This window comes from Anolis sagrei, chromosome 5 (genome assembly GCF_037176765.1).
Source record: "Anolis sagrei isolate rAnoSag1 chromosome 5, rAnoSag1.mat, whole genome shotgun sequence".
Taxonomy (NCBI): domain Eukaryota; kingdom Metazoa; phylum Chordata; class Lepidosauria; order Squamata; family Dactyloidae; genus Anolis; species Anolis sagrei.
The window spans coordinates 102632461-102774005 of NC_090025.1; the positions used below are offsets into that span (position 1 = coordinate 102632461).

Genomic DNA, 141545 nt, shown 5'->3' on the forward strand with positions numbered 1-141545 from the left:
CAATATAGATGAGTGTATCTTAACCTATGAGCAATGGACCACCAGTGGACTGCGAGGACGAAAATCTAGTCCATGATCCTCCTTCCTCTTAATTTTATTTTATTTTATTTTTTGTTTTGGTTTTGGTTTTTTTTATTGTATCAGGAGCAACCTGAGAAACTGCAAGTCGCTTCTGGTGTGAGAGAATTGGTTGTCTGCAAGGACGTTGCCCAGGGGACGCCCGGATGATTTGATATTTTATCATCCTTGTGGAGGCTTCTCTCATGTCCCCGCATGAGGAGCTGGAGCTGATAGAGGGAGCTCATCCACCCTTCCCTGGATTCGAACCTGCAACCTGTCGGTCTTCAGTCCTGCCAGCACAGGGGTTTAACCCACTGTGCCACTGGGGGCTCCTTATTTTATTTGTTGAACTAACTGAATTTTCATGCCACCTGACACTCCTTCCCTGTTGCCGACCATGGTATATGTTCTGTATCAGAAACTAGTGCCGATGTGGTCTATCCAATGTAATTTCCTGAATCAGCAGCCCAAACTGAATCTAAAGTTGACCAAAAACTGATTCGTAACCTTTTTGGTGCTAATGTTGGAAAGTGGTCCCTGGTCAAAGTGGTCCCTGGTCAAAAATGGTTGGGAACCACTGAAATAGATTGTAACCCCCACCCCCCAGGATTACATAGGTTATATTTATTTATTTATTTTTGACATCATGGTCCTACAGCATGGGCAGAACTACATATTATGAATTAAGTAGCTCTGTTGCCAAAACTGCATAATTTTTGTTAAGTTCCTCCACATCATGTAGCTCCATATCAACATGAGCAATGCCGTTGGCTTCCCTTCTCCTGCTAGAGACAATTATGTGGTATCAATGAACTTACCATCATAACATTATAACAGTGATTCCTATGTATTTATGAGACAGGATATGAAATGAAGTAAAGTTTTTTGTTATATTTTGTTCTCAATGTTTAATGGAGCCATAATGTGACTTTTAGATCATTGGAAAAAAAACATTAGAGTGGGATCCATATCACTATCTTTGCAGTTACCAAGAGTCATGGGAACAGATGGATATTCATCTGGATCAGAATTCAGCAGTGTGATGTATATGTAATTGCTAACAGGAGCAGCGCTCAGGGAGTGTACAACTCCACTGTTGCGCCAGCTCCATTGACTGCCAGTTTACTACCAGGCACGATTCAAAGTGCTGGCTTTAGCCTATAAAGTCCAGCTTACATGTCCGAACACATCTTCCCTTATGAACCATCTAGGACCTTAAGATCGTCCGGGGAGGCCCTGCCCTCGTTACCACCTTCGTCACAAGTATGTTTCGCGGAGACAAGAGACAGGGCCTTCTCGGTGGTGACCCCTCAGCTATGGAATGCCCTCCTTATAGATATTAGATCGACCACCTCCCTTTTAACGTTCCAGAAAAAAGTCAAGACATGGCTTTTTGAACAAGCGTTTGCAAATGCAGAGGAACAGACATTGGAAAATGGAATGACGACAATGAGACCGGGCAATATTTTTAACAAGGAGACACTATGAATTTATATTTTATGGATTGGTTTAGTTTTTATTATATGTTACATTTTAAATTGTATTTATGATATTGTAAACTTTGAATTTTACCCTGTTAACCGCCTTGAGTCGCCTACGGGCTGAGAAAGGCGGTATACAAATACAGTACGTAAATAAATAAATAAATAAATATGTACTTGCATATTACCATCTCCATTGTGTGTGACTTAATTTCTGTAACATACGATATGACAGGAAAATCCCAACTTTGATGGCAACTTTAATATCAGAGATCTTATCAGTGGACAAGATCCTCAAATCCATGTACCACTGGGACGAAGACAGCTTTTGTCATCGGAAGATTTGTCTTTGTTGGTTGTGTCAGACCTCTTAGCAGCTTTTGATGCCATTGAGCATAACATAGTTCTAGAATAACTTTCTGGGATGGAAACTGGGATTACTATTATGTAATGCTTCTGCTCTTTCTAGGAAAGTGGTGCTGGGGGACTCCTGTTTGATGCCCTGGCCATTGGCTTGTGGGATCCCACAGGGTTTTGGTTTTGTCCCTACCGCTGGGACCGATTTTGGGATGCAGCGTCATTTTTAACGTAAATGTTTCTCAACTGTATGTTATTTTTAAGGCACTGAATTGTTTCCGACGTATGAGTCCACTTTGAGTCCCCCTCGGGGCTGAGAAGGGTGAGGTGCACATGTGGTAAATAAATAATAATAATAATATTTAGAATACATTGGAATACCTTGCCAATTTTTTTAAAGCATATTCCTGGCACTAAAGGATCATCCAAATTGATGCCAATTAAGCTCCTTTTGGCAGGACACTCTAAACATGATATGGCATAACCAAGACAGCAATGTTCCTAGTCACAAGCTGTCCAGTAAAAATGATGAAGGCACCCAAACATAGAGCCATGATGAAGGATCTGGGCGGACCAAGTGAAAGGAATCCATTGGGGAAGTAGGTCTCATACAATTCAAACCTAAATAGAAATTACATTAACAATGGACTGGTTGCCACAGCCGTACAGTGAATATTGTATTCCTCTATTTATACCCCCCGTTTCTTTTCCAAATCTGAACTCAATATGCTTTAAAAAAAACCAAATGTGGAAAAATATGGTCCTTCAGACAGCCTGAATCTTGACTGCATAGGACTCCATAGGTCATAACCAGTGCTTTGAATTGTTTGAATTAATGAGAACTGTTTGAAGTGACCCAACTGGCAGCTAGTAGATCTGTTTAATATGGAGATTTTGTGCTGTCAGCAATCTGGCTTCAGCAATTTTGGATGAACAGATGCAGTGTTACAGCAATTTAAACAGAATGTGACTGAGGTATGCATCACCATATGTATTCCTAGTCTTTGCAAACACCTGAGAATCTGAGTTCATTGCTGATTCCAGTAGCAAACCCAAACTGCAAACCTGCATCTAAAGGGGGAGTATAAGCAGATCTGGCAGAGTTGAATTCCTATTTCTCAGACTCTGCTTTGACTGACCTGCAGTATCTCTATATCGGCCTTGCTCACTGCGATTTATTTTTTTGTGTTTAAATTATTGTGGTTATCTATATTGTTTTTGTATTTTATTTTTTATTTTACTGTCGTATGTTGTTTTATTTGCATTGTTGTATTGTTGGGCTTGGCCTCATGTAAGCCGCCCTGAGTCTTCCAGGGAGATGGTGGTGGGGTATAAATAAACATCATCATCATCATCATCTGGATTGAGCTTCAGTTTGTTTATTCTCATCCAGTTCACTTCTGCCAACTGGTATCAGTGTAGAACTTCTTTGGATTGGGGTGAAATGAAGAGATAGTTAGGTGTGAACAAAATACTGAAGATACCACACAACAAAACTACAAATAAGAGTTCACAGACATTTCATGTTTATGCTAATACCAAGGAGTACAGAACCCAGATTGGAGAAAATTCATAAGCCGGCAACTACGAAGTTGAAAAGGTATCCTTCATTACCACCTTCTGGGTTGCCTCTCTAGGAATGACTAGACTGCCAACTGACCGGTTTCCCAAAGTACTATCTCATGAAGACATTCCTGGAGAATCATGTTCAAAGCCCCTGAGAATTACGTCAGAAATAACACGAACTCATTCCATTGTCCAGTTCCTGGTTATAGGTCATTCCCCAAGATGATCAAATCTGTTTCCATCCCATGACATCACCCTCTTAGTTCCCCCCTCCCAGAAAGATCAGACTCACGATGGAACAATCCCTCCAAGTTCCATCCCAGAGATGTGTCCCAGAGGGATACTATGGTCAATGATATTGAAAGCTGCTGATAAATCAGCAGAAGCAACAGGCACAAACTCCCCTTGTTTGGTTCCCTGCATAGGTAATCCATCAGGAAACCAAAGCTGTTTCTGTCCTTTAACCAGGTCTGAAGCCAGATTGAAGTGAATCAAGATAATCCTTTTAATTCAGGAATCCCTGAGGCTCATCACATGCTCCAGTACAAGATCCAGAAATGGAATGTCTGGGTAATAGGTTAGGTTTTTCCCTGACATTAAGTTCAGTCGTGTCTGACTCTGGGAGTTGGTGCTCATCTCTATTTCTAAGCTGAAAAGCCGGCGTTGTCTTTAGACACCTCTTGGGTCATGCAGCCAGCATGACTGCATGGAGTGCTGTTGCCTTCCCGCTGGAGCAGTACCTTTTGATCTACTCACATTTGCATGTTTTTGAACTGCTAGGTTGGCATGAGCTGAGGCTAACAGCGGGAGCTCACCCTGCTCCCCGGATTAGAATCTGCAACCTTTCGATCAGCTAGTTCAGCAGCTTAGTGCTTTAACCCACTGCACCACTGGGAGCATTATCCAGTAAAACAGGATTCAAGGCAGGCTTTATAAACAGTGGTCTTATAACTACAAGTTTAATCATTTAGAATCTTGCCTTACTGAAGAGAGCCATCAAATAGTTCCTTTACCCAGTCAGCTAGTCAGCTTCTCATTGATCTTTTTGATTAGCTTAGAACTCAAGAATGTAGCACATGCGATGGCCTTCATCCTTTCAACAATAATTTACAATGTCTTCCAAATTCTAGGCATGCTACTTAGTGCCAATTTGAATGCCCATCTGGCCCAGATTCGACATTTTCATTTTTTAAAAGCAGTAGGGCTGGGCGGTTTTGTTTCGTTAATTCGTAATTCGTTAATAATTCGTTAATTTTTTTCAATTACAAAACGATAACGAACCATTCTGGAGCAATTATTAAAAAAACGAATTTTCAAAAACGTTTTGTAAATGCTTCGTATTTCGATATTGTATTCGTTTCGTTATTGTTTTGAGGTCGTTTCGTTATTATTTCCGTATGTCTGGGCCAGTTTTATGGTTTAATTAGTGAAAAAAAAATTATAATATCACACCAACAGTCAACAACAGAGGGAAAGGGAAGCTTCAGAAGGTTTTGGAGGTTTTTTAGCGTATTTCGCGGTCGCGTCTGCCATTAACGAATCGATTCGTTATTGTTTCGGAAATCGATTCGTTAATTTTTTACCATTTACGAAATTTCGTAAATATTGAACTTTTTAAAAGGAAAATTTTGTAATTATTTTAAATATCGAAACAAAAAAAAACCCCAAATACAAATCGATTTTAGAAACAATTTTTTCCGTTGTTACCCAGGCCTAAAAAGCAGCACTCTAACCCATGTAAGAACTGAACTATGAAGCAAAATATTACATACTTTATGGGCATGTGCTTTTCAAGAGACAAGTTCATCCCTTTCAAACATGAAGGAAGGGAGAATGAGGAATGAAGGCAATGAAGTCAAAGAGAGGGATGCATCCTGAATCGATGACTTTTGGTAAAGGAGAGACTAAGTGGTGGGACTGGCTAAGGGAAAGAAGCAAGGGAGGAAAGCAATGTGAAGATGGGAGGTGATGTAAAGAAGGAAGTTAAGCTGTGAGAGCAACAAAATACAAGAAGCAAGGGAAAGGCACCTCATGAGAAGATAAGGCAGTACAAGAAAGGAAGATAGAGTGTTTTAAAAAACCAGCAAGGGGTGCATCCTGAGAGTGCAGGATGAGGTGAGACAGGGAAGGATGAAGGAAGTAAAGGAGGGTGAGAATTGCAGTAGCAGTGTATAAACAGCAAATGAGATAGCCATGAGACTAGATAAGGTACAACAGGTAGTATACTGAATTTGCTAATTTGAAGGAAAATGAAAGCATTCAGTGGCTGATCTGAGGAAGGGAAATATGGCAATCCTATCCAAGGATCCTGTTCACAACCATTGAACAACAAATTGAAAAGTAACTATTAATATTGGGCAAGCACGAGATAATCTTAAATGGGCAAAATGTAATGGCAAGATATGCTGTTTGTAGTCCTATAACGCGGTGGTCTATTTGTACCCACAAAGCATTGCCAGTTATATTGGAGTTGTGTTCAATTTATGGCCCTTGGGTCATTAATGGATCAATGGTACATCAGTACATACTATTAATTTGATCCTTTAGACTTAGAGCAAGGATGGAATCACCTACAAAGCCCTAAATGGCTTGAGACCCGCCTACCTTTGTGACTGTATCTCTCTCCATGTACTAACCCGGGCCCTTTGATCCTCAAGGGAGGCCCCCTCTTGCCTTGTGGGCACAAGGGAGAGAGCCTTCTCCGCTGAGGCTCCCCAACTCTGGAACTCATTACCTGGAACGATCAGGAAAGCCCCTTCACTAGAAACATTAAAAAAGAACCTGAAAACTTGGCTCTTCCATTGCAACTTTGGCAAGTAGGTGCATATTATGACACTATTGCTCCCCTTTACGCTTTTACCATTGGAGTACATGCCCTCCAAATTGGGAAGTTTATCTTCACAACTCTGTGTTTTTGTGCGTTCCCTGCAAATAACCTGCTCCTATTTTTATCTCATTAGAGTTTTTAATCGTTTTATCCTGTACATGTGGCCCACCCATTGTTATTGTGATTGTGCTTATTGCAGTGTTATTTTATGATTGTGTTTATATATTTTTTTTCATTTTTCCTATGTAATTTTGTTGATGTTGTTTTGATGTCATGCCTTGGTTTTTATTTTATTGTCATATGTTGTCTGTTCCTGGCCCTATGTAAGCCGCTCCAAGTCCCCACTGGGTAGATGGCGGCGGGGTATAAATAAAGATGATGATGATGATGATGGTGATGATGATGATGATTATTATTATTGGCTCTCCAGACTTTATTGAACTGGAAGTCTTAGTGGCAGTAGCTAGCATAGACAAATTGGTGAACATTGAGAACAGCAGTCCAGCATCGGGTAGACAACATAATTTCCACCCCTGCTTTAGAGAGTGTGAGACTCCATCTAGAAAATTGAACACCATTTTGTAGGTCTGGTGCGTGACTTGTCAAGATGACCTCCTTAGTATTTTAGTTGAACCTCAGCATTGGCTTCAATCCAGTTGATTACTGCTTCCAGACACTGATTCAGCAACTCCACTGCCTCATCTAAGTGTGATGCAAAGGACAAAGGAAGCTGGGAGTCATCAGATTACTGCTGATTTCTTAGTCTAAATGAATAATCCACATGAAAATTCATCCAGTTTTAAATAGCCATTGGATGACACAGCAGTAGCAAAAAACAATGTGTGAATAGATTAACTGTATATTGTTTTATAGACAAAAGAATAAAATATCATGGAATAATCAAATCTTAAAAGTTGGAAGAGACTGCACAGGACTATTACTCCAGCCTTCTGCCATGTAGGTTTGAAGCACTTCTGGAGAAATGTCGACAACTACTGTTTAAAGACCTCCAAAGATGGAGGATCCATCACCCTCTGAGGCAATCTATACCAGTGAAACGCTGTGGTCTCACTATTGTCAAACAGTAAAAGTAGTTCTACCTTTTTAAAAAGTAATTTTTATTAAATTTTTAGGGAAAAAGAAAAGAGAAAAGGAAAATAAAAAAGAGGGGGAAAGGGGGGGAGAATAGTGGGGTGTAGGAAAATTTAGTGGGTAGGAAAGAGAAAGAAGCTAACTATAGTTAAAGTGGTATAGATGTTTCCCTACTAATGGAGATTGGAGTGGAAGAGCTGAGAGGGAAGGAAAGGTAAAAAAAATTGGGTAAAAAGGGGAAAAAAAGTTTATTGAAAAGAAAAAGAAAAAAAGGAAAAAATATGTTAAAAATATGTTAAAAAATAAAATCTTCTTGTTGACTTCTGAATTCTTTTCCTTTCCAGGAAATTGATCTTTTGCATGTAAATTGTAAATTTTCCAAAAAAACAAAAAAACAAAACAAAAACCCAAAAAACCAGATGGGTATGATGTAATTATGAGAAGACGAAAAGTAGTTCTTCCTAATGTTAAATGGAGTCTTATTTCTTGTTATTTGAATCTTTTGGTTCATTTACTAATCTTTGAAGTAGAAGAAAACAAGTTTGCTTTATTTCCATCATGATTTTTCTTCAGATATTTAAAGTTAGTTGTCAATGTTTAAAATACTAGAATAATAATAATAATAATAATAATAATAATAATAAAAACTTTATTTATACCCCGCCACCATCTCCCCAAAGGGACTCAGGGCAGCTTACACGAGGCCACACCCATCAATACAGAAACACAATATAACACAAAAACACGACAGAAGATCAGGAAATAAATATCATAAAATACAAAAATACAAAATGTAAATATACCTCACAACAATATAAAATCAAAACATTAAACCACTAATAATGAACACAATGAGCAGAGCCAGTTCAAAGATTTAAAATTTTAAACACTGGGAGACAGGCATGTAGCCTGTAGAAATTCTGATGGTGGTCCGCAAGAAGGCCTTACTGGTACATTATTTAAACTGTTATGTTTATTCATATCATGATCTGATCACCATGCTCAATATATCCCATATGCATGGGCCTGCTGGGAGATAGGACAGTGTAAAATATCAGGAAGGGGATCCGGGGGATAATTCTCTGCATAAACCAGAGAATAAAGTGCTTCTGAAGACATTTTATGCAGAGTTTGGTCAGGGATTATCATACATTCCCCACGTTTTCCCTCATGAGGCTTGGTTTCTAGATCTTGTGTCATCTTGAGGCTTCTCTGCACCACCAAAATAACCCAGTTGTAGTTCAGATCATTCAATCCCAGACTACCTTGGATTCAGCCTGTAAGCATGGCACCCTGTAAGCACAGCTGTGAAACCCCCTTCCTAGAGATATTAGATCGGCCCCCTCCCTCCTGATCTTTCAGAAAAGTGTAAAAACCTAGCTCTTTGAGCAAGCTTTCGGTAATGCAGCGTAACCAGATAAATACAGTATGACGAAATAGCGAACACAGAATGGCTTAAACAATGTAAATGGATAGGGAGTTGAACTGGAAGACATTGATTATTATAGTTTTAATTGGTTTTATATCATTTTTATTATGTAATATTAAATGTTTTAAATTGATATGTATGTATGTATGTTGTGTCATCTAATTATTGCCGATCTATACACCACCCTGAGTCGCCTTTGGGTTGAAAAGAGCGGGATAAAAATGCTCTAAATAAATAAATAAATACCCTTTCTCTTGCTCATATGATAAAATTAACAAACCCCGTAGTTGTCTTCAGGCCCATAGCCAGGATTTTGATTTGGGGGGTGCTGAGTTTGATTTGGGGGGGGGGGGCTGAGTCTGAGTGAAAGAGGGTCTACCCTAGCAAACCTTTTGTATCGTTACCCCAATACCCCCATGCATATGGGATATATTGAGTATGGTGATCAGATCATGATATGAATAAACATAACAGTTTAAATAATGTACCAGTAAGGCCTTCTCGTGGACCACCCTGAAAATTTCGGGGGGGGGGGGGGCTGAAGCCCCTCAAGCCCCCCCCCCCCCCCGGCTACATGCCTGGTTGTCTTACTAGTGCAGGAGAGAACAAAGTGTTCTATGTAAAGTGTATTGTAATGTTTTACAACCTTGTAGAAGAACAAGCGATTAAGGTATCTTTTGAGATAACTGTATACCCTTGTCAGTTCCTGTCTCCAGGGCCATAGATTGCCAACTAGCCGTCCCCTGCCACGCGTTGCTGTGGCCCAGTCTGTGTATATGTGCTTTGTGTGTGTGTATATATTTGTGTATATGTGTATATATGTGTGTTTGCGTATATATGTGGTTTTTGCGCATGCAGTGTAATGTAATTTTGGGGTTTTTTTTTTACTTTTTAAGTTTCTTCTGCTGTGTTTTTAGTGTTTTTATGAGTGATTGTCACTTGTTGGCCTGATAGGTGTATTGTGTCCAAATTTAGTGTCTATTCGCCCAGTGGTTTTTGAATTATGCTAATCCCACAAACGAACATTTCCTTTTTTATTTATATAGATGACAATGTGTTGGGACAAAATTGGGAATGGAAGATCAGTATGAATTTCCAGTATCCCCATCTACTGGGTTTCTCTGAGCATGAGCAGTTTGCATGCTATATTTCATACACACACATATATACACACACAATAAAATTGAAACCAGATGGTTGGCTACTGCTATAGGGGCAAGGGCCAATGAAGGTGAGGGATGAACATTGTATATTAAGTAATATCCTATTCCTGGAGGTCTGTAAGAGCAAATATTTTCCCACTGGGGTTTCAAGGGAATGCAGAAAGGGGGCTGGGGATGGCATAGACTACATGGGCCATGTTGCCCACCTTCATTGTCATCCATTAGCCACAGATTACAATCAGACTAATGGATATGTGTTGCTATTGTGTAGCTATTATAGAGGCTGGTATTGTATAGACATGCCATTAAAAACCTAATAACATTTAGAGCCTATTATAATTGTATTTATAAGACACAGAACTCAACAGCTCTTCTGGGAGCCGGAAGGCTTTTGTTTTTGGCTCTTTAAAGCTTTTCCACACTTGTATAAACCAAGGAGTATCCAGTTAAAAGACAAATTTCTCTCAGTGGCTTGGGAAAATCAAAACAGATGCTAGTTTTTCTTGTGTGTGATGAAATTAACTTTGCCTGCCACATTTTCTGGAAAACAAAGGAAATGCCTTCTAATCCACCCTGCCCCTAGCATATAGATATGTTGTGCCTTGCCAGATTTCCTGTATCTGCTCTTAAATGTTCAAGAAAATAAAGAGAACAAGCAAGTCTGCATTATGAATGTTCCCACCATAACCACAATTTCTGTTCCATCTTTCCTAGGGAACTTCAGTGTAGTATAGACCATCATCACTCCCCAATTGAAATCCAGTTGAAGACTGAGGTCTCCTCTTTGATATCTATGTAAGCCTCCAACAGAAGTCACTGAACTTTCTACTCTCATCTGTGGATCCAATTTGAGGAAGAAGGGAGGGAAACCTCTGGATAAGACATTGTTGTTGTTTATTTGTTTGGTTTGTTGTAGGTCTTTTTGGCCTATATGGCCATGTTCTAGAGGCATTGTCTCCTGACGTTTCACCTGCATCTATGGCAAGCATCCTCAGAGGTAGTGAGGTCTGTTGGAAATAGGAAAATTGAGTTTATATATCTGTGGAATGACCAGGGTGGGACAAAAAACTCTTGTCTGTTGGGTTTGTTTGTTTGTTTGTTTGTTTTTATACCACTTTTCTCCCATGGGAGGGACTCAAAGTGGCAAACAATAATTAAAACGACAGAAATTATATGACAGAGATGGAAGAAAGAAGATAAATAGGAAGGGAAAGAAGTAGAGGAAAGGAAGGAGAGAAAGAGGGAGGAAAGGTTGGCCACAGCAACACATGGCGGGTACAGCTAGTTACTAATAATTTTTTTATTTGTGCCCAAGCCTATAAAATAATACCCTTGTGTTGAACATTTCATAGTTGAGCTCACAACTGTAATTGACGGGTTAGATTGGGTGGCCCCTGTGGTCTCCTCCAACTCTATGATTTTATGAAAAGCAAAAGTTTGGGGATTAGAGGAGGAACAGAAAGTTTTGGGATGAAAATGTCACAAACATAAAAGGAACACAATATGTAGATAAGAGGCTTCCATAACTTGCTGGAAAAGTGAGTGAATAAAGAATGAAATGAGCAAATTAAAAATGCTGTTGGGAGAAAGTTCAAGAAGATTTGAGAAAGTAGAAAAAAGAGCATTACAAAGTCAAGACAGGAAAAATGTTTGTTCTTTGCATTTCTGTCAAACAGGCAAGACCTGATTTGGTCAAATCAATGAAGAGCTTTGGTCCATTCTTCATTCAAATCAACACCAGCTCCCCTGCAGTTGCCCACCCTTGAGGTAGACCGTGGCCATGTAGGTGATCTCATGCCTATTACTGTGTTGCAGTTTTGATGACTGATAGATTGTTTGGAAAGAATAAAGAAGTAAATGAATATTTTACCTTATGTACCTCATGTTCTTAAACAAAAAACATGATTATGTTCTTAATCCTGAGTATATGGCCTTTGGTCACACAACATACATTAGTTATGCAATGGCTTAAGAATTTCTTAGCCTTTTAGAGCTTCCAATAATGTACTTTTGCTTTATAAATTGAAAACACATTGGCAGACCACAAGAAATATGTGTGTATAGATTAGGTAGATGAGAGAGAGAGAGAGAGAGAGAGAGAACAAGACTATAGCTGAAGGTGATCATGACAAAAGAACATGGTTTTGGTTTTTGCAAGAGTGCCAGGGATCAAATCCAAAATTAGTCCACACAATGGTTCAGACACCATCCATCCTAATGTGCCTGATTCTGTTTTACTTTCAGTTTCCAGATAACGGAACGTGGCACTGGAAACGCAAATAAAAAATGGGCCAGTTGCTGTGCCACAGGTCAAGGAGTGCTTGTTCGTAATAATGTGTAAATTCTGCTGAATCAAAGCAAAGATTTATTTAGTTCAGTATCCAGTTTACGCAGTGGACAAAAATGTGTCCAGAGGTCCACAAGCAGAAAAAGAGGACAATAACTCTGTCTTATCACCCCTCTTGTCATGACCCCATTGCAAGAGATCCAAAGCACTGCTCGTGTGGACGGCTCCTATTAGAGGCCTCTAACCAGGCCAGTAGCCAGGATTTCGTTGGGGGGGGGGGTTAAAAAATTTTCAGGGGGGGTTCGGGGGGGGCTGAGTTTCGGGGGGGGGCTGAGTCTGAGTGAAAGAGGGTTTACCCTAGCAAACCTTTTGTATCATTACCCCAATACCCCCATGCATATGGGATATATTGAGTATGGTGATCAGATCATGATATGAATAAACATAACAGTTTAAATAATGCACCAGTAAGGCCTTTTCACGAACCACCATGAGAATTTCGGGGGGGGGGGGGGCTGAAGCCCCTCAAGCCTCCCCCCCCCCCCGGCTACATGCCTGCCTCTGACCGACTGCATCTGGACTCAAGTGCATTTCTAGCATCTAATGCAGTGGTTCTCAACCTGGGGTCCCCAGATGTTTTTGGCCTTCAACCCCCAGAGATTTTAACAGCTGGTAAACTGGCTGGGATTTCTGGGAGTCGTAGCCCAAAAACATCTGGGGACCCCAGATTGAGAACCACTGATCTAATGCATGTTAAAAGCATCAACATGGACTTAAAAGCCCTCCAAGAGCAACTTGTTCATACTTGGACTTTAGCAGCTGTTGACATTCTTAGATCTCTTGAACTTCTGATATATTCTGTTTTGTTTTGCCCTGGTCTGGACTTGGACTGTTTTCAGACTTTGGCTTTGAAACACTTACAACTGGCTTTCTTGACTTTCGAGAACAATTTTTTGTTTGGTTTTGAGCTTGGTTCTGTTTCCCAGGCCCTGACTTTGGATGCTGAGTGTGTGAGACTTTATAGGGAATATAGGATTGCTTGACCCCAGTACTCGGACTTGTCTGCTTGCAACCAAAAGAGTTTCCCAGCAACTGAGATTTAATCCTGGAAGCAGCATACAGCTGGGATGACTACAGTATTCATTAGTAGATTTGTCCTCCATAAATTTGTCTTATTGTCATTAAAAGCCAGCCACACATTCGTAGCCATCACCACATCTTGAACAAACAAAAGCAAATCATTTATTTATTATTTATTTTATTATGAACATGTTTACCCCGCCCTTCTCAACCCCTGGGGGGACTCAGGGTGGCTTACAATTGGCAATAATTCAATGCTGCATCATAAAATACAGAATAACAAATACAACAATTAAACATGAACATTAATAAATAAAGATTTAAAAAGTATACTTACACTCTGATTAGCTATTGCTCGTCTGGTGGCTGTTTAGCTAGCCATCTATTAATGATTACTCCGCTTAACTTACCCAAATCCTCTTCCATGCCATAGTCAAACGTTATCAATTGTCCTTTAACCTGATTGCCCCAAGGCCTGGTCCCACAGCCGTGTTTTAACCTTTTTTCTAAAGGTGAGGAGGGATGACAATGACCTAATTTCCCCGGGGAGCAAATTCCACAGGTGGGGGGCCACCACCGAGAAGGCCCTGTCCCTCGTCCCCGCCAAGCGTGTTTGAGACAAAGTCGGGGCTGAGAGCAGGGCCTCCCCAGACGATCTTAAGCTCCGAGGTGGGACGTAGAAGGAGATACGTTCGGACAGGTTACGCTGGACCTGAGTCGTATAGGGTTTTATGGTCAAGACCAGCACTTTGAATTGTGCTCGGAATTGGATCATGTAGTTTAACTATAGAGTTTAACTATGTATTGTGTGAAGAAGTACTTCTTGAGTCTTTTATAACTTTTGTACAGTTCTAATCCCCCTTGATGGATTGTCACCAGTCATGCACTCCCCGAGGGGGGGGGGGGTGGCAAGAGAGGTTCCAGACCGAGCACAATCTGAAGACCTCAACAGCAGATCAAGCAGAAGATGACATGGTACATGTTACAACGGCTGTGAAGGCTGAAGAAGGCTGCAACATATTGAGAAGCAACCTCTTTATTTTCCTGGATGACGGGATGTCAAATATTATCTTATGTTTTATGGATATTAAGAAGCCACAGTCATCGTGTTAACCACACCACTGGTTAGAAATCTCACTCTGTGAAGACTGTGTGTTGATCGGCTGTGCATCAACCACCACACATTAAAAAAAAACCTAATTCACAGGTGTCTTTCAAGAACTTGGAAGGCCTCCATACTTGGACAATGAGGGATCGCCTAAGTAACTAAGTGACAGTTCTGATCAGCATTCCACAGATGCTGCCTCCATTGAAACCTGTGCTCATTGAAGCATTGTGTTAAAGAAAGACCTAACAGCACAATCTCTGGAATGATACTGTCTTATAATTTTACTTTAGAAATGGTCTGCTAGAAGATAATGAAAAGTAAACCTTCAAGGGCCTCCTTAAGACTTGTATGTGAAATCCATAAAAGTTCTTGACAATAAATACTGCCACAGGGTTAACGACAGTTGTTTTATTTTTGCTTGGCAGGATTTCTCTCAGTGCTGGAAATTATTCCAGCTCCCAGGATGTGTAAACTGTAAGCTATTGTCAACTGCTGAAACAATTATAGGCTTGCTAGTTTGTTCATGTTAGCTCATGAAATCACCAGAGCATGATATCAGATTTAATGTTAAGCATAAAAATATAATGTGCGCAAACATTGCTCACCCAATTAGTCATAAGACCAAGGAGAAAAACTGAAATTATGTCAAACTATGGTTAGCGAAAGGGTTGTTAAGCCTACTGGACTATGAGGATGAGTCTATGGCTAAATGAACCTTGCCCAAATGCTCAGATCGAGACCATTGTCATTTCGAACAACTTGTATCTTGTGTGAAAGAATTGTCTGCTTTCAATCACCTCCCATATAAAGATTAACAATCACAATGACTAATCTACAAATCTCTCACTCTCTTTTTGGTGGTTTTATTTCTAATTAGTCTATACCCTTTAAGTGATAGTCAATTTGACCATCTAATTTAATTCACAAATCGTCACAATCTTTTGTCTTCTGTTCTCCATGTATTTAATCATCCTGTTCTTCAATTCCCCTTTGATATGTCTCAATCTTATTACAGTATCTCTTCATCAATACAAATCTGCCATCTTTATGAAGTTATCCACCAGTTGTCTGAACAGATAGTGCCACATATGGATCCTGTTGGGAGATCTTATTAACTCTCTTGCTGAAATTTTCTATATCTTTATCTATATTATAATAGTGAAAATGTGTTTGTATCTATGTATATCTGTATCTATGTTTGCATGTGAATTCCAAGATGTCTCTCCCATCCAGAGAGCCCTGTGATTCCTGCCAACAATGAATCTGGACCAAACTTGGCACACAGACCCACCATGGCCAATAGAAAATACTGGAGGGGATTTACCCTAGAAGATGGGAGTTATAATTCAGTTTGCATCCAGAGAGCCAAAGTGACTTGTATCAACAACGGATCTGAACCAAACTTCACACACATATCCAACTTTAAATACTTGTGAGGTTTGTGAGAGACTGACTCAGGGTGATGGGAGTTGCAGTCTACCCACATCCACAGACTACAGTGAACCCCACCAATGACTGAACTGTATCAAACTTAGAACACATGCCTGCCAAAATCAATTTTAGATACTGAAGGGTTTTGGGGGAAGATTTACCCAGGGTGATAGGAGTGGTAGTTCAACCACATCAAGGGAACATTATGAACCCCACCAATGATGGATCTGGACCAAACTTGGCACACATAGCCTCGAGACAACTTCAAGTACTTGTGCAGTTTGAGGACAATAACAGGTGATGGGGACTGTAATTTACACCCTGCTTTATCTTCTCAAAGGGGACTCAAAGTGGTTTGGGCAGAATTGATCTTGGATGTTGGGAGTTGACAGTTCATCCATGTTCAGAGAGCTTTGTGAACCAACTGACGATAAATCTGGACCAAACCTGGGATATATACCCAACATGACCAACTTTACTGCTCAGGTTTTGGAGGCAATTGACCTTGGATATTGAGAGTTATTGTTCACCATATCCAAAGAAGACTGTGAATCCAACTGATGATGGATCTGGACTAAACATGACACATATATCAAACATGACCAACTTTAAATACTGGTGCAGTTTGAATGCATAACAGTTGATAATGGGTGTTGTAGTTTACTCATATCCTCATGTGTTTTCTAATGGGATTATTCATAAAATCCAAAAATGAAACAATTCGTTTTTCCAATATACAAAATTCCTAACCCAGGCATCCCCGGGTACCTAAGCCAGTCTTTATACAAAACTCCTAGAGAAGTTTTCTCTAATATTTCTATTTACCTCTGATTCCAAGATGTTGATTTCATCAATTTCCAGTTTGCCTGAGCTTTTTCAAAGAATTGTATATATCTTTCAGCTGATAAGTCCTTTCTAATCAATATCAATTCACCCCAAAATTGGCTTAATCCAATCAGTTCTGAGTAAACCACCAATGTTCTCTAGGTAAAGGTAAAGGTTGTCCCCTGACATTAAGTCCAGTCATGTCTGACTCAGGGTGTGGTGCTCATCTCCATTTCTAAGCCGAAGAGCCGGCGTTGTCCATAGACATCTCCAAGGTCATGTGGCCAGCATGACTGCATGGAGCGCCGTTACCTTCCCGCCGGAGCGGTACCTATTGATCTACTCACATTTGCATGTTTTCGAACTGCTAGGTTGGCAGAAGCTAGGGCTGACAGCGGAAGCTCACGCCGCTCCCTGGAATCGAACCTGCGACCTTTTGGTTAACAAGCTCAGCAGCTTAGTGCTTTAACTTACTGCGCCACCGGGGGCCCCATGTTCTCTACTCACTTTTAATAGCCATTTGCCTTCAAATCACTTGGGTTGCAGGTTTATCTAAAATTTCACATGTTTGCAGTATAAATTTGTTCTAATTCCCCTTTGGGATGCAAGTATTCACTTTTTGATAATCCCCTTAGAAGACTTATTTTTGTGCCTGAACACAATATGGTGGTACCAAAGTACACTTTTTTTCTTCCGTCAGTTGTTTCTAAATTACTCTTGCTAGGTAACCAAGATACACAGTTACCCAATGAAGGGTGGAGATTTGTTTCCTGAAGCTCAAATAATTACTTCCTGTATGTCGTTGTCCTGGGAAGTTTCCTTTGTTTTAGCTTGGAAGTTTATCATAATTAACCTTTAATGGACTTTTCAAAAAACTTTCAAGTGCCATTGTTTGTGTTCGACTTTCATTATGTCATTTTGTTCTGTTTATTTTATTTTGTTACTTTATGTATTTTGTTGTGATGTAACCTTTCTGTTGTTTTGTATTTTATTTTTGCTGCATTGTATATTTTGGGCTTGGCCTCATGTTAGCCGCCCTGAGTCGCCTTTGTGGAGATGGTGGTGGGGTATAAATAAAGATGATTATGATTATTATTATTATTTGAACACCTCTGCAACTGAGTTTTTTATGGCTACAGCCACAGTTTCTTTAGCTCAAGTCAATAAATTTAATTTACTCATATCTCTGACATGTAGAAGAAAATCCAAATGGGAGATTAATTATCCAGCTGACAATGGATTTCACTAGGTAAAATCTTAAGTCTTTTTTTTTTTTGAAAAATCAGGAATTGGTATTGTTTGGCTGTAAATTTCACAGCGACCATACTAGGATGTGTCTCCTTTCTTGGTCCCTCATTAGTCTCCATGCAGGCAAGGCAGATCCCAAAACAAATGACTTTGCAAAAGATCAGACATGGAAACAGAGCTTTGTGAAAATCTCCATCTCCCTTCTTACCAGGCGGTGGTGTCTTTACTAGTTCAAAGGTATCACAAGTCCATAGCTGGTGACTTCTCCCCAAAGATGTTATTGAGGAATCAGTTGGCACGTCACCATCTTGCTTGCTTGCCTCTGCGAACAGGTTGGTTTCTATGTAGAAGGGTGAAGCAGATACAAACCTGACACTAGATTGGATTACTGTAATGCGCTCTACGTGGGGCTGCCCTTGAAAACGGCTTGGAAATTCCAACTGGTCCAACGGGCAGCAGCCAGGATGTTAACTGGGGCTTCTTACAGAGAGAGGTCAACTCTCCTGTTCAAGGAGCTCCACTGGCTGCCGTTTATTTTCCGAGCCCAATTTAAGGTGCAGGTGCTTACCTACAAAGCCCTAAACGGTTTGGAACCATCCTACCTGCGTGACCGCATCTCCGTCTATGAACCCACACGTTCACTTCGTTCATCCGGAGAGGCCCTGCTCGTGATTCCGCCTGCGTTGCAGGCGCACTTGGTGGGGACACGAGACAGGGCCTTTTCTGTGGTGGCCCCCTGACTCTGGAACACCCTCCCAAAAGATCTTAGACAGGTCCCTACATTGGCAGTCTTTAGAAAGAACTTGAAGACCTGGCTGTTCCGATGTGCCTTTCCAGAATAGGAATCTCCAATACCAAGTCCCAGAAGCACTTTAGTAGAACTAAGATTGCTGTACACCGCACACTGCACTTACCCTATAATCCTACATACCTCCTGTCACATCAGCACTTTTAATCTTGTACCCATTACTCTGGCCCGGCCCAGTTTTATAGTGTCTTGATGTATTGTTTATTGCTTGTTGTTAATATTGCTTTAACTGTTTTTAATTTGCTTTAGGTGTTGTATTGTGTTGTGTTTTGCAGCCTTGGCCTATGTAAGCCGCATTGAGTCCTTTGGGAGATGCTAGCGGGGTACAAATAAAGTTAACAATAATAATAATAATAATAATAATAATGATAATAATAATAATAATATGCTGTGAATATAGTGTACTACTTACAGTAATGCTTTCAACAAAGTCCTTCATGATATTTGTGCCGTCACACCCAGCCCCTATAAAAATAAACTAAGATGTGCTTCTCTCTTTGTCTGGGTGGACCACAGGGGTCTTTCTTTAGAAGCTTGAGATTTCCAGCAACTGAGGCTACTACAAGCTTTGAACATCAAAACAGAATATTTATTTTTTTCAAAGTTCTTGCAGACTTGGCACAGCTTGTTAAAGTTACAAAAAAACCAGTCAATTGATGAAACAATAGAGATGATCTTTCTTTCCTTTCCTCCAGTTACTGAGGTAACTTTCCCCCAAAAGGCAGAAGAAAATCCTGGGATCTTTTCACCCTAACCCTGAGCTGCTATGGTTAGAAAAAAGCAGGTTTTTTCCCTATCTATAGCTCAAGGTTAGCTTTGGAGATGAAGTAATGCTCAATAATACTCAATGACTCAATATCTATCTATTAGGGCTGGGTAACCATGGAAAAAATTGTTTCTAAACTCGATTCATTTTTAAGGGGTCCATCACGTTTCGTTTCTTTAAAGAATTCCGAAATTTTCCTTTTAAAATTTTTGAAATATACGAAATTTCATAAATTTCGAATCGATTCATTAATGGCGGACGCGATTGCGCAATATGCTAAAAAAACCCCTCAAAATATGCTAAAAATATGCTGAAAAAACCTCCAAATGGGACAGGGGGAACTTCTAAAGCTTCCCTCTCCCTCTGTTGTTGACTGTTGGTGTGATAAAACAAACAACAACTATAAAACCTGCACCAGACATGCGAAAATAATTACGAAACAATTTCGAAACAATTTCAAAACAATTACGAAACAATTACGAAATAAGTTGAAAAATTGTTTCGAATCTATTTAACTCCTCACACTATTCCAAAATGGCTCAATATCGGATCATAAGCTAATTTAAATACGAATTAATACCGAATTACGAAATTAACGAACGAAACCGCCCAGCCCTACTATCTATAACTCAGTTGCTCAATTCTATTCTATCATCTATCTATCTATCTATCTATCTATCTATCTATCTATGTTTCTATCTATCTATCTCAATTAGCTTCTTAATCTATATAACTCAATCTATAGTATCTCAATCTCAATCTTCCTACCTAGTTCTCAATCGTTCTTATAATAGTTTTTTCAGAGTTACCTGCCTGACCAACAGCACATCTGTAGCTTTCTTTCCTATTGAAGGAGGCAGGAGAGATTTCCAAAATGGAGATCTCAACCCAGGAAAAAGGGCAGCACCTAGACCCAAAGAGATACTTTCTGAACCAATAGCTGCAAAAAGGGCCTGGCTTTCTAGCCTCTAATGCTGTTAACTTTCAGAGTGCAGCTGAGATTGTAGCGACCCTGGGGAAATGCAAAGGAACACTATCCCATGCAACTAAAAGGTAATGCAAACTATGCTCCTGGAAGACGGAACAGTATTCTTGTGGACAAATTAGTACAATGTGGATAATCTATTTATTCTGAGAGCCAAAGAGTAGACAGCATTACTGTGTAGTGGTTTTGTAGCAGGTCACAATTTGGTCCTCATCATCCAAGAGGAAAGTTGCAAATGGGTTGCTGCTGGACTCTTTACCGGGCTTTGGTTATTCTATAGTTTTACAAATGACTAATGCAAGAGTGCAGTGGGTGTTAATTAAATCTGCAGCCAGACTGGGAGTGGTAACTAATACATCAGAAAACAAAATCAGAATTCAAGAAAACTTAGAACTGGAGGGAAATATTCAAAATTAATTTCAAATAGAATAAATGTAAATGCCAAACAATCAAGCAGGAAAAATTAAATGTAGAAATGTAGGATTGGTGAAACTGTCTAAGCATCTTAATAGGTGCAAGCTAAATACGAGTCAACAGTGTGTGGCAGAGGGAAATCCTATGTTGGAAGGACTCCACTGTCTCTAGCTTAGCACACAGGCACAGTTTACCTTCCTTAGGTATATTGTATTGTTACATGCATGGTTTTTAAATTTGCATCTATATGCACAGGTCAACTGATGTGATTGTGTCTTATTTGGGTGTGATAAATTTATTTTCCATGGTGAATTTTGCATCTGAGTCATCTAAACCACAAAGCAAATCATTCCAGTTTCAGATCAGATTGTCTCAGTTCATTTTTGGAGGTGGAAGACTGATTTTTATAAAGGACATTTTTGCAAACAGGAAAAAGCAAAACTCCATAAGGGGAAAAGCCATGATGATGGGATGTGGCTTGGGAGATCAGTATCTGAAAAACCACTTCTCCCTATATCCCTGTGGACTAGGGTCTGTTGGGGGGTCCCTCAGCTTTGCCAGACAGAACAAAGATGTCTGGTCAGAAGTCTTGCAAAGTGTGGACTTTCTCTTACATGGTGCTTCCATTATGGAATCTCTTGCTTGTGGAGGTTTGATTGATGCAAATTCATTCTGCCTTGTTGTTGTCTTCTGATTCTTGTTTTATTTTAAACCTGCTTTTTTCTCCTGGAGATCTGGCATTCAAGGCAGATTTTTATAAAAGCCTTTGTTTTGGTGTGCCTTGTGTATGTATTGGGATTTAAGCTTTTATTGTCTTTTGCCTTATTAAATTGTTTTGTTTATTTAGCAAATTTAAATACTTGGGATGCTTAAAACCACGATCTTTTTGATTTTAACTTGCGTAAATATAAGTTATTTGTGTGCTTTAAATAGATTTTGTTGCTCAAGGGTCTGGAGAACAAGCCCTATGAGGAGCAGCATAAACAGCTGGGCATGTTTAGCCTCCAGAAGAGAAAGCTGAAAGGAGACATGATGGCCATGTATAAATATGTGAGGGGAAGTCATAGGGAGGAGGGAGCGAGCTTGTTTTCTGCTGCCCTGGAGACTGGGATGCAGAGCAATGGCTTCAAACTACAGAAAAGGATTTTCTACCTGAATATTAGGAAGACCTTCCTGACTGTGAGAGCTGTTCAGCAGTGGAACTCTCTGCCCCAGAGTGTGGTGAAGGCTCCTTCTTTGGAGGCTTTTAAACAGAGGTTGAATGGCCATCTGTCAGGGGTGCTTTGAATGGGATTTTCCTGCTTCTTGGTGAGCGGGTTGGACTGGCTGGCCCATGCAGTCTCTTCCAACTCTATGATTCTATTATTCTATGAAATCTTGTGACAGAGAGTGGCATTTAAATATTCAAATAAAAGAAGGAAATGAAGAACAATAGTGGCAGGAGGTGAGATGAACTTTATGAATCATCCGTCTTGGCATGCAGTCTGGGGCAAGAATCTCAACAGCAGTGTCCACACACAGTCATTTGCGGAAAGGAATTGTGTCATCATGACCTATATATCTCACATTAGTTGGCCAGTTTTAATTGTTAATTCAGTAGCAAAAAGTAGAAAAAGAACTATGGTTGTGAGGATTTAGACAGTTGTTTACTATCACCAAGTTATCAAAGTGTAAATCTGGACCAGAGCAGTTCTGGATCCAACATGTACGTGCTACATCCAGGATCTGTGTCCATACGGGCCAAGACTACATTAGAAATGTGTTTATGAGTCTCTCTGTGTGTTTAGGTAATGACATTTATTCTCCCCACTAGCATACTTGATTCTACTTGACATGAGATGTCAGTGTTTTGCCTTCTCTGTGATACTTTTTTTTAAAAAAAATCTCTCATGTGTTTAAATGTAGTCACAGTTCCGATATTCTAACAAACATGTTTGATCTACAAATAATATTGTTAAGTTTTATTTTTTAATTCATATCATGAAGTAAAGCAAACACCATCACCTATGTAGTAGCTATAGCAATTCAAAAATGCCTCAAGGGTCCAGGGAGACTGATTTTTATAATTCATAGTAGAACTTCTTGTGGCGCAGTAGTTTTGGGTGCAATTCACTTTAAACTGAGGCCGCCTCCAGGTGAATTAATTCTTACATTATCTGCTTTGAACTGGAATATACAGCACTGTGGACTCAGATAACCCAGGGTGTATCCAGACAGCACCTAAAATGCATTCCCTCTTGCAATTTCCCCTGGGGTATCCAAATGACGTCTCAGGCCAAAACTAATGCTTTCTCCACAAAACTGAAAAAGTCTGTATTGTGACAGGATTATTTGTTAGTGGGTTTGTTCTGTGTGTTCTTAGAAGGTGCAGGGCAAACCCACTATGGCCACTCTCTGGCCTGGCCAATCAGAAGTCCTGGGACTTCTGCAGGGGCTGTCCGCACAGCTACCTTGCATTTCCTGGGCGGAATCAGACCCGGGAAATACAAGAGAGCTCTAACCCCTCCCCAAACCCTTTGAAAAGCATTTAAAAAGAAAATTACTTATGGGACCGACATCTCCCTTCTGCTGGCCATCTCCTAGTACTTAGGAATGATGCGCCAGGAGAAGGGGGAGAGAGGAGGAAAATTGCTCCTTCTCTCCCCCCACCCCTTCCCCTGGCATATTATCCCTAAGCAGCAGGAGAGGGCTGGCAAAAGGGAAATATTGGCCCCCGTAAGTAATTTTCTTTTTTTAACCCCTTTTAAAGAGATTTGAGGAGGGGATGCAGGTTGTTTCCCAGTTCTCCTGGTAGGTAGTGGGAGAACATCTAGACAATGCCCGCAGAAAGCATGGGCTTCTTTGGCGGTGTACGGACTACAGTCCGCCATGACCTGGGTTTTTTAAACCTGTGTTGAAGTGGACTTTGCCGCTGTCTGGAACCACCCCCACTTCAAAGCATATATTGCCTTGATATTCTGGATTAGATAGCTGTGTGGAAGGGCCCACAATGAGTCTTAAAAGGTTTCAGGGCAGTAAAAGATTGCCAAAGAAAGCCTACTCCTGTTTCTAGGATTCCTCTTTCTGAGCCTGACTCTGGGAATTGTAGCAAAAAAGTCACTTTTCCCAAGTTCTGTTCTAAACATAATAAGACGTTACAAAGAGACAATAAATTGATTGTGCTTTTTGTTTAGTGCATTTGTCTTTGCCATATCAGAAAAAGAAAATGTGTTAGTGTTTTTAAAGTTTTCATGTCTGAGCCATACCATTCCTTCTAGCTTTCTCTTGCTCAGCTTCTTATCATTTGGAACTGAAGTGATTATTGTCCTCAGTTTGTTCCCTGCGGTAAACTAGACTGAAATGGTACCCAATTCAGTCTGAAGCAGAAGAAGGAGGAAAGAACCACTGGGAAGCTTTTCTTCCTTTTACCTTATTAGTAGAAGAGAACTGTAACACCATGATGTTGATATATTAGCCTTTTTCTGAGTCACTAGATTTGCTATTATCTTTTTCTGCAGCCGCAAAATGGAAACAATGAGACACGCACGGCCCTTGCAATAGCACAGGCAGGGCAGGGCACACTTGTTATTGCGTGGAGAGAATGAATAACTCTCCTTATTTGTTCAACTTTACTAGCCTTTGGACATGTATTATAATACATTCTTGATGCTCTTCTAATGGAATAAGAATTAAGGGAGTGCCAGGCACATACATTTGTCTCAGCTTCACAGACAGCCTAACAATACTCCTCTAAAATAGATGGTTCTAAATGGCGATGCCTCTCTGGTCCCCCCTCTCTCTCTTTTTTAATTTTTTTAAATTGTTTTATTGGTTTTTCCCACTCCCACCCTCCCCTCCTTGTACATGCAATTTATACATCAAACTACAGAAGTTACATTTAAAATATCAGTCTCAGTCTTAATTTTTCTACCCCACATCTTAACACATTTTCTAAATAATTCCTAACTGGTTCCCACATCCTCTTAGTTATTGTGACCTTTTCAATTTTATCTATATTATTCCATTTACAATTTGTTATTTCCACATTTAACATATTAACTATATAGTTATACCAATTAGTCAGTGTCCATTTTGTTTTATCCTTCCAACCCCTCACTAAAACAATTTGTGCACATGCTATTAATGTGTCAACCAATTTTTATTTTTGTATATTCTTCACTCCTGTTATCCGTGTATGTAGTACATTTCTATTGACCATTACTATTTGTAAATTTAATGTTCTATTGATTTTCCCTTCAATCATTTTCCAGTATTCTTGCACTTGATCACATTCCCATATCATATGATTAAACACCCCTCTTTGTTCACAGCCATGCCAACACCTATCTTTTATCCCTGGTACGAAGCGTGAAAGTTGTGCAGGAGTTCTGTACCATTTTTGTAACCTTTTCCTTCTTGCTTCCCTTAATACATTATACTTTTCTTTTGCTACTTATTTCCCTTTGGGTGTCTTCCCTCTCAATTTCCATGTCCAATCTCCATGTTTGGAAAATTTCCTCTATGATTTCTTCTTTTACTGTTCTTTTACTGTTATGATTTCGTCATGCAGATCTCCTGCCCCTTCTCAATTTTTACTCCTATTTGTCAGGCTTCTCTTGTGGCCACAGGAACTAGATGATCTTCCTGCAAAATACTACTAGGTGCCTTGTCATCTCCAACATAGATGAGATGCAAATTATAGTTATTTTCCCAGTATGGAGGACAAGCATACCATGTTTTCCTTTTTTGGCTGTCACCACCAAGTGATTGAACTCTAGATGTTCTGCACAGGGAACTCCAGTTTTGTACCTTTCAGTTATTACTGGGCATGTTCTGTCAGTTTGCTCTTTTGTCAAACCTCAGAGTTCCCTATTAAGCAGTTTTATTAAGATTTGGAATACAGGTAGAAGCACAGGAAAAAATATCCAAAATAGAAATCTGGACAAACTGCGCTTCTGGAAACAGCTCAGAAAGTGAAAGGTTCATTCCTCTTCTTTGGAATGCAGGACCAATATTAAAATATTCTAATGGGCCAAAACTAAAGGTAAGCTTCCAATCATAGGTTTTGTTCAAAGTGATGTAAAACTTTAAACTAAGCAAATGGTCAATGTTTTATCTATAGAGCAGGAGTTCTCAAACTGTGCTCCGGGAGCCCTTGAGAGGTGTTTTGATTGTGTTTTTCCTGCATGGAAGAAGGGGGTTGGATTGGATGGCCCCTAAGATCTTCCACTGAAATACTGTTAAGTTTATGTTGGCTAAAATTGTTCTTCATTTTAAATTTTGTATTGTTCTTTCTTTCTTTCCTTCTTTTGCACTGTGTGAATTAGTTCACACAAACACTTTCAATCCATCTGCCACTGGCCTGGCCCATGCCTGATACACACACACACACACACACACACGAGGGTTGAAAAGTAATGCCTCCATCTTCACTACTTGGGTTTGGATGGGAATATTTTAATAAATCAAATGCAGAAATAATCCTTAGAATGTGTTCTTTAACTACCACTATTCACTTTTCCACATAATCACCAGACAATTGGATACATTTCTGCCAACAATGAACAAGTTTTCTGAAACCATCACGGAAGAAGCTGACATTCTGTTTCTGCAACAGTTCTCTCAATGTACCTATTGTGCACAGATCTTCTGATAGTCAAGCAAAGCAATAATGTGACCCACACGTTCTTGTGAGATGCCAATTATGCTTGAAATTTCTCTCTGAGTGATACGATGATCGTCCTGAATCAATCTGTCAATCTTTTGCTTGTGAAACTCGGTGGTTGCTGTCACAGGACGTCCAACTCTTTGTCATGCAAGTCAGATGTTCCCACCTCAACATCTTTAAACTTACTTGCCCAGCGATGCACAGTACTCACATCAACACAGTCACCGTAAACAGCTTGCATTCTCTGATGAATCTCTTTTGGTGTGACACCATCTGATGTCAAGAATTCAATGACTGCATGTTGCAATCATTTGCGAAGGGTTCCATACTTTGCACTTTAACTACACAACCATTCAATGCTAAGGCTGGAACTGTAGAGGAGACTCTACTGAACAAGCCAGTACCTGCTTCAGACCAGTACTGCCATTTATTGATTTATGAAGGTGGAGGCATTACTTTTCATTCAACCCTCATGTGTGTGTATACACACACACATACATAATAATATATAATAACATATGTGATATATAAACATTTCTTGGGGCTTTTGCTTCAAAAAGGGCTCTGTGAAAGAAAAAAGTTTGAGAACCCTTTCTATAGAATATCATACAAACATCCACACATGTATGGACCCACACACAAATACACATCCAACAGACTTGTAGTTATCAAGTCTATAAAGGGAAGGTTGTGCAAATGTGAGGCATTATCCAACTGAATAATATGAGGTGAGCCTTTCTGATGTACTTTGCTAACCAGAAGGCAACTATGTGAACAAGTCATGCCCTATAAAGCCCTACATGGTTTAGGTTCAGACTATCTGGAGCCCTATACAGTTCAGGCCCAGAGTACCTAAAAGATCATGTCTCCCTATACAAATCTAACATAACCTTGAGAATATAGGGTAAGTTTTTCTCTCAGTCCCATCACCATAAGGCTCACTTGGTGAGGACATGAGAGAGAGCCTTCTCAGTGACAGCTCATACACTATGAAAATTCCTTCTGTGGGATGTTAGGTTGGCCCCCTACCTGCTGTCCTTTTGCCATCACATGAAAACTTTTCCATTTCACAAGTTTTCAATATATAACCCGGGGTGACCTTTTTAGAACGTGTTTTTTTTTTAAATATATTGAAAGGCTGTCATAAGGAAGAGGGAGCAAGCTTGTTTTTTGCTAACCTGAAGACTAGGACTTGGAGCAATGGGTTCAATGGCTGGACACCACCACAACACGGAAGACAAGAGACAGTAAGGGTGACTGTTCAGTGAACCAGATTCAGTGCCAATGAGCAATCAGAACTCCCTCCCATCTCTGCAGCTTTCTATGTACCTGGTAGATTTGTTGCAATTCTCTAGTGTTGAAGAAATTATATATATGGTGCTCATTTGTTCCAGTTATAATGATTTTAGAAATAATTATATCTGCCATTACAATCAATGAAGGGATGTCCAAATTCTTTGAAAGTTTATTTTTTGCTGTGTAATGTTGATAGATTCTTATATTTTGGAACATCTAAATTTCTTTTCAATGCTTTGCAACGGTGTAATGCAAATATTAAAGGCTGTACAAAAAATACCCAAACTAAAGAAAACATAGAGAGAGGAGTGAGAGGGATAAAAACTTGAAAAATGAAGATAAGATTGAAACAAATAGAAATATATCATGAGGGAAGAGATGGGAAGTCAACATAATTATTCTATGTATATACTTTCTTTCTTTTCTTTTTTCTCATCTTTTCACTCTTTCTGCCGAGAACGTATCTCTTTTTATGTAGTGACAAAATGCAGCACACTGGACATTGATTTGGATGTTATATCACCTTTTGTTATTTGTTTTTGCTTTTTTCTTAATAAACTATTATTCAATTGTTTTTACCCAAACTATGATAGTGTATGGAAAAAGATTAAGAGTTTCAAATTCTATAATGTAATAAACAAGTTCTTGAGTTTTATAATGGCAAATTGCTCAATTACAGTTAACGTGTATTGTTCCATGTAACAAATCTCAAGAGGAGTTTTTCACACCTAAAATTCCCACTGCTTTTATTTGACTGACAAGTTCTTCCTTGTTGGTTAAGATCAGGCTCAAGATAGCTAATTTTCTTGGTGTATTTTCCAATTTTTCCACATCTGAAGCTTTTTTTTCAATTTCCAGTCTATATACTGTGGAAAGTATTATCATGATGCAGGTTTTGAAATTTGTCATCTGGAAGATCATAAAAATATTAAGTCTTCAAATACACTAAAAACGACATATGAAAATGTATACATGTTGAGGGAAAACACAATAGAACATAAGAAATTCAGTAACATAAAAAGGAAAATATTTCTAACATACAGTATTATTATAACATTAAATAATGTCTTCTTATACACATAATTTTTACACTTTTTCTGGTAATCTAATCTTTGTTGTTGTTCATTCATTCAGTCATTTCTGACGGTTCATGACCTCATGGACCAGCCCACGCCAGAGCTCCCTGTCGGCCGTCACCACCAGCTCCTTCAAGGTCAAGCCAGTCACTTCAAGGATGCCATCCATCCATCTTGCCCTTGGTCAGCCCCTCTTCCTTTTTCCTTCCATTTCCCCCAGCATCATTGTCTTCTCTAAGCTTTCCTTTCTTCTCATAATGTGGTCAAAGTACTTCATTTTGGCCTCTACTATCCTTCCCTCCAATGAGCAGTCGGGCTTTATTTCCTGAAGTATGGACTGGTTGGATCTTCTTGTGGTCCAAGGCAGGCCTGTAGCGAGGGGGTGGTTTTAGGGGTTCAACCCCCCCCCCCCGAAATGTTTCAGAGTTTTTTAAAAAACCTGGTTTGCTGATGAATTTTAACTGGTTAACCAAATTCCCATGCTAAGTCTATAAGATGCAAACAATTAAGAGTCCCTCCAGAACTGTAAGCACTATCTCAAGCAAAAATTGACAATTTATTCACACTGTCATTACTTGCAGCAATAGCCGATGTAGTGAAGCAACCAAGTTGGGTGTGTGTGTGTTGAATGCTCTCATTAAGGAGGCCAGACTTGGTGGAGGTGGTTGACAGGGGTGGAGCTGCAGGCTATTGCTCTGCCCCCTGCTGTGCTCTTTGCTTCAGCGTGAGCTGGGAGGCAGGTTTCAACCCCCCCCCCCCAATTGTCAACCCTCCCCAAAAAAATTTTCTGGCTACGGCCCTGGTCCAAGGCACTCTCAGAACTTTCCTCCAACACCACAGTTCAAAAGCATCTATCTTCCTTTGCTCAGCCTTCCTTATGGTCCAGCTCTCACATCCGTAGAGAGCTGATCTTGGTTGCCAGTGTGATGTCTCTATTCTTCACTATTTTATCAAGATTGGACATTGCTCTACTCATTATCAAAACCTACACTTAACATCATTTTTCAGTAATAAGACAACTATGCATCACTAATGATTCTGAAATGTGTTCAGTATTTTTTCTAAAATTAATGGGGATTGTTTATTCTTTTTTGTAAAAGTCTTGTCAATTTTAATAACCAGACCTCTTTTGTTGGTATTGTTGACTTTTTCCATCTTCATGTGTATAACAGTCTGACTGCAATAGTTATGCATCATAGTAAACTTCCATAATTCTTTCATCCATTAGTCCCAGTAGGAAAAGTTCTGGCATTAATGGGATATTAGGTTCAGAGTCATCTGTATTGATATGTAACTGGAAGGTAATTTCTAAGAAGACATATTTTTCACTGGAATGATGTGGTCACTATTATGTAAAGTGATTCTCACATATTTCTTTTCAGAAAGGCCCTTCTCACTGTTCTTATGTAAAACAATAAAATCAAGTTTTTCTGTTAATTTGATTGCATGAAATCCAGCGTGGTGATTTTCCCGGAATGTGCCCTTTTAGCTCTTGCTTTCTGGCCATGAGTCAGCCCTCTGAAGAGACAGGCAGTCTGTGATGGGCAAAATTTGAACCACATTTTAAATGTGTGTACTTCAACTTCCTTTACCTCCCCTTCCAATTAAAATCTATATAACTACAATAGAGTCTCACTTATCCAACATAAACGGGCCAACAGAACGTTGGATAAGAAAAAAGGGGGAGGGATTAAGGAAAAGCCTATTAAGTGTCAGATTACGTTATGGTTTTACAAATTAAGCACCAAAACATCATGTTTTACAACAAATCAACTGAAAAAGCAATTCAATACATGGTAATGTTATGTAGTAATTACTGTATTTACGAATTTAGCATCAAAACGTCGCAATGTATTGAAACAGCCGTGAATCCGGGTGGGAGACAGACTGCGTTGCATAATACAGAACGTTGGATGAGCAAAGATTGGATAAGCGAGACTCTATTTATTTATTTACTTTACTTGTATACCGCAGTTTCTCAGCCCAGCCGGCAACTCAACGCGGTTTAAAACAAGGGTAAAAAGTCAATCAACGATATACAATTTAAAACCATAAAAACATAGTATACAAATATTTACACCACAATAACAACACAATACATCTCATAACTAGAGTCGTGATCCAATTCGTCGTCCATATTTCCGTTCCTGTAATCATCACATTCATTGCACTGTTAACCGAATGCCCGTTCAAACACCCAAGTTTTTAATCTTCTTCGAAACACCATTAGCGAGGGGGCTGATCTAACCTCCATGGGAAGGGCATTCCACAGCCGAGGGGCCACCACAGAAAAGGCCCTGTCTCTCGTCCCCGCCAGCCGCACCTGTGAAGCAGGCGGGATAGAGAGCAGGGCCTCCCCAGAAGATCTTAGGGTCCTGGCGGGCTGATAGGCAGAGATACGTTCGGATAGGTAACTTGGGCCAGAACCGTTTAGGGCTTTATAGGCCACTTTGAATTGAGCCCGGTAGCAAATCGGCAGCCAGTGGATCTGGTGCAGCAGAGGAGTTGTATGCTCCCTGCGCTCCGCTCCTGTTAGTATCATGGCTGCCGAGCGTTGGACTAGTTGGAGCTTCCGAGCCGTCTTCAAAGGCAACCCCACGTAGAGAGTGTTGCAGTAGTCTAAGCGGGATGTAACCAGAGCGTGGACTACCGTGGCCAAGTCAGACTTCCCAAGACTCTACTGTATTGGATTTCTACAATGAGCATTATCTAATATTTTGGATTACATATTATGCATTTTCTGTGCTTCTTTTCATAGCCATGTTAACACTCTTAAAGATGCTGTCTCCTTAGTGAGTGTGCCTGAAAGTTTCATCCTCTTCCTTTCTCTGTATTTTCACCACTTTATCAATCAACTTATCTTTTCCCTCTTCTTATATTTCACCAAGTTTCTTCCTTCTACTTCCATTTTCCTGCTGCCTTCTCTGGTCTGTCTCGCTCTTCCTTCCGTTCTCTCTTTGCTACCTGCTTTTCTCCCACTGGTTCCCCTCTCTGTTCCATTCCTCCTCTTTCAGCTCCTTGCCAGCCACCAACTCTTGGGATCAGTCTCACCAACAGCATGGAGATGGGGCTGATGCCATTCATGAAGCCCTGTTGCTACAAACACCTTGATTTAAAAAAATGACTGAGCTATTTCAGAATCCCCCCTGCCTTCATATGTAGTTTTAGAATGATATTTCTGCAGTACTGTATTGCTGCAAAACAAAAGATCTCGAATAAGAACCAGACTTCATTTGTAGTCTAGTTGAGCTTGCTGGAGACATTTGGGCCCAAGGCAAAAATGAATTAAGTTTTGGGTGGTGCCCCTTAAAAACCATTCTGTTTTAAATAAGGAATGGGATAGAATACGATCTAAACATGGGCAATCAAGCAGGATTATGCATAGAAAATATTAAATACAGCATGACCTTTCAGGAATAGTTTTATTAAACATTTCAGTTTCCTGGCTGCCTGTCCAGCATAAGCATTGCAGATTTTCTGTTACATAAAGTTACTGAAGAAGGCTAGGGTGTGGTAGTTGGGTTTACAGAATTGAAAACATACAAAGAAGTCAAAAAGTGGCCTGGTCTTATTACTTCTATTATCAGACTCTTGTACAATATTTTTCCAAGTTCGAAGTTAAAGGAATCAAAACAAACCACCCTGGTAGTTCCCAAAAACTGAGAAGCACTGAGAAATATAATCACTGCAGCTGTGGAAACAAAGCTATTGTTAGTGGACAGTGAAATATACAGAAGTATAAGAAAACTGAGAAGGAAATAGGTGGAGCTGAAACAGTTGCTAAAACATGAAAGCATTTCCTTTTCCCACACCTGGGGTGGTATTCTTGCAGGGCGAAGAAGGTCAAGCGCTGGGTGGTGTGCTGCCTAAGGGTATGACATTAGGAAGTTATCTTTAAACTAATGGATATGAGTTTTTTTTCCCTTGGCAAAGGATGAGAGAGAGAAAAAATATGCAAGGAGCCCAGTTTTGGCAAGGAAGATGTACATTCAGGTGCTGAATTAGTCATGTGTCTAATGTAGTACGTCAATGCTAACAAACACCATATGTTTGTATGTACTGCTTCTTTACAACAACTCTTAGGTATAGCAGTGGAATAGAAGCCCAGCAATACAGATTGAGTTGCCCTTATCCAAGATGCTTGGGGCCAGAAGTATTATGGATTTCAGATATATTTTGGATTACCTGTATTTGCATATATTGACATAATGAGATACGTTAGAGTTGGGACCCATATCCAAACACAACATTCATTTATGTTTCATATACACCTTGTACACATAGCCTGTAGGTAATTTTATACAATAGTTTAAATAATTTTGTGCATTAAACAAAATTTGTGTACACTGGACCATCAGAAAACAAAAACAATTACCCATGTAGATAAATGGATTTGGAGTACAGGCAGTTACCAAGTTCTGTAGGTTTGTTCTTAAGTTGAATTTGTATAAGCTGGGATACTAATTTTTAAGTTTAATCCCCCCCCCACCCCCAGTCTCACCTTAAGTTTAGCCTTATAAATCATATTTATTTATTTATTTATTTCATATACTTGTACCCCGCCCTTCTCACCCCCAAGGGGGGGACTCAGGGCGGCCTCACAGCAAACACCATTTGGTGCCATTATAATGATAAGAACAATCAACAAATTCATTAAAACAAAACATTAAATAAACAGTTGTTAAAACATGCCAATTCATGCCAAATCCGGTTTCAATTAAAACGAGCAGTTCTGTACATACACTTTATCATGTATGTACACCGATCATCTGGAGAGGCCCTGCTCACGATCCCACCTGCGTTGCAGGTGCGTTTGGTGGGGACGAGGGACAGGGCCTTCTCTGTGGTAGCACCCCAACTCTGGAACACTCTCCCCAAGGACATCAGACAAACCCCAACACTGGCTGTCTTTAGGAAGAGCCTGAAGACCTGGCTGTTCCAGTGTGCCTTTCCAGAATAGGAAACTCCTGGCTTCAAGTCCCAAATGCACCTTGCTAGAGATTCAGGTTTATCTGCACATTGCACCTACCTCCAAATACCTCTACATATTACCTGTCAAGTTCAGCACTTTTTAACTTTGTCCATTACATTTCGCCCGGCCTTTGGTTTTAATTGCGTCATGGTGTCATTGTTTTACTGTTTTATTGTTTTCCTTGATGTTTTATTATTTGCTTATGAGTTTACTGTGTAATGTATGTTGTTGTTTGTTGGCAGCCTTGGCCTTTGTAAGCCGCATTGAGTCCTTCGGGAGATTTTGCGGGGTATAAATAATAATAATAATAATAATAATAATAATAATAATGGTGCTGATCTCGAATGTTGAATAGTTCTTATCATTTGAGTCCCCTTCGGAGGAGATCAATTAGGGTATAAATAAATATAATAAATTACTGCCAGCCCCTAGGTCGCTCCAGATGTGGGAGGGACTGTACCTCCACCCCCCAGGCTGCTGCAGAGGCAGGAAGGAGTCCTTACTCTCCAGTGGCCCCGAACCAAGTTTGGCACTGCTGAGCACCTACCCTTATGGCAGTGTAGAAGGGCCCATAGAGCAGTGTTTCTCAACCTTCCTAATGCCCTAACCTCTTAAAACAGTTCCTCATGTTGCGGTGACCATAAAACTATTTTCGTTGGTGCTTCATAACTGTAATTTTGCTATTGTTATGAATCGTAATGTAAATGTCTCATATGCAGGATGTATTTTCATTCACTGGACCAAATTTGGCCATTCACTGGACCAAATACTCAATATGGCCAAACTATTCTTTTCTGCCAGAAAAAAATCTGACTCTGTCAAAAATATGCACACACCCAATGGCAGGATACAGCAAATGGCAACTAAAAGGGCTGGAGGGAACAGCAAAAGCATGGTGACACAATGACGCTGGAGAGAACATTTAAAGAGAACAAGAGCCCTTTGACACAGCCCTATATTCCAGAATATCATGGTAGGAAATCCTACATTATCTGCTTTGAACTGGAATATATGGCAGTGTGGAGTCAGATAACCCAGTTGAAAGCCGATATTATGGGCTTTTCTGCCTTGATATTCTGGGTTATATGGTTGCGTGGCAGGGCCCTGAGTGCGATGGAAAGGAGTTGCGCTTCATAAAGACGTGATGCCATTTGGCATGTTTCCAAAGTTATCTGCATTTTTGATCACCTAAAAGAAATCACCTAAATATACAACCCACTCATCCATCAAGGTCTATTCAAAAATGTAGACACCAAATAGACAACACAGACACCAAATAGACAACACAGCATCTGATAAATCATAGGCTGGGCACATTTCAGTGTTTTAAGGAATCTGGAGGCATATTTTTCCCCTTGACAAGATCATAACTGGCTAAAGGCCAGACACAGCTTCAGTTAAGCTATTACCAAATCACTAAAAACAAATAAATCAAATTTGGTTTATTGGTGTTCTTACTATTTCTCTGAAATAGATTAAAGTTAATTTGGGGAGTGAGAATTTAGCAGCACCGTGAGACCCAGGTGACATAATTTATGAGGAGTTACACAAGGTCTTTGACAAAGACAAGAGCTATTAGGGATGCTGAAAAGCCAGAGGGAGGAAATGCAATTTTTGCCCTGCATCACAAGCTGTTTGAGAAACAGTAGGGATGAAATTATTTCCTTAAACAGATCTGATAGTTGAGCAATATTACAAATTTTAGCATTTAGTTTATGTTGTTAGCTCTGGCATCTTGAAGTAGCAAATGTGCAGATGATAATGACACAAAAGAGAGAAGATGTGTTGTGTTGAGCTTTATTTGATGACACTGATGCTGCTCTGTTGCATTTTATGGCATAACTTGGACTTTCCTGTTTCTTTAATGTGTTGCATTCCCTGTAATGCATGCTACAGTGTGCACTGGTGTCATGCATTTTGTGGCTGCCATAGTTTCAAGTCACCTTGAAGCTGCATTACACTGCCAGTTTGGAAGCCTCAGACTCTATTCAATCCTCTGTATACCCTTTTATCTACTCCACAGCCTGCACCGGCAGAATGTTGTTTGGTGGCCACTATAGTTTTGAGTCTTGAACCAGCATCATAGTGTTAGTGTAGATGTGCCCTTAGTGTCCACCTCAGTTTCTTTAGAAATCTCTCATTTTTCCTCCTTGTTGGAACTGTGTTTCAACAACTCACTTTAAAAATCTCATTGGTAATGAACCAACAGTTATGACCTGGTTGATGGAGTGGAAGTGGTAGGATCCTTAGGCAGGAGTAACCATGTTCTCCTGGAGTTTGTGATACAGAGGAAAGGGGAGGCCAAGTGTTGTCAGGTATTCATTCTAGACTGCTGATTTCGGTAAACAGGGAAATATTACACGTGACTCTATGGTCAAGAATACTAAAGGAAAAATGAGTTACTGTATATGCTCGAGTATAAGCCTAATTATTCAGCCCCCTTTTTAGGCTGAAAAGGCTCCCCTTGGCTTATACTCGAGTCAAGGTTATTTATTATTTTACTGTGTTATTAGTATTATTATTAGTATATTAATTTTATTTCATGTATTATTTTACTCTCTTTATTATTATTACATTTATTATTTTACACTATGATTATTATTACATTTTTATTTTACTTTATTATTGCATTTATTATTTTACTCTATTATTACATTTATTATTTTACTCTATTATTACATTTATTATTGCTTTTTCCATTATTTTACTTCATTATTATTATTATTACATTTATTATTTTACTCTCTTTATTGCTGTTGGAAGGATATGTATGTACATTTATATTGAAGAAGGTTAGAATAATGATTTAATCCAAGTTGGGCAGTCTTATCTCAAATTACAGTTTTATGTAAATATTCAAAAACACTTCACCTCCTGATGCCTCAATTAATGTAATTTTATTGGAATCTATTTTTATTTTGAAATGTACCAGTAGTGGCTGCATTTCCCACCCTCGGCTTATACTTGAGTCAATATGTTTTCCCAGTTTTTTGTTGTAAAATTAGGTGTCTCGGCTTATATTCGGGTCGGCTTATACTCGAGTATATACGGTAGTTGTCAGGATCCAATGTTTAGGATCTGCCATGTTTTTGAGATTAAGATGCATCATCTTGCTATGCTTTACTGTTATATCTATACTGTAATATATTGAAACTATTCATTATAAGTATGGTAATAGGTATTTCACACAGCTATGTGCTTGTAGCCCTAGAGATAATGGGAATTACAGTAGTTAGGTAATGGCCACCTGCAAATAACAGTTAACCAGAGCCAGGTACAGCTTATCAGCCCAGAGTTGCTTCCAGGCTGATATGAGCGGGGTAGAAATAATGCAGATAAATAAATAAATCATAGTAACATGGCATTTAGCTGGGCAGATGAAATGCCTTGGGAGCCAAGGTTGTTCTCACGTGAACCAAGGACATAGAGGGGTGATGTACTGCTTAGAGCAATTGACCAATGCATGATAATGTATGAAAAGTGAAATGCAGGGTGCCCCTTTAACAAATCAGAAGCATGTGCATTAAAAGTCTGAATGCCTAGCTTATGTTACATCCTGAATAGATTACCGCAACACACTCTAGGTGGGGCTGCCTTTGAAGACTGTTCGGAAACTCCAACTAGTCCCAACGGGCGGCAGCCAGATTACTAACTGGAGCGACATACAGGGAGCATACCACCGCCCTGCTGTGTCAGCTCCACTGGCTGCCGGTCCACTTCCAAGCTCAATTCAAAGTGCTGGTCTTGACCTATAAAGCCCAGCTTACTTGTCCGAACGCATCTCCCTCTACGTCCCGCCTTGAGGCTCTGCTCTCGCTCCCACCAGCATCGCAAATACATCTGGTGGGGACGAGAGACAGCGCCTTCTCGACTGTGTCCCCCCCCCCCCTTATGGAACTTGCTTCCCACCAAGTTAAGATCAGCTTCATCCCTCCCTCCTGTCTTTTAGGAAGAAATTGAAGTCGTGGTTCTGGGACCAGGCTTTTGGACAGCAGGTATAAATAGCACTTTGGATTGGGAATTTGACTGGAATGGTGATACGGTTGTTAATACTATTTCTATTGTTTTAATTAATACTTTATATTTGTTTTTATCTATTTTTTATTTTTTATTGTTGTTATATTGCTTGGTTATATGTGGCATCGAATTGTTGTCAAATGTAAGCCAGCCTGAGTCCCCCTTCGGGGGTTGAGAAGGTACAGGGTAGAAATACTGGAAATAAATAAATAAATAAATAAATTTGCGTTCTTGAAGCAACCTGCAGTTCTGGCAACAATGTCTGTACTGTATTTTCAATAAAGTTCTTGTCTTCAAATTGGATTTATTTTGGAAATAGAACAAGTCTGCAGCTGACATTAAGGCAAGATTTAAAATAGGGTTGTTGTTTTTTTGTGTTTTCTACCTTCTGCATGGCAAGTGATGAATTTGTTGGACTTTATATACTTGGCAAAATTTGACTTGAGGCAACTATCAGGATAGTTGAAATCTCCCACTACTACCACATCTCTCCTTTCTAAATGTTTGGTCATCCATTCCAGGAAGGCATAATCCAAATCCTTGGTTTGGCTTGGGAATCTATAGTAGATTTACACAATGACATCACTGTTGTTTTTCTCCTCCTTTTTACTCAGATGCTTTCAACCTGGCTTCCAGTTTTTAACTCATGGATGTCTTCACAGGTGTAAGCATCCTTGACATAATCCTTGTATAATGCTAATCCTTCTCATTTCCTTTTTGATCTATTTCTCTGCGATAGGTTATACCCCTGCATTACTATGCACGTTCCACTCATGAGATTCATCCCACTAGGTTGTAGTGATGCCCATTATATCATATTGCATACTAGTTGGTATATCAGGGGATCTAGGAATTGCTAATATGATCAGAAATCAGGACAAGGATATTGCATTATTTCTGGTCAGAGATTGGGGATAATAGTGGGGATTTCCATGCAATGGCATGGGGAAACCCTGCTGTTAACTCCCATATGACCAGAGATAGCAAGGATCTTTTTCTCAGGAGAGAATGGGCCTTTATGCAAAAATGGCTTTCATATCAGCGAGGCAATTAACCTGCTCAAGATTTGAGAGGAATTTTTAAGGATATCCAATCTATTCTCAAATAGGTTCAGAATCTTGGACAGTTCTTTTATAATTAAGACTCAAATCCAGAACGGATTTACAATTCCACAGATATCACAGCTTCTGGCTTTGTGGAAGAATGTAATTCTTTGGGGGAAGTCTTAAGTAAAATTGGCTAGATTGGTATCTATTTTAATCTATTGAGCATGGGTCTGAAATTCACAGTGAGATAGATGTAACTATAAGACAATATTTTTGGACTGAAATCTACATTTGAGTTATTTATTTATTTGAAACATTTATATTCTGCCCTTCTCACCCTGAAGGGTTGCCTCTCGTTGGACTATTTGAAGCTTCCGAGCAGTCTTCAAAGGCAGCCCCATGTAGAGTGCATTGCAATAGTCTATCCTAGATGTAACGAGAGCTTAGACCACCGTGGCCAAGTACGGCACAGCTGGCGCACAAGTTTTAATTGTGCAAAAGCTCCCCTGGCCACCGCTGCAACCTGGGATTCCAGGCTCAATGATGAGTTCAGGAGGACCCCCCAAGCTGCAAACCTGTGCCTTCAAGGGGAGTGTAACCCCATCCAGCACAGGCTGTGACCCTATACTTTGTTTGGCCTTGTGACTAACCAGGAAGACCTCTGTCTTGTCTGGATTCAACTTCAATTTGCTCGCCCTCATCCAGACTGTCATAGCGGCCAGGCACCGGTTCAGGACTTGGACAGCATCCTTAGTATCTGGTGGCAATGAGTGATAGAGTGGGATGTCATCTGTGTACAGATGGCATCAGACTCCAGAACTCCGGAAGATCTCACCCAGCGGCTTCATGTAGATGTTAAACAACATGGGGACAATACTGAGCCCTGCGGGACCCCACAGGACAATGGCTGTGGGGCTGAGCAGGAGTCCCCCAGCTACACCTTCTGGGTATGACCCTCCACGAAGGATTGGAGCCACTGTAGAACAGTACCTCCCAGACCCATCCCCGCCAGTGCCCCAGAAGGATACCATGGTCTACAGTATCAAAGGCCGCTGAGAAGTCCAGGAGAACCAACAGGGACACACTCCCCCTGTCGAGCTCTCTGCTGAGATCATCCACTAAGTAGACTATGGCTGTCTCAGTTCCATGTCCTAGTCTGAAAACAGACCATGACAGATCCAGATAGACAGTTTTGTCCAAGAACCCCTGGAGCTGCGAGGTAACCACAGGTTCCAAGACTTTGCCCAAAAAGGGGAGATTGGGAACTGGCCGAAAGTTGTTCAAATCAGTGGGACCCAGTGATGGCTTTTTCAACAGTGGTTTTATCACAGCCTCTTTTAAGCTCGCTGGAGTTTTGCCCTCCTGAAGGGAGGCATTCACCACCGCCATTACCCACTCTGCCAAACCCCCTCTAGCTTCCTTTATCAGTGAGAATGGGCAGGGGTCCAGGATGTATGCGGTCACCCTTGCCTCTCCAAGAATCTTGTCAACGTCCTCGGGTTGCACAAACTGAAATGAATCAATTAAAACTGGACAAGCAGGTGCTCTTGCTACATCTCCAGAGACTGTTTATCCTTATGTTAAAGGAAGGTATTATGCATAAGGATTTTCCTTCTTTTCCCTTGATCATAACTTGCTTAGAGGTTCCCAGGAAATGAAGTTAATACACTAACTTCTATTGGCAACTCATATAAGAGTAAGCTTTATGAGCATCAGCAGAAAAACTGATGAAGTTATTTAAATGCTTATGGGACACAATAGATTTCAGGAAAATGCCATACATCTTTATTTTAAAACCTAACAATCCAGTATAATGACCACTAACAGTATGAATTTTTGGAAATTACATCAGAAAAAATGCAAGCCATGAAGTGCTTATTATGCTATCTCATCTAGATTTCCTATTTTCATGAACGTTTCCATAATATTTACGTGAGTTATTATTTTGATATAACAGTTTCATATTTCCAAGCTTTGTTGTAGTTTCTTGCAAATTTGTGTGATCAAAATTAAATATTCCTAAAATAACAAAAGATAAGAGCTTGGGTCTTTCCAACAAATACTTCTGTGTATTTTAGCACTGTACTATTTATATAGAAATAATGGGCTCTAAAATGTATTAATAGCTATATTTGAGCAAGGAAACATAATGCTGCCAATTCTTTTGCCAATAATTATCATATCACATTTCTTTCAAAAACCTGTAATTTGATAACAGCAATCTCTTTCATGATCTGAGGAAAGTAGACCACACATTAGTGTTTATGGCCTGTTTAAAAAAGGAAATAAAAACAAGCTGATCCCCGTTTTTAATATGAAGGGATTAAGGGCTATATATAGTACAGGGACAAAAAAGAATTATAGCAACATGATATTCTTATTAGGAAGTAATGTGGGAACAAAGACATCTAATCATGTAAAAACATATACAGGATTTTGTATATGAACATATAGGTTATTCAACAAATTAACATTACGGAAGGAGACTTATAAATCAGTCATTTTCTAGATTTAATCATCAGTTAGATTTTTTTGGACTGAACACAGATTAGAGTGCTGTCTCTACGGTCAGGGCCCTTTTGCACTCTGGCCCACAAGAAGAAAATAAAGACCACTTGACACTCATTGTGTCAGATGTGCAATATGCTTTGCAAATGAAATATCCAAAATCCACTCTGACTTGGATGCTGCAATTGAGACACGTCCAGTGAATATAACCTTAGTGCAGGGTTTCTCAACCTGGGGGTCGGGACTCCTGAGGGGGTCGCAAAGGGGTGCCAGAGGGGTCACCAAAGACCATCAGAAAACACAGTATTTTCTGTTGGTCATGGGGGTTCCATGTGGGAAGTTTGGCCCAATTCTATCATTGGTGGGGTTCAGAACGCTCCTTGATTGTAGGTGAACTATAAATCCCAGTATCTACAACTCCGAAATGTCAAAGTCTATTTTCCCCAAACCCCATCAGTGTTCACATTTGGGCATATTGAGTATCCGTGCCAACTTTGGTCCAGATCCATCATTGTTTGAGCCTACAGTTCTCTCTGGATGTAGGCAAACAACAACTCCCAAACTCAAGGTCAATGCCCACCAAACCCTTCCAGTATTTTCTGTTGATCATGGGAGTTCTCTGTGACAACTTTGGTTAAATTCCATTGTTGGTGGGGTTCAGAATGCTCTTTGTTTACATGTTAACTATAAATCACAGCAACTACAACTCCCAAATGACAAAATCAATCCCCCCGCCAACCACATCAGTATTCAAATTTGGGCATACCAGGTATTTGTGCCAAATTTGCTCCAGTGAATGAAAATACATCCTGCAGATCATTATTTACATGGCGATTCATAATGTTAGGGTTATGGTTGGGGGTCACCACAACATGAGGAACTGCGTTAAGGGGTTGCGGCATTAGGAAGGTTGAGAACCACTGCCTTAGTGTTTGCTTCTCCTGTATTATTGGATACATTTCAGTTTGTGCAACTTGAGGATGTGGACAGGAACCTTGGAGAGACCAGACAAGACAGAGCTATTGCTGGTCAATGAAAGGGCAGGTCAGAAAACAGGAACGATGCCTATGTTTGATAGAGTTACACTCACCCTGAAATCTCATGTTTATGACTTGAATGTTCTCCTGGATGCCCTTGTTTTGGCATTGGCCAGGAATATGGCCATTGGTTTCCTTCTACCTGGAAACCAATGCCCTCACTGCAGGAGAACATGCAGGTCAAGAATAGGGCTCCACAGTCACCTACATACCCATCGCCAGTACACCGATCTTGGAAGACAATCCTACTTGGACAACGAGGGATCGCCTAAGCTCTCTGAAATATTGTACCTTCCACAACTACTACTATCATATGTAACTTCTTCCCTATAAATGAGGTTTTACATCCAATTGACTATCCAAGGTTGATTGCATGATTTTAGAGATGTGAGGTGATTATCCCTGTTCCTCTGCTGCTCCATTCCTACAACAAAAAAGCTTCCCTGTTAAGTCAGATACAGAGACCACAAGCAGGACAACCAGCTTATACTTGCTGCAGGTATAGCTTTGCAGATTCTCCGGCGACTGGCAACAAGCCAAACATGGCACAGATATTGTAGATCACTGCAAGAAGTTCATCGTTGATTACTGCAACGCTCTCTACGTGGGGTTGCCTTTGAAGACGGCCCGGAAGCTCCAACTAGTCCAACGGGCGGCAGCCATGGTATTAACAGGGGCTGGGCGCAGGGAGCACACAACTCCTCTGCTGTACCAGCTTCACTGGCTACCGATTAGCTACCGAGCCCAATTCAAAGTGCTGGTTTTGACCTTTAAAGCCCTAAACGGTTCTGGCCCTACATACCTATCCGAACGTATCTCGGCCTATCAGCCCACCAGGACCCTTAGATCTTCAGGAGAAGCCCTTCTCTCTATCCCACCTGCCTCACAGGTGCGGCTCGTGGGAACGAGAGATAGGGCCTTTTCTGTGGTGGCCCCCCGGCTTTGGAATGCCCTCCCTACTGAATTAAGATCAGCCACCTCGCTAATGGCATTTAGGAAAAAACTAAAAACCTGGATGTTTGAGCAAGTCTTCAATTGACCTTCGATGTGATGTTTTATCTGACCATGGATTAGCAATCAAGATAACGAATTGGATGGCGATTTTAACTATGAGATGTCCCGATCTGTATTGGTGGCCCAATACTGTGTATGTTTTTTGTATGTATTCTTAATTTTAATTTTATATGCTTAAGTGAATTGTATATTTTAACATGTTGTAAACCGCAATGAGTCGCCGCACAGGCTGAGATATTAGCGGTATACAAGCATACCAAATAAATAAATAAATAAATAAATGTTCATCATAGATGAACATGTACTGAGTGACACATTCGTCCAGGCTTTTTCCTTAAAGTCCCCACAATAAAGCATGTTGATCAATACTCTGACACCATCCATGCACAGGAATGGAAAATAGTGCTGCAATAGAGAAATCCCTTTAGGGATGCTCAATGGTGATGATGATGATAGAATCATAGAGTTGGGAGAGACCTCATGGGCCATCCAGTCCAACCCCTTGTCAAGCAGCAGGAATATTGCATTCAAAGCACCCCTGACAGATGGCCATCCAGCCTCTGTTTAAAAGCTTCCAAAGAAGGAGCCTCCACCACACTCTGGGGCAGAGAGATCCACTGCTGAACGGCTCTCACAGTCAGGAAGTTCTTCCTCATGTTCAGATGGAATCTCCTTTCTTGTAGTTTGAAGCCATTGTTCCGTGTCCTAGTCTCCAGGGCAGCAGAAAACAAGCTTGCTCCCTCCTCCCTGTGGCTTCCTCTCACATATTTATACATGGCTATCATATCTCCTCTCAGCGTTCTCTTCTTCAGGCTAAACTTGCCCAGCTCCTTAAGCCGCTCCTCATAGGGCTTGTTCTCCAGACCCCTGATCATTTTAGTCACCCTCCTCTGGACACATTCCAGCTTGTCAATATCTCTCTTCAATTGTGGTGCCCAGAATTGGACACAATATTCCAGGTGTGGTCTAACCAAGGCAGAATAGAAGGGTAGCATGATGATGATAATGATGATGATCCCATGCTTCAGATATCCTTAAAGACAATGCATTAATTCCTATATATAACATATGCACATCTTGAAACAACTACCTTGCATTGGAACACACAGAAAAAAAAATGAACTTCCCGAGAAGCCACAATTGCATGCTACAAATATGCAGAATCTTCTCAGATGAGGTTCCTTGTTTTCCTAGAACAGCAAGGTGAAGTTGTGCAGCTTCCTTTATAGAAAAGGGTCAGAATCCAATATTATCAGTCCTCTGTAAATATCAGTTATGTCAGCAAAATTGTTAAGACCCTTTGCCCCCATTCCCTATGCACACTCCCAAAATTTTCTCCAGTTTTCTACACTAGATTTTGGACTTTCTGGAGGTGCTCACTCTTCCCATTTCTACTGGCAGAACCTCACAATAGGAAACTGGCCATTTTGACTTTGCAACAATTTTTAAGATGCAATTATTCTTGAAATAGCTATATGATACATGCTAACAATCTTCTCTTTGCAATGATCACATCCCAAAAATATACCAACCCATTGATAGAACAATGAATGCACAGTATAGTTAAGTAGGCTAAAAGCTCAACATGCTATCAATATTGGCTATCATTTAGTAGGTGTATCCATAGACTTCCTCTGATGATGATGATAAGATGCAAGCTCATGATAAAAAATTAACGATATTACTCAGTCCCATAGCCTGTAGGGTTCATTTCTTATAAAGCCTTGTGTGTGTTTCATAACCTTATATGCAAATGCTGTTGCAATACGTGCATGTGCTTGCCATTTATTTTCAACAAACTGTATACATTGTTCAGAGCAAAGATTAATTCATGGGCAAGACTCGGCGATAACTCATTGTGACTTGTTAATATGAAATCATTGAAATGCTAACCATTTCTTCAGGCTGAAGTGTTTTAACAATAGCACCGTTATTCATTCTTCCTCTTTGTTTTCCTGAATACAGAAATCTTGAGGGTTACACAACTGCTTGACAATAACCCAATCATCATCATCAGTGTATTGTCGAAGGCTTTCATGGCCAGAATCACTGGGTTGTTGTAGGTTTTTCCGGACTATATGGCCATGTTCTAGAGGCATTTTCTCCTGACGTTTCGCCTGCATCTATGGCAAGCATCCTCAGAGGTAGTGAGGTCTGTTGGAACTAGGGAAAAGGGTTTATATATCTGTGGAATGACCAGGGTGGGACAAAGGACTTTTGTCTGCTGGAGCTAGGTGTGAATGTTTCAACTGACCACCTTGGTTAGCATTTAATGGCTTGGAAGTGCCTGGGGGAATGTTTTGTTGAGAGGTGATTTGATGTGCCTGATTGTTTACTCACCTCTGCAGGAGTCTACCGTATTTCATGCAAGTCTACATATGGACCACCAAACGCAGCGCCCAAACACGAATCAAGGAACATGAAAGGCACTGCAGACTACTTCAACCAGAGAAATCAGCCATAGCAGAGCACCTGATGAACCAACCTGGACACAGCATATTATTTGAGAACACAGAAATGCTAGACCACTCTCACAACCACCATGTCAGACTACACGGAGAAGCCATTGAAATACACAAGCATGTGGACAATTTCAACAGAAAGGAAGAAACCGTGAAAATGAACAAAATCTGGCTACCAGTATTCAAAAACTCTAAAATTACAACAGTAAAACAACAGAGAGTAAACAACCAGGTACCTCTCAACAAAACATTCCCCCAGGCACTTCAAGGTGGTCAGTTGAAACATTCACACCTAGCTCCAGCGGACAAAAGTCCTTTGTCCCACCCTGGACATTCCACAGATATACATAAACCCATTTTCCTACTTCCAACAGACCTCACTACCTCTGAGGATGCTTGCCATAGATGCAGGCGAAACGCCAGGAGAAAATGCCTCTAGAACATGGCCATATTGCCCGGAAAAACCTACAACAACCCAATCATCATCAGTGATCCTTCATGTCTGAGTACGATTGCCTTTCGAGTGTAGGGTCTTGGCGGTTGGGTCCATAGGTGACTGTACAGACCTATTCTTGATCTGCATGTTCTTTCATAGTGAGGACATCAGTTTCCAGATGGAAGGTGGGCCTGGTCAGGGTTGGCTCGATGTGCCTTTCACTTGTCACATTTCTCCCTTTCGCCCTCCATTTGTGCCTCTTCAAATTCCACAGCACTGCTGGTCACAGCTGACCTCCATCTAGAGCACTCAAGGCCCAGGGCTTCCCTGTTCTTGGAGTCTCTGTTACAGTTTTTAAGGTTAGCTTTAAGTCCATCTTTAAATCTCTTTTCCTGTCCTGCAACATTCCATTTCCGTTCTTGAGTTGGAAATATAGTAATTGCTTTGGGAGATGGTGATCGGGCATTCCAACAATGTGGCCAGTCCAGCAGAGTTGATGGCGGAGATTTGTCACGTCAGTGCTAGTGGCCTTCGCTTCTTCTGGCACGCTGACATTTGTCAGCCTGTGTTCCCAAGAGATTTGCAGAATTTTTCAGAGGGAACCCTGATGGAATCGTTCTAGAAGTTGAGTGTGATGTCTGTACACAGTCCACATTTTGTATGTGTATAACAGGGAGGACAAAAGCTTTATAAACAAGCATCTTGGTATCCCTACAAATGCCCCGATCCTCAAACACTCTGCTTCATTTGGAAAAATGATGCACTTGCAGAACTCAGATGGTGTTGTGTTGATGTTTCTTTTTGTGGAGAGGTGGCTGCCAAGGTAGTGGAAATTGTCAACATTTTCTAATGTTACACCATTAAGCTGTATTTCTAGCATTGCAGAGGAATTGACTGGCATCTGCTGATAGAGCAGTTTGATTTTCTCGATGTTCAATGAGAGGCCAAGCTTTTCGTATGCTTCTGCAAAGGTGTTCAGAGTGGCTTGTAGGTCTTCTTCTGAATGACCCAATATTGTAATATTAACAGCTGGTAATCTCTCGCCTGATTTGCTATGTGAACATGACTGTAAATATAACCAAACAAACTAACCCCAACTGCTAGGTCTGGCAATGGCCTTCACTAAGCAAAAACAGGACATTGCAGGTGCAATAATAAGACATGAATCCTCAGGCTGCCAGGTAATTAGGAAATGTCAGAAGCTCACAGAAAACTGGTTTTTGTGCACACATAATTGTACCTGAAACTGCATCCAAAAATTGCCTACATTTTGGCAGACGGGATGTTCTCAAGGTTAATGATGCATACTAAAATATTTTCATTGCAATAATTTCCAGGAATTTTACATACCTCATACAGTTTGAAAGAATAAATGCACTTTTCATGTTTGTCAACCTTCCCCCTAACCTGTTTTTTTAATGCCCGTATTACAGCAGCAGTAAAACAGCAAACAGCTCAAATGAATGCTGGAGAGAGCCCTAGTGTCTGAGAAAAGACAAGGAGCTACAGCCAGGTGAGCCTAAACACCACCAGAGTATACAGCAAAGTCACGGTGGGATTTTTTTAATTTTCCTCATACACTTTTAAGCCTTGCTTGCTTGAATGCAGAATTTGTGAATACAAAGAGAGACTTCATTACCCCCAGATCTTCTGCTCTATGCCAATACTTTGGGGGGGGGGGGGGGTTACCAGGGCAAGGTCACATTCAACCACAAATCATTGTAGCTCCCCGTGAGTGAACTGAATATGGTTCCCATGGCTCTGAGTGTTGTCGAGCAATTTAGAGTGGCTATGGATAGAGAGATCCAAGCCATTGTGGGCTGCCTAGTGAGAAAAGAAGCCAGTATTCCAGAATAAATCTCATCAAGTTGAAGAGAAAGCCACCAAGGTTTTTATTTCATTCCAGCTGGAAAGGATGATGATTGCAGTAGCCTGCCAAAAATCTACATGTCCATTGCACAGAGAGATACAATATTTATAGCCTTATGATTCAAAAGTTCCCATGCCCAAAGCCGGCTTTGTTATGATTGGCTGTGACATCAGCAAGCCAGCAGAAGACTGATGGCGGCCTGAGCCCTGCTTTGGCAGCTCAGCCAATGAGGTAGAAGGGAGGCGGGCAACAGGGAAACAACGAAGAAAATGTCTAGTCGTCAAGATTAAGGCGAACAATGTTTGTCCAATGACCCAATGATAGCTTAAGCCCTCAAGTCGGATCTTGGTTATTGTGTTAGTCCTTTGAATCATCATTTTTCATCTAGCCCCAAAGGGCCAGATCCTTTGTTCTATCATCCTGGGATATGAAGTTCATTGATGAAGCTTGAGGTTGGTTCGGCAGGTTAGGACTGACACAATGGAGAGGCTGTAGCGAAGTTCCTGGTTCCTCGCAGACAGGAAAATGTCCTTTGTGCTGAGTGATTTGAAATGTCCATAGGTTCTATCATCCCAGATGGCCTGGCTTTGCCCTCCAAGGTTTGGTCTGATAAGAGCCATTTACTTATTGTCCATGCAAATGGGCTTGGTGAGGTCCTTTTGTTAAGGGATTATCAACTCAGGAAGCGTGGGGGCTTCCAGAGTCAAGAGTTGCTGGTTTATGAGAAAAAAAGGTTGCTTTCCTTCACATTTTCATACAAACATACATACACATAGGGGATGGGGAATGGGGCAAGGGAACATACAAGGAATTCGTAGGAAGAGAGAGGAAATCGTGCAGGGTCTAAGGGAAAGTCACGTTGTGAGGAGGTCCGTTATTAAACTGCTGCCACCAATTGTAAAGAAGACTGTATTAATGCCACCGAATGCCACCAAATGTGAAGGCGCGCGTGGTAAAACACCCACTGCCACCTAATCTATGAGGGAAGCTGGGCAACGATCAATATCAGCCTAGGAACGACTTTACAAAGGAACTGTTAATTACAGAAGGCTTTGTTTCAGTGATAGCGTAGCGTTTACTTTCCTGGCCTGACTTTACTATTCCAGGCTGTTCAGCTTATAAGGAACTGTATCAGGCAAGGCTTGAGGAAAAAGTAACAAGTTTATTTTAACAGGAGTATAACAATGTATAACTGTTCTTCAAAAGAGGTACAAATCTTGATGGATACATTGGAAAGGTTTCATGAGTAAACTCAGGCAAACACTTCATAAGGTTTCACAGCTGGCACAACAGGCTTAAACCCAGCCAAACCTTGATTCTTAATTCAGAATCAACAACCCCCTGTACCGGGTCCTTCTCTGCAACCACTTTGGTCACCAATTAATTCCCTGAATCTCCAAGAGATTCAGTTTTTCCCTATAGCACACTGGCTACAGACACATTCCCTGAATCTCCACCAAAAGATTCAGTGTCCTCTCAGCAGCTCTCCGGCCACTGACTGGATTTTTAAAACACAGCTGCCTCTGAAGAGGCGGTTGGCTCCGCCCCTGTTGCTATGGCAACTTAGCTAACATCAAGCCACTCTCTCCAACAAAACATAATCTCCCATACTTACCATCCCTAAACCATTGTCCAAACTACACATAACCAAAGGAATAAAACTTACACATCGTCACACACGTCAGCCTCCCCAAATCCATAAAAGTTCATAAAGTTTGGAAAGAGTTTATAAAAGTTCCTATAAAGTTCATGAAAGTTCATGGAAAGTCCATAAGAGTTCATGGGGGTGTATAGAAGGCCCTAGGAGCACTGAGGAGCCAGAGTCCATTAATAAAACAGGAGTTTCATTCAAAAAAAGGAATCCAATTAATAAATAATAGCCAAATTGGTCAGATGCTAGTTTGGGTTACAGAGGCATTGCCATGTGGGGCCATGGAAAAAGCCTTAGGTTCCCACATGGGGGAGAGATAGGGGATTATGGGATCATTCCAGCCTGGTGTCCCTGGCAAAACTATGAATTCCCTGATTTTGAATTATCTTTTAGAGTCCTGGGAGTCCTCTGATCACATGAGTGCATTTGTACCTAATGTAGGTTTCTAAAGCCCCCCTAAATTATATATATATATATATATATATAGAGAGAGAGAGAGAGAGAGAGAGAGAATCCTAGAATAGAGTTGGAAGAGACCTCATGGGCCATCTAGTCCAACCCCCTGCCATTCAGGAGAAACACAATCAAAGTATCCCAGACAGATGGCCATCCAGCCTCTGTTTAAAAGTTTCCAAGGAAGGAGCTTCCACCACACCCCCAGACAGAAGGTTCCACTGTTAACAGTTCTTAGTCAGGAATCATTCTTTATGTTCAAGTGGAATCCACCTTCTTGTAATTTGAACCCAAGGGCAGCAGAAAACAAACTCCCTCTTCCTTACGGCATCCTTTCACACATTTATACATTGCTATCCTCTCCTCACAACCTTTTCTTCTACAGGCTAAACATTATACAGTTCTTTACGATGCTCCTCATAGGGATTCATGGTCTCCAGGCCTTTGATCATTTTAGTCCCCTCTTCTGAACACCTTTCAGTTTATCTCTTTTGAACTATGATGCCCAGAATTGGATGCAGTATGTATTCATGTGTGTATGTATGTATGTATGTATGTGTGTATACACACACACATATGTGGGATGGTCAAAAGGTTTTGCCTCCTGTGTCATAAAAACATTACAAATGGACATATAACAGCAGAAGTTGCTACAGATCATAGTCGGAACTGTCTTCTACACAAACTACTGTTCAACATTGTTGTTGTTTATTCATTTAGTTGCTTCCGACTCTTCGTGACCTCATGGCCCAGCCCACTCCCTGTCAGCTGTCACCAGCCCCAGCTCCTTCAAAGTCAAGCCAGTCACTTCAAGGATGCCATCCATCCATCTTGTCCTTGGTCGGCCCCTCTTCCTTTTTTCTTCCATTTTCCCCAGCAACATTGTCTTCTCTAAGCTTTCCTGTCTTCTCATGATGTGGCCAAAGTACTTCATCTTGGCCTCTACTATTCTCCCCTCCAATGAACAGTCTTGCTTTATTTCCTGGAGTATGGACTGGTTGGATCTTCTCGCAGTCCAAGGCACTCTTAGAACTTTCCTCCAGCACCACAGTTCTTCCTTCGCTCAGCCTTTCCTAAGGTCCAGCTCTCACATCCGTAGGTTACTGCGGGGAATACCTGTTGCTTTGACTATGCAAATCTTCGTTGCCAGTGTGGTGTCTCTACTCTTCACTATTTTATCGAGATTGGCCATTGCTCTCCTCTCAAGAAGTGTCTCCTGATTTCCTGGCTGCAGTCTGCATCTGTAGTAATCTTTGCATCTAGAAATACAAAGTCCGTCACTGCCCGACTGCCCATTGGAGGGAAGGATAGTAGAGGAAAGGAAAAAGGAAGAGAGGCCGACCAAGGGCAAGATGGATGAATGGCATCCTTGAAGTGACTGGCTTGACCTTGAAGGAGTTGGGAGAGGTGACAGCCAACAGGGAGCCCTGGAGTGGGCTAGTCCATGAGATCACTAAGAGTTGAAAGTGACTGAACGAATGAACAACATGTTGAAATGTAGTTTTGTGTAGAACACAGGCTATGGTCTGTAGCAAGTTCTGCTGTTAATATGTTCACTAGCCGTCTCCTGCCACGCGTTGCTGTGGCCCAGTCTGGTAATCTGGAAAATAAAGTAATGAGAAAGTGTTGGTTTCTAATATATGTAATTCCTTTATGCTTGTGGGGAAACAGTATTTCTTGTTGTTTCTTTGTCAGTGTTGGAGTGGAGAATGTCTGATTTGCCTACTCTGGAATATGAAACATATAATTGTCCTCCTTTAGGGGTCCCTTTCAAATCTATACTATATCTGCGTGTATGAGTGTGAATCATATCTATTTATCTATATCTATGGCTCAATGGCTTTGATTATGTTTTCTTGCCCTGGTGAGGGGAGTTGGACTGGATGGCCTTAAGTATTTTATGTTGGTCATGGGGGTTCTGTGTGGGAAGTTTGCCCCAATTCTGCTATTCGTGAGGTTCAGAATGCTCTTTGATTGTAAGTGAAATATTACAATATTACCGGTGGTGCAGTGGGTTAAACCCCTGTGCTTGCAGGACTGAAGACTGACAGGTCGCGGTTTAAATCCGGGGAGAGGCGGATGAGCTCCCTCTATCAGCTCCAGCTCCTCATGCGGGAACATGAGAGAAACCTCCCACAAGGATGATAAAAACATCAAAATCATCCGGGCATCCCCTGGACAATGTCCTTGCAGACGGCCAATTCTCTCAGACCAGAAGCGACTTGTAGTTTCTCAAGTCGCTCCTGACACAACAACAAAAAAGTGAAATATAAATCCCAGTAACTTCCAAATGTCAATTTCTATTACCCCCAAACTCCATCTTTGTTCATATTTGGGCAGATGAAGTATCAGTGCCAAGTTTGGTCCAGACCCATCATTGTTTGAGTCCGGAGTGTTCTCTGGATGTAGGTGAACTACAACTCCAAAACTAAAGGTCAATGCTCACCAAACCCTTCTAGTGTTTTCTGTTGGTCATGGGAGTCCTGTTTGGTTCAGTTCCATCATAGGTGGAGTTCAGAATGCTCTTTAATTGCAGTTATTATTATTATTATTATTATTAACTTTATTTGTACCCCGCTAGCATCTCCCGAAGGACTCGATGCGGCTTACAAAGGCCAAGGCCTCAAAACACAACATAACAATACAAAACCTAAAGCAAGTTGAACTATAAATCCCAGCAACTACAACTCCCAAATGACAACATCATTTTTTTTAGTGATGGTCACTCCTTGGGTTAGCAGGTGTCGTGGCCAAATTTGGCGGCAATTTGTCCAATGGTTTTGGAGTTATGTTAATCCTACAAACGAACATTACATTTTTATTTATATAGACTAGCCATCCCCTGCCACACATTGCTGTGGCCCAGTCTGTATGTACGTGTACATATGTGGTTTTCCATATTCATTGTAATATCTTTTTAAATTTTTGGCTTTTTATGTCTCTTCTGTTGTGTTTTCCAGTGTTTTTATGAGTGATGGTCACTCATTGGTCTGATATGTATATTGTGTCCAAATTTGGAGTCATTTCGTCCAGTGGTTTTTGAGTTATGTTAATCCCACAAATGAACATTACCATTTTATTTATATAGACTAGCCATCCCCTGCCACGCGTTGCTGTGGCCCACTCTGGTGGGCAGAGGGATTCTGTGTGGGAAATTTGCCCCAATTCTATCGTTGGTGGGGTTCAGAATGCTCTGTGATTGTAGGTGAACTATAAATCCCAGCAACTACAACTCCCAAATGTCAAGATTCTATTTTCCCCAAACTCCACCAGTGTTCACATTTGGGCATATTGAATATTCATGTAGAGTTTGGTCCAGATCCGTCATTGTTTGAGTCCTCAGTGCTCTCTTGATGTAGGTGAACTACAACTCCAAAACCAAAGGACAGTGGACACCAAACCTTCCAGTATTTTCTGTTGGTCATGGGAGAACTGTGTGCCAAGTTTGGTTCAATTGCATCATTGGTGGGGTTCAGAATGCTCTTTGATTGTAGGTGAAGTATAAATCCCAGCAACTACAACTCCCAAATGGCAAAATCAATTTTTTTTAGTGAAGGACATACATTGAGTTGTTAGGTGTCTTGTATCCAAATTTGGTGTCAATTCGTCCAGTGGTTTTTGAGTTCTGTTAATCCCACAAACGAACATTACATTTCTATTTATATAGATTTATTATTATAACGTTTTTATGACACAGGAGGCAAATTCTTTTGACCCACCTGCGTATAAACGTTTCTGTTGGGTAAAGTCAACACAGCAACCTAAAGGGGGGCGGACTCACTGGCTGTGTGTGCCATAGATAGAAGAACCCACCCAGCCCTTCGGGATTTCAGGAAGCGAAGTAAACTGTGAAACCCGTCAGCGCCTGGGCGCAGGCCTAGGCCCAGCCGCACCGCGTGCTTGTCAATTCCCCCTCCTGCAGTTACCGCGTGACTTTGGATCCGGAGGGCGACCTGGGGCACGCGCCGCCGGCAGTCCTGCTTCTGCTGGCGCTGATAGGACGCGGCACGTGGGGTGGGCGGGGCACTGCCAGGAGGTGGCGCATGCGCGCGCCTTGGGGCCGAGGAGGGGGCGTGGCGTGCTTTGCTGCGCGGACGAGGCTGGTGCACGACGGGAAGAGCGCAGGACTTAGTCCTCCCAAGTGAGACTCAAAGCGGCGCGCGACTCCATCCCTTCAGGCCTGGCGCGAGGCCTCGGCCTGCATTCCTTTCAGGGGCCTGTGTTGGCTCGGCTGGGGAAGCTCCTCAGGCCCGCAGAGCCCTCAGCGGCAGGCCTCTGGCCCTCCCTTGCCAGGCGCAGGCCTCGTTCGGCGCCAGGCACTGCCCTGAGAAGCTCCCCGGTCTCCTGCTGCCCAAGGCGCCCTCCCGGTAGGGGCCCCTCCTCCCCGCAGCATTTCCTTCCCTCTGGCCCTTAGCCTCTCCCGTAGCCAAGCAGCACATCTTCCAAGGTACACATAAGAGCTCTTCCAGGTGGACCTGCTGTGACTGACTGCATCGCCCTCTTGGGAAGGGGTCCACAAACTTTAAACAGAAACCCAGGTCACAGTCCCTCAAACTTTTGGGAGGGCCCGATTATAATTTGGAAAAAAAACCATGAATGAATTCCTATGCACACTGCACAGATCTTATTTGTAGTGCAAAAACACTAAAACAGGGGTCCTCAAACTTTTTAAATAGAGGGCCAGGTCACAGTCCCTCAAACTTTTGGGAGGGCCCGATTCTAATTTGAAAAAAAATGAATGAATTCCTATGCACACTGCACAGATCTTATTTGTAATGCAAAAAACACTAAAACAGGGGTCCTCAAACTTTTTAAATAGAGTAGTGGTTCTCAACCTGGGGTCCCCAGATGTTTTTGACCTACAACTCCCAGAAATCCCTACCAGTTTACCAGCTGTTAGGATTTCTGGGAGTTGAAGGCAAAAAACATCTGGGGACCCCAGGTTGAGAACCACTGAAATAGAGGGTCAAGTCACAGTCCCGCAAACTGTTGGAGGGCCGGATTATAATTTGAAAAAATATATATGAATGAATTCCTATACACCAGTGAAGGGCAACCTTTTGAGCTTGGTGTGTCAAAATTCCCCAAAAACCTGAGCATAACTCGAGTGGGATTCCATTTCAAGAAAAAGAGCACAGTGATGGTCAATTAGAAATCCACAACACCTCAGAACGGTAGATTGTTAAAACTTGTGCGCCAGCTGTGCCCTTACCTTGGGAAGTCTGACTTGGCCATGCGTGGTCCACGCTCTGGTTACATCCCAAATAGACTACTGCAACACACTCTGTGTGGGGTTGCCTGTGAAGACTGTCCAGAAGCTCTAATTAGTCCAATGCTCGGCAGCCAGGTTGCTCACAGGAGTGGGGTACAGGGAGCGCACAATCCCCCTATTACACCAGCTCCACTGGCTGCCAATTAGCTTCTGAGTACAATTCAAAGTGCTGGTTTTAACCTACAAAACCCTATACGGCTCTGGCCCGGTTTATCTTCCCCATCAAGGACTTGAAGATCTTCTGGAGAAGCCCTGCTCAGTCCCACCACCTTCGCAGGCGCGTTTGGTGGGGAGAGACAGGGCCTTCTCTGTGGTGGCCCCCCGTCTATGGAACGCTCTCCTTGGCAAGATTAGGTCTGCCCCCTCTCCTTTAGGAAGCAGCTAAAATCCTGGCTTTGGAGTCAGGCATTTGCAGATTGATGGTGACCTGTTATAGACTAAGAGTTATTTGACCACTATGTTCTGGACTGAGTTGGATGCTGTTTTTAACGTGATGAATTGTTTTATATGTATTTTAGAACTTATTTATTGTATGTTGTTTTATTATGGTATTTATTGTATTGCACTGAATTTTGCTGTTAGCCGTTCTGAGTCCCTCCACAGAGGTAGAGAAGAACGTGATACAAAAGTTGGATTGGATGATGGTTGCTGTGGTTATGTGGTTGCTGATAATGGCACTCACAGGGCCCCCAGAGATGTGTCCCCTGCAGCATACCGCTGCTCCCTGCTCCGCCAGCCGGAAGTGAGGTCAAAGATTCTCTTTTGGCCTAACCGGAACTGTGCCCGAGTTCTGTTGTTTTGGCCTACAGACCTCCAGCACAGAGTGTCTACACTACAGTAAATGTTTCATCCTTGGCTACTGCACCTGGCTGTGCAGGAGCCGAGGATGAAACGTCCTTCTCGGCATGCAGCCCATATTTCTCTCTATGCAGCCATGTGTCATCGAAAATGGCTATGGGTGTCAGTGCTGACACACATGTCATAGGTTCGCCAGCACGGCTATACATACTGCACATACCTTATTTGTCGTGCAAAAACACTTTACAACAATACAGCAATTAAAATGAAGAACAATTTTAACAAATTTAGACAGATTAGTATTTCATTTGGAAGTGTGGGTCTGCTTTTGGCTGATGAGATAGGATTGTTGTGTGCTTTCAAGTTATTTCAAACTTAGGTTGACCCTGAGTGAGGGCCAGATAAATGACCTTGGAGGGCCGTATCCAGCCCCCAGGCCTTAGTTTGAGGACCTCTGCTTTAAAACAATGCAATAATTAAAATGAAGAACAATTTTAACAAATTTAAACAGATTAGTATTTTATTTGGAGGTGTGGGCTTGCTTTTGGCTGATGAGATAGGATTGTTGTTGTGTGCTTTCAAGTTGTTTCAAACTTAGGTTGACCCTGAGCGAGGGCCGGGCAAATGACCTTGGAAGGCCGTATCTGGCCCCCGGGCCTTAGTTTGAGGACCCCTGCTCTTGAGAAACTGTCCTTACTGTCTCTGAGTAGCTGTACATCAGGCATGGGCAAACTTTGGCCCTCCGAGTCCAGGTGTTTTGGACTTTGACTTCCAGAATTTCTATTTCCAGCTGTTAGGATTTTTGGGAATTAATAATTATTTATTTGACCAGTTGTATGACCATTTCAAGATACACACGAATAAAAGACAAAGCAAGAAGGAGAACACCTGCTGGCCTATTTACAGTCAGAATCTTATTTTCCTGGTTCTTCTTTCAGGAAATGTGCTCTTTTCTTGATAGCTTTCAGAATAAAAAGGCTTACTCTGATTATGGTGGATTTTTCCTGTCCTCGCAAGAGGGATGTCAGAAGATCATTTCTGTTGGGGGGCTTGCAGTTAGATAATACTGTATGTAAATATCTGTATCGCAGTTCAGTATATGCTGGACAGTCAACTGAGAAATGTTCGATATCTTATCTTCCACTGTTTGTTCTCCCCAAAAGCAGAGTCTCTCACTTCTTGGGATGTTACAGTAACGCTCTGTTTGCATCATAATACTGAGTTGTTCAAACCTAGCCCTAATATATATTCTTAAGAATTGTAGGAGTTGAAGTCCAAAACACCTGGACAGCTGAAGTTTGGCCATGACTGATGCACATGCTTTTGGGTACAATGCCCTGAAATTAGTAACTATTGTCTCTTCCTCATTTAGTGTTGATTTGGAGTATTCTCCCTTTCCTTTTCCCTCCAGAATGTAGAGCAGGAGGTGCCAAACCCATTTTCATTGAGGGCACCATCAGCCTTATGGTTGCCTTCTAAGGACTGTTGAATTAGTGGATGGAAAATCCATGGATACAGAAACTATATATTGTTTTACATGGTGGTCATTATTATGTTTATTTATATCACACTTATTAATTATTAATTATTAATTTCATGCATTTCTACCTCGCCCTTCTCCCCCCGAAGGGGACTCACACAAGCATCATATGATGCTATCAACATGGAAACAATCAAAAATTACATTTAAAACACTAAAATCATTAAAAACATTATACAAATTCTTTAAACAATAAATTAAACATGCCAATTAAAACCCAAGTCCAAGTCAGGGTAAATTCAATGTCACAGATATCCAAATCAGGGTAAATTCAATATCGCAGTTATCCAAATCAGGGTAAATTCAATATCGCAGTTATCCAAATCAGGGTAAATTCAATGTCACAGATATCCACAGAAAGCTAACTATATATTTTTTACATAGTGATCGTTATTCTTATTATTTTTATTTTTATTCCACTTTTTCTCTCCATACTGAGACTCAAAGCCACTCACAACTAAAAACATTGCAACATTACAAAATATACAACATACAAGTATTGAAACAATGTTAATCATCACTAAAATCATATGAAATTGCAGCTCCTGGCGATTTTAAACACATTCTTCTTTAAAAGCCTGCCTGAATAAAAAGGTTTTAACCTGCTGCTGAAGGATAGCAGGGAGGGGGGCTATTTTGGCTTCCCTGGGAAGAAGGGAGTTCCAGAGTAGAGGGGCAGCCACTGAGAAGGCCCTCTCTCTCGTTCTCACCAATTGAGCTTGAGTTGGAGGTGGGACCGAGAGAAGGGCCTCTCCTGAAGATCTCAGGGCCCTGGCATGTTCGTACAAGGGGACAAGGTCAGCCAAGTAGCCCAGACCTGAACCATCTAGGGCTTTAAAGGTTATAACCAGCATTTTGAATTGTACCCGGAAACAGACTGGCAGCCAGTGGAGCTGCTGCAACAGGGGGGTTATCCACACCCTGTAGGCAACCCCAGTGAGTAACCTGGCTGCAGCTCTTTGGACCTGCTGAAGTTTCTGAGCACTCTTGAGAGGCAGCCCCTTGTAGAGCATGTTAAAGTAATCCAGTAATAGTTACTCTTTTGTTTTTACCCTCTTTGGGTCCCCAAATGTTATTGAATGACAATGCCCATCACTGTTGATGATCTTCCATGCAACCAGGGGAGAATGGGAATTGCAACCCAACAACACTTGTGGTTCTGAGGTTGGTGAAAGGATAATGGACATTTTGAAATCGAACATCATATCCATAAGCCTTTGTATTTTAATTCAAACCCTACTTCTGTAATTAAACAACAAACTGCAGCCTTTCAGGTGTTACTGTATCACAGCCCTCATCAGCTCTAGTTATGATGTCTAATGATAAGGAATATAGATGTTGTGGGGTCATATAAAAAGATGTTGCAGGCCTTGAGTTTGACACGTGATTGAGTTTGACACAATCAGATTGCTGTTAAAAGAACAACATGCTCAGGAGCAAGTTGTAGAATGGAATTCCATATCTGATAATATTTACTATGTAGTTCGTGTGTTGGACTTGGACTATTTCTTGGGTGTTTGGGTGTGTTCTTAGAATCATAGAATAGAGTTGGAAGAGACCACGTGGGCCATCTAGTCCAACCCCCTGCCATGCAGGAAAAGCACAATCAAAGTGCCTCAGACAGATGGCCATCCACTCTCTGTTGCTGTCTCTCTGACCTAGCCTCTCAAAGGTTATATGAGATTAAAAGAGGCCATGCCCCATACAATGATACAACAGACATGCCAGGAACAAAATCTCTTTATATGCAAGGTGTGTATGAAGGTTTATGTCTGAGCATCTCAGCTTTTTAGATATTATGCTATCCCCACTTTATCCAATGTTATTAAGAAAGTCATTTTTTTGTGTGTGCCTTCAAATCAATGCCAGGTTAAGTGATCCTGTTGTATGCTTTTCTTGTCAAGATTTCTTCAGAACTCTATTATTTTCCTCCTCTACAGCACAGAGGTTACATTTCTGCACTAATTTTAATCATAAAATTAAACTTCCAGTCCAAGTTTCCTTCAGTTTCAACCCCACACACCCTTCCAATCCCAATAGAACTTGTAAACTTTGGGAAGCCCCTTTTCCATTATTTTGTATGCTGAAAGGAAATCTGGAGCTGTGCTAAGAAGCACAGTTCTATTTCCATACAAATCAGTATGAGAAAAGAGCAGGGTTTATGAAAAGGGAAACTTAAAAATTATTTTAGTTATAATATCTGTGTTCATTGGATATTTTAAATTTTTACAACCAACCAACAACAACACGATTGCAACCAAGTTACTTATATCTCCTTTCTAGTCAACCATTCTATTCAAATCTATTGAAGATAATTATTAGCCCATTTTGAGAGAGAGATGGCAAGTTGGTTTTATATTGCTTAGACCACTTCACTAGATTTGTGTGTTCGCTTTTTCACCCAGGCCTCTCATCTGTGCCATCAGAAACAGCTAGCAGGGAGAGAGTGCAAATGTGTGAGAATGCGTTTCATATATGTTAGTGAGTGAAGATTATTGCATTTATTTGTACAGATTCCAGGCACAAAAAGCATGTATATGTATTGCACTATAACAAAGTGATCTAGTAACGAATGTGTTTGTGGTTTATAACAGATAATAAATAACATATCGTGGCATAAAAAGATTAACATGAGAGCTGAACATATATGAGTAGTCATTTTTTGGCAGTCATTTTTGGCTAGAATTCTCTTAGTGCTTTGCATTAGTGTAACTAGGGCTTATAACATGTCTATTGCTTTTTCTGATGGTGCATAAAGAGGCATGCTGAACCTCTTTATGCAGTGCTGCACAATTGCTGACAAATGACTTGGGCGGAAATCTGGGTGGAAATCTGTAGAGATGTGCTGAGAGAGTTCCCTTGTGCCTCCTTCCAGTTGACTCACTTTGCAGACCATCACATAAGAGCTTTGATATAACACTGCAATCTGTCAGCTTGACATAGATTCTTAGTTATCATTTTATTATTTTATGTGTACTGAATCCCATCTCTTGATTTCAAAGGATCTCTGGTTGATTGGCTGGCAGAATCCTCTGATATGTAGGCAAACTTCAGAGAAGACAATTCTGAACTGATTAGAACAGTAGTCCTCAACCTGTGGGTCCCCAGGTGTTTTGGCCTACAACTCCCAGAAATCCCACCCAATTTACCAGCTGTTCGGATTTCTGGGAGTTGAAGGCCAAAACATCTGGGGACCCACAGGTTGAGAACCACTGGATTAGAGCAATAGTTGGACTAATGTAATCCTCACTACCTCTGAGGATGCTTGCCATAGATGCAGGCGAAACGTCAGGAGAAAATGCCTCTAGAACATGGCCATATAGCCCGGAAAACCTACAACAACCCAGTGATTCCGGCCATGAAAGCCTTCGACAATACAATGTAAAAAGAATCCAAATGATAGCAGCTAGGTCTAATTTCATAACATTTTTGATGCTTGAAAAGTAAGTATCAATAATACTGTTTCCCATGCGATTTGATTTATATATTATTTCCTGATAACGATAAGAATCTTTCAAGGCTGATTTTTGAACAAAATTATACCAGGCATTTTATTTTCTCCATTTTGGTGGATGTTTTTGGGCATGAGTGCAATATCTGTGAGGCACTTTAATCCCAATGTATTTTTATATATAATTGAACCACTATATAGTTAGTCCTCCACATTTGTGGGGATTGGGGTGTAGAAACTCAGTGAAAGTGGAAAATGGTCAAATGTATCCAGGAGTGAGGCCTGAGAGCTCCCATGGGCCATCCTTCTTACGTCTGATAACTATCTTCCCTTGAGAATATACTTTAAGGAGAGTAAGGGGGAAAGGGGGCTTATTTGTTTGTTGATTAACAACAAACAGTTTCTTTTCAAGATTATAATGCTTTTTTAAACACCAAAAAAAAAAAAAAGTATTTGCGACCAAATGTAATGTGCAGTGACAAAAAGTGCACTCTTTTTATTTTTGGCCAAAAATGTGTGCATTACAGTTCTAGCCTGCTTAGAATTCCTTCTTTAAACCAAAAGTGTTACAGCGCCAAAGCTTCCAGCAATGGAAAAGAAAGCCTTGGGTAGCATCAATGCTGTCGAATGAATCCACTTGGTTCAATGCTATTGAATCATGACAGCTGTAGTTTGACAAGACCTTGAGTCTTCTGTGCCAAAGAATGCTCATTCCTCACCAAATTACAAATCCCAGGATTGCATAACATTGAGCCATGGCAATTAAATGAGAGATGCCATCCTGCAAATTGGAGCTCCAAGTGCTCCTGAGGCAGCTTCCCCTTTTGCTTTGGCTCACCACTAAGATTACACCCTAATTTTGGTAAAGTCATTTAGCCAAAAAAGGTGAGCATTAGATTTGAGTAAATAGAGTATTAACGTCTTACAAGATTTTCCCAATGTTAGGGCATTGCACTAGTTAGTTGTGAGCTTTCACGTAAAGGTTTGCTTTCATTAAGTGAAATTAAATTTAAAATATAGTTTAATATTTCAGAATTAATACAGTTCTGAATTAATGATATTTTTGATCCATGTCAACAATGGATCATATGAAAGAACACTCATCTATGTTTAGTTAGGCTAAACTAAATAACAGAAACATCTGGTTTTAGTAAAGCTGATGAAAGACAAAATGTAATTTTATTAAATAGGGGCTACTGTGCAGTTTTTATTAGTTCAGGCCTTGTTTCAACTTTAGACTTTAATTACAGAACTGCACAATAGTGATATACAAATAAAAGCAAAATGGACATAAATAGGCTCAATTATAATCTTTCACAAGTTTCTTCTCCTTTTGCAGATCATTGGGGTGGACATCCAAACAAAAGAATGAACTGCTTACAGATAATGGGTTAGTTAGATGTGATTCCCACCTGATTGGCCATTTTAAGTCATGAAGTAAAGGAGTAGGCAGGAAAGAAAATATCACAAAATGTTTCAAGTCCCCCCCCCCCTTACCTAATTCATTTTCTGGTTGACGGTAAAGAAGATAGATATTTATTTAGATCCGTGGTTCTCAGCCTGTGGATCAGCAGGTGTTTTGGCCTACAGCTCCCAGAAGTCCCAGCCAGTTTACCAGCTATTAGGATTTCTGGGAGTTGAAGGCTGAAACATCTGGAGAACCACAGGTTGAGAACCACTGATTTAGATGAAGAGTAGTTCCAGTTATTAAAATAAATCTGAAGGAAACTTTCAATATAAATTATTAATCTTTAGAACAATGAAAACAATCTTAGTAATAAAACAGCAGTAAAATGCTATAATAAAATATTTAAAAGTATATCAAAAACAGTAGAGGGAGGGAGTGGCTTGCTTCCAACTGCTAGGAGATCTCTTCCTAAGACCTGCTTTTATTTAAATAGAGCTTGTTTTTTCTAGGGACATTTTTATTGACATCTGTTTCACTCAATAAATTCATTAAAAAGCACCAGTCAGCAGTTGCTTCTCCATAGTAATATTTAATATGAGATATAGTGTGCTATTTTTCTTAACCAAGGAGTACAAGCATTTTTCTTTTTACTGTGCCATCCCTGTACTAGCTCTGTTCAGTCCTCAGCTTGCTCTTTGGATTACTATTGACTAACGTGATTTCTGTGTAGCTTGTGACAACTTGTCATGTTGTCAATTTGTTGATAATGGGTAAAGAAAATCCACCTAAAGCACCATAACACATTCAATATGGAAAATATTTTTTAGGAAAAGGTATTATATATGAAATGTATACAGCTGAGAAACTTTTAACTTGTATTGAGCAATGTCATAGAGAACATGGCATTTTTAAGAGCTGGAGAAAAAAAACTTGACCCTCTGAAATAAAATAGACATCAGAATGCCTTGCCTTAGATGAGTTATCACTTTGGGAATCCAAAGGACAGAGTGCAAAAGCAGAACTGATGAAGAAAATCAGGCACAAGTTACATAGCACTTGTAATAACTATTTGGAATGGAAGCAGTTCATTCCAGGGAGATCAAAGGGCAGGGAGATCAAAAAGACTATCTTTTAGGACTCTATTGAGTTGCTCAGCATTTCATGACTCTGCTGCAGTCTTATACAATGACTTGTGGAGAAATAGTATACCAAGCAAGTAGCCTGGTAAAGTTGGTCATGCCTCTTGGCTGCTACTCATGATTTTCAGAGATGATTTCTTTTAGTTGAAAACATGATGCCTGGATGGCCTCTTTTTTGAGATTCTTTCTTTTTAAAGGAGAGATATCAAGCCTTTTCTTTCATTTGGTGGGGTAATTACTTTGGTTAACAGAAGGTAACGTTTTTTACCTTTGAAATGATTCATCTGTTTTCTTGGAGACGCAGAATTGTCCTATGGAATGATGTGCAATATGTTTTTATACTTTTCTTATATTCTGATTTCCCCAGACCTTGCAAATGATTCTTTAGAAGTTGGTTATCATGACTAAATCCTCTATGGAAGGAACTTGTCATAGCGTGCATAAAGAGTCAGAGCTGGATGCTCTAGTTCTTTGCTTACAGCCCCACAGCTTTGTTTTCAAGAGGGCTCATTTTGATTCTTTTCTCTTGCTTTCTTCTTCTAATGTCCAAGTAGAACATAGAGCCGTGTGGTTTTCTTCTTCTTTGCTTCCATTATCTTGGCAGAATGTTTTAAAAAAATCAGCAAAGGTCATTTTTTTCACCCTTGGTGATTGAGTGAATGGCTAATAGTACATCTTAATTTAGTCTTCAGAAATCTCAAGTTCACATGAGAATTCAAAGGATTTCTGGCTCTCAATCAAAGTGAATATTTATTGAATTCTTGGGGTGTGTGTGTGTGTGTGTTTTCTGTCAATGTTATTTGTCCAGCACCAATTTTCTGATGGGGGATGGCACCCTGTCCCATATTTCCATCCGTTTAATTATATTTTCATACTGAAAGTTACATTCTTTTCTCTCTACACATCTTAAGAATGATATTCTCCTTTTAATGGCCAAGAGTTAACATCTCATCTTGGTTAGTTAGAATCACATCTATGTTAAATTATACCTCAAAGCTTTATGTTTCAACTTCCAATTCATACATATTACTGCTTTGGTGATATAACTGTAGCCAGGACTGGATTGCTCACTCACCATTAAAGCTTAACTATAAGATACTTTCCTTTTTAGTTGGAAACTCTGAGTTGATGTTTTGGGAAAGATCCCACTCACTTCCTTTTCTTTCTTCTAAGTTCTATTGCAAGTACATTTAAAGTCTTTCTTTTGGAATCAAAGAAGAAAGCCTTCCTTTGATTATACTTTCTTTAAATTAATGCACACATCATCAACTAATAATATAACATTTCTAATTATTGACAAGTGGATTTAGCAAATAAGAAATTGCCTGTATGTTATTGTGCTAATGTGCCAGAATGTGAATATTTAGACATTTAGAACTTGCATATTAAAGGTGAACTGGATTGCGTACTGAAGAACTTAAATTTTCCAGATTCTCTTGTGATCAGAATTTGTCATGCAATAATGGCCAGGTGTGACACAGACCAGTTACTGGTGTTTCTTTGTGGAAGCTAAAGAAAGAGCAATGAATCAAAAGAGCAAAGCTGTCCACTGGGTGATGACCAAGGCACATTCTTCTCCAAGAATATTTTGTGAGCACCTGAGTCCATATGAGAATTTGATTGGCTATTCTGTATTGGATTCCAACATTGTGGTCTAACTTGAAAAATATATATGTATTTGATTGTTACAGAAATTATATTCATTTTGAATGAGCAGAAAAGGAAATATTCTTTTGGTGGTTCCGCCACTTCTTGAAGATAGCGGAAAATATACCTTCCTTCTAACTCCATAGGTTCTGAAGACACCAGTCTCCCAGTGAGCTTCTGTGTCCACAAGATGGTGCACTTGTGCTGGGAAAAAGCCCATTCCAGAATGAAGCAAGATTGGGAATAAAAATATTAAAAAACAATATTGTTCATAAATTTTAGATAACAATTTAAACTACCTGTGAGTATCCATTGTCTAAGAAAACCATGTAAAAGCACCCTAGATCGATAGGTGACTTGGAGGCACACACACACTACACTTAAGTACCCATACAAAAATCTATTTATGGTAGTCCATAGAACTAATTGGCCATAGAACTATAGTACTGGGTAGTTTAATCTGAAAATGGCTGTTCTTGAGCAGATTCAGCCTGTCTGCTTATATACAGTGTGTGAATATTTAGAAACATTGGTGTCCTATAGGATCTGTGACTTACTTTTATTCAAAGAACAGCTTAGGTACCCAGCAATCCTCAGGCTACATAATTTATAATGATAAATATTAGAAGTAGGCATTGTGTTTTTAAATTTTATTTTATGAATTGTTCCATTTGAAAATGTATGGAGGTGTGGGTAAACTACAACTTCTCTCATCATCTGTCATTGCTCCCAATCTGCAAGTTGGTCATGATGGGTATATGTGCCAAGTTTGATCCAGAACCTTTTTTGGCGGTGGTCCCAGTGATCTCTCTGGATGAGGGGTGAACTGTAATTCCCACAATCCTGGGCAGACCTTTCACAGATTCCTCCAGTATTTAAAGTTGATCATGGCGGGTATGTGTGCCAACTTTGGTCCAGACCCATCATCGTTGGGGTTCACAGTGGTCTCTGGATGTGAGGTGAACTGCAACTCCCATAATCCCAGGTCAATCCCACCTCCCAAATCCCTCCAGTATTTTCTATTGGTCGTGTTGGTTATGTGTGACAGATTTGGGCTAGAATATTAAAAAATCTGTAGTTATTTGGGAGGATTTTTTTTGTAGGTGAATTTGGAAAGATAATCTTTAGATCTCTGTAATTTGGAATTGAGTTTTAAGATTTTGCTTGAAATTAAAGACAGATTGTACTAAATATTTATGATGTGCCACATTTCAGCATAAGCAGTGCTCTTTCAAGATGTCAAAAATGTTCCCAAACTGATTTCATTGTTTGAGTTCCTTCTCCTTGCCTTTTTGTTGGCATCTACTTGTCATTTTTTAATTGTTTATTCCCAGTGACATAATCCATCTGATCAGGAAATGGCTAGCCAATGTAGTGATGTCATAGCTGGACATTTTCAATCAGATTTAATTACATGTTGACATAACGAGAACTAAATCCAAGTGAGGACTGTGCTTGATCCCTTAAGAATTGATAGATAAATGTGTTCATTTAATTTCCTTCAAACATGTACTGAAGTGATGGGGTAAAATCAGTGGGCAACATTTTTGTGGCTTCCACTGTGTTCACCAGAAAAATATTCCTGAAAAAAAGTGACAGGCCTTTTGGCATATGAATATTGGCTTAAGTATTGTTCTATTTTTTTCATTCATTTTGTATGGTTTCTCCGTTCTTTTAATTATTTTGAACTTCTCATTTGTCTGAAATGTAAGACTCACCCTGAGATCTAGTGGGATAAGATTATTTTAGTTAATACAGTATTTCTTCAATTCTGAGATGCCCTTTCACCCCATATAAACATCTCTAAAACAGGGTGTGTCTTAGAATTGCCCATGCTTTTATAAAGCTCTTTTTGGTGGTGTTAAAATTAGTGTGCTTTCCCAGGGTCCAACTTTTATATCTTGCTTTATGTGGTTCTTCAGGTCAACTAGGGCAATCCAAAACTAGGATAATTTAATAGTCCTTAATTCTGTTTCTGAAAGTTAAATTGGCAAAAAAGGACAAATATGAAGATCCTTAAAGAAATAAGGGATGATCTCTTTAAAGTTTAATCCCATTTGAAGATTTTTTGTGTGTGTCAGGAGTGACTTGAGAAACTGCAAATCGCTTCTGGTGCGAGAGAATTGGCTGTCTGCAAGGACGTTGCCCAGGGGATGCCCGGACATTTTGATGCTTTACCATCCTTGTGGGAGGCTTCTCTCATGTCCCTGCATGAGGAGTTGGAGCTGATAGAGGTCTTCCGTGCTCTCTCCAGATTCGAACCTGTGACCTGTCAATCTTCAGTCCTCAGGGGCTCCCCATTTGAAGATAAGAGCCTGTTACTAGTGAGCAGTATACAAATGAAATCTAAATACCACCTAATTACTTTTTTGAAAGAAAAAAAAAGCTATAGCTGGGCTTTATTAAATTTGTATGAAAAAATATGGAGGTATTAAGGGAGACATATAAGTAGGACCAATTAAGTGTTGCAAAAATGGCACTTTAGCTTACAGATTCTCCAGAATTTGTCACTGGGCACATTGGATAACCTTGGACAAGTTGCACTCTCTCAACCTCAGATGATGGTGATGAAAAACCTCTTCTGAATAAATCTTGTGAAGAAAACCCTGTGATAGGGTCACCTTTGCAGGTCTGTAGCCAGGAAATGGGGGATTTTAAGGGTTCACCCTCCTTCGAACTGTTTCAGGTTAAAAAACAAAAACCTGCTGTACTCGTGAATTCTAACTGGCTAACCAATTCATGAGTAAACCAGTTTTTTTTAAAAAAAGAACAAACCCTGAAACATTTGGAGGTGGGGGTTATTTTATTATTTTTATTATTTAGCAATTTTGTATACCGGTCTTCTCCCCTCTATCGGGGGACTCGGGCCAGTTTCCAACAATAAAATCACAAAACAATCATTAAAAACATCAGTTGAATCCTTACCCTCCCTCCCCTGATACAGACCTGAACCTTTGGGTTGTCATATGTTGGAGATGACTTGAAGGCACACAGCAACAAGAAACAATGGTTGTAAAACTAGAGGATAAGGAAACAAACTAAAAATATGGTCAGATGAATTGGCTTTTTAGTGTATGTCATTTTCTACAGGCTCAAGTAAAGAAAAACTGTATCTTTCAACTTGTTCAAGGTTTCACTTCATCTCTATGACCTAACAGGTGAAAGGGATAGACCCTGATATCCTGAGAATATGTTTCAAATTCTGGTAGTCCATGACTTTAAAACAAAGAAATCATTTAGTGAAGTTTTATTAAAAAATATTCTCTAACTTGTCTATGGCAGAGCTTCTTAAACTTTTTTCCAGTTGGGGTCCCTTTCTCTTGAGAACTTTTTATGCAACCCTGGATATATATAGATATAGAAAATAGGTATAGAAATAAAACGTTATTGATAATAAATTGTAATTAAATTTATATTAAAATAATATTTGATATTCATATTTTACAATTGATTAAAGATCAAATCAAATTTGCAAACTAATGAGATGGATGTGCTTGTTTATTTTTACATAAATAATTCAATCTTGGCAGAATTATCAGAATTGATTGCTATTATGATTTTATAATCGCCAATTCCGAGAACTCCTCTTGACCTGAATGTGTAGTACATTTCAGAAATCGTTGCAAATTCTGCCGTAAACCCAAGACAAAATTCATTTAACATTTTAAAAGGAACTCAAGTTTTAAACCTGTGTTGCTTGATAACTAGGCAAATTCTTCCTGAACATTTAAGGAGGTGGCTTACTGTTTTTTATTATTATAATTGAGTATGATTTATGAACTCAACTTAGTTTTTTAGGAACAATATTTGAAGGGAAGAATTTATGAAACTGAAAACATCAAGCAGAATCAGCATTTGCAAAGCTTTCTAAAGAAGGCGGGCTGATTTTCCCTTTTAAGGAAGTACAGCTGAAGCATTTGCTGCAGAATCCAGTGTTATAAACTGCACACTGTTGTTAACAGATTAATGTCAACGTCTAAAACGGACACCAGGTGGAATTCAGAAACGTTTTACTGTTGCCATTATTTTTTGCAACCCCCACAGTCAGTTATGCAGCCCACAGTTTAAGTAGCTTTGGTCTGTAGTATAATGAGAAAGAAGTGTGAATGTGGAAGAGAGTTGTGGATTAATATCTTGTATCCTCTATAGCTATTTCCTGGAAAATGGATGATGATGACTTTGGAGGATTTGAGGTATGCAGCTAATATCTATTTTACATATTATTTTGCATAACTTAAAATTTGATTTTACTGATTTCTTAGAAGGATGGAGGGATTTGAAGGGCTAGCACTGAAGCACTTCATCATGTTTAATTGGGGGAGGGGGAGATGGTGGCTTATGATTCTCCTGCAACCTTAATTTTTTGGCTGTATGTATGTGATCCCCACCCCACGGCACTAGCACGCTGCAGTTTCTCATTATTGTCACTTTTCCTGTCTTATTAATCTATATTGGAGAATTGGAAGATGAAAGCACCTACCTGTTTAAGGTTCTTTCATCCTTTAAAAAAGTGAAATATTGCTTTCCTTGGGGTAGGGGGCATTTTGGAGACTTGAAGGAATAGGCAGGAAAAAAAGGATAGTTAACATCATAAAATCGACAATAACATCCTCAGAGTCTTTGGAGAGCCTGTTGACCATTGAGGCCAAACCTTTTCTTTCCCATCCAAATTGTTTTGAGGATGGGCAGAATATATAGAGAGTGACTTATTGGAGCAACGAGGCACAGTCCTTGCCAGTTGCACACCCCAATCAATTTATCTGGTTTAAATTTGAGTTGGCCGTTATGATGGCTTCGAATGTGTTTAGTTTTAAATTGAAACATTATGAATTGCTATATTCTGTTTTATCATATTTTCTTTTTAAATTTTCTTACTCCTTAAAGTGTGTTTTCATTGTCAAATTTTGGATATTAACCGCATTTGAAAATTATGAGTATACATACTCATATGTTGGTGATAATTGAATTATTTGTTTTGTCATTTGAAGGCTCCATTAAGTTGTGGATAAATTCAAGCTAGTTACAGATCTCCCTGAATTGTTACTTGTTTGAGTAAGGCCCTTGGTGCTTTTGGAGCCCAAATGTAATTGTGGATGAAATGTATTATGAATTTTCAGATCACAAATGGTGAATTTAGAAGGAAATATTTTTATCATCCCCCCCCCCCCCCAACACCCAGTGAAGAGCTAAAATTGTTTGCACAATTAATGGAGGTGGGGATGAGCCTATTGTGATGCAAAGCACAGTATATACATATTTTTAAATAAATAAATAAATAAATATAGTTTAGCTGCCAACTTTGACAGTCTTACACACAAAAGTTCAAGATATGAAATGGTAAAACTATTTTATTAAGTGAAGTACTGTTAGATTACTATAAATGAAATACCAACCGTGCATGATCAAGAGAAACTGTTGAAAAGTGCCTGCCTTGAATTTTAACAGCATGCCTTGCATTTTTCAGGCAGCAGAAACTTTTAAAGATGGGAGTGGTGAACCACAGACTACTTCTCCTGCTATTCCTTGGGCAGCATTTCCTGCAGGTATTTAAATTTAGTTGTGGAGAAAGGGAAAAGGAAGAGAGGGAATTTCCCTCTATCCTTTTTATCATCTTACCCTTCTGGGTAATAGCAGTGAAAGAAGAGACAATGGAATGGCACATATTGACTTGGAACTATATTTGTTGTTGGTACTCGGTCTCTTACAACTTACTACCCCAGGCCTGTGCTTAGTTTTGAAATCAAAAGTGGGTTTTGGAAGTAATATTCCAGAGCCTCCATCCAAATTGATTTGGCGTGTGCCTATACTCATGACTTTCTACTGCAATTTTTCACTCTAAATGGCAATGTAAAGCAAGAGTCTGTGGCAGTTTTTTTCCCCCCCTTTTCAATGGCTCCATGAAAACCCTACAACTGTAGTTTGGTTGGATTCTCCCATTTGGTGTTGTGACAGTTGAGTGTCCCATGGCAAAAATGCACATAAATAAAAAAAAATTGTGTCATGTCACAGTTTTGTCCTGGTAGGTTTCTTGTCCATTTTTTCCATTATTATGTGCAGTGCTGTTTAAGAAAACATTCTCTTCAATGGCATTCCTTTTTGTTTCCTATTTTTTTTATTTAAATACAGTATCTGAAATCCATGTGCCTCAAACATTTTCTTCTGAGGTTCTTCTGGAGCAACCCGTCACTTCCTCCTGCTTGGTTTCTTCTCACGTAGCTGTTTCTTCAGTTGATGATACTCAGATAGATAGTCAGCCTTCGACCAGTGTTTTAAATGCAGATGATCCGGAAAAGCAGGTAAAAACAACCGGACAGGATAAGACAATGGACTTCTGGCAGAATGGCAGAAATCAGTAGTAGTCGTCGTCGTCGTCCCCACCCCCACCCCAGAACTGCAGATAATAATTTACACCAAAACTGGCTCTAGGATGTTGACAATTTCTGGAGAAGCTTTTCGAATAGTGTATGTAGAGGCTGTCAAGGAAAGGAAGGGGAGAAGAAAATTCTGTTGTCCCTTCCAACCTTATATATTTATTTTTTCAATCAAACCAGATATGTTTAATCTGCAATCCCATACCCATTTATTTGGAAGTGTGGCCACTGATCTTATCCCAGTAAGCATGGGTAAGATTGAAAGGTGAACCTCTTTGCTGAGAGATTATTTGGCAGGGAGAAGTGTGAAAAAAATTTGTAGGCTGCAATTTTGATTCCAGGTTCTTTTTTAATCTCTAAAAAGCAAGTGGAGTTTGTTGAAACCCTGGAACAACTTAAAAAATGAGACCTTTTAGTATTTATCCACAATTAGATTTCTGTGAATCATAAGAGCCAACGATTTCATTCTGTTTTAGCCTATGACAAGGTGATATGTGTATTTTGAAACAGAAATTGATATTAATAGAACTGAAATGATCAAATTTTCAATATTTTATATTTTCCTATAGTTCCATGGGATCTAAAAGTAATTTTAATATTTCATTTTGTATATACAGCAACTTGCACTCAAGGAATCACTTCACGTGGTTTTAAAGACTCAGGCATACTTGGTCATAGTACAGGGTTAGTCAAAATGAATAGGCCAATAAGAAAATTAATTTTAGACGAATGTATGTTTATTGTAACCAAACTACAGCTACGTATCGACAGATAAATTATCAAAGTTTTGTCTCACCTTCAGAGATGTTCGATATGGGCGCCCCGTGTGACACGGCAGACGTCCAAGCGATAGTCCAGTTCATTCCACATCCGTTGCAGCACATCCGACGTAATGGAAAGGATGCACGAATGGATTCCACTGTGTCTTCGGAGACACGCGGTCGTCCTGTGGTTTTACCCTTGCATAAGCAGCCCGTCTCCTCAAATTGCTTTACCCACCTCGCAATGGAATGTCGATGAGGTGGTTCCTTGCCATACTTGGCTCGAAATTCTCGCTGGACCGTAATTACTGACATTGTTTTAGCAAATGTCATCACACAAAACGCCTTCTCTTTGCCTGATTCCGCCATTTTGAAAACAGCGACTCCTAGCGACGCCTAGCGGCATTAACGTACATGTGTGTTGCTCAAAAAAAAACTTTGATAGTTTATCTGTCGCTACGTAGCTGTGGTTTGGTTACAGTAAACATACATTCGGCTACAATTAATTTCCTTATTGGCCTATTCATTTTGACTAACCCTGTATTACCTCCCCCTCTCCACAATCAGATGACTCACTATATCATCTTGTTTTTGTCATGTACCTCTGTGGCAAAGTGCTTTGCTTTACTCTCAGGTCAAGTGGGGAATGCTTTTTGGGAAACAGCCTTAGGTTACTTTGGGGCATACAGAGTGAGTTGTTGGGTTCTTTGGAATATGACAACTATGCCCTTTCTGTGCTTACCAGTTGTATGCAAGAATATCTTGCATACAACTAGAATATAAGGCATAGTCTGGGAATGTGTGAATGTTGTGAAGCATTGTAAATTTTTTTTTGGTAATTTTTACAATCAGATGACTCACTATATCATCTTGTTTTCTCCTTCTGAAATAGGCTCCATTATCAACCTCTCCCTCTTTGGAAGTAGCGGTTTCCTCTTTGAGTCTAACTGAAGATTTAGAAGCAGTGACAGATGAGAATGGTGATGAAGAATTGGGATTGAATGATTCAAACAAGCACTTTCAACAAACTTTTTCAAGTCTAGAAGTTAAACTTGCTGATGATGAAAAATGTAGAATAAAACAGGTAGCATTACAACTATGTAGAATCATTATTTTAAATTTGTGAATAGTTTCATTATGGTTACATTTGGCCCAGCCATTTTTAAAATGTTTATATGTCAGTATTGATTGTTTATTGTTTATTTTTTGTTCATGTGATTTAAATGATTTGTATTTTATTGATTGTTTACTGGTGTTGTATTTATTGATGTTTTGTTGATGTATTTTGGGCTTGGCCTCATGTTAGCCGCACCGATAGCGGGGTACAAATAAAGCTGCTTCTTCTTCTTCTTCTTCTTCTTATTATTATTATTATTATTATTATTATTATTGTCATTCTTGATCTAAGGATATTGTGTGACTGGTTGACCTAGCATTTCACAACACAGTACTTTTTAAATATTACTCTTTATTTCTTTCTTTATTTATTTTAGGAGTTAAAAGATCTTTTGGGAAAATACAAAATTTTGGAAACAGATTTTCTCAAAGAAAAGGAAGATAAATTAATTTCACATCAGGAAGAGTACAACAAGATCCAGGTAATGGTCTTTCTTTCTCATAAGGCTATATGTGGTCCTTTGTAATGTTTTACAATATTCAAGCTTGAGTCAAATTATATTAAGGAAGATACTCAAATTCTTTTTCAGTAAAACTATGGGCAGAATCGTTCTTTCACCTGCAAATTACACTTAAGGAATCAACAAATATCCCCCTCTCCACTGTGTCTTGGCAATCATTATCAGCTTCCAAAAGGGAAAATGGCATCCCATGAGCAATACTATATTTGCTCAGTACATAGAGACGGAAGAAGAAAATACACAAATATTTTAAGATCACACGTTATTTGAACTTCAGGGGAATTAAGTAACTAGAATAGCTCTGGATTACTTAGAGCTTTCCGGACTAAATCACCATGTTCCAGAAGCATTCTCTCCTTATGCTTTGCCCACATCTATGGCAGGAATCCTCAGAGGTTGTGATATCTGTTGGAAACTATGCAAGTGAGGTTTATATATCTGTGGAATGTCCTGGGGTGGGAGAAAGAACTCTTGTGTGTTTGAGGTTAGTGTGAATGTTGCAATTCTCCACCTTGATTAGCATTTAATGGCCTTGCAGCTTCAAAGCCAGGCTGGTTGCTGCCTGGGGAACCTTTGTTGGAAGGCGTTAGCTGGTTCTGATTTATTCTTGTCTGGAATTCCCCTGGTTTTTAAGTGTTGCTCTTTATTTACTGTCATTTACCTCATTCTTTACCTCATTTACCGCATTCTTATTAGGAAAGGGGAAAAAGTAATGCAGCAAACATTGAACATACATTCAGATCACACAGATCCATTTCTGATACTGGTAGAAGTTCACTGGCATATTCTTATAATACCATATTCTTCTTTCTTTTTTTCTTTCTTTTGCAGCACTTTTCTTCAGTATAACCAGTGAACTGTACAAAGTTAATGAACCAAGACAGTTTTCAAAAATGTGACAGTCCCATTAATGTAATCCACCACCACAAGCAGCTCTCCATCAGCACACAATTAACGTAGCCTTTTGGGAAGGAGATATACATTAGTCTATAAATTAGGAATTAGACAGTTCTGCTAGCAGAAGGGGGAGATGTTTTTTCCTCACAAAGTGGACAATCTTAAATGAAGTTTAGGATAAGTGCTGAGAACACATATGCTGCAACTTCAATGCCAATGACTATGCCTCAAAACCAGCCTTTATTTTACTACTCTTTGCCACACTAAAAATGTTTTTAGTAATAACATGACTTGAATGACAGTAATAACATTACATATTTTATATGCCAGAAACAGAAACAAGTATCTAAATTTTCAGTTGAAACTTACCCATAAAACTAGGAAAAGTTTGGGTTCTTTTCTTTTCCACTCTTGATTTTAGACTCCAATCAGCAGGGACAATGATTTTGGAACCAGCAGCATACTATAGGTCAGGGGTCCTCAAACTTTTTAAGCAGAAGGCTAGTTCGCGGTCCTTCAGACTGCTGTGGGGAGTGGGGCGTAGGCGGGCAGAATATAGATTGAAAAAAATGAACGAATTCCTATGCACAGAGTACATATCTTGTCATGCAAAAAAGTGTAAGAACAATACAATATTTAATATTAAGAATAATTTTAACCAACATAAACTTATCACTATTTCAATGGGAAGTGTGGATCTGCTTTTAATTAGGATTGTTGTTGTCTGCCTTCGAGTCATTTCAGACGCCTGTTATAGATAAAGGAAATGTAGTGTATTGAAATGATAGACAATATTTTGAAAGGTGGTACATAATTATAAAACAGTGAGTAATATAAATCCCATCTGATTTTGGAAGATAAGCAGGGTCAGCCCTGGCTAGTACTTGGATAGGAGACCACTAAGAAATACCAGGTATTGTATGCCCTATTTCAAAGAAAGTAACTGACCAAATCATCCCTGAGTATTCCTTATCTGAGAAAATCCAACAAAATCAATAGGGGCACCAAAAATTGATAACTTAATTGAAGCCACATGTCCACAGACACACTTTTGTTATGGCTACAGCATAACAACTTAAACAACTTTAATATGGCTAGCAAGTTAGAACATAGAATTGTCTAAGCATATCTCTGAAATAGACTATGGAGCATGATAGATCTGTTACACTGACTAGCATTAATGAAATAATGAAGGAAACAGTAATCCAGATGAATGACAAGTAAGAGTTTAAGAAAACCAGAATAAGTCTCAAAATCTTAACTTTATTAAACATCTGTACTTGCCTAGCAAATGTAAGCATTTTGAAGTCATATCTACCACTCCTATGAAAACAGTTCAGGATTCTTTGATGGTTCAACAAAAGTTTTAAACAAGTTAGACCTGAATAACAAACCAAGCACAGATTGTCTGGCAAATAAACCCCTGTTGTCCATACATCTGTTTCTCCACTTCCTAGCTGGCCATTTTTCGTTGCTTCTAATACAGTAAGGAATATGGTCATGTTCCTGTTCTTCTGATAGGCTTCTTACTGGTGATTGACTGATTATGGTACACATAGAAAATAGGACTAGTGTGACTTTTAGTCTGATCTAGAATTGCTCTTTAGGTGTTACTCTCATCCACAAACAATACAAATCAACACATGGCCATGACATTTTTCTTCATAGTTCAGTAGCAAGTTGTATACACAACTAAAAAGTTTGAAGTTGTGAATCTTTTGCACTGATACCAGAAGAATATGGTTTTACAGCAATAGTGTCCTCAGTTACTGAAAACGTTACCATTAAACAATTTCCATGTATATATTTTTTTCTGGACATGGAAAGGGTTTAATCATTTCCTGAAGGTATTCAGCTCATAGAGCCTCCCAGCCAATATGGTCCCATCCCTTGAACCCAGTCATGAAGAAGATTCACCAGTGTTGGCACCAGTGATCTGAGAGAAAAGCAAAGCCTCCTCTTCCAATTAGAGCAGTGGTTCTCAACTTGGGGTCCCCAGATGTTTTTGGCCTACAACTCCCAGAAATCCCTGCCAGTTTACCAGCTGTTAGGATTTCTGGGAGTTGAAGGCAAAAAACATCTGGTGACCCCAGGTTGAGAACCACTGAATTAGAGGATGACTAGCATGGTAAAAGAATCTATGCTATTACACTATGACCAATGAATTTAACCTCAAAAGATTCCTCATTCCTGATTTTAAGGAATATAATATGATTGTATATAAGTGCCTCATTAGAATCCATGTACATTTTAGTTATATACATATTTCTATATTTCATTTTTATTGTGCTGCAAATCTTGATAAATGCCTACCCCAAATCTCTTCATTATTACTGTATTTTCTGGTGTATAAGATTACTTTTTAACCCAAGAAATTCTTCTCAAAAGTCAGGGGTCATCTTATTCGCGGGAGTAGTCTTATATGCTGGCGTAGTCTTATAAGCCGGGAGTCGTCTTATAGAGCAGGTGCTGAAACTTCCAGTCCGGATTGGAGAATCTGTGGTTGCCGTATATGGTGGGAGGAGCTCAAAAATGGCAGTGGCCGTGTCCCTGCTGTATGCAGCGACTGTATGAAAGTATTAAGGGTGACACTGTACAAGTACGGGAGAAGAAAATCCATTCATCAGGATTTGTTGACTTAATGTGGTCCTGATGGTGAGGTGAAGGGGCATCTCACCAGGAAGGTGTAAGTGTAAGATGGAGCAAGCTGCAGGCATCCAGGATGCCCGGGGTATGGAAAAAAGAGATAGAGCGGAGTTGTGCCCAGAAAAACATGCCTCTTCCACCCATCTGTCCTGCCGTTGTATCCTATTACCATACCTCCTTCTCTGCCTCTCAGATCTTGCTCCTGAGGACTACAGTGAAGTGATGCAGGCGCGCATGTGCGAGATCTGAGAGGCAGAGAAGGAGGTATGGTAATAGAAAAATTACCATATTGTAATCAAATCTGATGCTTTTTAAATTTTTATTTGGTGTGCGTTGGAAGAGGGGTAGTCTTATACGGCGAGTATATCCCAAACGCTATATTTTAACTGGAAAAGTTGGGGGTCGTCTTATAGTCCAATTCAGTTTTGTCTTCAGTTTTTTGCTTTCTGTAGTGCTGAGGCTAGCACCTGTGGCCACACGCAAAGTAAACTTGGTAAATGAAAAATACTCAGCAACATTTTTTCCAGCAGAAACAGCTGAGTATTAACACTCATCAACAGTTAAGAAAGAGGCAACATGAATCAGTGACTAAGGAAGCTTTGGTAACATTCCAGATAGTTTGTAGGTGGCCAATTCTGTCTTACAACTTCTGTTCGCTTTTAGTAAAAATAGCAAAATATTTTGTAACGCTTTCAGAAGCTTAACAAAATTATTATAGTGTAAAGCTTTCATGGCCAAAAATAGGTGTGGCAAGTCAGTTTGTTTGAGCTTTTCTGTGTGACTTTTTCCACAAACCTCCAGTGCCTAACTATTGGTACAACTGCGAACTTCTTTGTTGGCATTGATATTGACACCTGCACTTCTAAATTAATGCCTATTTTATCTCAAATGATTCTGGTGTATTTATGATATATGCATGTTGAACTATTTAGAAATTCACGTGCCACCAGCAATATAATGTTGTTACATCATTGTCGTATGAACAAAGGTGTAATACCACTATATGTGCTCACGCATCAAGCTCTATCCTCTATCATTCAGGAGGGACTACTGGCCTGTCTGGTTCCATATATGCACTCTTTGCCCCTGGAGGAAAGCAGGAGGCTGATGTGGAGCATTGGGTGTTTGTTGAATCCTTCCACAGGTAATCACTGTGACAATGGATGGGATGATTTGTCAGCAAGAACAAGTGTAGGCAGCCATGTGAGTGATGCACCTGACTATCACGTAAGAGTGACTACAAGGATGCTTAGAGGCCATACACATTTTCTCCTATGACCTCTGTCTCATATCTAATGAATTGCAGCCAGAGCTAAAATATTACATATTTTATGAAATGTTTAGATTGAGTAGTTACACATAAAGAGAATGAAAAGGAAATGTTTATAAGTCATAAGACCAAAAAGGATTTAAGTAGAGTATTTGTCACAATTTCAGAACTGAAATGTATGCAAGATAAAATCAGAGAGGGCTACTGAAAACAAATAAATGCAATAAATAAATAAATACGGAGGGGTTAGTTTGTCTTAAACCTTTTTCATAGAGGAGAACTCTCTGTTGCTGACTGAAGGTAAAGTAACAATTATATCAATACAAGATCTAGCCATAGGAGACTGAGCACCATTTGCATATATCACTATGCTTTCCCTTTATGACCCTGGAAATCTTCAATTTTAATTATTCAAATGATCTTTAGATTGTCATATTTTGAATGTCAGCAGGATCATGTTCTTAAAATGCTACTTATGTGGGTTTGGGCTTTGATTTCAAACAGTTGCATTTTTAAAAAAGCTGTCTTTGTCTGTCCTTTTGATTTAAACTTAAACTATGGTTTTGATTTGGAAGCACTTAAATGCTTCTTTATTCACTTCCCACCCTTGTTTTCTTGCATATTTTAAAGTTGGATGAATTATTTTAGTTTTAGGTCATAATATTCCTATTATGGTTAGAAGACAAGGGCAAATATTATTCAATAAAGTATCATCTTCATTGACTTTTAGGATAAAAATGGTTCAGAGTTTTTTTATTTAGAACAATCAAAGACTAGAATTACTTTATTACAGTTTAGAGTAAGAAGGGCCAAGGGCATCATGTTTTTAAAGGGCAATATTTCAGTAAAGTAGTTTATGTTAGTTACTTAGGAAGTTCAGGAACAACATGACCTCCCAATCCCATTTCCTGTGTCTTTAGTCAGACTTCAGTGTAGCCAATGTGAAGTTGGGATTGAATCATGAGATAATAAACTAATGCAGTAAGAGTGTTTGGCAGGTTAATATGGTAACATTCTTATTGATACTGTACATTGTTTGGGATTAATTTAGGGTTGCCACGTTGGATATGGGGCAGGACTTCTATAACTTTAATCCGGAACAGATCCCAGAGCAAGATGAATTACCTCAAAGCTCTACCAAGTCATTGAAGATACCAATCCTCCCTCACTTTTCTAATCCAATTTTCAGCTGCAGTGTCCTCTCCAATATTCACTTGCTGGTGGAGAATGGGTGAGGTCAGTGGACATAGATGGGCATCCACCTCTATTCTTGTACTTGACTCCTCTGTGCTCCTGTCCCACTCTCCTACTATATAGGAACCATTTTGGGATGTGATGCTTGTGGCTGAATTTGGTATTTAAAACGTAAGTAAGGATAGGTATCTTTGCCTGGTTTGATGGGATGTCATTTGAAAGAGTAGACTAATAAGAAATAAGAACATCAGATAGGAGGTGCAACATTTATAAATCTCTCCTTGCTGTTTGCACGTTAGTTTTGTTTTTGTATCTATCTATATTTTTGTTTCGTATTTATATTCTGTTATTTTTAATAGGTATTAAGTTGTAGTCCTATAGTAGTAGTGGGTAGAATGTAGTTGTGTAGTTGTCATGGTCAGGTCCAATAGTGAGGACAAGGTGTTGTTGGAAGGGTCAACAGAGGAGATGGAGATAAATAATTCCAAGCAGTCTTCCCAACCTAGCTCAGCCACTGAGCATAAGCCACAAACAATCACTCCCCGGCATTCTGAGTAACCTGAAACAAGCACATCTGAACAGGTTTGGAGCCTAGGAGGGAGCGAGCAGGCTATTGCAGGTCTACGAGATTAGCAGCGAAACTATCATTAAACAAGCAACATTTGAGATTGTTGAATAAAAAGCCCGCGGCGTTGAATCTTGTTGTGGCAGAGAACATCATTGTTTCTTGTCTTGAAGCCTGACTGCTACTCTTCTACCTACTGGGATTTCTGACCCTGGACTGTGACCTTGGCTTTCATTGTTTTCTGACTCGTTTGTTCCTGATTTGACTCTGTTGCTTCGGCAGGTTGACTTCAACTACTTGGACTTTGGCTCACATATCTCTGTTTGTGGTTTGTACTTCTTGTTATTGGCTTCCAAGGACTCCTGAATTTGGCTTCTCTGATATTGAACTCTTGACTTTGGCTGACTTTCCTGTTGTTTGTTGAAACTAAGCTCCTCAAAATGTGGTCAAGCTCACAACAGTGGTTTTTAGTATTACTTATCTCAAAAACTTGCTTATTTGTTATATTAATACTTTTGTTCAGTAGGCATGGGGAGCCTTTGTGATGTAATGATTTGAGTGTTGGACTATGACTGGATCCCAGGGTTCAAATCCCTGCTGAGCCATACAAACCCCTGGGTTGATCTTGGGCAAGATACAACTCTAGAGGAAAGCAAAGCCAACACTGCTATGAACAAACCTTAGAAAAATGTGTTAGGTTTGTCTTAGGATTGCTCTAAATTGGAAATGACTTGAAGATGCGCAACAAGAAGAATGGATGGAAAATGGTTGTCTGAAGAGGAGACTCCCAATACATTTCTGTATATATTTATCATGACTTCAACAAATTTAAAGATTTAGGTTTCCAGGATGTAGCTATAGGAGAAGCTGATTTTGTATGTGTATGTTTGTCTGATTGATAAATTGTTTATAGCGCATTAGTAAATTGATTAAATTTAAATACACTTCTTCATGGGCTCTGAGAATCCACATTATACCTACCCACCTTACCACATCTCTCATATGTTTATATGATGTGTCTGTGCATTTCATTAAATTAAATTCCTCTGTTTATTCTCATAATATTTTTGTATAAATCAAAATTGTTTCTCTGATTTCCAAGCAGAGGTTCTGGGTTGAATTCAAGGCATATTCGGAAGGGGAGGGCATGTCAGTTGCCTTTTTTGCCTGGTTGAACCCAAATCTTCTCCATCTTTAGTTTCAAATTAAGATGCTTGGAGTTCTTCTTAAATGTAGGACAATGCCGTTTCTCTTAGTACACATGGATATGAACAGCATATTTAATGAAGGCTGGCAGTATATCTTGGAGATTGCTGCTTTCTGTGCCTCAAGAACTAGAAAATCTATGTTTGTTTTAAAATAGTAATATGACTTGCTTCCTGTTAAATGCCATCTTCTAACAAAATATTTAGGTTGGTTTTTGGTCCAGACTTAGAGGAGACAGAACGCTAATAGTGAAAAATAGGTGTTAAAAATCTACCTACTATACCTGCCACTAAATTTATAGATGGAGTTCTGGGAACTTCTACAAGTCATTGGAGAGTTTGCCAATTTGGTGTAGTGAGAAAAATGTTGAAGACAATGCAAAAGTCCTTTCTTAGTCACTATTTTAGCTCTTTTGCGGCTCAGTTTAATACAGTACAGGCACATGGCAACATCCTTCTTCCCACTTCTGTTAATTTTTTTTTACCAGTGGTTTTTGCAATTAGCTTTTTGCTTTTAAAATAATTCATTCCTTGTTTTACTCTATGACTTCTTTCTTCCATACCTTAGAGAGCCAAAATGGTAGGTATTTGTAGGTTTCTTGTTCTTGGATTTTCAGGTGTGTGCACACACATTTGCCGGCATACAAATTAGTAGGATTAGACTCTTTTTAACAGTTTTGTCAGCACTGATATATCTCAGATATATCAGCTTGTACATTAGCCATTATGGAATTTTGATCTAACCCAGGAAGAAGAAAATAAAGTTCACTTGCTGCCTATTTGTTATTTCAAATATTTAGGCATAAATATTCACTTGCTGCCTCTTTGTTATTTCAAATATTTAGGTAGTCTTTAAACAGCAGCTATCAAATTTGCTTTCTAGAAATGCAAATAACAGTGCATTTCAAATAAAGGATAATATACAAGACTCTAACAAATAATTGCAGCTAAAATCAGCAACAGCATAATTAAAAAGCTGCAAAAAAAGCATAAAGAACAAATGGGTTTTCGGAAGGCTTATAATCATGTATATTAGTAGACACACATTCCTCAATTGTGGGGCCATTAGAGAATACATTTCCTTTTCCTTTCAAGAGGTGCAATTCATATAATTATCTCAATGAACACTAAACTTTAGTGACCTCAACATCTTGGGCACTAATATAGCTGGGCAGAAACAAATGAATGGTAAAATGCCTTGGAACCTTTTTTAAAAAGGGCAGTTCTGTCTCCACAAGTGGTAGACAGAACTGGGGAGGGGAGTGAACATGACCTTTTAAACTGAAGTCTTAGAAAGTTTCAGCATAGTTCTTTTCAGTTATAAAGCCAACTGTGTGAATGCAGAAGTAAGCCTTTTGATTATTGAATCAACCTTAAATTTAGTATAAGCAAGGAGGTTTAAGTATTAAATATGTTATGTCTACTTCTAGCTCTCAAAGTATAAGAGTAACTTGGTTGACCTTGTATAGCGTATGCTAGGAATACATTTTCATTAATTTTGTTTTCACTGAGGAAGAATAAATAGTTTTATCATTTTTCTTTGCTGTGGGAAAGTTGTCAAAACTGAAGAGTATGTGCAGTTAAGAAGTTCTGTAGAATATAATGATGTGGAGGGGGTGGGTGGGAGGAACAGCATTTTCTGCACAGAAAACAACATTTGGGTCCAGAAATGTTAGTTTATTTTCCTGTTTCTGCTTCTTTGACCAGTGTGATTTGGTCCAGTCTTTAAGACACTAAAGGTTCATACATGATAGGCAGAGAAAACTGGCTTCTACATAGCAGTTATCTTTCGAAATGCATTACCACAGCCCCTGGAAGGTTTCATGGGCTAAAAGTTGATCTTTTGACACACACCTGCATGAAGGTAACTTACCAGGGAGTAATGAGAACTCATCTGTTTCATTTTAGCTATATCTGTGGCCAATTGATTTTGTTCTCTTTTTCTATCCCCTCTCCACCCACCTCTTGAGGAGCATTTTAGTTAAACTGTTAAATTATTGTCTTGTTCATATGGATGGCCATCATACCAGATGGCACCTCACTAGCATCTGGGTAAGTTACCCTAATGCAGGTGTAAGTCAAGAGATCTGTTTTCGACCAATTGAATCTAAAATACTCTCAATTGGGGGGTAGGAGGATACAAAAATAGAATAAAATGAGTTTGAAAAAAATCGTATTTATTTGATGTTAAACTGCTCTGGTGCATGGAAGGGGTTTGCAGTGTATTTAATAGTGAATTTATCCTGCTGAAAGTTGAGAAAGACTGCTCACACTTACTTTTGTCTGAAAAAAAAATGTGTTCCAATAGAGTCTGGGCCAGAAAAAAATGGTTGGAGTCCTATTTTGCCCAACATACTATACCAAAAAAGTATGTTTCATTTCTGTTTTTAGTAAATTGACCAGATTGTATTATTAATTAATTTCAGACACCTGCACACAAGCATACACATATCTATGTATACAAATGTGTGAGTGTATCGTATGTATTGTATATACATATATGTGTGTGTTTGTAAATATATCTATTGATATAAATGTAATTATACATTTTCTTACAGGAAAAGCATAAATTTGAGTTGGAAGACTTGAGGCGGGCTGGTCATGAAGCCTTAACTATTATTGTAGAAGAATTCAAGGTAAATGTTACATACCAGCAATATTAAATTTCGGCAGTGTTACATTCCAGCTTTCAGTTGATTCCTAAATTTGTTCCCATTACTAGAAGATTTGTGTTTACTATGCTCCTCCTTTGAATTATAACTGTTTTCTCAATTCTAATCACTATAGTTGAAGTAGGTTGTGCCTTCTAAAGTTCTGAATTAAAGCAGGGGTGTTTACAAGAGGTTTGACTATGTAATCATATATGTTAGCTTCATGGATGAAACTGGTTACTTGAAAGTATTCTCATGTTTCTGGTGTATGTGTAACAAAAAATCACCTCCCTTCCTGTGTGTTATACTGGAACATGTACCCCAATGCTGACTGCTTTGACCTCTGACTGTAGGATGAAATGAAATGAAAATGAAAAGTTAGCAATTACAGGATTTTCCATATTTTTGTACTTTTATGTTTAAAGACCACCATCACTGATTCACCAGACTGGTATATTTTGTTTTGTTTTATTTTTAGGGAAGCTCAATTTAAGTGGAATAAGCAATAATAAGATGTTCACTTACATTTTCTGAACATTTTCCCACTCTTATTTAGACATGTTAACTAAAGTTTTTCATACATATTACTACTTTGAACTTTTAAATATTAGCTTAACCAATATTTCCCTTGGAAAATTCTCCTGCAAAATTATTAATGGTGGAAATGAAAGTCCTGTGTGGAATTAACAAAAACATCATACTCCATACAAGGCAATGTGTTATTACTGTGCATTCTTAATTTGGCTTCAAGAGGTTTTATATGAAAGAGCACAAACTATAGACTTTCATGACTGGTTTAATGTGCCCAAGGGCCTGTGTTTATTAAAAAATCAAGCTCCATGTCCCCCCACCCCCCAAACAGTAAGTCATTTTTGAATCTAATGAAACTATCAATAGAATAGGAAACCTATAGTTCAAGAGGCAAAATAAAAAGTAGTTTTTTACTTTTAAAGTTCACAAAGTAGATTCACATTCCATTAGTATGGTCTCTCATACCTGTCGCTGGAATTCCTTTTGTCAGCTCTGTTTTATCCCCCTCCCCAATTAAAGCTACACTTCCAATGAGTTTTCTCAAGTTATGTTTCAATGAAAGATATATTTTCTGTGAACTAATGCAGACTTCTAGAACTGAAGGATGTAAACATTTGCTCAATTTACTCTGTATAAATAAACACTGGTTATGTATCTTTAACATTTGGTAGAGGGGATATTACATGAGAGAAATACACATATAACAGGCTAAACAGTGAATAGATTGAACTATAACACTATCAAGGCTCAAAGCAATTATAGAAAATGGCAGTGAAGCTAGATATGCAAGGTATGAGGTCTTGCTGTATTTAGAATAAAATCTTATCATTCTCTTCTGCAGACTAAACATACATAGCTCCCTAAGCCACTACTCAAAAGGCATGGTTCCCAGTCTGTCTGCCGTTTTGGTTCCCCTACTCTAGACATAAAATCATAGAGTTGCAAGAGACCACAAAGGCAATCCAATCTAACCCCCGCCATGCAGGAACGCACAATCAAGGCACCCCAGTCAGATGGCCATCTGCTTGAACACTTCCAGAGAAGGAAGCTCCACCACTCTCAGAACCAGCTTGTTCCACTGCTGAACAGCTCTTACTGTCAGGAAATTCTTCCTAATATTTAGGTGGAATCTTTTCTCCTGCAATTTGAATCCATTGCTATACCCATTAATATTGGGTATAGTATTACTTAGGTCTATTTTTAATAGTAACTCTCATGTGACCCCAAACTACTTTTATCCAACATCTAACAATTCTCATGGGTGCCAGTTATCTAACAACCTCATCAGAAAGACTTCTTGGGCGGGGGAGCAGCAGGGCAAATCTATCACCCAGCACGCAGCTCCCTCTTGGCAATACTTTCCCCATCACATTCTGCTTTTACCCTGCTTGGGGTTGGGGCTTCCACAGGAAGCTCCCTTTGGTCATCTGATGGGCAATGAGCCCATCAGTCCTCCAGACAGGCTGGAAGCATCCTAGGATGCTAAAATCACTGCATCTAATGAGGTGGTTAGAGTCTACTGTACTTTAAATAGTATGTTTTAAAAAAATAACAATGATAATCTCTGGCAGTACTAAACATAACTTTATTTTCCATCTCAATATTGGCACATTGATCAGAGGATAACTTATTTTGTTTTATTTATAAAACAAATAAAACTATCAGCTTTTTAAGCCTGATATGTGATCTGGATGTTAGCTGTATTTTATTGTGAGATTTAAAACTTGGAAAAATTTGATCTTTGATTAGCCAACACGCTATTGAAGGCCGTGCCAACTTGGAAATTTAAGAGCTGTCTGCAGAGCCAAGTTTAGTCAGCCACCATCAATTTAAAAATTAAATCTTTATTTTCCATGTCTCTTTCTCATCCTACTTGGTATGATGAAATGGAGATTAAGCATATGGGAAAAGTGAAGAATTGGATGACAAAAAGGATATAATTCAAACCATTGCTTTGGATTATCTATTCTAAACTACAATATTGTATTGTTCAAAAACATTCCTGGGAATGTTAACGAACAAATATTGCCATATCTGCTCTGGAGAATATAGTGTTGTGTGCTCAATCACTGCAAACAACTTAAGAAGTTTGACAGTGATTAGCTACTCAGTTTTTGGATGCAAAATCAAAGTTGACATGAAGTCAGCATTATATATGAGAAGGGTGTAACATTCATTGCACATTTAAAACTGGGTCACATTCCTTAAAAAGGATGCCAACTGTCATACCCTGGTTGCAAACAAAAATAGAGAACCTGGCATTAATATTAAGTGAAGCGGGCAGGGTTAGATATGCATAATTTTGCATGATGGATAAACAATCGTTGTCTTAAAAACATAGTTGAACTCCTTATGGTTATTTGATGTCACCTTGAAAATTTGAATGTTTTGTGTTCCAGGCTTTGTGCTTCTCTGGTTTCTTTTTACAGCACATCCTTTAGAATCATAGAATCAAAGAGTTGGAAGAGACCTCATGGGCCATCCAGTTCAACCCCCTGCCAAGAAGCAGGAATATTGCATTCAAATCACCCCTGACAAATGGCCATCCAGTCTGAGCCGCATGAGAAGCTAGTGTCTTTCCTGAAGATTTTCTAGCAAAGGAGCATTTTGTTTTTATTTATGTTTCCAAAGGTTGATTATGTGCTGCAGATTCCATTTTATAGATATGAAGAAGAAAACATTCTGACTTTAGCACTTGTGCTAAATCAATACTTCAGTTACAACGTTTTATATTTTTAAGGTTTTTTATAGCAGGCATGGAAAAACTTCTGTAGCATTTGCAAAAACAACTACAGTAGAGTCTCAATTATCCAACCTTTGCTCATCCGACGTTCTGTATTATCCAACTCAATCCCCCTCCCGCCTGAATCCACGGCTGTTTCAATGCAATGTGATGTTTTGGTTGCTAAATTAAAAAATACAGTAATTACTACATAATGTTACCATGTATTAAATTGCTTTTTCTGTCCATTTGTTGTAGAACATGAAGTTTTAGTGCTTAATTTGAAAAATCATAATGTAATTTGACATTTAATTGGCTTTTCCTTAATCCCTTCTTATTATCCAACATTTTCACTTATCCAACATTCTGCTAGCCTGTTTATGTTGGATAATCAAGATTTTAGTGTACATGGAAAATGGTGACAACTACTTTAAAACAATTTGCTCCACAATTCTTGCATGTAAATACCCTCTTACGTAATGCATCCCACAACCATCCACTTTAGGTTTTTTCAAAATAAAAGTATGGTTTGGAATCGGAAGAGATTTGAAATACGAGGGGTATTTTTTAAGTAAGGTCCATTTTGTTGTAGACACTAGTAGTTTGCGCTCATACCTCAACGAGCGCGTGCGTCGTGTACCGGCATGCCTCGGGAACAACTGTGCTCAGTTTCCGTTCTGTAGCTAACCTGTACGGTTCTGTTCTGTGCTTTAAAAATGTTTAAGACTATCAACTCACCCGCTCCATGTGAGGTTCGCTCAGTGATATGGTTTTTGTCAGCAAGGAACCTGCCTGCTGCAGAAATTCATCGACAGATTTGTGAAGTGTACGGTGATACTGTTATGAGTGAAAGCCAAGTGCGTAAGTGGGTACGACAATTCAAAGATGGCCGTGACAACGTCCATGATGAGGACTGCTCCGGTCGCCCTTCTTTGATTACAGACGATTTGATCGGAGCAGGCGGCAAGTTTTTATGAAGAGGGTATTTTAAAATTGGTTCAGAGGTATGATAAGTGTTTGAACAAACTTGGCAACTATATTGAAAAATAGAGTGAAGTATGTACTTTCTGAAAATAAATTTACTTTTTTTGAAATAAACTTTCGTTGTGTACTTATGTTCCAACGGACCTTACTTAAAAAATACCCCTCGTACTTTGCTTACTTACCAGTCCATGACAGGATTCTGTTATATATATTGTATGTTTCTTTTAGCATAATTGCTTTTTCAAAGAGTTCAGAACTCAGATTTATTTAAGCATTGCTTTTTGTGCCTAAAGCAAAAATGGATGACACATCTTGGAGAAAATAATAATGTAAGCAACATATGGTATTAGAAGACATTGGGATCAGACAGTGCCACTGTGGAAGGGGTGGGCGAGACTGGTAAAACTATTAATCAGCTGAATGATGCATGTAATACTTCTTTTATCTTACACTTATTTTAATTGGTTAAATTTCCTTGAACCACATCATTCTGTCCCCCCCCCCCTTGTGTTTTGGTATTGTTTTGGTACAACGGGCTTTTGTCTTTAGTCTTTGGTGCTGCAGTTGTGATTCTTCATCTGTTCAAGTGAACTATTTTAGGGGCATTGCTTCTATATTTTTAAATAACTCATAGCTTCCATCTGTTTTTACTTGTCTTGTGGTTGTGAAGATCATGCTTGGCCCATGGGATCTAACAGTGTGTGCTGAGAGGATGTGGAGTTTTGTCAGCCAGTGAAGTATGTCTGGCTCTTCCCCCCACACCTCCTCCCTGTGCGCACACTCACACAGAGCTCATAGGCTTTTCTTCTTGTGTGGTCTAACTGAACCTAAGGCTTAACAACACTACTCACTTTCTCTGTCTGTTACTAGTTTTTCTGTGTAAGATTCTCTGAGGAACATGAGAAACAAAAAATAATTTTGGTTTGAGGAGTAAAATATCTCTTGTAGATGACTATTTATCTTAGAAAGTGCATGTTTCTAATCAGATTCCATTCGTATGCACAGGTTGCTTAATACAAAATGTGTTAGGAACTCTTCCCCCATGCTCCAAGCTTACTGTTTTCTCTCTTTATACTAGTCTGCTATATTCTTTGTTTCAGGCCTTACTACAGGCTGTAGTTCAACTGCGTGGAGAAGCTATTGAAAAACAGTATGTATCTGCAATTGAAAAACAGGCACAGAAGTGTGAAGGACTGCTTCTTGCTCAGGTAATAAAAATGTTTGCACATAAGTTCTTATAAGTAGATCCTTTGGCTGGAATCAAAAAAGCAAACAGACAGAAAGAAAGAACAACATGTTCTTGTCTTGTGGAATTTTCTGAGAGAAAGTGGAGGTAACCCTCCATGTTTTGTCACAAATTGTTTTTTGAATTTTCGGCAATTTCAGATGTGTTTGCTTCTTGGCAATGAGGGACTGCTTTTTGAGAAACACAAGGCAAGAAATGTTTTTTGAAATTGTTCTAGTTCTATACAATAAATAAATGTGTAATAATAATAATGTATTATATATTAAGTATATGTAGTTTAACTGCATTCAGATGTAATACTAAACTAGGAGATTATGAGAGTAATTTCTTGAAATTTAAAAATATGAATACAATACATTTCAGCCCTCAATAACAGGATGTTCCAAACATTCCCAAATATTAATGGACCAGGGCTATGTGGGTGACCTTTTCCATCTCTATCATTTTGAGATTTAAAAATCATTATTGGTTTTAGGGGATTCATCTGGGGTGTTTGGCACGGGCAGTATTTCTTGCACAGCAAAGGCCTGGATCCCAGGAAGGAGAGTGTATAAAGCGGATGCTGGCGGGATAGATGGGGACCTCCCATTAACTACACCAGCCTGTGGGTTGGAAGCTGCCTGTCCTGATCTATAAGGGGAAAATAGCATCAATTTTGAACCACAATGGAAACCAGATATTGTTTTACTCTGTAATCATAACTAAGTTGCTTATTTCATAGATGGGTCCCTGCATAACATTAAATTTGGAAAACTGGAGCTTTGTTATGGACTTTTGCACTGCTTTCTTTTAATTAAACAGTTGGATCCCCAGGTATGTGCCAGTTCTAAGTCAGTTGCTAGGTACTGAACATGATGGGACACCAGCTTAACCTATCTTCACCAGGGAGGAAGGCTAAGGAACACTAATCACAGCCAAGCTGATCCAAGGAAGTGGCTTGCATCTAGAATCACCACTGTGCTTCTTCCTGGGGTGAGATTTGGGGTGTAGAGAACAGGTATCTCTACTAGTCACAGCATGCCCTTAATCCCACTTTGTGTCCCAGCCAACTAGCACAGCCCTTATCCCTGTCCCAAAGTTATTGATCCACTTGCTGATTTCGCTTATTTACCTTGTTCTAACATGCCAGAAGCTGTTCACCTTGCAGACCTGCTATGGTTATGGATATGGTCTAATGTCAAATTCACACCTATTCCCCCAGACTTTCAAGGGCTGACAAAAACTCACTGGAACTACAACACATGGTGTAGTGCTTCTAGCATTGGGTTATGACTCAACCATGGAAACCCATTTGATTACTTTCGGAAAGTCACACTCCCTCTGCCTGGGAGAAAGGCAAAGGCAAACCCTATAAAACTAAATCTTGCCAAGAAAACTCTGTGATAGGTTCACCTTAATGTCACCATTAATAAGGAACAACTTGAAGATTCAGAGCACCAATAACATGATTTTATAACTGATTCTACGTATTTATTTGCAAAGATGTTTGTTTGTTGTAATTTAATCAGTTGAAATACAATCATTTTTAATCTTCCCCTTCTGATAACGATAATAATCTGATTTAACCCAGACTGGCTCCACAGTTCCAACACTAGACCCCTGTCACTCATATGACTCTATTACCCTGAATACCCTTTCCTGGGTCGGTTTCTCAGCCCCCTGGTGACACATGAATGCATTGATTACTGAGTTCATTGTGATAACCAGTTTTAGTTCCGGTTCAACGCATGGCATGTTTTGGGTTCTTGTGAGTTTTTTGGACTGTATGGCCATGTTCTACAAGCATTCTCTTGTAGCGTTTTACCTGGATCTATGGCAGACATCCTCAGAGGTTGTGAGGTCTGTTGGAAACTAGGAAAATGGAGTTTATATATCTGTGTAATGTCCAGAGTGGGAGAAAGAACTCTTGTCTGTTGAAGAAGTATTACTTTTAAAAAGTTAAGGTACAATGTACTATGTGTAGAACTCATGTAAGACTATATATTTAACTTACTTGTTATACAATATATCTTCTTGGTTTTATTTTTTCTGTCTTTGTTTGGATGTTTGTATTTAAGAATTAATAAGAAGAGCATACCATAGCCATAGCAGAGCACCTGATGAACCAACCTGTACACAGCATATTATTTGAGAACACAGAAATGTTGGACTACTCTAACAACTACCTTGTCAGACTGCACAGATAACCCATTGAAATCCACAGCATGTGGACAATTTCAATAGAAAGGGAAAAAAACAATGAAAATGAACAAAATCTGGCTACCACTATTAAAAAAAAAACTCTAAAATCGTAACAGTAAATAAAGAACAACACTCAAAAACGGGAATTTCAGACAAGAAACAATCGGGGACAGCTAATCACATCTCAACAAAGGATTCCCCCAGGCAGTAAGAAGCCACACCTTGAAACTTCTAGGCCATTAAAGGCTAATCAAGGTGGCCAAGATGACTTCTACCCAACTGCAGCCACTTGATGTTTCAGTCACCAAACCATTTAAGGATTATTAGAGAAAGAAACATGAATGTTGTGTGTTGACTGACAAGCTTCTCTTGACAACTTCTAGAAAAGTTAAGAGAGCAGTGGCATCAAAATAAGCAGAAATTGGTATCAACAGCTTAGAAGCTTATCCCAGAAAGAATAGTGCAGCACTCATTTAAAAATGTTGCATCACAAATGCTCTTAGTGGATTGAAAGATGATATATTATGGGATAATGAAGATAAAGACAGCTCAGAAGAATTAGACTCTGATGAAACATGCTCTAATACATATTTGTAAGCGAGAGATAAATACTTGTTTCATTTTGTGTACATTAGTTACATTTAATGTGTTTCCCTATTGTTGTTCGTAAATTGAATTTTCTTGTAATGAAATACATGTATTTATTAGATATATTTTAGTGTTTTGTTTTATTCTTACAATTCCTTCCTAGAAATTCTAAGAAAGTTTCCTGCTTTCTGTGTCAAAGTTTTTGCCAATCTTTGGGATGGGGAAATGGCTATTTGCATAATTGCACAGTTGCTTCCGAGCATCATCTCTCAGGTTGTGAAATGAAAGTATCCCCTCCAAGGAGTTGGTGTGAAAAGGGACTAGAGACTCATTGGCAGAAAAGTTGTAGTGAGGCCCTCTGAACACGATCTAAAAAGCTTATCTGAGGACCTGGCATGTGGCAATATAGGCAGCAACTATAAATTTTCTTTTTTCCTCCACTGCATCTCCAAAGTGCTAACTAATAGGCTTGTATCAAAGTGGTTTGGAGGTATTTTACACGTGGGCCCACAAGAGGAAAAACCAGACCACTAAACATCCTGCTGCAAAAACTTACCAGGCACTTTGCAGATAAAATTGCTCAGATCCACCCTTACTTGTATGCTGTCAATGATACAAATCCTGTTAATGTAACTCAGGCTCCCACTTATCCATTGACAATTGTTACATTTCAATTTATGAGACATGAGGATGGGGTCAGGACTTTTGGAGAGGTGACTTCTAACACATGTGTTACATCCAGAGGGGAACTGGCTAAATGAGTTCTAGCATGCTTAAAAGAGACAACTATAAAACGATTATTTAAAAAGCCCTCCCTGGATCTCACCATATACCATTAATTTGTATAATTATTTGCAAGTCTACATTCCATTTTTTGTTAGTTACTGAAGTATGTGGTGGTTTCCTAGTACCAGAGGTTTCTAGATGGGACTTGATCCCTTTCAATCGGATTTTTGGTCTGGTAACGGCGCTCCATGCAGTCATGACGGCCACATGACCTTGGAGGTGTCTACGGACAACGCTGGCTCTTCGGCTTAGAAATGGAGATGAGCACCACACCCCAGAGTCAGACATGACTGGACTTAATGTCAGGGGACTACCTTTACCTTTACCTAACGGAGCAGATGTTACTCTGGTCACATTTATGACCTTAGCTGTGCAAGGGGGGGGGGGGGGCGGTGGGAGAAGTCACTCTCTTTTGGTTCTGTTTCACCCTTCAGTTGCTTTAATTGCCCTGTTTTCTTTCTGGGCTGCTTTTTGGAGTAGGATTTGGAGACACTGTTTTACAGTGGTTTCATTCCTTTCTTCTAGGAATAAACCTAGAAGGTGGTTCTGCTGGACTAACCTTGGCCATCAGTCTGTGGAGTCTTCCAGATCTCAGTTCTATTCTTCATGATACTTAACATATAAGTGAAACTATTAGAAGACGTTGTCCAGAGTTTATAATTTCATGTCATAAGTACACAGATGTCATTCAACCATTACCTATTTCCCTCTCAATCCAAAGAAGCTATTTTGGTCCTAAACTGGTGTTTTTCGCGAGTAATGAACTTGATGAGGGCAAACACATTTAATTTAACCCAGATAAAACAGAATTATCCTTGGTCACTTGAAAGGCAAGTCGGAGAGGTTACATTTCCTCTTGGGTCCGCAGCTTGAGAGTGCTCCTGAATTCAACCCTGGAAGCTCAGGTCTTGATGATAGCCAGGAGTCCATTTGCACAGTTAAGCTCATGTGCCCTCTGAATCCTTCCCTTGGAACATCAGACTTACCACAATGACACCTGCCTTAGCTATATCCTGCTTGCATCACTGTAACGGGCTCTACATGGAAGTGTGTTCAAAAACTTCCGGGGTCTGAAGAACAGCAGTTAGATTACTAACTGGGGCTGGGTACAGAAAAAACACAGTTCCCTTGCTACAATGCTTTAACTGGCTACCCAGCTATTTCTAGGGAGAATTCAAAGTGATGGTGATGACCTATACAGTTAAGATCCAGGTTATTTTAAGGAACGTACTTTCCTGTATGAGTTATGTTTTGAAATATGAAGAAGCCCTGCTCTCTGTCCTTCCATCCTCACTGGTTTTTGTCTTCATATATTCTGAAGTATTATAATTAATGTGTGAACGTCTGACTGAAAGGGGACCTTTTCATTGATATTGGATATTGATTTATAAGCTAAGCATTGTTCATGTTAGAAATAATATGATTTATATAATTCAAACTCAATAGCATCAAAAAATACCTTCATAGCAACTTAGATGAATCAAAATCTTTGTGATTTGAGCAAAATAGTAGTATGAAATGAAAAGAGAGGAAGAGAGACCTTGCAGACATTTTACAGTTGTCTCTTCGATCACTAGAGCTAGATTTACTTACTTACTTATTTAAATCTTTTAATTAAATCCTTTTTGTTTGTTTGTTTTTTGTAAATGGGTTTAGTGAAGCACCTGTGACTGTACAACTACCTGTACCTGTCATAACAGACAAACAAACTTAATGTAAAAAAAAACAATTTCATTGTGAACATGATTTAATCTGTTTACGTTATCTTCTTTGACTCACATTCCAGGAAAGAGTTTCTTTTACGTGCATTTTTTACAGGAATCAGCAAAAACCACAGAATTGTTTATATTTGACTCCACATCAAACATTTTCATCTAGATTTGTTGCTTTAAAAACTGCTTGCAAGAAAAGTGTAGCCTATTTCTGAACTTTTGCTTTTGGGTTTCTTTTTTACAAAGCTGCCTTTTCATATTCCTGATTCTGCCCCCTCCTTTCCCTGCTGCCAAAATTCCCCCCTACCTCTGCCAACAGTGGAAGCCAACAAAGGGGAGGGGTATCACAGTGTAGATAAACATGCAGTGTAGAAGGAGAACTATCATTTTTAGCAGCAGCATTGTTGGAAACATACTATAATGGGATGGATGGGAAGAAATAGCATTATCAGTTTTGCTCTTGACATAATATCTCATTCATTTTCCCTTTTGGCCTATTCTTGATTTTTAGAGCTGTTTCTGACTGTAAGCTCATAATACTATTTAGTTGCGGCTCAGTTCGCCAAGTGTGTAGCTTAGTCCATAGGGTTTCCTAAAGATGGAATCAAATGCAACTTTTAAATCAATACAAACACCAAGTATTTTCAGTCAACTGTTGATTGCCCTGTATAAAAACCAACTTGTTTTGGTGTAAAGATTTTTCCTTTTCTTAATCCTCCAGTTTCTCCAAAAGACATCTAGCATAAATTTTCCCTGGAACATCAATAAGATTGACTGGTTACCAGGGTCTTCCCTGCATCTTTTTTAATAGATGAGAACTACTGCTGCTATGTGGGGAAAAAAGTGTTCGGTTGGTGAGGGAAAACACAGATTATAGTCAATATTCCCCACCATGGCACTGACTTTTCCTGTTGGTGGAACAGGAGACTAGGTGGATAATGGCATGTTCTCTCGTGTCAGGCCTATTTTTAAATCTGCCAAACAGCTGGTGGCCAACAGCAGTAGTGGAGATGACACTAGTGATGGAATCTCTCACAGATAACAACAGTGGCACCATTGCTAAAACTTGTTAATTTCGTGCAGAAGAAATCAGTGGTAAACCACTAATGGAAACTATTATGTTGAAAATCAAATGAAATGAGATTGTGTCAGAAGATGAGACTTAGAGGTCAGAAGACATTCAAAGGGCTACTGGGAAAGAACAGTGAATGACTAGGACTAGTACTGTGGCTAATGACTTAATTAGATTCAAGTCAAAAAGATGTACAGTTGTTGACATGATTGGGGGTGAATGCAAAGTTTGAAGCTGCATAACACACATAGTAATGTCGAATGTGAGAGATGAAACATAGTAAGAAACTGGATGTATAGATATTTCAACACTTGGGGCGAACAAACAAAGGTGCACAAGAATGGGTCATTATGAGTCAGCCATTTACACAGTGTTTTATTTAGGAGATAAAAGAAAGAAATGTGCATTAACTGTGAGAAGAGATGTAGCCCAAGCAGTCAAGGATGTAATGCAAAGTCTGACAGGATAGTATCAATACGACATCAAGGAAAACCCATCACTATTATCATCATTTAAGTTTATATTGGAACTACAGAGGCCAATGAGGAAGTAACTGAAAGTTTTTATGGCTGAAGTTCAGGGGGAAATGGATCACACACACATAAAGACTTGTTGACAATCATAGGTGATTGGGATGCAAAATGGGGAAAAGTGCAAAGGCAGATTTACCTTATGAAAAAAAAATTAAAATTGAATTGACTTCTTATAAGTTCTAGACAACTTGTAGCTGTAAAGAGTAGCTGCAAAGGATAGCATGTTAATATATTTTTTTAAAAGAAAGGCTTAAGAAAATGCATCAGGTGTTGAAATAGTGAGAGAACAGATGTGTCAGGGGCCACTGTTACATTAACTTTTAGTTTTTGATTCCAAGTCTGAATACAATGTATGATTTCCTTTAATCCTCCTTGCTACAACTAATATCATTTGTTAATATTAAGAGACCAGTTGTCTAATTTGTTCTAACTTAGCAAATAAAATGTTTAAAATGTTTTGGATTCTCATTTTAAAAATACAAATCATTGCAATAAGTTTATTTTCTTTACAGCATCAAAAGCTTCTTGATATGTTGGATAAGGAGTGCGAAGTGCTGAGTAAAAAATCAGAAGAATCTTTATTGCAGCAGTTTCAGAAATACAAGGTAAATCTGCATTTCTCAGGCTGTTGCTGACAGAGTGTTATTGAGATTAATACATCTCTATTATTTTAGAGTTCCTCTTTGTGTCAGGAGGCTGCATTGGGTATCCTCAACCAATTGGAGGTCGTATTCCTTGTTGGTTATGGCCATTTCTGCTGAAGTTGTTACCATAGTTGCCATGTAGTTTACCACAGTAATTATGATAGGTTTGTGCTGTGTATGTGTGTGTGTTTGTGCCAGAATGTTCTTGTCACGAGACCATAGACTAGAGTATCTTCACTTGTTCCATTACAGAGAACAAAATAAGCTCGATAAGGCTGCAACTCAGTGAGAAATGAGGCTTTTGGGGATGGAGGAAAACATATCAATTGCATTGTAAATAGGGTGGATGCAGAAGAAGGATATGGCTTTGGAACAAGCACCAGCAATTTTGGCAGTGCAGTTTTGACGAGAGCCAGCACACATTGCTATAGTTGCCTTGGCACCTTTTCTGGTCTTTCCTTGTAAGAATTGGGCTCCAGATTATTTCCTTGATTACAAAGTGGCTCCCTCTCGTCAGGCGTGAGTGTCCTGCCCCATCAAAAACAAGCATACAACTAAAACTAGAAACTACTTTGTTTCCATGGGCAAATAAAACAAGAGCTGAAACAAAAAGTGCAGAACATTTACAAAAGCAAATCTTTTTTCTAGCTGCCAATTACAGTTTTGAGGGAGCGTTTTCAACTTCACAGCCACAAACAATGTGTATTAAAACATTTAAGTCATTGTAGTAAATACATTTTAAAGTCCTTTTGAATATATTTTTCCTGCTTGATTTATATATTTTCTTCTTACTGTATTTGTAGGAAATATTGGAAAACTGCATTGAGGCTGAAAGGAAAACCAATGAGGAAGCCTTGGCAGCTGCTATAAAGGTAGCTTGAAACTGGTTGTTAGAACTGTATGCTTTTTGAGTTATGGAAGATTCACAGGTAATGGAATCTGGATTTATAAATAGAAGGCGATCCTTTCCTTTTCCTTGTGATTATCATGCTCAGTTCTGGTGTTTTAATACTGCAAGACATAACTCACACGGTTGGGGTGTTAGCTAGTGTTATGTTATCTTTAGTGTACTTTGGAAACCATTGTGTGTTCAACCCACTGTTTGTAGGCAGGGGTTTGTATCCAATTCTGTACTTTATTTCCAGTTACTCTTGTTGTTCCTGGATTACTGTTTTTAGGTCTACAATGGAATATCAAAGAACACTGAGGTCTTCTGTAACTGATTTTTGTGTCTTCAGTACTATCCCTTTATTCTCTGGCACAGAGTCTAGATCAAGGGTCCTCAAACTTTTTAAACAGAGGGTCACAGTCCTTCAAACTGTTGGATGGCCGGATTATGATTTGAAAAAAACATGAATGAATTCCTATGCACACTGCACATATCTTATTTGTAGTGCAAAAAAAACCTACTTAAAAACATCCTATAATTAAAATGAAAAACAATTTAAACAAATTGAAACTTATTAGTATTTTAATGGAAGTGTGGACTTGCCTTTGGCTGATGAGATAGGGTTGATAAATAGATGATAAATAGATATAAATCTCATTTGTAGGCATATTGTTGAATTGTGCCATTGAATTGTGCCAAATTATGTAAGCCGCTCTGGCTCCCCTTTGGGGGTGAGAAGGGTGGGGTATAAATATAGTAAATAAATAAATAAATAAATACCTAAGGTTTTGACTATCCTTTTGCACCCATATACATAAATAGTATAAGTATTAATATATACTCAGTTTGACCAAATTCTTTTATTTGTAGATTGAAAAGGAGGAGATGCAAGCTGCAGTTATGACAGCAGTAAAAGCAGAGAGGGAGATCATGGAAAAACTTCATGCTGAAGAAAGAGAAATGTGGAAAGCAGAGCGGAACAAAGATCATGAAGAGATCACTCAAGCTATTGAAAATGCGGTCCAAGAAGAAAGACAGTGCAATGAGGTTAGTTATTTTTATGTTCTTATTTATCATGCTCATTTATTACTAATTTGAAATCTTTATTATGTTTATTATATAATTAGAAAATAATTATTCTAATGTGCACTCTTTCAATATTGCTTATGTATTTTTTAAAATAACAGCAAATCATTTATGGACCTTTGTACCTTACAATAAATTTCGTAAAACCGCTTAATGTTCAGAAGCTTCTAAAGCAGTGGTTCTCAACCTTTCTAATGCCGTGACCCCTAAATAAAGTTCCTCATGTTGTGGTGACCCCCAACCACATTTTCGTTGCTACTTCACAACAGTAATTTTGCTACTGTTATGAAATGTAATGTAAATGTCTGATATGAAGGATGTATTTTCATTGTTACAAATTGAACATAATTAAAGCATAGTGATAAATCACAAAAACAATATGTTTGGGGGAGTGTGGGCAACGGATGATGGGATCTGAAGTACCTTCAACAGATGCAGCTCTGACTTCCAGAGACCACTGGGACACCCCTTCCCCCCCCCCCCCCCCCGAAATACAGGCTTGGACCAAACTTGGCATACAGAACCCTAATGACCAACAGAAAATACTGGAGGGGGTTGGGGGGAACTGATAGTGAATTATGCGAGAGGTAGTTCACCTACATCCAGACAGCACTGTGAACCCAATTTCGATCTGGACAGAACTTGGCACAAATACTCAGTATGCTCAAATCTGAAGACTGGTGGACAGCACAAATACTCAGTATGCTCAAATCTGAAGACTGGTGGAGTCTGGGGAAAATAGACCTTGGCATTTGGGAGTTGTTGGGATGTATAGTTCCCCAGCCATCAAAGAGCATTCTGAAATTCAACCACAATTAAATTGGACCTAACTTGAGCTGTGTGGAAGGGGCCTGGGTTCTCTGAGGCCCCTTCCATACAGCTGCATAAAATACACACTGAAGTGGATTATCTGGCTGTGTGGACACAGATAATCCAGTTCAAAGCAGATAATGTGGGATTTCATTCAGCTGTGTGGAAGGGGCCTGGGTTATTTGGGTCCCCTTCCATAAAGCTGCATAAAATACACACTGAAGTGGATTATCTGGCTGTGTGGACATAGATAATCCAGTTCAAAGCAGATAATGTGGGGTTTCATTCATCTGTGTGGAAGGGGCCTGGGTTATTTGGGTCCCCTTCCATACAGCTGCATAAAATACACATTGAAGTGGATGATCTGGCTGTGTGGACATAGATAATCCAGTTCAAAGCAGATAATGTGGGATTTCATTCAGCTGTGTGGAAGAGGCCTGGGTTATTTGGGTCCCCTTCCATACAGCTGCATAAAATACACACTGAAGTGGATTATCTGGCTGTGTGGACACAGATAATCCAGTTCAAAGCAGATAATGTGGGATTTCATTCAGCTGTGTGGAAGGGGCCTGGGTTATTTGGGTCCCCTTCCATACAGCTGCATAAAATACACATTGAAGTGGATTATCTGGCTGTGTGGACATAGATAATCCAGTTCAAAGCAGATAATGTGGGATTTCATTCAGCTGTGTGGAAGAGGCCTGGGTTATTTGGGTCCCCTTCCATACAGCTGCATAAAATACACATTGAAGTGGATTATCTGGCTGTGTGGACATAGATAATCCAGTTCAAAGCAGATAATGTGGGATTTCATTCAGCTGTGTGGAAGAGGCCTGGGTTATTTGGGTCCCCTTCCATACAGCTGCATAAAATACACATTGAAGTGGATTATCTGGCTGTGTGGGCTCCCCCTTCCCCAACAACTAAGACTTTCTTACCCAGGGAGCAACCAGCTGGTCCACTCACTAACCTTGCAGCAACAACAACAGGCAGAGCCTTCGAGCCAGGGAGGGGGGAGGCGGGGCAAGGCAGCAGGACCCTTTTCCTCTTTCTCCAGTTGCCCATCGAGGAGAAGGGACACTGCTGCAGTTTCTTCGCTTCTTCCTCTTCCATGGCCAGTTGGAGGAGAAGAAACAGCAGCAGAGCCCCTTCTCCTCTTTTTCCTTCTCTTTCTCCTTGATGGCCAGCTGGAGGAGGAGGAGCAAGAAGAGGAGAAACAGCCGCAGCAGCCCCTGTGCGGCCTCCGCGGTTTCTCCTCTTCTTCCTCCTCTTCTTCATGGGGGAACTGACCTTTGTTTTGGTGAGTTGTAGTTCACCCACACCAGAGAAATTGACCTCCCCCCATGATGGTCCTGGGTCAAACTTGGGCAGCAAGAGCCAGCCCATATGGGGAGCCTTCCACTCGACCCCCACCCCTTCTAAGCTCACGGGGAGGGGAGGGCCCAAGAAGGTCTCCAAAAATAGTGTATCTTCTCCCTTGCGCGCCTTTGCCTCTAAGCTCCTCTTCTTGACTCCATGCAGCCTTGTGGGAAGAGGAGGAGGAGCCGACCTCGAGTGCCTGCATGTTTGGCTGGCACAGGGGCCGGCAGCCATTTTGGAGGGGGCGGGGCTAACCGAGGTGCCTTCTCGACCCCCCAAAAATGACCCAGCGACCCCCCTGGGGGTCACGACCCCCAGGTTGAGAACCGCTGTTCTAAAGGGTCATAATGCCATTACAGTCAGCCTGGCATCAATACTAAGAGAGATCATTAAACAGACAGTCTATAAGTATTTAGAAAGGTATGCCATACTCACAAAATTCAACATGGATTCCTCAAAAACAAATCATATGAGACAAACCTTATCTTTTTTTAAAGAAAATCAATGGCTGAAGGGAATACTGTGGATGTAGCATATCTTCTAGGCTTGGTTGATTAAAAAAATATGGTTCAAGACTCATTTCGGATGTCACTTCCGATTTATTTTTTTAAAAAAATCAAAACTTTCTAAAACTTCTGAATCACTCTGTTAATGGCAGACATGTATGCACAGTAGGAAAAAAACAGCACTGGGGAAACTTCAGGGGATTCTCCCGCCCTCATTTTTAGACCAATCCCGATGAAACTTGCTACAGTGGTAGAACATATGGACCACTGTTAGATCACCAAATTTCATAACCTTTGACTTATCCATGGATTTTTGGCAAATTTTATATGCACAAGAGTTGTAGTTTCCCAAACTAACTTAGCAAGCCAGACTGCCCAGTGCATCAGTCCTAGGGGACTCTAAAGGGAGGGATGAAGGAAGGAATGTCTCCAAGTTTTGGGATAATCAGGGCTGGAAAAGAAGAATCTGCGTCTCGCTGGGAAGTGAATAAGTATAAGTTCCAAATTACTATTGCGACAGAGTGGTAGGTGGCTCCCTGAGAGAGCGCACCGCCCCCAGAACCGGGAAGTCGTGAGTTCAATCCCTGCCAGGGAAAAATTCTCAAAGTTTTTATAAAAAACATTTTTTGAATAATAATAAAAAATCTGTTCCTGAAAGTGTTATTTTTTGTTTCATTGGGTGGTTTTGGAAGTGCATTGTATAGAAAATTCAGGTAGATAGCTCTTGTTTTTTAAATATATATATTGCTTGTAAAAAAATCTAAAGTTCCCCACATTCTGAAACTTGGTGAACTGACAGTGGAAAATGTGTGGTACAATTATAGCCAGTTCCATTGCAATAGCTGTAAAAATGAGGGAGACATGAGCCCCTGAAGTTTTCCCACTTGCTTAATTACTTAAAGAAAAAGTAATGGAAATTTCTTTACTTTGTTATAGTTACAAAAATGTTTAAGTCCATCATTTTGGAAACACTCTCAAAACTATTTGCCTCCTCCCCAGTTTAGTAATGAGTATTGAAACTTTTTTTCATTGATCACACAGCCCTAGTAACTAATATAGAAATCAAAGAGAAAAGAAAATTCGAAGCAGAAGATGAAGTCCCATTTTTTCTGCAAAAGCTGGACTAGAAACAGATTGTGATATAGACAATGAATTGCTAATATTAAAAAAAAAAACAGAATAAAGCTGAAGGAGAACTCTAAACCGGCCATTAGGCTAAAATAAATTTTGATGAAGATGCCCCTAGATGTTAAAGCTAATGTAAAAATTAAATTGCACAATTAACCCTTTTTGACCAGCCTCCTGAAGGACTCAGAATTAAAGCCAGGGACATTGTCAGGGAGGAATGCAAAAAGTAAAAATAACAGAAATAGGGACAGATACAACTTTTAGGTGACTTATGCCCAAGGACAAGAGAGCTACTATAGTAATGCAGCTTAACAGAAGACAGCAACAAGAAGAGATCTCTTCCACAATTTTTGAGAAATCAAAGCAAAATTCAAACCCCAAATAGGGATGCTCTTTGGCCATCAGAGGAACACATTAAATGATTTGTACTATGTATTTTAATATATATGTTTTATGATACTTTTGTCTGGGTCTTTTAACTTTGTTGTACCCTGCCTGGAGCATGAGAAGAGGTTATTATTATTCTGCTTGGTATTCTACCCATGAGTATGAATCCTAACATGTTTATTTTCTATGTAAGATGCTTGCATTGGCTATGTATTGATGTGTATTAGATCACAGCTTCTTAAACTGTGGGTCACAACCCCACTTGGAATCCACTAACTCAGTGTTTCTCAATCTATGGGTCCCTAGATGTTTTGGCCGAACAGCTAACATCCTAACAGCAAGTAAACTAGCTGGGATTTCTGGGAGTTGTAGGCCAAAACATGTGAGGACCCACAAGTTGAGAACCACTGAATTTGGCGGTTGTGAAAAAAGTGTGTAGTTTTCACCTAGTGGCTGTTTTAGACACTGACATGAATTTGTTAGCAAGAACATGAGGCAAATGCTTCAGCTGCCACTTGAGGCTGAAAACCAAGCATGCTAACATGACATGAAATTTTTTGAAGATTTGTGTCCTGCAGAAATATACAGCCAAGATTTAATTATTTATGTAAAAATGAACAAGCACGTCCATCTCATTAAGCAAATTTGTTTTCATTTGTAATAAATGATAAAATTATATGTGTACCAGATAATTGTTTTAAAATAAATTTCTTTAACATTTATTGTCATTAAAGGTTTGATTTGTATAGTTATTTTATATACCTATATTCCCAGAGTTGTGTAAAACTTTTTCAGGCAAAAAGGGGTCATAGGTAGAAAAACTTTAGGAAGCCCTGTACTAGATGATGGACCTTATTATTATTATTATTATTATGTTTATGTTTATGTTTATGTTTATGTTTATATCCTGCTTTTCCTCTCCATAAGGAGACTCAAAGCGGCTAACATTAAAAGCTTTATAACACAACTGAAGTTACTGTTAAGAAACCTGTTCTTTCTGCTTTCCATAGTTAAATGACAGGAAGGGGATCGCAAATCAGGTTAAATCAAGACTGATATTCAGATCAGTTATGTACTAAATAGAGAAATATTTGCAGTCTTCCTGCTTTTTAGTGTATAAAGCAAAATATGTATGCAAAATATGTCAGGGTACTCACTTTTTGTTAAATAATAGGCAACCATAAAGGCAGTACTCATTGAACAACAACAGAAATGTGAGAAGGCTATAGAGGAAGCTGTGCAACAATCCAGAAAAGAATTAATGGAATATATCAAGGAACAGAAAAGGGTGAGTTATTCCTGCAGAGCAGTTGTCCCAACAGGTTTGTGTCAATACAAAAATAAATTATTATTTCTTGGCTTCAGGTTTTTAAATGAGTGGTCAGTTCTTCTGAATAACCTGATAAGAATGGCTATTTTAGCGTCATAGAGCAAGACTGGAGAAAGTGTGCTGCTGTTGGACTACAGCTACAATGTCAAGTTTCAACAAAGATGATTAAAAGTAACTATCCAGTTCAGTGTAAACCAGTTTCCTTTGTGCCAAAACAGTTGATAAGTCACTCATTGTATAACTGTCTATTCTCCTCCAAACACTGCATTAATTTCCTATGCATTATTGCTCTTTCCATTAACCTTAATGTTTAGAAATATTACGGACTAATACAAATATTTAGAAATGTTTTTATTTCTCAGTAAAGAAGTTTTAAAAGAATATCAAATAGTCACAAAGTCAAAAACTTTGTTTTTAAATGGTTAGGGACAGTGAAAGATTTTTTATTTATGTATTTTGTGGGGGTTTTGGGCTTATTTATTTGTTTTATTTGTCGTGTCAGGACAACCAGTCAAATTATATTACATTTCTAACAGAACAAAGCAAACAAACAGACAAAATACAAAATTTGTGAGTTTGGTAGTTGATTAAATGTCCTTTGACCAGTATCTGGCCACTTGGAGTGCTTCTGGTGTTGCTGCAAGAAGGTCCTCCATTGTGCATGTGGCAGGGCTCAGGTTGCATTGCAGCAGGTGGTCAGTGGTTTGCTCCTCTCCACATTCGCATGTCGAGGATTCCACTTTGTAGCCCCATTTCTGAAGGTTGGAGTGGTCCAGCATTTCTGTGTTCTCAAATAATATGCTGTGTCCAGGTTGCTCCAGGCACTGCCAGGCAATCAAATGTTAATCAAGGTGATCAGTTGAAACATTCACACCTAGCTCCAACAGACAAGAGTGCTTTGTCCCACCCTGGTCATTCCACAGATATATAAACCCTTTTTCCTAGTTCCAACAGACCTCACGACCTCTGAGGATGCTTGCCATAGATGCAGGCAAAACATCAGAAGAAAATGCCTTTAGAACATGGCCATATATCCTGAAAAAACCTACAACAACCCAGTGTTTTTGGCCATGAAAGCCTTCGACAATACATTTAAAATGACTGTTTGTTTACTGATGGGTCTATGGACCATAATAAATATTGTTGATGTTGTATAATTAATTAATAGTATGGATGGTATGAACAATGAGAACTATAATGGAAAATATCCCTACATGCATTAAATATATTGTTTCATCATCCTTTCAAACACTTCGAATATGGATAATGAGGTATTAGTTGCCTCAACTCATACAGATGTTATGGTTGAGAAACACTAGATATTTTCTCAGAGGAAGGCAAAGGCAAACTCCCTGAACAAATTTTGCCAAGAAAACCCCATGATAGCTTCATCTCAGGGTTATCACAAATCAGAGACCACTCAAAGGCACAAAATTATAGTATTGTGCATTGTGTTCATAGGGCCATCTCATATGTGCATCTTGATTCATAGCATGTTTCCAAAAATAAGCTTAGAATGCTGATGTCAAAGGGAGCATCAGTTTATGATGCCATCCCACTGGAGTACTGCTTAGTTAGATTTATTATATTCTGTTACTAGTATATATACCCAACACTGACCAGTATGCATTTTCTTTGTGGTTCTTTCTGTCTTTTCTCCCTTTCCTTCATAAACCTTCCCCCCCCTCTCTTTTCTTTCCTTCTTACTTTGCTTTTCGTCATACACATCCCCTCTTCTTTCTTTCCATTCTCTGCCTTCCTTTCTCCCACTTTTTTTCTTTCTTCCCTCCCTCTGTTACTTCTCTCTTCCGTTTTTGTCTTTTTCCTTTTTCATTTCTCCCTTTCCATTCCTCATATAGAATCATAGAATCATAGAATCAAAGAGTTGGAAGAGACCTCATGGGCCATCCAGTCCAACCCCATGCCAAGAAGCAGGAATATTGCATTCAAATCACCCCTGACAGATGGCCATCCAGCCTCTGCTTAAAAGCTTCCAAAGAAGGAGCCTCCACCACACTCCGGGGCAGAGAGTTCCACTGCTGAACGGCTCTCACAGTCAGGAAGTTCTTCCTAATGTTCAGATGGAATCTCCTCTCTTGTAGTTTGAAGCCATTGTTCCGCGTCCTAGTCTCCAAGGAAGCAGAAAACAAGCTTGCTCCCTCCTCCCTGTGGCTTCCTCTCACATATTTATACATGGCTATCATATCTCCTCTCAGCCTTCTCTTCTTCAGGCTAAACATGCCCAGTTCCCTAAGCCGCTCCTCATAGGGCTTGTTCTCCAGACCCTTGATCATTTTAGTCGCCCTCCTCTGGACACATTCCAGCTTGTCAATATCTCTCTTGAATTGTGGTGCCCAGAATTGGACACAATATTCCAGATGTGGTCTAACCAAAGCAGAATAGAGGGGTAGCATTACTTCCTTAGATCTAGACACTATGCTCCTATTGATGCAGGCCAAAATCCCATTGGCTTTTTTTGCCGCCACATCACATTGTTGGCTCATGTTTAACTTGTTCTCCACGAGGACTCCAAGATCTTTTTCACACGTACTGCTCTCGAGCCAGGCGTCCCCCATTCTGTATCTTTGCATTTCATTTTTTCTGCCAAAGTGGAGTATCTTGCATTTGTCACTTCATTTTGTTAGTTTTGGCCCATCTCTCTAATCTGTCAAGATCGTTTTGAATTCTGCTCCTGTCCTCTGGACTATTGGCTATCCCTCCCAATTTGGTGTCGTCTGCAAACTTGATGATCATGCCTTCTAGCCCTTCATCTAAGTCATTAATAAAGATGTTGAACAGGACCGGGCCCAGGACGGAACCCTGAGGCACTCCACTTGTCACTTCTTTCCAATATACCTTTCCTACATTTCCAATATACCTTTCCTACATTTCTTCATTTCCTCTTCTTTTTCCCTTCCCCCGCTTTTGTTCCTTACATTCTTTTCTTCTTTCCTTTCTTTCTTTCTTTCTTTCTTTCTTTCTTTCTTAATTTCCCCATCTCTCTTAGTTTTCTGTTGTCCCAGACTTCATCTTGGGTCTTTTCATGGCCTAACCACCAAAATGGCACTAGCCTTTTCTTGAAAGTCACAGTCTCTCAGCCTCAGAGCAAGCTACAAGCATGTGTCTCTCTCACATACATACACACACCTTTCAAAATTTAAATTTTTATTAAATTGCTTATTTCTTTATGGGGTAATTCATTTTCTCTGCCAGGAGCTAATTTGTCTGTTTGTATACTGCCCAGATGTGGTTGCATGTAGCACTACATACATACATACCTATAGACAATAAGGTAATCCTTTCTATCTATAAACTGCCCTCTGCTACATTCATACTTTTTACTTTTTGTGGCCTTTACCCCAAAACGGGTGGATTCTATAGTTCAAACCCCACAATGATTTGAATTTGGGTAATGGAAGGGTATGTGTGCCAAGATATAAACAGTCTCTTATAGCTTCCTTGGTTCTTTGATTCCCCTAGACAAATGTTTGGACAAATGGTCTACCTCTAAACCTCATAACACAACAGTTGTATGTCCCATGTTGATATTTATGGCATGACTTCTAAGGACTCATGACAGATAGGTTCTTGGATGACAAAAAAGAAAAGCAGTTCAACATTTTTCATCAAACTTTTGATTCAAAACTATGCACATGTATAGTGAGACAACACAACTTTGCATAAGTAAACAAAAACATTTGAAACCTTCTATAGCATCCAAGATTGATGCTCATGATTTCCACTTAATGACCACAAATCTTTATATGGAAGAACTTCTTTGTCAGCAGCTTTGTTAAGTGATATATGCCTATATTTAACCCTCGGATTTATGGTTCTCATCCTTTTTCTATGATTTAATATAATTAAATAGCAACAATAAGGTGTTCTTCTTTCTTGTTCCGTAGTGTTTGATTTGGCATTTGATGAAAGGTCTGAGCTACAACCTGACACGCAAACTGCATGCAAAGGGCAAAGTCAAGGATTTAATTTCAGAAAGTCTGTTTATATTTTCTCAGAGGCAATGTTCATGATAGTTTTCCAAAACCTACATTTTACCACCAACATATGTTAACAGATCTCTTTCTCTGCTGTTAAGTGTGTAGCTCTCAAGTGTTTTTAAATAACTTGTTCCCTCAAGTACTTTCAACCCTTTCTCATTGTTCTGCTTATTCCCTAACATCCAGACACTTTAAAAGTAAAAAGTAAAAACATGCTGGATTGTTGGCATGTCCAAATTTGGAAATGGATTTTTTTTACAAAGTTTTGTAATCTATCTGCAGTCATAGAGATCTGTATCAAACATGACTGATCAAAGCACTGGAAACACTAAATGCCACAGAACACAGATTGGTCCAACTGATACATATAAACAAGGTCTTACAAGTTAATTTTTGTCACTTTACCAGTTCTTAGTATGACCTTGTGACCACCATCTCAGTGCCAAAAGTGATAGTGCAGACAAGGTCATGGAGAGTTCCCAAGCTCACTTTCATGCTCATTCAGCTAGGCCTGTTTTGTGGCTTTTATAAGATTAACAAAACATTTACACTGAGATTCTAGGAGCATTTGATACTGTTGCTTGCTCTTACTCAAACAGGAGTGTAAACCCAGAGGATTAAGTCAGGGATTTGTATGAAGTTCTGGTGTACGATGAGTTGATACACCTGGCTCACCTCAGAAAAACCAATTGGCTGTAGTATATCAGATAAAATATATTTTGAATTTTTCAGTAGGCAACTAGAAATGTAGTGCAAGTTATATAATAAAAGTATCTTCCTCTATGCCAGCAGTACTCTAAAGTGATGTTCGATGAGCCATTTCCAGTTCCTGGGCCATCTTCTCCTGGAAACTGGAGAGCGTCCAGGAAAGAAAGGAAAGGAGTTAATGGGAACCAATATGGTTCATAGTATACTGGGGGGAAATTGTTGGCCTTCCACATTAACCCAAGAAACACTACTTTACATTTTTAACTAAACTGTAAAAACCCACAATGGTCCCCACTGATAAAGTCTTGGAAAAGTGGGGTGTTTTGTGGTTTCCGTGCTATATGGCTATGTTCTAGCAACATTTTTTCCTGACATTTCATCTATAACTGTGGCTGGCATCTTCAGAGGATCTTTGAAACCTCTTTTCAATCTTTCAGCTAGAATAATGAATAACGTATAATCCTTATTAAATGCAATTATTGAGTCTTTTATGTTAAGGACAACTCTTTCAGTATTAATATAATTAGCCTCTTTCCAAATATTTAGAATCTTTTCATTCTGCAAAATAGTGTTAATTATTTGTTGCAAAGGTAATAAAAGTTCATCCTCAAAGCATTTATAATAGAACCAACAAACCACCTGGCTCAGGTGCCTGTCTTGTTTTGATTTTTTTAATGACATCACAAGCCTTCCTAATTGTTATAAAACAATTCCTAGCCCGTCCTTCATGTGAATATCCCCCAAAATATCTAACATGTTCATTAGTCAATATCGATTCTGAACCTAGTTTAGGGTTTATATACAAACATACAATTTTTGAAATCCTACTTGGATTAATTCTTCATTTAAACATTTATAAACCAAGGGTTTTTGTTGAAGTTCAGCAATGCCCTGCACAAACAACAGTGCCTCGTGGTGGTGGGAAAATTAGTAGACAGGGATTAAGGAAGTTTAGGGTGACCTGGTCCCCTTCTATGGTTATCTGTCCTGCTGTAAGTGACATAAACGGATACTCCCAGATTTATCTTTCCTTTTCTCAAGCTCCCTTTCTATCCCTGGAATGTTCCACTCTCTCTTTTTCCCTAGGATGAAGTCAGGCTAGCTAGGATTAGCAACTCTTTTATCTCAGTAAATTGAGTTCTCATAATCAAGATTACTTTGAACTTTAACTACTAGTGTTCTTACTCCTTGAATGCCATCTCGCTGTGCCAAATCAAAATCATGCATGAAAAAAGTCAAATTCAAAGGCAGGTTTACAGATCAACATTAAGAAGACAAAAATAATGACCATAGATTATGGCTGTAACTTTAAAGTATAGTCCGAAGATATTTAAATAGTTCAAGATTTTCAATATTTTTGATCACTTATAATGGAGATGCAGTCAAGAAATCAGTGGAAAACTAGAACATGAAAAAGAAACCATGAAGGAACTAAACAGGATCCTGAAGAGTGAGGGTTTATCATTTAATAGTGAAGTTGGGATTGTCTATACCAGGGGTTCTCAAACTTTTTAAATAGAGGGTCAGGTCACAGTCCCTCAAACTGTTGGAGGGCCGGATTATAATTTGGGAAAAAAATGAATGCATTCCTATGCACACTGCACATATATTATTTGTAATGCAAAAAAAAAAAAAACCACTTTAAAACAATACAGTAATTAAAATGAAGAACAATTTTAACAAATATTATATCTTTATTGAGAGTTTTCACACACACACACACACACATAATAAAATCAGAAAAAAGTGTAGGTCTGCTTTTGGCTGATAAGATATGATTGTTGTTGTTGTTTTGTGCTTTCAAGTAATTTCAGACTTGGGTTGACCCTGAGCAAGGGCCGGGTAAATGACCTTGGAGGGCCGTATCCAGCCTTGGGCCTTAGTTTGAGGACCCCTGATCTATGCCATGCTTCTTCCATTTGTGGCCCTCCAGGTGTTTTGTATTCCAGCGCTCAGTATTCCTGACCATTTAACAAGGTAACTAAGGCTTCTGGAAGTTGGATGCACAAACATCTGGAGGGGCATGGGTTGAAGAGGCCTGTCTATACAATTGTATTTTCAACTAGCTGTCCCCTGCCATGCATTGCTATGGCCCAGACTTTGTATATGTGTTTTGTGTTTGTGTATATGTGTGTGTATATATTTGTTTATATGTGTGTTTGTGTATATATGTGGTTTTGCGCATGCGTTGTAATGTGTTTCTTGTTTTTTTTGGCTTTTTAAGTCCCTTCTGTTGTGTTTTTCGGTGTTTTTATGAGTGTTAGTCACTTGTTGGCCTGATAGGGGTATTGTGTCCAAATTTGGTGTCCATTCATCCAGTGATTTTTGAGTTATGTTAATCCCACAAAAGAACATTACATTTTTATTTATATAGATTTCTGTGTATGTTTGTAAAATCTGGACAGTGAAGAAAACTGATAGGAAGAAAATCAACTCATTTGTAATGTAGCGCTGGAAAGGAGTTCTGTGAATATTGTTTCCTGGCCAGCTCCTCAAATCTCTTAGCAGCCAGGCTAAACAATGGAAGTATGTTCTGCTGGCAGTCAGGGTGCAGCAGGGTGTTATTTTCTCCCAGCATACTGCAGTAGAACCAGAAGTTGTGACAAGTCCTGCTTCTAATGGTCGCACCATAGTTCTTCAGCATCCTCCTCATCTAAGCTGTAGTGCTGTGCCAGATCAAACCACAGAACTTTCAGGAGACAGGCCAAAATCTTGTTCCTTAAAATATTGCATTTCCTGGAGCTCAGTATTTCACTGGCTGTTTGACTTGCTGCACCACACTCAACCATGACTAGTTACCTACTGCCCTTTCCTGCTCATGTTTAGCGGATTTGTGGATCAAAGAACCTATTAAGTATAGGACAAAACTTGCTCTTACAAGCTTTCCTTTATTCCCGTGTTATTGACAATTCTGCTACCTCTTTTCTCTGCTTTCACTCTCTTTTTTGAACTGAGGTTTTTCCAACACAAACTTTGATCCTGCACTTTAGTCATATATTTTGATCAAACTATCTGGCAGGAAAACCCCTAAATGTACAAAGTTCCTGCCTTTCCCCTCTTTCACTTAGAAGTACTGCCCTTATGTGGTGGTGGAAGAGAGGATATGAGATTCCTCTGCAGTTTATGGCACCTTGTGAGGATTGCAAAGTTCTTAAAGCTTCCCATGTTCTCGATTTCTATTAATCATGTTTAAGGTTAAAGGTAAAGGAAAAGATTTCTTCTGACATTGAGTCTAGTCATGTCTGACTCTGGGGGGTGGTGCTCCATTTCTAAGCCAATGATCCTGCGTTTTCCGTAGACACCTCCAAGGTCATGTGGTCAGCATGACTGCAAGGAGCACCGTTACCTTCCCAACAAGGCTGTACCTATTGATTTATTCACATTTGCATGTTTAGCAGAAGCTGGGCTTAACAGCAGGAGCTCACCCTGCTTCCTGGATTTGAAACACCAACTTTTTGGTCAGCAAGTTCAACAGCTCGGTGCTTTAAATTGCTACACCACCAGTTCTCTTTCACCCAGTTTTTAGAATTCAAAAGCAGAAACCTTAGGCTGTTTAATCTCTCAAGTAGCCAATCCTCAGTCTGTACTTCCAGTAGGAATTTGCAGTAGTGTCATGGTTCAGGGCTTCTTCTCCCGTCTCCCATTTTATGAGTGGAAGTTTAATAAAAGAATGGTTCAAGTTATTTCCATTCCTTACCCAAACACATACGGGATCCTGTTTCCAGGCCCTTGGTTTTGGCGCTGAAAACTAGGATCCTGACGTCAGGCCCTGATAAGAACTCTGCAGCTGGCGGCCTTGGAAGGAGACGGTTGGCTGTTGGCGGGAATATTGTGCGGGGTTTTGGCTTGGCGGGAACAGTTGTTTCAATTGTGGGTGCGTGTATATAAGGAGTGACCAGCCACTGCTGGTCAATCTCGGCTTTCTGTATGTTCATGTGTCCAGTAGTAAAGTTCTTTGCTGATAACGGATGGAGGTCCTGTGTCTTCTTTGGGAACAGCTACTGTGAGCTGACAGTATAGCTGTTAAGAGATTATAGTACAAACTAAGGAAAAATATTCTCAGCTTTAGCAGATATATTCCCTTAAAAATGAGGAGAAAGTCAATCAATTTAAGAAGGTTTTTAAGAAACATAATGAATCTTAAATTCGAATTCTGTACTTGCTTGAGTTATACACCTGAAGAGAAGATATTAATAGGTGTTACTTTTAAGTCTTGATCCTCCTATTTTTAAGTCTTGATCCTCCTATTAAGATCCAACCAGTCCATACTTCAAGAAATAAAGCCTGACTGCTCATTGGAGGGAAGGATATTGGAGACAAAGTTGAAGTACTTTGGCCACATCATGAGGAGACAGGAAAGCTTAGAGAAGACAATGATGCTGGGGAAAATGGAAGGAAAAAGGAAGAGTGGCCGACCAAGGGCAAGATGGATGGATGGCATCCTTGAAGTGACTGGCTTGACTCTGAAGGAGCTGGGGGTGGTAAAGGCCGACAGGGAGCTCTAGCATGGGCTGGTCCATGAGGTCACAAATAGTCGGAAACGATTGAACGAATGAACAACAACCTCCTATTTTGCATTTACTTTTTAAATATGTTCAGTGTATGGTTGAACTGGGATTCTGATCTCTAAGAGATAGAAGGAATTTAACAAAACCTGTTCTTCAATATTATTTATTTAAATAATATCCTAAAAGTACAGGAACTTAGGGCTTGTCTACACAGACTAAAACAAAATCATACCTTATAGCGGCTCTCACCCTGATGAACCACATCCATGACAATCCAGATATTTAGGCATGTAGTCATCCCTCCAGGCAACCTTGCTTCTCTGTGAAGTTTGGGAGAAGAGTTAGTGGTGGGTACAATTGTCTGTTAGGAGATGAACCACTCTCGGAAGTGGCTTTCTCAAATAAAGTTTACATTTCTTTAAAGAAGGTTCTTGTGTATGGATATTTCACTGAACAGAAAAATTTTATTCCATGTATTATGGAAAAAAGTGAAGAGTTCATGCAAAGAATTTGAAATGCGAGAGGGGGAAATGAGGCCGGTTATGGTGACCTCACTATGATTATATGATTTGTTAACAAGGTCACTGCTGGAGCCAATGTGAACCAGGAAAATGGATGCCAAACAAAAAAAATTTCATCAGTGTAGATGAAGTCCAAAACAGATGATCACAAATTATACACATCTAAATCTAATCAGTAATTATAGATTAAAAAAATAACATCTCAAATAAGTTATTCAGAAATCAAGCACAGATAAAAACAGTTTAAAGGTATTTAAAATATAACAAACCTTAGCGTGTTGTATAGTTTCATTGTTACCATTTTTAAATCGCTTAACATTTTAAAATTTTTGGTTCTGAATTGTTCCAGTGTTGTTGATACTCTTCAGTCTATAAATATTTTAATTCTTCGTTGTGGCTTTTGGTACATTTTAACTACTTTGTACTTATTGTCATGTGTATGACTGCCTTGAGTCTAGTTTGAGGGAAAAGGTAGTGTACCAATAAAGCTAAGAACAAAATGAGAAAAAGTGTGAAAACCATTTCCAAGCCCAAATAAGGAAATGTTTTCTTGCTAGTAGATAGAGGACACTTGCATTTAAGTCAAAGTGAGTTTAATTGTATTTTAACTTCTATACTGAGACTTGTTATATTGATTTTTTAAAGATTTGTATACTGTGAGTAATTTAAGATATTAAAAACTACATAAATAAATCCCATCATACTAGCTGGTTGCTATGACTGGATTTAGGTACAGCAATATCTGGAGGCCACTGGTTTCTGACAGATTTCCATGTTAGAAGAATTCACCGAGAAGCAGGAATGATGGGACATTTTTTCAGCGTTTTGTAAAAGTAGATTCTTGATTATATAAATCTTATTCTTCTTGAGAAATTGGACTTTACTGCATCATAGATTTGGGGGAAACCCACTGATAACCCATGTTATTACCTAATGCAGGAGTGGAAAAATACTGGACATGCTTTGGACATCCAGATGTTTCAGATTATAAATCTCCAGATCTATCATTTGGATGGCCAAAACTTCTAGTAAACCAACCTGCAGAAAGCCACAGCTTGCCTCATAATAACCAAAGTTATATTTGCATGGACAAAATCATTCACAGTTTTTATTTTAATCTTTCATATTTGAAATTAGAGATACATCAGTCATGTGCAGTGAACAATGTAGAATGTACCATATATACTTGAATATAAGCTGACCCAAATATAAACTGAGGCACCTAATTTTATCACAAAAAAACCTGGGAAAACTTACTGATTCGAGTATAAGCCTAGGGTGGGAAATGCAGCAGCTACTGGTAAATTTCAAAATAAAAATTAGATACCAATAAAATTACATTAATTGAGGCATCAGTAGGTTAAATGTTTTTGAATATGTATTTCTAAGGCAAACAGTAAACTAGCTCTGTAAATGGAAAAGTAGGGTCCAAAAAAACAATATGGAATCAACAATAACTTCTTCTTCTTCTTCTTCTTCTTCTTCTTCTTCTTCTTATTATTATTATTATTATTATTATTATTATTATTTCATTTGTATCCCGCCCTATCTCCCCATGGGGACTCAGGCAGGCTTCCATCATAGTAACAGGCAAACATTCAATACCTATATAAACAATACAGAGTTAGATATAGATCTATAATTATAAATACTAATTTCATATATGCATTTCCCCTGAAATTTTGCAAATTCTCTCTCTCTCTCTATAACAACAACAACAACAACAACAAAATAATAATAAACCAAAAAGGGACTCGAGGCGGTTAACAAGGCACTGCAAGTGCACTTCCCTTCTGCAATATTTGCAAGCCCTATATATATATGTTCATATCTATCTAGACATCTGTGTGTGTGTTTGTGTGTGTGTGCACGCACACACACACGTGCATTTCCTCTGTAATATTTGCAAACCCTATATATCTATATTCATATGTATCTATCCAGATATCTCTATATAGAGATAATTATATAGTATTTGCGAAAACTTGCAAATATGTGAGGGGAAAATTCGTATATAAAATTATTTTTATATATACACATATACAATGTTTCCTCACTTATTGTGGGAGTTCCGTTCCAGTAGGGACACCATACTATTTTTATACATTATTTTATACATTATTTTCTTACCTGCACTTCCTTACCCACCTCCCGGCCCTGCCTGCCTCCCTGGCCTCCGCAGACCCTTGTAGAGCTTCCAGAGCTACGCAGGCAGTGGCAGGTCAAGGAGGCAGGCCTTCCCCGCCACACATCAGGCCGCCACACTTCCAGAGTCTGTGGAGGTCAGGGAGACAGGCCTTCCCTGTCATGCCTCAGGCAGCCACACTGCCAGGGTCCCTGGCTTCCAATGGATGTAAATATTTTATATTTTATGTTAATATTTTCAAAAACCTGTGAAACAGCGAGTTTGCTAAAAGAGAACCACAAAGTAGCAAGGGAACACTGTACCTCTATATATTTATCGATATCTATGTACTACATAGAATATGCAGACAATTGCAAACATGTGAGGGAAAAATTCATATATAAAATAATGTATATATGAGTACATGGAAATCTCTACATATCTATATGTATATAAGCTTTGCAAAGACCTGCAAATATATGTATGAGGGGGAAATTCATATATAAAATTAATGTCCATAGATAGATACAGATATACAGGTATGGGATTGCAAATGCTTCCAGGGGAAAATACCTATATATCTGTAGGAGAGATTAACAAATATTTCAGAGGAAAATGCTTTTATAAGATTAAATTATTTGTCTGACTTTCAAGGGCTTCTCCCCCCCCCCCCCTCCTTTCCCTTTTAAAATATTCCAGCCTGGAAGGAGGAGCAGAAGCAGAAAAGAAAACACACTGTTTAGGGAGGGGAAGATGAGAGAGAAATATATCATATATTGCAAGCAATGGCCTCCAGGCTCCGCTGCACAGCTTGACTCCATTATAAGCCAAGGGAGGTTTTTAAAGCCCATAAAAAGGTCAGCTTATCTTCTAGTATATATGGTACCACATTTCTAAATGTTCAGACATAGGTATAGTAGAATGTTGATCTCTTACGCAATTGCATATCCTTCTATAAACAGATCACTTTCCTAAATGTATTTTTCTCTGTCCCAACAGCTTGATCAAGTTATACGTCGGCGTAGCCTATCCAGTTTGGAATTGTTCCTTTCTTGTGCACAGAAACAGGTGAACTCCTTACTAAATGAAGAATATACTGCAACAGTTACGGAACCAGAGAAAACATCACTTTAAGGTGACAGAACTGTCCAAACGAAATGCTGGAGATAATCTCTTTGAGATGGTTGGAATTGCATTAATGATTCAGATTGAGCTCAGTGATCTCATTTGTTGACTTTCAGTTTTGCAATGTTGTCAACTCTTAAGATGAATGGCCTTATGAAATGTAGTCAAATGAAGTATTTGAAGATAATGAATTTATAATGATGCCCTGCTTCCATATAATTTCAATAATAATTGCAGTAATTGCTAAGTCCTAGTTTAATATAAAATTCATTAAACAAAAGTTCTTTGATGTCCTCATTTTTAACACTAAACATATTTATCAGAGTGCTGTATGGCTGTAGGAAACTGTGCCATATCAGTTTGGCTTCAAACAAAAGGTGAAAGAAAATAATTTCTAATGGAAATGCAATCAAAAACATAGATTCTGATCTTAAATGTTTGTTCTTCAGGAATAGTAACTGGGATCTAACCTTTTTAAAAAGCTATAATCACAAAGCGAAACTATAATAAATGATAAACTTGTATCATTTTGGAAAAATTCTTAATTTTCAAAAGCAATTTATTGTTAGTTTTAAGACTCCATTAATTGAAAAAAGACAAAGCCACCAAAACCTGCTTAGGAGCATGGATCTAGTAATGCAGGTCTTTGGATCACAGACATTTTAATTCAAAAACATTAACCGCACATTCAGAAATGCTACCTGAAAGTGAATCCTGTTATATTCAGAGGCTTATTTTCTCAATAGGTTTAGGATTAAAACCTTACTTTATGCAAGGAGACTCTGAAGATTGATTGGACACTGGGGACTATGCATTCAACGTCTTGAGTAGAGTCTGAAGGTTCCTTTTTAAAGAATCAAAATAAAAAATAAAGTGTCTTTTAAGATTTTCATAACTTTTTTCACATGTATAAATGGTATGGCTTCTTGAGAAATCATCATGGAGTTATTGTCAATGCAATTATACGTTGATCAGATATTCACGTATCTGTCTTGAACTCTGTCCTGCATTTAGCAATAAATATTATCTTCAACAATAAAATGTTACTAATTTACACATTGGAATAGTCCTTTGTTGCCTGATTATTACATATGCTTCTAATTTTGTGCTCAATCTAATGATTTAGGAAAGTGGAGGGGAGTGCCCATAGTTTCTTCATTAAATCACACATATACATTAATAGAAAAACCAAAAGTAGGTAAGTCGAGTCGTGTCCAACACTAGGGGTTGGTGCTCATCTCCATTTCTAAGCCAAAGAGCGGGCGTTGTCTGTAGACACCTCCAAGGTCATGTGGTTGGTGTGACTGCATGGAGCACCGTTACCTTCCCGCTGGAGCGGTACCTATTGATCTACCCACATTTTCATGTTTTCGAACTGCTAGGTTTACAGAACTGGGCTGACAGCGGAAGCTCACACCGATCCCCTGATTTGAAACTGTGACCTTTCAGTCAACAAATTTAGCAGCTCAGCGGTTTAACCCACTGCACCACCAGGGGCTCCGTCTACAATTTAAAATATACAAATGTATTTTGGAGTATTTTCACTGCTGGCATCCTCTCTGGCCAGTGAGAATAAATACCTCTGGTTTTGCCTTTGAACTCATCTGTGTCTGATTTGGCTTTTTGAATTAGTTAGTCTTCTGAACCTGCTACTTTGTGGTAAGTGAAATTACTCGACAAAAAGGTAAAGCCAACAATCTACCAGGAATTCAGTTAATTAAACACCAATTTCTGAGGCCAAGAAGCCATCAGGTAAGGAACTCAAGCAGGGAAATTCAGGCAGGCAGAAGACTATGGCAGGCATTCAAGGATTGGACAAATGAGATTTAGAGACTGTGTTGAGAAGAATCTACATGAGGCATGATAGAAAGAATCTAGAACCCAAAAACAAAACTCCACTTCTTCAGTATAAACTAAACCGATGTTTTAAAAATGCTTATCATTTGTGGGGGAAGATTTGTGACCAAGATCAAGCCTTAAACCTGGGAAATATCACCACAAGAGGGGTGGGGAAAAACACATTCTGGTAACAGAAAAACACCTATTAAGACCAAAATCAAAGAGGCAAACCAAGCAAAAGAATCTCCGAGAGAACTGGAAGAAGTATCTTATAGCTGTATCAAAATAGCAGTCCCGTTTTACTCTTTTACTCCATGTTTTTCTGGCAGTATGACCCATCCCACAAACCAAGGATAATTTAAGAGTCCCAGTTGCTTATACTGTACTGAAATCAGTGCTTATGATGGTAGCAGTAACACCCACACCCATTTCCTCCACAACAATGAAAGCCATATCAAATGTGCAAAGGAAAAGGAGTGGGGAGAGAACAGTAGACATTCCCTCTTAGGCCTTTTTTTCTCTTTGCCTTTTCTTTTGCACCAGACAGTGAACAGGTCATAATCAACATTACTATAAGGGTATTTCAGTTTAATTGAAATAAAAACCTATCTTGCTGACAAAAAAGTGCGGACTATTACTAGCGCTTCAGTTTTATAATCATGAGAGGCCAGTTTTTTATGCACCTCACAATGAAGACACAGGGCAAATTAGGCTCTTGTGGGTTTTTTCGGGATATATGGCCATGTTCTCGAGGCATTTTCTCCTGATGTTTCGCCTGCATCTATGGCAAGCGTCCTCAGAGGTAGTGAGGTCTGCTGGAATTAGGAAAATGGGTTTATATATCTGTGGAATGACTGGGGTGGGGCAAAGAGCTCTTCTCTGCTGGAGCTAGGTATGAATGTTTCAATTGACCACCTTCATTATTTTGCCCCACCCCAGTCATTCCACAGATATATAAACCCATTTTCCTAATTCCAACAGACCTCACTACCTCTGAGGATGCTTGCCATAGATGCAGGCGAAACGTCAGGAGAAAATGCCTTGAGAACATGGCCATATAGCCCGAAAAAGCCACAAGAACCTAGTGATTCCAGCCATGAAAGCCTTCGACAATACACAGAGCAAATTGATTCATGCTGTATGTTTATGTTATACTAAATCGCCCTAAGGCTGCAATTCAAAATACACTTGGTAGGAAGTGACATGCTTTGAATTCACTGAGTCAGGCTTCTAAGTGGATATGCATAAGGTTGCACTGCTTATTTTGAAAAGACCAAAATGTTTGAGTTCTGCAAGCAAACAATGGATTGGAACAAAATTAATTTTATTTTAAATGTTTTGCCACACTTAAATCTGAAGTTCCAGCAGTGTTGAAAGGGGTTCTTTCAAATATGGTCTGCTTGCTGAATCTCATCCAGCAATACTCAAAGCAAGAAAGTTTCTGATTTCTGTTTAGGAGTGAAACTTTTGGACCCATTAGGAGAAACATAAGGGATTAGCCAAATGTATAGAAGATGGTGGTCTTTGCACATGTAATCTTTTCCCAAGATTGTGACAATATTTTGATAGACAAGAAGCCAGATATTTGACTTCCACTAAGTCCCTAACCTGGCGCTGGTTACACTTGAAAGCTTCAAGATACATCACTTGCTTTGACGGGATGAAAGTGGGAAGACGACTGGGTGTATAAGACGACCTCCAGTTAAAATATAGTGTTTGGGATATATGCACTGTATAAGACTACCCCTCTTCCAATGCACACCAAATGAAAAATATAAAAAACCAGCAGATTTCCGTTTATGTGTGTAGTCTGGATTGGTTTGTCTCTAGATAATTAACTTCTTGTCATTTACTCACTGTCCCTTTTCCTCTAGTCCCTCTGCTTCTTTCTTTCTTTGGGTCCGTCGTTTGTCTTCCCAATCTCCACTCGGCTACTGGCTTCTACCCCTTTCCTTTTTTTTCTTGCTCTTTGGTTCCCTTTTCTTCTACCTTCCTCTCTCTCCCGCTGCAATTCCACTACTGTCACCCTCGATACCACTCCACTTTCCTTGTTTCCTTGTTTCTTGTCTTCCCGTCTTGTCTCTTCTCTCTTCTCGCGATATCTGTTTCCTTCTCCCTTCTTGTAGCTGCACCCCACCTTACTCTTTCCTCAACTCTTCGTGTTCTTCTGTGACCTGGAAGTTTCTTGGCCTTTTCCCCCTTTTCTATTATTTGTTATTTCTACTTTTTCTCTCTCTTTCCTTCTTCTTATCCCTTTTCCTCCCATTGTCGCTCTTCTCTTTCTAACTTTCCTGAGCACATTGTTCCCCCACTTTCTATTTAAACTAGTTCACTTCTCTCTTTCCTATTATGCTCCATTATTGTGAGCAAATTTTATTCTCAATAAAAATATAATTAAAAAAACAAACATCAGAATTAATTTCAATATGGTAATTTTCCTATTGCCATACCTCCTTCTCTGCCTCTCTGATCTCGCACACGAGTGCCTACATTGCTTCACTGCAGTCCTCAGGAGCGAGATCTGAGAGGCAGAGAAGGAGGTATGGTAATAGGATACAAGGGTGAGCCAGACGGGTGAAAGAGGCATGTTTTTCTGGGCACAGAGCTGCTCTATCTCTTTTTTTCCATACCCTGGGCATCCTGGACACCTGCAGCTTTCTCTGCCTTTCACTTACACCTTGCCGGTGAGGCGCCCCTTCACCTCGTCATTGGGACCACGTGAAGTCACTTCTTTCCACGAATCCTGGTGAATGGATTTTCTTCTACTGTACTTGCACAGCCCTGCCCTTGCTGCTTTCCTACGGTCACCGCATACGGTGGGAATGCAGCTGCAACCTTTTTTTTTTAAAAAAAAAAACTTTATTGAATAATTTTCACAATACATCATAAAAACTTTAAAATCATATAAAGAAAAAAAGAAGAAGAAAAGAGAAGAAAAGCAAAGAAAGGAAAAATGTAGTAGTATATTGTGTAAGAAGGGAGAAAATGGTAATAGGTAAAAGGGAAAGATGTGAGGGGAAGAAAGGAGGGGAAAGATAGGGAGAGGGAAGAAAAAAGAAAAGAAGAAGGAAAAAAGGAAAAGAAAAGCAAGATAGGGAGAAAGGCGAAATGGTGATATCCTCAGTCCTGCTTCCAGGCCATTTCAAGAAGAGATTCTTCCTTTTCCTTCTTTTTCGACCTTTATTATTCTTCTCATCTCCTTTCTCCCTTTCTTCTGCACATTCTCCTTTTGGTATGTGAGAAATTTCTATTCTTGTAGTTATTTTTTGTTCTTACTTTAAATATTTGGTTATAAATGTCCAATCTGGCTCTTTCCTTATTTTCTTTTGTATTTTTTGTAACAAACAGATTAATCCATCCATGTTTCTTATGTCCATAACCTTTTTATTCCAGTCTTCAATTTTAGGTGCTTCATTTTTTTCTCTTTAATCTCACATAGTGTATTCTTGTGGCAGTTGTCAATAGGAAAAGGAGTTTATCAGTATTGCTATCCATTTTTTGTTCAGTGAGTCCCAATAAAAATATTTCTGGTTTGAGTGGTATCCTAATTTTTAACATTTTTTTGTAAATTTTCCTGTATTTCCTTCCCCAAACCTTTTGCTTTTTTACATGACCACCACATGCAGCCATTTTGGACCCCCCCCCCCACACACACACACACACACATGCGGCAACCACAGGTTATCGAATCCAGCTTGGAAGTTTCAGCACCCGCCCTATAAGACGACCCCGGTGTATAAGATGACCCTCAACTTTTGAGAAGATTTTCCTAGGTTATTTATTTATCGTGTCATCAGCAACCAGACGTTTGTATTATATTTTTAACAAAAACAAACAAACAAACAAACAGACAAAACACAAAATTTGTGAGTTTGGTAGTTGATTAAATGTCCTTTGACCAGTAGCTGGCCACTTGGAGTGCCTCTGGTGTTGCCGCAAGGAGGTCCTCCATTGTGCATGTAGCAGGGCTCAGGTTGCATCGCAGCAGGTGGTCAGTGGTTTGCTCTTCTCCACACTCGCATGTCGTGGATTCCACTTTGTAGCCCCATTTCTTAAGGTTGGCTCTGCATCTCGTGGTGCCAGAGCACAGTCTGTTCAGCGCCTTCCAAGTCGCCCAGTTTTCTGTGTGCCCAGGGGGGAGTCTCTCATGTGGTATCAGCCATCACTTGAGGTTCTCGGTTTGAGCCTGCCACTTTTGGACTCTCGCTTGCTGAGGTGTTCCAGCGAGTGTCTCTGTAGATCTTAGAAAACTATTTCTAGATTTAAGTCGTTGACGTGCTGGCTGATACCCAAACAAGGGATGGGCTGGAGATGTCACTGCTTTGGTCCTTTCACTATTGACTGCTACTTCCTGGTGGATGTCAGGTGGTACGATACCGGCTAGACAGTGTAATTTCTCCAGTGGTGTAGGGCGCAGACACCCCGTGATAATGCGGCATGTCTCATTAAGAGCCACATCCACTGTTTTAGCGTGGTGAGATGTGTTCCACATTGGGCATGCATAGCAGCAGAGTAGCATAGTGCAAGGGAAGATGTCTTCACTGTGTCTGGTTGTGATCCCTAGGTTGTGCCAGTCAGCTTTCGTATGATATTGTTTTCCTAGGTTAAAAAGTAGTATTATACGCCATAAAATAGAGTAATTGTTTCTCACCTCTGTGCTTCATCCCTTCTTGTGTGTCCTCTATCTGCCAACTTCATAATATGCTACATTATATTATGTTTGTAATAATGTGGGCAACTCTCACTCTTTTGCAAGTGTAACTGTAACTTTTAGTAATTCTGTAGTTGTGGAATTAGGGCCCTTTTCCCACAAAGATTGCCTACATAAGGGAAGAAAGGAATTCCTTTTTAAAACACTCAGAACCTTGAAAATTGCCTTTGCACTATGCAGTGCAGAAACTTTTATAGTGTATGCTTTGTTTGATATATTTTCTCAATAAAATACCATTCCTCCACTCTGCCAAGGATGAAACAATTTACATTTCTTTGGCTCTGGTGTCAAATGAAGCAGAAATAAACAAAAACCTAAAACCTTTTCATTCATCATCACTGCATATTGGCATCTATACATAGCCTACAGAAAAATTTCCATCTTTCTTGGCCTGGGATGGAAGCTCTATGATGTCTGGTGTCTTTGATCAAATTACCTGCACCGAATGCTGATCCCCAGATTTTAAACATTCCGTCTGCCCCAAATTTTATGTCTGAAGTTTGGAAACATTACCCCACCCCCCTCCATGAGACAGCTTCACCTAGTCTAGTGCTTCTAATAATTATAAAAAGTACAGGCAATTCATTTTTTTTAAAAAAAAATTAAATCAAGATTTTAAACATCTTGGACATTTTCTTCCTGAAACAGGATAAATTTCAAATGTAGAAGGGGCTACTACGCTTCCAAGTATATTTTTGCATTTATTTTTTTAAAAACCAATGCCCCTTGTCTAAGATACAGAATGGGGGATGCCTGGCTCGAGAGCACTACGTGTGAAAAAGATCTTGGAGTCCTCGTGGACAACAAGTTAAACATGAGCCAACAATGTCATGTGGCGGCAAAAAAAGCCAATGGGATTTTGGCCTGCATCAATAGGAGCATAGTGTCTAGATCTAGGGAAGTCATGCTACCCCTCTATTCTGCTTTGGTTAGACCACACCTGGAATATTGTGTCCAATTCTGGGCACCACAATTCAAGAGAGATATTGACAAGCTGGAATGTGTCCAGAGGAGGGCGACTAAAATGATCAAGGGTCTGGAGAACAAGCCCTATGAGGAGCGGCTTAAGGAGCTGGGCATGTTTAGCCTGAAGAAGAGAAGGCTGAGAGGGGATATGATAGCCATGTATAAATATGTGAGAGGAAGCCCCAGGGAGGAGGGAGCAAGCTTGTTTTCTGCTGCCCTGGAGACTAGGACGCGGAACAATGGCTTCAAACTACAAGAGAGGAGATTCCATCTGAACATGAGGAAGAACTTCCTGACTGTGAGAACCATTCAGCAGTGGAACTCTCTGCCCCGGAGTGTGGTGGAGGCTCCTTCTTTGGAAGCTTTTAAACAGAGGCTGGATGGCCATCTGTCAGGGGTGATTTGAATGAAATATTCCTGCTTCTAGGCAGGGGGTTGGACTGGATGGCCCATGAGGTCTCTTCCAACTCTTTGATTCTATGATTCTAAGATGTAGCATCATAGCATAAGGCATAAGGCTCTGTCATCTGCGTTCCCATTGACTGAAAGCTTGGAGTGCATAGGGTCTCTTTCTTCTTCCTTTCTGCAGGAAGATAGATTGTGTAAACTTGTGTGGCAGTGGCCGGTATCACACTAGAGCTGAAAGAGTAGGCAAAGAGTATGCATCCCACCTGAAATCCTGTGGCTGTCTCCTGCAGAATTGGCTGCCTGTGGGGCTTGTAGTTTAGTGGCTGGCTTTAAAATGTTCAACCAGAGATATTCTGGATCTCACTAAACTACAAGTCCCAGAATTCTGTAAGAGACAGCCACAGGATTTCAGATGGGATGCAAACTTATTGCTTACTCTTTAAGCTCTAGTGTGAGAATGCAAAATATCCACTGTAATCCATTCCAACTCTAGGATTCTGTGAATCCATAGACATATGAAGGTTGAATGAAAAGTAATGCCTACACCTTTGTAACTCCTCAAAAGATGGCAGTACTGGTATGCGGCAGGTACTGGCTTGTTCAGTAGACTCTCCTCTACAGTTCCATTTTGGCAGGAAACCAGGCATGTAGCCAGGGGGAGGGCTTGAGGGGCTTCAGCCTCCCCCCCGAAATTCTCATGGTGGTCCGCGAAAAGGCCTTACTGGTGCATTATTTAAACTGTTATGTTTATTCATATCATGATCTGATCACCATACTCAATATATCCCATATGCATGGGGGTATTGGGATAACAATACAAAAGGTTTGCTAGGGTAGACCCTCGTTCACTCAGACTCAGCCCCCCCGAAACAAACTCAGCCACCCCTCCCCGAATCGAAATCCTGGCTATGGGCCTTCAGGAAGCCTTATTTATTTATTTATTTACTTCATTTATATACTGCTTTTCTCAGCCCTTGGGAACGGTTGTGTTGTTAAAGTGTGAAGTATGGAACCCTGTGCAGACGGACGGTCACTGCGACTTAAGCAATGTGCAGTCATTGAATTCTTGACAGTAGAAGTTGTCACGCCAAAAGAGTTCATCAGAGAATACAAGCTGTTTATTGTGATTGTGTTTTTTTTAATAAAACTATTTATTTTGATTGAATAAGGTAGATAGGCATGTACACATGCATGTACATATGGTGATTGTGTTGATGCGATTACAGTGCGTCCTTGGGGGAGTAAGTTTAAAGATTTTGAGGTGGGAACATCTGACTTGCGTGACAAACAAAGAGTTGGATGTCCTGTGACAGCAACCACCAAGTTTCACAAGCAAAAGATTGACAGATTGATTCAGGAGTATCGTTGTATCACTCAGAGAGAAATTTCAAGCTTAATCGGCATTTCACAAGAATGTGTGGGTCACATTATTGCTTTGCTTGGCTATCAGAAGATCTGTGCACGATGAATACATTGAGAGAACTGTGAGATGCTGGTTGTGGAAACAGAGTGTCGACTTCTTCCATGACGATTTCAGAAAACTTGTTCATCATTGGCAGAAATTTATCCAAATGTCTGGTGATTATGTGGAAAAGTGAATAGTGGTAGTTAAAGAGCACATTCTAAGGATTATTTCTGCATTTGATTTATTAAAATATTCTCATCCAAACCCAAGTAACGAAGATGGAGGCATTACTTTTCATTCAACACTTGTATGATGGGAGGGCCTTCCCCCAATACCATTCCTTGCTGCTAAGGACAATCAGCTATCAAATCTTTCAATTGAAGTCAATTTTGACTAAAATCCTGGGTTGTGTACTAGGGCCACAATTATCCCATCTTGTTTCTCCCACACATGCACACCAACCCATAAGAGTAAGAAACTTAGACTGAATTCTTGGCCCTACCAGTCAACTGCTAAGCATAGCAAGAGAGGTAGGCCTGCCAGAAGAGTTAGATCTGCAATTATGTTTTAAAATTTGACAGCTCATTAAACTGTTGAATCTCTTTGGCATTTCATTCCACAACTAATGAAAAGGTCCTGATTGGGTTCTGGCTGGTTGAAGTAAATGTCCTCCAGGGGACCAAAGTATACAGGAGGATTATATGGGGGGGAAAGCAATCCTGTAGGTAACCTGGACCCAAACCATGTAGGGCGTTAACAGTTATAACTAACAGTTTATACTTTGCTTGGAAACTAATTGGCAACCAGTGAAGTGATTTAGTATAGGTGTAATATGCTCCCTCCTAGATGTATCCATAACCAATCTAGTAGCCATGCTTTGAACTAACTGGCAACAGAGGTATCTCAATGCACAGCACTGAAGTTACCAGCATATGCACTACCATTTTTAGGTCCTGACAATAAGCGCTCTTGACTGTCGCATCTATCTTGGCTAACATTTGGAGAGAAAGATCTAGGCACACTTCCAAGCTGCAAACGGTCTTTCAGGGGGAGTGAAACCCCATCTAGAATTGGTTTACACATATCCAACCACAGGTTAGTACCCTTAGTGTCATGCATCTCTGTCTTGTGTGGATTTAGATTCAATTTATTTTTCTTCATGCAGACAGTTACCTCCTCCAAGCATTCATTCAGAGGAGACACACTATCCTTAGCTAAGGCCGTTTTTGAAGGAGTGGAGAAATATATTTGGGTGTCACAAACATACTGATATCACTTTATCCCATGTCTCCAGATGATCTGTCTCAGTTTTTCATGTACATATTAAAAAGTATTGGGTCAAAAAAAGCAATCACAACAAATAACAAGTTTAAAAAGGAGATAAAGAAATAAATACAGACAAAGAGATTCTGGAAGAATTTAAGCAGTTATTTAAGCAACTTTATATGAAATACCATATCTCGAAGGATGAGATATTTAGATATATAGGCCAATTAAATTTTCCAAAGATATCCGATAACCAGAGGGAGAAACTTAATAAAGAAATAACAGATGAGGAGATTGTGAGTGCAATAAATAAAATGAATGCTAATAAAGCCCCTGGCCCGGACGGGTTCACAGCGGGTTACTACAAAATATTAAAACAAGAACTTATTCCACCACTTAAGAAAGTTAGGAATGGTATACTTAAGAACCAAGGTATCCAGGATACTTGGAAAATGGGGGAAATAATAGTGATACATAAAGATCAAATGGAAAAAACAGATATAGGTAACTACCATCCAATAACACTCCTCAACGTGGACTTTAAAATTTTCACAAATATCCTTTAAAAAAAGAATTTTTAAACGAATGGATTGGAGAAGAACAGGTGGTTTTTTTACTGATATGGAATTTAAAAGATAATATTAGAATCGTAATAGATTTGATTGAATATTTTGAAGCCAACCATCAAAAGGAAGAAGCTTTCCTCTCAATTGATGCGCTCAAAGTCCCATCCTTATGATGATTTCATGCTAGGAAGTTAGTTCACCATTTCAAACCATGATATTAAAATTGGACTCCAAAAATATGAATTATGATATGTGGTTCCATTGTGACATATAGTGGGCCCACTTTGACTTCCCCTTTTGTCCTGTACCAACCTTTTCATGTTGGAATGTTGGAATGTTGCCACACACCTCCAACTTCAGGATGCAATCCCTAATTTTCATGGTCCAGATTTATTCCTGGGAACATGTCCCCAAACTGGACCAATTTCTAGGGCTCCCACTGAAATGTCCAAAATCATAAGCACTCCTTCATTTTCCTGGTCTGGCAGTCATTGTATCAACCAGAGCTGAGATATCAAGACCTATTTTAGTCTATCCATTGATCAGGGATGGATCAATAAATGGGCACACTCTTCAAAATAATCCAATCACAGTTTATAAATTTTTCTCACCACAATGAAGACCAACCAGCGATGACATTGGGTGGAGCCCTGGACCAACCAGGGAATAGATTCTAGCCAGACATTTCCTGGACCAACCAGGGGCTAGCACGGGATTCTTAATAGCTGTAAAATATACAATAGACAGGGCATACATTTACAATTGTGGTATGTCAGTTCTTTGGAGTGCTGTCTCCACTGAAATCCTATTTGGCCATTGAGAATAAATGACCGCATCTCTCTCTATGTACCAAGATACATCGGGGGAGGTCCTCCTTTCACCCCTACCAACCCCACAAGCCCGTCTTGTGGGTACAAGGGAGAGAGCCTTCTCCTCTGTGGCTCCCCGACTTTGGAACTCTTTACCTGGACAGATCAGGAAAGCCCCTTCACTAGAAATGTTCAAAAAGAACCTTAAAACCTGGCTCTTCTGCTGCGCCTTTGGTGAGTAGGTGCACATCATGACATTTTGCACCCCTCATCGTTTTTTGTTGTTGTTGTTGTTCTTTTTTTTTTTTTTGCTACTGGACTCGCAGCCCCCAAATTGGAAGTTTAACCTCACAACTCTATGTGTTTTATGAGTTCCCCGTTAATGTCCTGCTCCTATTTTATCTCATTACAGTCTTTTAATTGTTTTATCCTGTATATGTTGCCCGCCCATTGTTATCGTTATTGTGATTGTGTTTATTAGAATGGTATTTTAGGACTACTTTTTTTCCTTTCTCTTATGTAATTTTGGATGTTGTTATTTGTCATTTATGCTCTGATTTTATTGCTGTAATATGTTGTCCAGGCTTGGCCCCATGTAAGCCACTCCGAGTCCCCACTGGGGTGATGGTGGTGGGTATAAATAAAGATTATAAATAAAGCCATGGTATTCCCTGTAGTAACCTACGGATGTGAGAGCTGGACCTTAGGGAAGGCTGAGCGAAGGAAGATAGATGCTTTTGAACAGTGGTATTGGAGGAAAGTTCTGAGAGTGCCTTGGACTGCGAGAAGATCGAACCAGTCCATCCTCCAGGAAATAAAGCCCGAATGCTCACTGGAGGGAAGGATACTAGAGACAAAGTTGAAGTACTTTGGCCACATCATGAGGAGACAGCAAAACCTAGAGAAGACAATTATGCTGGGGAAAGTAGAAGGTAAAAGGAAGAGAGACCGACCAAGGGCAAGATGGATGGCATCCTTGAAGTGACTGGACTGACCTTGAAGGAGCTGGGGGTGGTGACGGCCGACAGGGAGCTCTGGCGTGGGATGGTCCATGAGGTCACGAAGAGTCGGAAACAACTGAACGAATGAACAACATTATTATTATTATTATTATTATTATTATTATTATTATTATAAAAGCCTCTGATTTTGCCTTCAACCTGTCTGTGTCTCATCTGGCCTTCTGGAAAGTTAGACATGTCAGATTCTGAACCTGCGGTTCCTGCAGAAGCTGAAATTCACATAACAATCATAGTCCACAGCCTTGTGTCTTTTTTCATCACACACTCAATTCTAGGTTTAGAAGGATCTTGCATTCATTGGCTATTGCTCAGAGATCTCACTCAGTGAGGTAGTGTATAAAAACAGCCTGATGCTGTCATTTGTACAAGGAATGAATTGTTTGCATTTACAACTTTCTTTATTTGTGCATGATTGTGAGACAAAACATAGAATCATGGGTAGTTTCCAATGTTTTCCTTTATAAGGAGCTGCAACACTTTACACTGCTGAGTCAATGACACAGTGTTTAGAAAATTTAAATATATGGCTTTACTGTACTCGGAACCCTACCTATTTAGTAGACAGTGATTTATATTCCTGGCATCACTTTAAGATTAATATGTTTCTGCAAAAAATAAGACATCCGTATTTTTCTCATCCTAAACGTTGTATAAAGAAATAGACATTTTAATACGTGCGAGTTGTAATTTGTTTATTTTATTTGCAATTTTCTTGAGCTTCTGACCATCTTATTAAACAGACATTTTCGAGATTTTTTCCATTGTTGTTCATAACTAATGTGCACCGGAATTATGAGGAATAAACACTTGTGCTGCTTGTCATTTTTCCCCAGCTCTGGTATTTTAAAACACTTTGACAGTTAGTTCTAGCAAAGTTTTTAAAGCCAGTACTTAGAAAAAAAAGTTATTAATGGATGTTGCAGGAGATCAATCAGTGATTTCAATGTGCTGCACATAGGGTGGGAGGATGTGACCCACTTTTGTTAACATCACTAGGCAATCTTTTAGACTGTGGCTCTCCGGATGTCGGTAGACTGCAAGTCCCAGCAGCCTTTAACAGCGTAACGAATGGTGAAGAAAAAGTGGGAATTGTAGTTCAACAACATCCAAAGTGCTACTATCTCCACCCCACATTATACAGTGCCGGCAATCCTCTGCATATGAATGAAAAGTAATGCCTCCACCTTCGTTACTTGGGTTTGGATGGGATTATTTTAATAAATCAAATGCAGAAATAATCCTTCGAATGTGCTCTTTAACTACCACTATTCATTTTTCCATATAATCACCAGACAATTGGATACATTTCTGCCAACAATGAACAAGTTTTCTGAAGCCATCACAAAAGAAGTCGACCCTCTGTTTCCGCAACTCATTCTGCACAGATCTTCCAGTAGCCAAGCAAAGCAATAATGTGACCCACACGTTCTTGTGAACTGCCGATTATGCTTGACATTTCTCTCTGAGTGATACGATGATTGTTCTGAATCAATCTGTCAACCTTTTGCTTGTGAAACTCGGTGGTTGCTGTCACAGGACATCTAACTCTTTGTTTGTCATGCAAGTCAGATGTTCCCACCTTAACATCTTCAAACTTTCTCACCCAAGGACGCATAGTACTCACATCAACACAATCACCATAAACAGCTTGCATTCTTTGATGAATCTCCTTTGGGGTGACACCTTTTGCTGTCAAGAATTCAATGACTGCACATTACTTAAGTCGCATTGACCAACCATCTGCGCAGGGTTCCATAATTTGCACTTTAACAACACAACCGTTCAATGCTAAGGCTTCCCACCAAAATGGAACTGTAGAGGAGAGTCTACTGAACAAGTCAGTACCTACCGCATACCAATACTGCCATCTGTTGAGTTACAAAGGTGGAGGCATTACTTTTCATTCAACCCTCGTAAGCAAGAGTAAGTCAAATTTAACTTAGTGGGACTTATTACATGGTGTTATTTGTCAGAAATTATAATAGAAGCTATCTTCATCTTATCAAAAAGACTTCAATATATTGATTTGCCTATTAACAGGAACAAGTCATAGCGCAACAAGAATAGATGCAAATGCAACCAGATACAGTACATATGATTTGAAAATGTAAAAGTTTGGAAAACTTTCTTTTTGGGGTGACAACTCCCAAAATTCCAGAGCCAGGATGTTCAATGAAACAGGAGCCTCAAAATATTTTCTCAAATGTTTAGACATTCTTAGCAACATCTCATGATCGAAAAGTGAGAGACTTCAAATATACTATCTATTCATCTTTGTAGGAAATCAGTGATTAAACAGGTGGATTTTTATCTTGTATCTATATCAGTGACTGGGTGATGGGGTTGCAGACCTCACCAAGTGACACCATCAGAGGGTAGTGACACCAAAATTACTGTCTTTGAAACATGTTTGCAGTGTTTCAGTAGAAATATAATTTTCAGTAGAAATATAATTTTAATATAAATATCTCTATAACCACAAACACTAAGAGCCTCATCACATTAAGGCTTGAATGCGGACAGCCCCGTTCTTCTTGCACAAACACAATTCTGGGAAATGCAGTTTGGGAAGGCAAGGATCCCTGTGGCAGAGAGTTTCTTCCCTCCCTAAACTACATTTCTCTGAATTCTGCTCACTTCATAATATTATCATATTATAGCCTCAATGTGATGAGGTTGTAGGTGACACTACTGATCTATAAACTAGGAGGAAATGAAAGAGGTACGTCAAGCATAATGCAGGAAATCTTGTGAGATGAAAACTTATTCTGTATGATTTTATGATATCACTAGCTGTGCCCTGCCACGCGTTGCTGTGGCCTATAGTAAAACTTATCAAAGTTGAGGTAGATATCTGGACTATTATGAAAGAGAGGTACCTACCTATTCCTTCCCCCTTTTCCTCCCCCTTTCTCTCCTTTCTTCCTTCTCTCCCTCTTTCTTTCTTTCCTTCTTTCACTACTTGGTTTCATCCTTTTCTCTTTCCTTCATTCCCTCCCCCTTTCTTCCTTTGCCTTTCTTCCCTCCCTGTTTGCTTCCTTCTTTCACTTTTTATTTCCTTTTATTTCACCACCATCATAACAATAACAATAATGCAATGCATTGACTCCGAGACCTGACACCTCTCCCATTCCCCCTAAAAGGGTCTCAGAGGAACAATAGCATAATAATAATAATAGAAATAACAACCTTTACCCACCACGTGTTGCTGTGGCCAATCTTCCCTCTTTCTCTCCCTCCCTCCCTCCCTCCCTCCCTCCCTTCTTCCTTCCTTCCTTCCTTCCTTCCTTCCTTCCTTCCTTCCTTCCCATCTTTCCTTCTCCTCTTCTTTCTCTATCTCTTTCCTTCCTTCCCCCTTTTTCTTTCTCTTCTGCTGTCTCTCTTTCCTTTCCTTCCATCTTTCCTTTTCTTTCCTTTTCTTCTTCCTCTAACTTTCCTTCCTTCCCCCTGTTTCTTTACCTCCCTTTCTCTTTCTTCCTTCTTTCCTTCCTTCCTGTCTTTCCTAGATTTTGACAGGGCGAGAAGGGGCGGGGTGGGGTTTGGAGGTGGCCTGAAGTAAAAGGAGGTAAGATTGGGGCAGGGGAGTGATGGAGCGTGGGGTTGCGTGTGTGTGTGTGGCGGGGGGGGAGTGATGGAGCCTGGGGTTGCGTGTGTGTGTGCGGCGGCGGGGGGAGTGGGGTTGCGTGTGTGTGCGGCGGCGGGGGGAGTGATGGAGCGTGGGGTTGCGTGTGTGTGTGTGGCAGGGGGGGGTGTGTGCGGGAAGCGGCGCGGCGGGGCTTGGAGTGGGCATGGTTTCCGCAGAGGGAACGTTGGCCAGAAGGCCATGTGCGCGCGCGATGGAACTTGCGGCTGGGCGCCAATGCGCATGCTCAGTTGTTTTGCCATTTTGTGAGTGTGTTGTGTTGTTTTTCATTTTGAGTAGATATGTTTGTACCTTGTGGGTTGTGCTATGGGCACGGGAATTTTGGTTAAGTTTCGTTGGGGGATTTTTGAGTTTTGTTCTTTTGCCGTTTTGTGAGTGTGTTGTTGTGTTGTTTTTCATTTTGAGTAGATATGTTTGTACCTTGTGGGTTGTGTTATGTGCACGGGGATTTTGGTTAAGTTTCGTTGGGGGATGTTTGAGTTTTGTTGCTTTGCCGTTTTGTGAGTGTGTTGTTGCATTGTTTTTCATTTTGAGTAGATATGTTTGTACCTTGTGGGTTGTGTTATGGGCACGGGGATTTTAGTTAAGTTTCGTTGGGGGATTTTTGAGTTTTGTTCTTTTGCCGTTTTGTGAGTGTGTTGTTTTTCATTTTGAGTAGGTATGTTTGTACCTTGTGCGTTGTGTTATGGGCACGGGGATTTTGGTTAAGTTTCATTGGGGGATTTTTGAGTTTTGTTCTTTTGCCGTTTTGTGAGTGTGTTGTTGTGTTGTTTTTCATTTTGAGTAGATATGTTTGTACCTTGTGGGTTGTGTTATGGGCACGGGGATTTTAGTTAAGTTTCATTGGGGGATTTTTGAGTTTTGTTGTTTTGCCGTTTTGTGAGTGTGTTGTTGTGTTGTTTTTCATTTTGAGTAGATATGTTTATACCTTGTGGGTTGTGTTATGGGCACAGGGATTTTGGTTAAGTTTCGTTGGGGGATTTTTGAGTTTTGTTGTTTTGCCGTTTTGTGAGTGTGTTGCTGTGTTGTTTTTCATTTTGAGTAGGTATGTTTGTTTCTTGTGGGTTGTGTTATGGGCACGGGGATTTTAGTTATGTTTCATTGGGGGATTTTTGAGTTTTGTTGTTTTGCCGTTTTGTGAGTGTGTTGTTGTGTTGTTTTTCATTTTGAGTAGGTATGTTTGTACCTTGTGGGTTGTGTTATGGGCACAGGGATTTTGGTTAAGTTTCGTTGGGGGATTTTTGAGTTTTGTTGTTTTGCCGTTTTGTGAGTGTGTTGTTGTGTTGTTTTTCATTTTGAGTAGATATGTTTGTACCTTGTGGGTTGTGTTATGGGCATGGGAATTTTGGTTAAGTTTCGTTGGGGGGGGGGGGGTTGAGTTTTGTTTCCTCGTTGGATGCCCCTAACAAATTTATATATATAGATTTCAACTGCAATAAGGTCACAAAAATAGCATTTTTGATGTCTTCCTTTGCTATTTATGAGGCCCCTTCTAAACTTCCTTTCCTGGTGATCTTAGTTACTGGATAAGTTCATAATGAGAAAAGTGATCTCTTAGGCTCCTTCTACACTACCATATAATCCAGATAATCAAAGCAGATAATCCACAATTGGATTATATGAGTCTACACACGATGAGGGAATTTATGGTGGCCAGGTACCTTACTTAGCTTCTAGGGATAAATGGGGATAGGGGGTGCTTCAGGATCCCAAAAGGTTCAGGATGGCAATGGGGACTCACCCCCCAGGTAGTCCAGAGACTACCTGGAAGTGAGTCTCCACAGGCCCAATACCCAATTAGACCCGGGCCTCTCAAGAATGCCCAGATCTAACAGGGTGTCAAATTAATTCAGAACAAACCAGGGAAACCTTTGTTTGTTCCAAATTAATGTGTTTTTATAGGAGGTGCCGTCTGAACACATCTGTAAAAACTGAGACATGTCCCTCTCTGGGCGGGCCCAAAGAATAATAGAACTGAAAAAGTCCTATAGGTCATCAACTCCAGTCCCCTGCTCAAGGGTGGAATCCCACAAGACCATCCCCAGCATTTAGCTACTTAGCTTCTTTTTGAATATGTCCAGAGAACAAGACCCCTGCTTCTTTAAGTAATTCAATCCATTGATGAATTGTGCTTACTATCAAGAAGTTCCTTCTAATGCACAATAAGATTATATCCTCCTGTAACTTGAAACCATGAAGCTACCTATATCTTAAACTGGATCTACACTACCCTGTATCTCAGAAGATGATCCTAGATTATCTACTTATCCAAGATTGTCTGGCAATGTAGACTCATAAAATCCAGTTCTAATCAGATAATATGGGATTTGACTCTGGGTAGGACAGTGTAGATCCAGCCTTAGAATGTGAAGGAAACAGAGAATTGGAAGAGACTTCATCCCCTTCTACACTGTCATATAAAATCCAGATTCTCTGATTTGATAAGCAGAAAGGGCCATCTAGGCTGGATCTACACTGCCATATAATCCAGATTATTAAAGCATACAATCCACATTATCTGCTTTGAACTGGATTATATGAGTCTACACTGCCATATCATCCACTTCAAATTAGATAATCTTGATTTACATGGGCAGTACATATGGGGCCCCAGTTTGCTGCTTCCACCTCCATCTAGTTAAAAAGACAAAAAAGCAAATTGTATAGATGTTGCTTCTGTTGACCATTATTACATCCTGTTGGAATTTCATTTACAGTCTTTCTTTTGGCTCCTGAACTGTGTGTGTCATGAATGACTTCATAACAGCTGCTTGCAACATTAGGCTCAGAAATGTTAATTAAAATAACTTTAAAATAGAATTCTTACATCATTTCTGGTAAGAGGTAAATCTAACTAGTAGAGGATGGTCCCATGCCAGGCTACAGAAAATGGGAAAGTTAAACAAACATCCAATCAGTCACTGATTAGATAGTTTTGGAGAGAAAAATGGATATTGAAATATGGGGCCGAAGCACAATTCTTCCAAACTGAATGATTCAATTTATGCCCGATCCTCCTTCCAGGACTAGGATCCAAAGCAGCTCACAACAGAACTAAAAATAAATAAGTAAAAACAAGCAAATGTATAAATCAAATACAGCTTAGAAACAGATAAAAGTTTATTATATTGAACCACAATTAAATAGCGGGTTGCTGTGAGTTTTCTGGGCTGTATGGCCATGTTCCAGAAGCATTCTCTCCAGACGTTTCATCCACATCTATGGCAGACATCCTCGGAGGTTGAGGGGTCTGTTGGAAACTAGGTAAGTGAAGTTTATGTATCTGTGGAATATCCAGGGTGAGAGAACGAACTCTTGTCTGATTGAGGCAAGTGTGAATGTTGCAATTGGCCACATGGAGAAAAAGAACTAAACAAGTTCCTGGACCACCTCAACAGCATCCACCCAAACATCCAATTCCCCATGGAAAAAGAAAATGAAGGAAAACTGCCATTTCTAGATGTCCTAGTCACCCGCAAACCCGATCAACAATTGGGCCACACAGTTTACAGAAAACCTACATATATGGATAGATACCTACATAAAAACTCCAACCATCACCCAGGTTAAAAAAAAGTACAGTCAAAGCCCTGGCAGACCGTGCAAAAAGAATCTGCAAATCCCACCTCCTCCAAGGTGAATGGAACCACCTAAACTGGGCTCTACAGGCCAATAGTTACTCCACCACAGACATCAGAAAAGCCACAAGACCAAGAACAAGCCAGGAGAGTAAAGACTAAGATCCACTCAGAGGAAAAGTATTCCTACCATACATCCAGGGAACCACTGACCACATAGGGAAGCTAATGAGGAAACACAACATACAAACTATCTACAGACCCACTAAGAAAATCCAACAAATGCTACGTTCAGCAAAGGACAAGAGGGATCCTCTCACCTCTGCAGGAGTCTAACGTATACCATGCAGCTGTGGATAAGTCTACATAGGGACCACCAAACGCAGCATTGCCCAAACATGAATCAAGGAACATGAAAGGCACTGCAGACTAATCCAGTCATGGCAGAGCACTTGATGAACCAACCTGGACACAGCATATTATTTGAGAACACAGAAATGCTGGACCACCCTAACAACTACCATGTCAGACTACACAGGGAAGCCATTGAAATCCACAAGCATATGGACATTTTCAACAGAAAGGAGAAAACAATGAAAATGAACAAAATCTAGCTACCAGTATTTTAAAAAAACCCTCTACAATCAGGACAGTAAATAAATAGCAACACCCAAAAAGCAGGGGAATTCTAAATAAGAATCAATCAGGGCTACCTCCAAACAAAGGATTCTCCAGGCAGCAATCAGTCAGGCTTTGAACTGCAAGGCCATTCAGTGTTAATCAAGGTGGTCAATTGCAACATTTACACTTGCCTCAAACAGACAAGAGTTCTTTTCCCCACCTTGGAGATTCCACAGATATATGAACTTCACTTGCCTAGTTTCCAACAGACCCCCCCCCCCCCCAATCTCTGCAGATGCCTGCCATATGTCATCAGTTGGGGATCCCTCCCCACAGCACTAACTGCTGCTCTTGGCCAGAGTGAGGAGAGAGGGTGCCAGGAAGACAGTTCCACCTTGTCTCCTATGCTATGCTAATAATAATATAATATAATATAATATATATACATATAATATTTATAATATTATAATGTGATACAATATAATACTACTAATATTATATTATAATTAAATATTTTATATTACATGTAATATTACTAATAATATTACAATATAATGGTATAGTACAATATAGTAAAGGTAAAGGTTTTCCCCTGAAATTAAGTCCAGTCGTGTCCGACTCTGGAGTGTGGTGGTCATCTCCTTTTCTAAGCCGAAGAGCCGGCGTTGTCCGTAGACATCTCCAAGGTCATGTGGCCGGTATGACTGCATGAAACGCCATTAACCCACTGTGCCACTGGGGGCTCCATAGTACAATATAGTAATATATAATACTGATATTGTACTATACTAATAATATAATATATTGTATGTATCTTGTAAGCCGCTTGGAGTCCACTTCGGGGTGAGAAGGGCGGCATATAAATGTCGTAAATAAATAAATAAGGGTGAAATGTCAGAAGAGAATGCTTCTGGAAAATGGCCATATAGCTCAGAAAACTCACCATGATTCTGGCCAGGAAAGCCTTCAACAACACACAATTAAATAATTATTATATTAAAAGCATTGAATTTAAAAGCATCTTAAAAACACACCACCATTATCAAGAACAATTTACGCACAATACAAATCTATTAAGGGTCCTTTCATCAACATTAAGTGAACTGCCAAAGCAAACTAGAATTATTCATTTAAATATATGCAAAAAAATCAGATTGCCTCTCATGTATCCCAACTGTCACCAGATAATGTCTGTTTCCTAGAACTATTAAATCAGTCTCCTGATAAGTGTATTTGAGGATTACATTTTGTTGTGAGATGTGGGAGATAGATCTCTCAAGCAGGGCAATCAAATTGTCAAGGCAGAAGTTTAACAACAACATGTCAGTTCGCACCCACATAAGGTCTAGCAGAGAAAGGAACAAGCTTGATCCTCATTATAAATTATATTGTAGTCAAATACCTAGTCTGATATTTTCTGTGGGGAAAAACACAATTGAGATCCTGCCTTGGGAGACATAGTCATGAAGATGCAGCTATGTCTATATTACTACATTGTGCAATGCTACCCTCAAAATTGCTGTGTCCTCCACAGAAAATAGTACTTTCTTTGAAGGAAACAGCATTTTCTGTATATAACACAATATGGAGAAAAAGGCTGTTTTCTGTGCAAAATAATACAATTTTTACAAAGAACTATACAGAAAGCAGCATTTGTTGAACCACACAGAAGAAATATTATACCTATTATAAGTCATGTCTTGAAGACCCCATGGAATCATTTATTTCTACTATCAAATGTACACCACTCTGTATATATGTCTCGTGGCTATATAATTTCAGGCAAGACAGGTTCTGTGAATCTTCTGTTGTGAAGCCTATTGTGGGAAATTAATTCTGCAGAAGATTCACAGAACCTGCTTGCCTGAAACTACATAGCCACATGACTATATGGAGTATATTTGATTTTCCGGTCCTGAATCAAGGTGCAGGTTTTCACCTACAAAGCCCTGAACTGTTTGGGACCCACCTACCTTCGTGAGCGCATCTCCTTCCATAAACCCGCACGACTTCTTCGATCTTCAGGGAAGGCCTTCCTTTCGCCCCTCCCTCTATCACAGGTATGACTTGTGGGTACGAGGGAGAAAGCCTTCTCTGTTGTGGCCCCCCGGCTATGGAACTCACTGCCTGGTGAGATTAGGCAAGCCCCCATCCTAGCAGCCTTTAAGAAGAATCTAAAAACTTGACCTTTGGAGAATGACCACATATTTCTTTCCTGTTGTCTTCTCCCTCAAGTTGTCCTCATACTGCCCTTCCCCTCACCTTTCTTAAGGCCTGACTCCACTGTTCCATCCTCAACGCGCTCCTCCCTTATAAATACATCTTTTTCATTGTGATCTCATCCAGGGTTTTATCGCTTTATGTGTAC

At 39.5% G+C, this 141545-nt stretch overlaps 1 protein-coding gene across 2 annotated transcripts; it reads left to right on the plus strand.

Moving 5' to 3' along the window:
- The first annotated feature begins 54448 nt into the window (after nucleotides 1-54448).
- On the plus strand, nucleotides 54449-119407 carry CCDC91 (coiled-coil domain containing 91). 2 transcript variants are annotated; one of them, XM_060778092.2, is made up of 13 exons: nucleotides 54449-54553; nucleotides 69817-69860; nucleotides 71132-71210; nucleotides 71794-71963; nucleotides 73692-73883; nucleotides 74293-74397; nucleotides 84772-84849; nucleotides 90202-90309; nucleotides 97732-97824; nucleotides 98667-98735; nucleotides 99623-99799; nucleotides 105203-105316; nucleotides 118218-119407. In XM_060778092.2, exons 2-13 carry the CDS (start codon nucleotides 69831-69833, stop codon nucleotides 118350-118352), a joined length of 1350 nt encoding a protein of 449 aa, XP_060634075.2. In that variant the 5' UTR covers nucleotides 54449-54553; nucleotides 69817-69830; the 3' UTR covers nucleotides 118353-119407. The 2 variants fall into 2 exon arrangements, with proteins under 2 accessions (XP_060634075.2, XP_060634076.2); XM_060778093.2 differs by lacking the exon at nucleotides 54449-54553 and adding an exon at nucleotides 54788-54859.
- Nucleotides 119408-141545: the final 22138 nt, after the last annotated feature.

Bases quoted from the DNA above. Each gene is read 5' to 3' on its own strand.
- CCDC91 (XM_060778092.2), top strand. From the start codon at position 69,831: ATGGATGATGATGACTTTGGAGGATTTGAG. The intron at 98,736-99,622 runs GTAGCTTGAAAC...TTTTATTTGTAG, and splicing joins CCTTGGCAGCTGCTATAAAG to ATTGAAAAGGAGGAGATGCA. The intron at 105,317-118,217 runs GTGAGTTATTCC...CTGTCCCAACAG, and splicing joins ATATCAAGGAACAGAAAAGG to CTTGATCAAGTTATACGTCG.